General features: G+C 38.5%; 5 protein-coding genes across 10 annotated transcripts in view; 4 read left to right on the top strand and 1 right to left on the bottom strand.

Annotated features, from left to right (window-relative positions):
• The window catches only part of LOC132129186 (laminin subunit beta-1-like), a 59,836-nt gene extending 14,512 nt beyond the window's left edge, over positions 1-45,324 (top strand). Inside the window, exons 1-35 of one of the 2 annotated variants that reach the window (XM_059540682.1) lie at positions 7,360-7,559; positions 8,591-8,666; positions 18,980-19,149; positions 21,229-21,364; positions 22,518-22,591; positions 22,684-22,872; positions 22,980-23,043; positions 23,949-24,151; positions 24,262-24,382; positions 24,478-24,666; positions 24,752-24,931; positions 25,163-25,275; positions 25,374-25,453; positions 25,952-26,108; positions 27,676-27,816; positions 27,909-28,070; positions 29,925-30,046; positions 34,208-34,328; positions 35,005-35,197; positions 35,334-35,477; positions 35,662-35,893; positions 37,079-37,242; positions 37,314-37,538; positions 38,574-38,788; positions 39,686-39,782; positions 39,866-40,238; positions 40,504-40,688; positions 41,382-41,629; positions 41,738-41,953; positions 42,024-42,168; positions 42,720-42,927; positions 43,018-43,159; positions 43,691-43,867; positions 43,953-44,112; positions 44,298-45,324. In XM_059540682.1, the coding sequence (XP_059396665.1) occupies positions 8,636-8,666; positions 18,980-19,149; positions 21,229-21,364; positions 22,518-22,591; positions 22,684-22,872; positions 22,980-23,043; positions 23,949-24,151; positions 24,262-24,382; positions 24,478-24,666; positions 24,752-24,931; positions 25,163-25,275; positions 25,374-25,453; positions 25,952-26,108; positions 27,676-27,816; positions 27,909-28,070; positions 29,925-30,046; positions 34,208-34,328; positions 35,005-35,197; positions 35,334-35,477; positions 35,662-35,893; positions 37,079-37,242; positions 37,314-37,538; positions 38,574-38,788; positions 39,686-39,782; positions 39,866-40,238; positions 40,504-40,688; positions 41,382-41,629; positions 41,738-41,953; positions 42,024-42,168; positions 42,720-42,927; positions 43,018-43,159; positions 43,691-43,867; positions 43,953-44,112; positions 44,298-44,434 (5,514 nt within the window). In that variant the 5' untranslated portion in view covers positions 7,360-7,559; positions 8,591-8,635 and the 3' untranslated portion in view covers positions 44,435-45,324. Of the gene's footprint in view, positions 1-7,359; positions 7,560-8,590; positions 8,667-18,979; positions 19,150-21,228; positions 21,365-22,517; positions 22,592-22,683; positions 22,873-22,979; positions 23,044-23,948; positions 24,152-24,261; positions 24,383-24,477; positions 24,667-24,751; positions 24,932-25,162; positions 25,276-25,373; positions 25,454-25,951; positions 26,109-27,675; positions 27,817-27,908; positions 28,071-29,924; positions 30,047-34,207; positions 34,329-35,004; positions 35,198-35,333; positions 35,478-35,661; positions 35,894-37,078; positions 37,243-37,313; positions 37,539-38,573; positions 38,789-39,685; positions 39,783-39,865; positions 40,239-40,503; positions 40,689-41,381; positions 41,630-41,737; positions 41,954-42,023; positions 42,169-42,719; positions 42,928-43,017; positions 43,160-43,690; positions 43,868-43,952; positions 44,113-44,297 lie in introns of those variants that run through there. The other variant, XM_059540683.1, reaches the window with a different exon arrangement.
• A 5,763-nt stretch (positions 45,325-51,087) lies between these two features.
• On the top strand, positions 51,088-81,197 carry LOC132129646 (ubiquitin carboxyl-terminal hydrolase 19-like). Of its 5 annotated transcripts, none has more exons than XM_059541288.1 (27): positions 51,088-51,470; positions 53,998-54,321; positions 58,371-58,502; positions 58,877-59,013; positions 59,520-60,023; positions 60,126-60,438; positions 62,765-62,921; positions 63,003-63,074; positions 63,173-63,288; positions 65,556-65,588; positions 67,526-67,743; positions 67,839-68,031; positions 68,124-68,257; positions 68,371-68,529; positions 68,884-68,994; positions 69,136-69,246; positions 69,373-69,474; positions 69,661-69,801; positions 69,898-70,016; positions 70,133-70,276; positions 71,916-72,253; positions 72,332-72,445; positions 72,530-72,746; positions 72,836-72,988; positions 74,800-74,966; positions 75,049-75,224; positions 80,100-81,197. In XM_059541288.1, exons 2-27 carry the CDS (start codon positions 54,156-54,158, stop codon positions 80,238-80,240), a joined length of 4,368 nt encoding a protein of 1,455 aa, XP_059397271.1. In that variant the 5' UTR covers positions 51,088-51,470; positions 53,998-54,155; the 3' UTR covers positions 80,241-81,197. The 5 variants fall into 5 exon arrangements, with proteins under 5 accessions (XP_059397271.1, XP_059397269.1, XP_059397273.1 ...); XM_059541286.1 differs by having other exon boundaries at positions 67,520-67,743; XM_059541287.1 differs by lacking the exon at positions 51,088-51,470 and adding an exon at positions 51,523-51,939 and having other exon boundaries at positions 67,520-67,743.
• A 14,344-nt stretch (positions 81,198-95,541) lies between these two features.
• On the top strand, positions 95,542-106,192 carry LOC132128848 (transketolase-like). Its single transcript, XM_059540213.1, has 14 exons — positions 95,542-95,792; positions 98,602-98,719; positions 98,848-98,961; positions 99,491-99,588; positions 99,846-100,037; positions 100,335-100,462; positions 102,029-102,225; positions 102,327-102,491; positions 103,032-103,188; positions 103,319-103,449; positions 103,554-103,637; positions 103,858-103,954; positions 105,532-105,651; positions 105,801-106,192. Exons 1-14 carry the CDS (start codon positions 95,689-95,691, stop codon positions 105,971-105,973), a joined length of 1,878 nt encoding a protein of 625 aa, XP_059396196.1. The 5' UTR covers positions 95,542-95,688; the 3' UTR covers positions 105,974-106,192.
• Positions 106,193-107,061: 869 nt separating this feature from the next.
• On the bottom strand, positions 107,062-108,887 carry LOC132129782 (troponin C, slow skeletal and cardiac muscles-like). The gene is made up of 6 exons (XM_059541538.1): positions 108,707-108,887; positions 108,090-108,120; positions 107,808-107,954; positions 107,609-107,723; positions 107,384-107,520; positions 107,062-107,288 (listed from the first exon to the last, which is right to left on the bottom strand). The coding sequence occupies exons 1-6, from the start codon at positions 108,728-108,730 to the stop codon at positions 107,257-107,259; spliced, it is 486 nt and encodes a 161-aa protein (XP_059397521.1). The 5' UTR covers positions 108,731-108,887; the 3' UTR covers positions 107,062-107,256.
• A 5,278-nt stretch (positions 108,888-114,165) lies between these two features.
• LOC132129780 (extracellular matrix protein 2-like) lies at positions 114,166-143,276 on the top strand. Its single transcript, XM_059541536.1, has 9 exons — positions 114,166-114,365; positions 115,371-115,435; positions 115,812-116,250; positions 116,364-116,479; positions 117,069-117,201; positions 118,954-119,111; positions 119,206-119,345; positions 141,319-141,645; positions 142,770-143,276. Exons 1-9 carry the CDS (start codon positions 114,215-114,217, stop codon positions 142,945-142,947), a joined length of 1,707 nt encoding a protein of 568 aa, XP_059397519.1. The 5' UTR covers positions 114,166-114,214; the 3' UTR covers positions 142,948-143,276.
• The last annotated feature ends 903 nt before the right edge of the window (positions 143,277-144,179 follow it).

Raw genomic sequence — 144,179 nt, 5'->3', positions numbered from 1 at the left:
GCCCATAGGACCCGTCACTTATCTTCTTCGTGAAGCTTGCGTCCGAAGCATGGCAGGGAGCTAGAGGACGAAGTCTCTCATTCCCTCTCAGGGAACCATGGTTACATTCGTAACCTGAGACATTCCCTGTCAAGGGAACTTCGAACTGCGTCCTCTAGGGGTCGCTTTAGGGAACAGTATACCCACGCCGCCATGCTGAGGGCAGTGCAGGCCAGAATCATGGCAAAGACTAAGTACCAACTCTACCATTTCACTGCGAGTCGCCCCTGGGACGGTTAGACGGCTGTCCATGACATTATCCCTTATGGCCAAAGGCCTAAGCTACATACCCAACTTAACTGTAGGGCCTCGGCCCGGGGTAGAGCTGAAGGCTTGGAATCATGAAAGATTCCTTTAAAGGGATACGACTAAGAACCTAGCATGTTCTTTACCAAGTCTTGCCTGTCACACAGGGGCTACCGCTAGCTTTCGCAAAAACTTGCCGAAAGAGCTGTCTTAACAGTTCTCTAGTAGCAACGCCCTGTTCTAGATAGGTATCAGAGGATACCTGGGTGGAGTGGCACCCAAGATGAATGGGGCTTTAACCGACTCAAGAAAGGGCACGAAGCAACCGCGCAAAGCCCTCACCATATAGGATTTTAGAAAGAACGCAGAGTACTAGCGTGCGAACTTACCACAGTGTGGATTTCAGAAAGTGTGCAAAGACTTCACGTGCACACTTACCATAGCATGGATTTACAAATACTGTTCTAAGAAGGGGCTCTCGTGGCACTCTGATAGAGCAGCTCATAGATTGAATGGCCCAGGAGCAGAGCAATTGGAGGAAGAAATGTACAGATGAAGCCTCGGCCACACCTGTACCATGGCGTCAAGTCCCAGTGGAGCTGGATGAGTCAGAGGAAGCCAGAGAGGATAGTGCGATGCTCTCTCGAGTCGCAAACCAATCCACCCAAGTCTGGTCAACCTCTCCAACTCTGCTTCATCACCTTGGTGTGAAGGCGCCATTCCCCGAGCCTCAGCCCCTGCCTCAACAGGATGTCTGCTCCCACAGTGCATCTCAAAAACAGTATGTAGTACTGGAGCGCTCTGGTGAAAAAAACGAGAATTCAGTCTCATATGAGAGGAGGACTCCGAGCTCAGAGTAGAACGCTCATAGACGTCCCTTTTTCTTTTGGAAAAGGGGAGCGCTGCTAAACTACCACGAGAATTACCCAAACAGCCCCTCATGTTGAGGGAAGCGTTGCTTGAGGTGTATAACAAATACACACTGGCTGAATGAAGCCAAGGGAACCCAGGGCTAGTCATCTTAAGAAAGGAACGAAGCGGAGCGCATAACCCCTACCGTACAGGATTTCAGTGCGCAGAGTCTTGTGTGCACACTTACCACTTACATGGATTTCAGAAAGTGCGCAGAGTCTTGCGTGCACACTTACCACTTACGTGGATTTCAGACAGTGCGCAAAGTGTTCAGTGCACACTGACCACCATGTGATTTTGAGAAAGTACACTGGCTTAGCGTGTGTACTGAAAGGTTCCTAAGCATCGCAGAGGCGCTGGATCGCACGGGAGAGGCCAGCTCCAATTTTCCAAACCTCAAGCAAGGGGATCATCACCTGAGGCAGTACATACAGAAAGACTTCCGTAACTACCACCTCCACCTTCCCATTGGACGTCGCTAAGCGGCCAGGAGGCACCTCAGGGTGACCTGGCCAGACATCCTGCCGGATGCGCCAAGTGGCCAGGCAGCCCCTCAGGGTGACCTGGCCGGACATCCATGAAATTCCCTGCAGTGCTGCAAGGAAACTCACAGAGTTTGTTAGTAGACATATAACCACCAGCAATATAACACCCATAAGCAGATAAAGAAAGGGTTACATACTCACCAACCCTCCTGTACCGGAGTCTCGCTTACGGGGCGCCCCCTTTTGGTCCGGACCATCAGTAAGGTGGTTACTTTGAATATAGGACCAACCAAAAACATCATAGGTCCAGCATAGGAGACTGTTATGTGAGAAATTTTCCAACTAACCTCGATCAGGTGGAGAGCTGGTGGTTACAGGGGAATTAGGCAGGAGAGGATAAAAGCAGAAGTTAAAAACATCCAAAGGAAGTGAGTAACTACTTAGGTATTGCTTAAAGCTGAGCTGAGCGCGCCCTTGACTCCCTGAACCTTTCGACCACCATCTTGACGGAGGTACCGAAAAGCTCAGAAGGCGAGACCGGAGCATCGAGAAGAAACCCCCTTTCTTCCCCCCCGATGTCTGCCAGGTTCACCCACAGATGTCTCTCCGTTACCACCATGGCCGCCATTGACCTACCCATGGCGGAGACGGCCTGCTTGGTAGCACGGAGAGAGAGGTCTGTGGTGCGGCGCAGCTCGGCTACCTGGTCAACTGAAAGGCCCTCGCCTGTATCCAGGTCCTTCAGCAGGTCAGCCTGGTAAGCCTGAAGCACTGCCATCGTGTGCAACGAAGCCACAGCCTGACCTGCTGCTGCGTATGCTTTACCATTTAAGCGGGATGTATCCTGGAGGGGCTTAGATGGCAAAGAGGGAGATTTAAGAGAGGATGTTTCCCCCACAGAGAGATAGCTAGCCAGCGTCTTTTCTACAGGGGGCATCCTCTCATAGCGGTTTTCGTGTATCCCCTCGATATTAGCATAACTCGTATGCTGAAACCGATGGATGTGAGAAGTAAACGGCCTCTTCCATTCCTTTTCATCTTCTGCATGTAAGTCAGGCAAGAATGGAAGGCTCACCTGGGCTGGAGGGCTATGGTCAGACAAATAACGCTCATCGAGGCGACCTCGCGGCGTCACTTTTCTGGCACGCTTCCATGGCAAGTCTAATTTTGCCGTGGCGCGATCCACAACCTCTAACAGCTCCCCATACACAGGGCAAGAGGATTGAGAAGGCTCAGCCTCAGCTTCTTCGCCACTCTCAGATATCTCCTGCTCTTTCTGGGTAGATCCCAGCAGAGCACTAACTTCAGTATCAGAATGGGTTAATGACAACGCATCTTCCTCCTGAAGTTCACTCTCGTCTGCCGCCGAAGAGTGTGAAAGGAAAAGTCCCCCTCTACACTCCTCAGCGAGATCCACTTGTGATCCCCACGAGCTCATTCTCCTCCATGCCTCGGCAACGGCGGGTCCTGAGCCGCGGGAACCAGAGAGTGGAGCTTTTTCACAGAAAAACGCTCGCAGTGCACGCAGATTGCCCCCTCAAGGACATCGCGCGCGTGCTCTTCGCCCAAACAAGAGATGCAAAGACTGTGTGTGTCATCAGGTGTCAAGTAACGCTGACATGGATGCACACACTGTTTAAACGCCTTGCTAGTGGATGCCATGATAACAATGATAGATCGCTCTTACCGTTTTGGTCGTTTATCAGATGCACGCTTCAAACAAAACAGTCAATGAAGACGAAGAAGATAAGTGACGGGTCCTATGGGCGCTTATTTATAGTCGCGCTGGTAGTGACGTCAGAGGCTGTCGCCGGCCAACACGTTGGCGTTTTTCAAAGTATGCTTCAGACACGGGTCACGACGAGGTGTTCCCCAAAGCGACCCCTAGAGGACGCAGTTCGAAGTTCCCTTGACAGGGAATGAGGCTGCAAGACTAGAGGAGCACATGGTCAACACAAAGAAAGCCATGTGCTCAGTCACAAAATAAACAGACACACTAAACAAAGAGAAGACTGTCAGGGCAGGATCCTGACAACTTAACCTTACATTCTGTTTTATATTAATTTGATTGGGCTTATTTTGTGCTAAGCCTATATTATTATATAATGCAATTATATTTATCCATTAGAAGAAGTATATATATATGGTTACATTTAAAGGATTTGTTGTAAAGTGAGGGGAACTAAAATATCCTATAGTGTTTATAATGTTGGTACATTATAACATTATTAGGCCTGTATTTATTGTTTCTGAAAAAAAAAAACATGCAGCAAATGCAACCCTCTACACACACCTTGGCAATATAATCACCATTGGCTAGTATATTTTTCAGTTTACTCGCCAGACTGATATACTATTTTACACACACACACACACACACACACACACACACACACACACACACACACACACACACATATATATATGATTCCAATCCGCTGATCTTTGTAAAATGCAAAAAGCCCACAGTGTCCAGAACTAGCAATCAAACCTTCTTACCATTATCTCCAGGAAAAGATTTCAAAGCTTACCCATCACTAGACAAGTTTGCAGGATAAAAGATCATAGCAGAAACTCAAGTGTCCAGTTAATATGTTCAATTTATATAGCGCCTTTCCCGAGCTCAAGGACGCTGAACATTGTACACCAAAGCAACAAAAGCAACAAGGAACAATATCATTAGACATTTGCAAATAATGCAAATAATGCAGTTGCCTATAAAAAAGATTATGTAGTGAAGACATAAAAATGGAAAACAAAACGGACAAATACACATTTAAATTAGTGATAGTGTTGATTAAACAAATACGTTTTATGTTTTGACTTGAATTCACTAAAAGAGGTGACTGTTCTGTGTGCCAGGGGAAGTGAATTCCAAATTTTGGGTGCAATAACAGAAATGGACCTGCCGCCCATTGAAGATAGGCGGAACCTAGGTACAGAAAAACGGAGTGTGCGAGAAGGTAAATAAGAAGATAGTAGGTTGGAAAGATAGGAGGGAGCAAGAACTTTAAGTGCCTTAAAGGTGAGCAGAAGAATTTGGTATTGCACACGAATAGATACAGGCAACTAGTGAAGATTAAATAAAATAGGATTGATGTGAGCAGATTTTTTGTGGAAGTTAATAATCTGGCAGCAGAATTTTGAATGTACTGCAGATGAACGATGGAGTGAGCTGGTAAGCCAGAGAAAAGAGCGTTACAATAGTCTAGGTGAGTGGTAATAAATGCATGCACTAATGATTCCGCATCTTTTCTACTCAGAAAAGGACGAAGTTGTGCAATTTGACGTAGTTGAAAAAAAGCAGCTTTGGAGAGTTTGCTAATGTGGTCACCCAAGGTTAGTGATGGGTCTAGAGTGACACCTAAATTTCTAACAATAGCCGATGGAAAAATAGAAATAGCATCAAGGCCAATGCTAGAAACATAAATGTTATTTTTTATTAGAGATGGGCGACCAATTATTAAAATTTCTGTTTTATTCAAGTTCAGAATGTAGAATGAGAAAATTAGAATGTAGCCAATATTTAAACTCACTGACACATGAAGATAAGGATGTCATCGATTGGGTAGAATCTGGTTGACAAGCAGTATATATCTGGATGTCATCAGCATAACAGTGGTAGTTAAAACCATGATGACAAATTATTTGGCCAAGAGGCTGAATATAAAGTATGAATAATAATGGTCAGAGAACTGAGCCCTGGAAAACTCCTTGTTTGAGCAAGACAGTAGGAGATTTGGAATTGTGCAGTGAGATGAAGTATTGCCTATCTGTGAGATGTGAGGAGAACCAGGATAATGCAGAACCTGCGATGCCAACTTCTGCAAAGCGAGAGAGTAATATCTTATGACAAATAGTATCAAAAGCTGAGCTAAGGTCAAGTAATAAAATAATTGATGAACTGAATCACCAGAAAGTAAAAGATCATTGACAACCTTTACTAGTGCAGTTTCCGTACTGTGCCATGTGTGAAAACCAGACTGAAAAATATCAAATAGATTGTTGCGAGCTAGTAATGACTGCAGCTGAGCAGTTAAGATGCCTTCTTCTGTGGCAGTGAGCTAATAAAATCCTCTGCTTTCTGAGACTGGGTTGAGGTTCCTTCTCCTGGCAGACGTGACTAAACTGAAGTCAGGAAAAAACAGCAGCGTGACATTATCCTGCGTATATATTTCACCAGGTATGCCTGTCATGCACCCTTCAGGATTGCAGTTCTGTCTTGCCATCTCAGCACACAAAAGATAGGAGTACTCGCTCTGAGTTACTTTTTCTTCCATCATAGACATGATGTGCCCTTTTCAGAGCAGGAATCCACTTGGAAAGATTCACTCTGCTTTCTCAGGTTCGTGACTGTCCTCCATATCCTCACATGTAGCTGCTTGAACAGAATCGACCCGGTCACGTGTCTGTTTCTCCTTGATGGCTAGTTTTTCAACTTCTGCTTTTTGCTCTTTTACGGAGTTGTTGGTTGCTTGTATGTCCATATATAGGTCAGGCAATACTGGGGTCAGTACGAGTCTATCGCATCTCTTACTGTCGAGGCCACAACCGAGTCCAAAGTACTTTGCTACTCTTTAAGTGCTAGCTGGATACCATTAGCAATGGCGCCGTCGAGTTCCTCTTTGGTGATGGCGGAATCTTTGAATTTTTTCTTTATTGGCGATTGCTCAATCACTCTTTTCTGATTGTCCTTGACCGTTGAAGTACTCATGATGGAATAGATAGAGAGTGGTTCGAAATTCACTATCAGGATTGTAGAATATTTGACAGAGTGAGCAGAGCGAAAGACTGTGTATGCAGTGCCGTCGAAGGGTCACATGATCTCCCATATAAATGGCTTTCTTAACAGCTGTGTGTGCTGTACATAAGTTGCTATCTCAGACATCCTGGCAGCCTATTGAACACTGAAGACCAGTGTCAGTTTAATATCTTTATTTAATGTGTAATATTGATCTCTGTAATATTTCATCTATGTTTGTTCTAACGTAAACATATTGAAGACTGTTTAAACTCTCATTTAAATGTTAACAAGATAACACTATCCAGCTTTCTGGCAGGTAACGTTTTAAGGTTTATATTAAATAAATAAAGGTTTATTGATTGATTGATTAATTTTTTTAAGTTGTTTTAATATATTTTTTGGTCCAGGTGGGCTAACAGAACAAATATTTGTTGCTGAGTCCTGAATGTGCACTTTCAACAAATAACTATGCTATCAATGATAATAAAAAATGCTTGTGGTGTTCAGGAATGTTCATCATGGTGGGTAATGACTTCATCAAAATATGAACGTAATTTTAATAAATACGTAACTCCTCCAGGGAAGTATGTTTCCTTTCACCAAAGTCTTCAGTTCACCCCAGCATGTCTTTCAAGTTTTCCCTTCTGTCCAGATTGTGAATTGTATTGGAAGGGAGGAGGGTGTGTGTGGTCAGAGAAAGCCAAAGCATCACTGCCCTCCCCTCTGTACCCCTTAACCAGCTCAATGCCCTCTTAAAGAATGGTTCAGTGCATTCCGTCAGCCTGGAGACCGGCTCCCCCTTTCACACAGTGGCTTTTAGAGTGACAGCTGCATTTGAATAAGAATCGCTCTCCATTCACCACATTGCTGCGCTGAAGATGGGGGAACCATTTTCCGTCCACTCTGATTGGCTTAAGCAGGTCCTTCTGTTTTTGTCCGGAAAGGCCAGTTGTGCCTTTAAAGTTTTTATTTTTTCATGCTTAACTTTACACAATCACACTTTTTTACACACCAGAATCTCTCTCTCTCACACACACATACACACACACAATCAGGCTCTCTCTTTTTGTCCCTCCAAGGGAGCTTTCAGAGAAATCCCTTTCCAGAGGATAAATATCAGCCTATGAGTTTCCGTGAGTACTGTATGTTTCTTGTATTTTACATATAAGGATTTAGATAAAGAATCTGTGAATCTGTAAAGACTGTGCTTTGGTATGTCTGTACAGATGAAGGTGATTTGCAGGTCATGCTGGCTTTATCTGTTGCCTTACCAGCCGGTTTAGGGGGCTGTAAATACTGATTTAACCCTGTTATTCACTTTATATGTGTCTTTTGTCCTTCCTCTTTGATTTGATAGTGTCATGTTGTTCTCTTTATCTCAGAGGCATCATTCCTTAGTGTGTTATGATGGTCTAGATTTTATTTTAGGGACTGATTTTTCATTTAATGTCCCATGTGATAATAAATTATTTTATTTAAGAATTTTTAAGTTTAAATGTTTTCACATTATTTCATATTCACAAATATGTACATAGTTTTTTTTTTACCAAAACAAAATGGTAAATTACTTGTGTGGTTATAGTATATCAGTTAGTATTAATTTTTATTTATTTTTGGCTCTGTGGTTTGAATGTATTTGCTGATATACTGTAGTATCCGTGAATCATTTTTATAGTAGTTGACGATTTTGTGGTAGTGAAATAGTGTGGGAAATGGAGACTGTTGTATTGTGTGGTGGAGCTGACCTGTCACTCCTCTCACCCGCACACTGAAGAGCCTGCAGCCAGGGGCCCGGTGCTCCACTCTTCAGATCACACTCATGGTCCCACCAGACAAATGCTAGCTTCATCATCTACCACAATATGGAACCATTAAAGAACACAATTGTTTTTGTCCACCGAACAATTCAATGTGAAAATGAGAACCTTTAAATTTCAGAAGCTTTGCAAGGGGGATCCTCTACGATAAATGCACCATATTGCTATATTTTAATTCTAAGAATGCACTTTTCACAGTCAGATACTGATGATTAGATCATCTAAAATCCATTTTAAAGAGATTTGAAATGAACAAAAAAATCTGCATGAATAGCTTTACCTTATACTACATTTTGGTAGTCAGCTCTGCCAATTTTATATCTTTACCTTTTCTTATTTACTTTCAGGCTCCTGGAAATCTGCTGCCCATGATTGTTTGATAGCCCAAGGTGATGGCCAGATATTTCAGTGTTCTTCTTCTGGGTAAGTCAGATTTCAGATTTCTGCATATACTAGAGTATGGTGGTCATGTCTTTACCTTGCAGATGTCAGATAAAAAGCTTAAGGTGGAATGACTAAAATGACTGATGACAACACAGACAATCCTATGTGATTATCAAAGTCTGACTTTCCAGTGAGGTGAGCGGGGATAAGCTTCTTAAACAAAGTGAAGTTCAAAAGCATGGTCCCCCACCTGACCCCCACCCGGGAGGTCTTTCACAGTAACTCCCATGAGAGCCCTTTTCAACATAAAACAATCTAGACTTAAGCAAACATGACATGACCATCCTGTTACCCCAACTCTCTTCTTTAGCATCAGTGCCTGCCCTTTCTCTCTGAAGAGAAGTAATCAAGGGCATCGTGTTTGCTTGTCCTTGTGTCCTTTGTGTTTTATAATGAAAGGTATATGCATTATGGAGAGGAAGCCATACACCTGTGGCAAACTCTGCTAAACATGGCAAGGAAAAGTTCTGTCTATGTTTGCACAACACGTGCTAGTCTCTGGAGCGTCCATCCTAAACATGCACTGCTTTTCCATTTTTTAAATGTAAGAATGCGCTAGGCAGTCTTGCATGACTTGCTGCTCTAAAAATGTGCCGCTCAAGTTTAAAGATGTTCAACCTTTAAATAAGATTGTCTCTAGGCTTTTGCGTTTTTTTTAAAAATTGCATTGCACTACTACATGCTAGGGAGTTGTGTTTGAAATTTTGTACTTGCGATTTTTGCAGCATCTTGTGCATTACACACCATTTTTCTGCTCAAGTTTAAAGAAGTTCAACTTTTAAAAAACTTGTCTCTAGACCTTGTGTCTCGCATCTTTTGCAATGCCTCAAATGACACAATGTTTAAAAACACACAATGCAAAGTTTTAAAAAGCTGCGTAAGTTAATAATTTAATTTCTCTCTAGATAATAATTTTTTCATTGCACTCCCCTGCGTCTCTTTTTAAATTGCTTTTTTATGTAAACACCTGCTAGGTGGACGTTTTTGCCTGTGCTTGCATCTTTTGCAGAGTTTTGCGTGGCACATTCTCAAAATATATTTGGTTTATTTCACTGCCCTGCTTACCATTTTAAAGACAAAAACACATTCTGTATTGTTTTTCTATGTAAATATGCACTAGACAGACATGTTTGACTATTGTGCTTGCATCTTGCATCTTTTGCAGTTGCTCATGAATGGCACAGTGTTCTAAAAATTTGACCCGCAAGTAGTTCAACTTTTAAATGCTTCTCTATACCTTGGGTTTTATTTCCACTGTCCTTCTTCTCACATTTTCTTCTTCTTCTTTCTTCTTCTCACAAAAAACTTTTGTGTAAAAATGCTGAAAAAGCATTTATAATGCTTCTGCTATTCTGTGCTACATGTACTGAAATAATTCTGTGCTATTATTAACTACGTATGAGCTATAATTAATAATTAGTTTTTGGCATGAATTTAGTGTAAACACATTTACTTTTAGGTTAATAAGAATCATATATAATTAGACTCATGTAGTTAGACTGATTATACATTCAGTGCTGTTTGCCTGCCGCACATTGATTGCACCGGTGGAAACCAGGTAATAAATGTTTTATTAGATAAGTGAGGTGTTTTGAATGCTTTTTCTTAATCATGATGGTTCTAATTTGATGGGCTAACAGTTTTAAAACATGCTTCTGACATGTAAACTGGTGCTTCTGCAGAGGATGCACATTTAAAATCCAGTCAATTTCACTCTGTGCTGTATGTACTGAATCAAATGAAAGAGCGAAAACTGAACAAGAGGTAGAGAAGTGGAGAGTGGAGAGCAGGATTTCATTAGTGGGGTGCTTGACTGAGAATGAAATGAGTGCAGTGCTGAGGATGGGCATTAGTTTTGACATGTGATTGAGAGGGGGATCAACACGCTCAGTTTGGCCCATTATTCTCATTGTAGCACAGCGCAATTATCACTGCATTTATTATTTTATTAGGATCCTTATATGCTCAGTCATTTAGCTAGATAACTAAATGTGTATTCCCTGTTGAAAGTACTTCACTTAAATGATTAAATGAATTGCATGTGTGGCCAAATGTTTCTGCATATTGGAGGTAGTTCCCCCCTTTGACAAAATGGAACTTTTACAACTGTTACAAGTGACCGTATTGTCGTCTTTTTGCGTGAAATATATCGAAACTTTAGAGCGCTTCTGCCTCGATGCCATGTTTGCTGCATTTTTAACCAAAACAATACAGCGCGTGTGTGATGTCACGACACATTTGCAATGAGCGGAACCGATAAGCGGAATTGTTAAGCAGGCAAGCAAACGGTTCCAAGGAATTGATTCACTGTTAGTTCTCTGTGTTGGTTCTGAAGAAGAAATGGAAGAGTCAGTGCAAGTTCTACTAGGAGACTTAATGCCACGTCACATATTATGGTTAGATCGGCACTCAACATGAGGTATATAAAAGCCCTCTACTCACCCTTAATTGTGTTTGCAGATACTGCTGCTATCGTTTCTTACGAGTGTCCTGTTCAAACTAAAATGTCACAGCAACCTCTCACTCCGACTCAAATGATGAGAGATGACTTGATCTTTGAGAATCAAGGCACCTAACCAGTCGGCTAACACTTCAAGTCAAGATGTTAACACCCTACCATCGACATTGCATTTCAATCTATCCACCGCAGTTCCAGCACAAGCTTTTGGTAGGCATTTGTCTCACCTGCTGCTGTAACAGTGTCACCCCAAATAAGACAAAATATTATCCAAGGTAAGGACATTAACCTAACTAACATTAATTAACTGCTGTATCCTTCACCTGCAGTCGATCGACAAATGGCAGACCATTTCCCAGACTGCAACTCAATCTTTCATTCTGTGAATTTGTAGTTGCTTTCAGTATTAACAGGGATATTTTATGTTTTATATTAAAAATTTTTCCTAATCTTAGGGAGGAATTAGACATTTACTTGACTCTTGACTTGGCAGATTTCACTCAACAATATGGGGATACACTATCTTATGATTCTCATAAATCCCTCTCCTCAAAGTCTGCATCTTTCTTTACCGTATACAACTCAAGGATTGACTGGTCAATCACGGACACCGAACTCCTAGTTTGGAGGGCAGAAAATTCTGGCTTGTCCTATCTGCAGCTTACACGGTCACTTGGCACCTAAAACATACAATAGCCGAGCTACAGACACTGTCCATGGTGCTGCAAATCTTCTGCAAGGACCCACACCCGAAATCTGTATGCTAATGGTGGTTCAAGCCTCTTCCCAGAGTGAAGATGCCTACTATGAAAAAATTCTTAGTGGTCACCCATTTACTCCCATTAATCTCTCAGTACTTTCTTCCTGTCTCTCTTCTTATCCCGAGCCGCTTTTCGTTGATTTCTTAATTGCTGGTCTTACCCAAGTGTTTCGGGTAGGAGTTCTTTCCCATTTCTCTACTACTTATGTGGCAAAAAAAAGTCACCACCCGCAAATATTTGTGGAAAAAGCAGTTAATATTTAACATGTCTTCTCCCCTTTCCAAATTCACAGCAAGTATTAATGTATGTATCCCCTAAGAACCTGCATTACATTTCAGTTGATAATGCTATCAAGTTAATTAAGTTTGCTAGCCAAGGTTCTTCGGTTATGGATATGGTTTTATCTCTACGCACTGTATCAAAATGTGACATGCTTTCTCTGCTTGGTCATCTAAACTAACACCATGATTATAGTTCCCCAAGGCAGATCTTTTATCTCTCATCTGTTAACCTAAGCTCATTCCGTACCAAATCTATATGATTTGATCCATTTACCAAAACGAAGGGTGTTTGTCCAATCTCAATTAGACAATTCACAATTTGATCTTTAAAGGTATTCATATTCCTGGTTACTGTAATATAATACCTGATGCGCTTTTTCGTTTTTGTTTTCAGGCTTTCAGACGTCTATACCCATCAGCAGCCAACTCCCTGCCCAAACCTTTAAGAAACCCTGCTAAATTAGATGTTTCCTTTAATGATCTTCTAAATTCGGCCAGACATTATATTGCTAAAGGTGTTGCTTCTTCTACTCTCAAAGCTTATACATCTGCTTGGTCTTTGTTTTTGAAATTTTGTCTCTCGATTCAGAAACACATTTTCCCTATTCTAATTACAACTGTCTGTTTGTTTCTAGTTTACAACTATGAAACTTGAATTATAAACATAACACTTTTGTTTTTGCCCCCATTTTTTTTGAGTTGAACGCAAAGATCTAAGACCTTTTTTATGTACACAAAAGGCCTATTTCTCAAATATTGTTCACAAATCTGTCTAAATCTTTGTTAGTGAGAAATTCTCCTTTGCCGAGCTAATCCATCCACCTCACAGATTCAAGCTACGGATGGGGACTAAGCCAAATATTTCTGTTCTTTGTCTCGGTTTTGTAAATAAATATTTTTGAGTTTTATCTGGTAGAATGTCATTTTATTTTTTAACTGTTCACTGGTTCAACTGTTAAAATAAATAGTACATTCATTGTTACATCTTAATTTTTCCCAGTTTCTATGTGTGTACTGCCCTACAAAGGTAAAAGACCTCGCTAGAGTGTGAAACTGAGAAAAACTACTTTAAAGTTTTTTACTTGTCCAGCCAAATTAATTATAGGTAGGACACTGGTTTAACAGTTAGATGTTTTAGTAATTAAAATTATCTACATAAAAAAATTGTGAGCTCAAACTTGATTTTTACCCCTATTTTGAAGTTAATGTACTGTGTCTTTGCATTGTCTGCAAAACGTGAGAAGTCACACCAAGGCAAAAAGCAGTAATTTCCACATTATCAATATTTGGTTGATGATCACCATTTACAAAATCATTATAATAACAACTGTATAAAATCTAGTGGATCATGGGCGGTCTCATATAGGCTATTGCATATAGTAATGTGACTGTATTAAGTTTTTTTGATCGTAACAAGCAGACTTAAAGTGAATCATTAGTGGATACCGTGGATACCAATTTATTTGCTATGCTCAGTAACGTAAAAGAATACTTGACATAGCATAATTGCTTTTATAATGGTTTGTATGAAATAGCCTAACCTAATTGAACGACTTGTGGATTTATGTGAACACCAGCAAATGGCAATAATGCTCAAAATGGTTGTGGATTAAACATCTCAGATCAGTCCGATGACGTCGCCATGGATTGATTTTATCAGGTTACAAGAAAAGGTAGGATATAGATTTAATTGCAAACTGTTAGTAGGCTACTAATTGTATGATTGATCATGCTAGCAATGGCATTCGAGTCCACATGCTTCCAACTAGAAGTGATAGCCTGATGAATAATCTCCATTACAAAAAACAAAAAACCTTTAAAGGCTATTCAAGATTACGTATTGCTGCCAAGGCATCTGGTCTTTACAGTGCTTTGTTATATGGAGCTGTTTGGTAGATTGCAATCTAATTTGTTTGTCAGCAGACTTTAATGGACAGTAAAAGGCAGAACACCGTATAACTCCAAAGCGGCACCGTAACTTCATATTGACTCGCACCTACACAAAGTCAGAATGAGCATAAAAAAAACAATTTGAGCATTCCAAACAAAGTGAAAGAGCGGTAAGGATGTCTTGAATGTTCCAAAAATATAAAAAACTCATTTTCGACAAAAAACTAAGTTATGGTCTTTTGTCTTTGCACGGCAGTGTAGATTTGGAACATCAGTGTTTTGTGACTCTTGGTAAGTATTTCATTTCTGTTAGTTGTCTTTTTTTTAAGTGCAGTACTTAAATTCAATTTGACCAATTAGAGCCAAGCTTTTCAAATCGGCTTTGCAGGTAATGTTTTTAGCAGAAATCATCCCAGTTTCGCTTCAATTATCCTGACAAGAAAACCAGGTCAGCTCATTTATAGCAGGGATGCCAAAACTGGAGGGCTGGTATCCTGCAGAGTTTAGCTTCAACTTTCCTCAACACACCTGCCTGGAATATTCTAGTATGACTAGTAAGAGCTTGATTAGCTGGTTCAGGTGTGTCTAACTAAGGGTTGGAGCTAAACTCTTCAGGACACCAGTCCTCCAGGACCAAGTTTGGTCACCCCTGATTTATAGCATGGTAAAATAAACATGAAAGCATGACTTCATTCAAAAACTGGAAAAAAGTGGATGGCATGTCGCAGGTCAATAGAAAAATCTGAATGAGAGGAAGTTTGTTTGTTTATTTGCTTCCTTCATTCCATTCATGCCCAAGGTACACTAGAACTTTATAATGGAAGATGGACACCTGAATAAGTTTGTCCAAGGCTTCTCAGGAATTCAAGTGCTAATAATCAGAAACAACATGGACTTGTGGTTTACAGAATTTTTCTGGCAAAATAACAAGTCCATTATCTGTTGCTGTGGGCTCTGTGCCCATTAATATTGATATAGAGGAGGTGTGATCTGCCAGGTATTCAATTGTGATTGTTTGACTTTATAGCTGCACAGGTTCACTATATATATATATATATATATATATACAGTATATAAAATATATTTCTTTCACATTCCAGTTCTGGGTTTGACAGTGCATTGTCTATGGTAGCCCACCTTTTTTTCCCCTGAATTACAATGCATAAGTCCACTTATTAACTGAGGGATCATAACATTATAATATACAATATGAAAACTTTATATTCATATTGAGCACATATTAATATCCAATAAGGACCATTAACTGCAAGATAACCCACATGGAAAGAATATGATAATATATATGCTGCATATATGCGTATATATGTCACATATAGGCAAAATTGAGGAGCATATATGTTCATATACAGAAAATGTAGGTCCCCTGTATTGCTTCTTCATATCCACATATAAGCCCTATACATACAAGATATGTCTTATATATAGCTAATGGCAGGATCTGGTTATTTTGTAGCTCATATCTAATTTTTGACTGTCATACATGATGCCTAGCTCATATTTTCTATTATCAAGGCAAAAACTAAGAATTAACAAAAAAAATTATGCAAGAACTTATGTATGCACATAAATTGGTATCACATGTAATTGTCATGTTATGGAATTTAACTATGCCAATATATTAACATGATATATTAACTATGATATCTACACATTTTCCAGAAACATTTACAAGGTCAATTCTTTCTTGTATGAAGATAGTGGAAAAGAAGGAAATGTATAACAAAATGGTTTTTAATTTTACTATTATAGGTGAACATATAGGTGCATATATACGTGCATATATGTACCTATATAGGTATATGTATGCACATATATATCTGTACATATATGTACACGTGTAAATATATTTGTGCATATATGTACATATATGTGTACATATATATGTGTGCATATATGTACATATATGTGTACTGTACATACATATATATATATATATATATATATATGTGTGTGTGTGTGTACATATATGTGTGTGCATATATGTACATATATGTACATATAATATAGGAAACGGCCAATTTTATATATGTCACATATATTAAAAACCTATATCAAAACCTATATTGAAACATATATGTTTATATAGGTTTTTTCAATGTGGGAAGAAATCACTAATTTGGTCAGAAAAATAAAATGGCACTAAAATGTCATGCATCCCTAGTTATCATAATCATATTGTTTGGGGACACATAGATCTCTTCTGCTGTTGTCTCAACTTCCGTGTTACATGCAGTGCAACACATGTGGTGGCTTGTCGTCAAATGTTTGTGGAATGCCATTCCTTAGTTACAGATGAGAATTTTTTAAGACCTGGAATTTTTCTCTTAATGAATGACATTTTCCTGGCTTGGCATTCCTGTATTGTTGTAACTTTGCAGATGCTCATCTGCCTCTGTAACCGGAGATGTTGTTGTGTCTTCAGCCAGATGTTTGTCTTGTATCTGTGTGTGTTGTAAAGTAAGAGAGTTGAGGTAGTTTATGGGAGTTGGGGGGGGGCGGGCAGCCATGTGCCTACCTCGACATAAAAGACCTTTGTTTGTGATCTTGTTTTTGTGATCTTGTGTTGAGAATACTTTTTGTGTGCAAAGAAAAAATTTCATCTCTTCTGTGTCATTTGACACATGTTTATGATAGTACCACGATGCATGTGTGTATTGCTGCTGACGCAGGAGCTAGGGCTCTGATGTAGAACATGCCTGTGCTGTGCCTTGTTTGCAAGCAGAAGAAGTTATTTTTGATTTCTTTGTGCACAGAAACTTTTCTCGTAGCTTCATAACATTAAGGTTGAACCACAAATGTCACATGGACTATTTTAACAATGTCCTTAAACTTTTCTGGGCCTTGAAGGTTTCAGTTGTGTTACTGGCATGGTCTGAAAGCTCTCGTATTTCCTCAAAAATATCTTAATTTGTGTTCCGAAGATGAACGAATTTCATACGTGTTTGGAACGACATGAGGGTAAGTAATTAATGACCAATTTTGGTGTGAATTAACCCTTTAAGAGGGAATAATCCACTTCTTACTGATGTTCATCCATTTTTCTATAGGTGTTGCCTTTTTATCTCTCTTTCCCTCTATCAGTCTTATCCACGTTTGTTTTGACTCTTTGAAGGAGAAAAAGAATGTGTGGAGGCTCAATGACAGACTATGGCAAAACAGTCAAAACCTATTCTTGCCTACAACTTAAACCCCAAACACACACACTTATGGTCATGTTTTCACACTTGCTAGTCAGAACATGAGAAGTCATGGAGAAAAAGTGTTAAATGCATCCTTTGCCTCAGGGAATCTGTGATGATGGATGCATCAGTGTAAGGTCTCATAAGGCAGAAAACTCTTTGTGGAGAAATGGTGTTTTCTGGTGTGTGTGGCCTGTAAAGAATAATCACACTCTGTGCTTATGAAAGTTCCTCAGACGCCCGTCCTATAATTAGATTGCCTTTGAAATACTATCTACTTAGAAAACTAGCAAGATTGTGTAGGACAGGTGTTTGAAATGTTCTTTTTTTTATGGGAATCCCTGGATCTCAGTCTCACAAATATAATAAACCATACACAAACACACACATAGAGGTCAACGTTCCCTTGAGAGATGTAATTGTAAACTCCACTGGATATGCTATCAGATGTTATGCTAGACCTGTAGAGAATTTTTTTTTTTTTATTATTATTAGTTTATATATTTATTGTGTTCGTACTATGTGTTTTGTTATTTATTTTAATAGTTTATATAACTTATATATTATTACAATTATATAAGCCTATAAGCACTGACTGAGTCCTGGTTTTAGATGTTTAGCTTAAAACTATAACTACCTATAGCATGACTGTTTACCCAGGGAGAGTCGGATGTGTGCGGACACACATTTCAAAGATCAAGACCTTTATTCATTCATTATGTGGAAATTTACAGTACGTGTGTTAAGAAGAAAGCCTTTCAATGAAGGAACACTGTTTAGCACCTTGACACAATCAGATGGAATTTACGGTGCTTGTTTTGGCTTTTTTTTTTTTTCTTTTTTTTTTTTTTTACTGAGAAGGTGCCAGGTTTCCATATTGTTATGAACTTTGTAGACTTATCTGCACTCTTGTGTAAAGAATAGTGGCTAATTGAATGATTTACTGAATACATGCTTAGTGAAATATTAAAGTATCATCCATCAATAAATTAATGGTTGGATAAAGAGAAATAAACAATAAAACTGATAACCCTATGATGAAGTGTGAATTTTGAAAGGCAAACAAAGTGCATTTTGAGCACTCCTTATGCAGAAGTAACCATGTGGAACAAAGTCAGTTATTTTCCTGACTCAATGAGAAACTAAACCCTCAGACTTTGATTCTGCCGCCTGGATGGGAACTTGAGCTGCATGAAGTCATCAATCAGAAGCAATGCCATCCAGTCATTGGCTGTCATGTGGTGTTCTTAAAGGGAAAGTGTGGTATGGGTCAGGAAGAACTGCTGCTTGACTCTTTACTTTATCTTGCTGTGGACTAATTCCATTGACCACTCCCTTAGAAACAGGTACATTCCAGTCACAACACTGTTGACTTTGTAGAATACTTGGCCGTCTTAAGTGAAATTTGCATTTATGGTGAATGTAAATGGAAGTATGTCCAAAAGGCACTGCAAAAAGCCTAGGGTACATGTATATCAGAAGTCACTTTGCAACAAGTAGAAAGGGACATTTATCCACAAGTCATTGTGCACCACCTTCAGTTTGAATATAATAAACATACATACCATGAGATACAGCCCTTAATATATTTTCATATTATACATAATAGCAAATATGTAATACATTATTTATGTATTTAAAAATTATCCAAACAAATTATAATTAGCTAATGGCCTCCACTTCCTGTCTGTGTCCTCTCAAGTTCTTTCAGTTGTGGCTCAGGAGCTGCCCTCCACTCCACACGGCTGCATGGAAGGCAGCTGTTACCCGGCTACTGGAAACCTTCTGATTGGCCGAGCTATTAACCTGACCGCCACCTCTACCTGTGGCCTGGATGGGCCTGAGCAGTACTGCATTGTCAGTCATTTGCAGGTAAACCCAATAGTATTCCTGAAATGTTGTTTCTCTTTCATATAGACACAGAAATATGATCTCATGCTGTGTAAACCATGCTCTCTGCTCGTGCATGTATGGCCTTGCCCTGTGCTCATGCAAAATATTTGTCATATGGAGATAGATGTGCTCATGCACACAGCCCCTTTAGATAAAAAAATAAATAAAATTAAATGTGAGGTAAATTTGCATATAAGAAAATGTAACCATTCATCAAAATATCACTGTTGTTGATTTTAATTAAACATCGTTTTTCTGTCATGGCAGGGATTTTCCATTGACTTTTATTGTGTGGGAATTTTTGGACTTAAATTAAAAAGATTGTTCACCCAAAAATCTAGTTTCAACTAGTTCATCTAACTGTTCCTTCACAACTATAAAACATTAAAACTGTTTGTTTGGATGCCACAATATATGTGATTTAATTTACACACACACACACACAGTATAGGCTATACACTTGTACACTTGTTCTCTCTCTTGCACGTGTGTCGCTCAGTACGCCACACCTCTTTCACTGAAGTAAAAATCTGTGTCCTTAGGCTTTTCTGTGCGATGCATGTGTGATTTAAAAGATCTTGTATTCATCTCTTAAATCTACCACTGTTTGCTTTTCCTCTTTTATCCTGAATCACTACTCCTCCCTTTTCCTCCAGATGTCTATAAAGCACTCTTTTCTGCCCTCATAAAATGTATTTTCATTGGCTGTTTAATGTTCTATGAATGTCTTCTTAAAATGTTTGGTGTTCTTTTAGGTTCTGTGTATGTTCCTCTCATTAAAGTGTTTTGGGTGCATGAAAATGATAAACTGTTCAACTGCCTGGAGGCACCATACATCCTAGACAGGGAGAGTTAACACCCTTTTTGTCCTCAGTGCAGGAGTTACCTGTCAGCGGTCTGACAATGTGTTTGTCAGTAGGGTGTCTGCAGAGTTCTCCATATTTCTGTGATGTGATGTATCTGTCAAGAGTGTCAAATGGAAATGCTATTTTTAATTCACTGTGCTGTTATTTATTATTAATATCGAAAAGCACATATGAATGAATCAGGATGGATGAATGAATAAGAATGGATGGATGGTTAAATATAAATTAAATATCTTAACCCTAAAAAATTGATTTTCTTAATTTTATTGAAACTAATGTGTAAATTAATTGTGGTGTCTTTTCAGTGTAAAAATGACTGTTTAGACATATCCAGGTCATTATTTTTATAAATATAAGTTTATCCATATTTACCATTCTTATCATTATGTGTATATTCTTGCATCAAAAAATGTATCCTCAACTAGAGTGGGTTGCCACAAATATTAGAAAGTGTCTTTCTTTATCTCTATTATCCCTTATTTCAGTCCACACACTTAAATTGTGTGAATCCACAGAGCTGTTAAGTCGCGCTAGCTAGAGTAATGAGAAATGTGGTTTTTGCAGGGCCCCAGCACAGCATTCCTGTAGTTGATAATCCAGTTGATCACTCTAATCCTATTGTTGGCAGCTCACACTCAAAACTAGCCAAGTAAGCATGTGTCTAGTGTGTGGTAAGAACAATATTGTACAGTGCTGATATCAATGTCCTGTAGAGCTTGTGAAGATGTGAAATAGATACTGAGTGTCTCCTGGTTGTTGCTGTGACCTTTTCAAGGGTGTTGAAGAAATACACGTGTCTCTGTCGGTTCAGCCAGGCCACTGCTGGAGGTTTTGTTGCTCATGACAACAACTCGGCTTAGACAAAGTGCTCTGGCATTCGTCCACGATAACGCTCATGTTCTGACCTGAATCCAGATGGCCTATTCTCCTCTCCTCCTCTACTTCCAGGTTGGCATGGAATGTGCCCCCCATTCTGAGCGATTATTTTGTTCAGAATATTAAAAATTTCATTTTTTTTTTTTTGTATGTCTGGACAGCTACCTGAGCCACGAGCCATGCTGGTTTAAGTTGTTATAAATCAAACTGTACCTGAAAAAGGTGTTGAGAGGCTGCACAGACTGCACAGCCATTGCTAAGTGCTTTTTCAGTATGAACATTTATTTCACTCTTTCTTTCTTGTGTCTTTGTGCAGGATTTAAATAAGTGCTTTAAGTGTGACTCTCAGAAGCCGTACGATGCCTATCATCACAGCAAGAGCCACAGGGTGGAGAATGTCATCTACCAGAGAGACAGCAGAGGAGAACTCACCTGGTGGCAGTCTGTAAACGGTGTGTGAGGGCCCAAAAGCCTGGGACCACTTTGAAAGTTTTTATTTTAAACTTAAGTTTTAGGATTTAGGGGGAAATAAAAACATGAGAAAAACCGTCATGTTCATTTTTCAAATAGGTTTTTCACTAATGAAAAATTTAGCATTGATTAATGTATTATTAAATGTATTTATTTATTTATTTATTGTGTTGTTTTTATTTAATACATAAGTGTAGTTAAATTAATGATTATTAAAGTAAATTATTATTAGTATACGTTAATGTTAATGTATACTATGGAAACCTGTTTCCGTCACTGAATAGAAAATTAAAAATGTAAGTGTTCCTGTAGCATAAGTGGTAGAGCATGGCGTTAACAAGTGCAAGGTTGGGGGTTCGAATCCCGGGGAACACATGATGGGAGAAAATTGTTAGCCTGAATGCAATGTAAGTTGCATTGGATAAAAGCGTCTGCTAAATGCATACAATTTTTTTTTTTTTTTAAATTTAATTGTGACATTTTATCTCACAATTCTGACTTTTTTTCTCAGAAAATCACGCAATTGCGAGTTATAAAGTCAAGATTGTGAGTAATTAAGTCAGAATTGCGAGATATAAATTCACAATTCTGAGAAAAGAAGTCTGAATTGCAAGTTTATATTATGAAATTCTGAGATAAAAAGTCACAATTTCCTTGTTTTGTTTTATATTTAGTGGTGTATACAGGCTTCCATATTGTACTGTACATTCAAATAAAAAAAATAAAAAATCTAAAACATAGAATGCAAACATTTTCAAAACTATTTAAATATTTTTTAAACTACCTGAAATATATGAAATCTATGTTTTTTTGTTTTGTTTTTCTTTTTCTTAGTTTTTTTAGTTTTCACACAATAATTTGTAATGATTTGTATATTAATAAATTAATTAATTTAGTTTCTGTTGTTCCTATTTTTCTTTTCTTTTTTATTCCAATAATACATGATGATAATACGTGTTGTTCTTTAATAATGATTCAAATCATTGTTATATACAGTTAATCAGTGTATACTGTATATTAAAATAATATACTTGACTGACTACTCAATCATCTGTAATGAAAAAATAGACTGTATTAGTTCCACTGAATACTAGATAATTGACTTTCAGTTTTCTTTCATCTGTTTGTGTGCAGGAGAGGAAAATGTCAGTATTAGACTGAATCTTGAGGCCGAGTTCCATTTTACTCATCTCATCATGAAGTTTAAAGTATGTATACATTTAAATTGATACACATCAGTAAAAAGTGAAACAACTTCTTCACTGCTAAAGAGTTTAACCTTCCGTTTGCATCTTCATAGACGTTTAGGCCTGCTGCTATGAAAATTGAGCGTTCTTCTGATTTTGGCCGTACATGGAGGCCATATCGCTACTACGCCTACAACTGCACCAAGACTTTCCCCCAGGTTCCTGCCCACTCGCTGCGGTTTACTGATGAGGTCATCTGTGAGGAGCGCTACTCTGACATTGAGCCGTCCACTGAAGGAGAGGTGAGTGTGTGCTGAGGATATTTTAATAAGGATATGTTTCAATCTGTGTTTTATTGTTACTTTTAAATTCAGTCCTGCTATTTGATTGTATTAATATAATTTTTTAGGTCATCTACAAAGTGCTTGATCCTGCTATCCATGTCAAAGACCCATACAGTCTTGACATTCAGGGTTAGTGAACTAAAACAAATCTTTTACCATGTAACTGTTGTGCATTATTTTTTTTTATTAAAATGTATTTAGTCCTTATGTCCATAGGATTATTAAAGAAATAGTTCACCCAAAAATGAAAATTATCTTAAAATGTACTCACCCTCGGGCCATCCAAGATGTCAATGAGTTTGTTTCTTCATTGGAACAAATACTGAGAAATGTATCATTACATCACATGCTCACCAATGGATCCACTGCAGTAAATGGGTGCCGTCAGAATGAGAGTGATTACAAACATCACAATACTCCACAAGTAATCCACATGACTCCAGTCCATCAATTAAGATCTTGTGAAGCTGCATGTGTGTGAGAAACTAATCTATCATTAAAGTGTTTCAACTTTAAACCTTCACTTCGTAACACAATATGATTATATAATCCATAATAATGCTTCAAGCTGTGAAGAAGTCACTCACATCACAATTTACCAACATATCTGTTTAAACAGTTTTGGGCTGTTTTCATGTAAGCAACAATATCATGGATAGAAGACTTGTTTGACGTTGACAAAATCTTAATAATGAAATTGTTTCATACAAACACACAGCTAATCGCAAGATATAAATTGATGGACTGAAGTTGTGTGGATTAGTTGTGGATTATTGTAATGTGTAAATCATCTTTTTGCACTCTCATTCTGACGGCACCCATTCACTCTAGAAGATCTATTGGTGAGCAAGTTTTTCCAAATCTGTTCCAATGAAAAATACAAACTTATATTGAATAGACTGAGGGTAAATTAACATTTTTGGATGAACTATGGCCAATTTATTAGTTTACTATAACAAGTGTACATTTTGTGTATTCTGCACTGCATATAATGCAGCTGCCAATCACACAGTGCTTTAACAATCTTCCCTCAGATTTGTTGCGGATCACTAACCTACGGATAAACTTCACTAAACTGCACACTCTGGGTGATAACCTGCTTGACCGGCGTCCGGAGGTGCTACAGAAATATTACTATGCTCTGTATGAGCTGGTTGTGCGTGGGAGCTGCTTCTGCTACGGTCACGCTTCAGAGTGTGCACCAGTACAAGGAGTGACCACCAGGGATTCAGGCATGGTGGGTATCGGTCAAAATGATTTGTAGTTTTGATTTCAAAACGGCATGATTATTGTTAGATTGTGAATGAAGCACACTATTTAATAAATCCCATCCTTTTCATTTGAAAGATTCATGGACATTGTGTGTGTAAGCACAACACTGTGGGATTAAACTGTGAGCGCTGTAGAGATTTCTACCATGATGCTCCCTGGAGGCCCGCCGAGACTGATAATACACACAGATGCAGGGGTAAGATCCTGTACACGTGCATGTAGAAGTTCAAGAAAATGTACTTATTCTAATACAAATGGCAAATAATTCTTAATTTATGTCTTTTTTCCCAGAATGCAACTGTAACGGTCACTCCAACCAGTGTCACTTTGACATGGCGGTGTATCTGGCTACGGGAAATGTTAGTGGAGGTGTGTGTGACAACTGTCTCCACAACACCATGGGCCGCAACTGTGAGACCTGTAAACCTTTTTACTATCAGGATCCAACTCGAGACATCAGAGACCCGGTAGCATGTATCCGTAAGTTGTTCATTTAAATGAATTTTTTTTTTTGCATGTTTTTTTCCTGCCTGTTGTTCATGTTGTTTCCTATGTATGTGTTCAGCCTGTGACTGTGACCCGGTGGGATCTGTAGAGGGTGGAGTTTGTGACAGTCATACTGATCTGGATCTGGGTATGATTGGTGGTCAGTGTCGCTGTAAGCAGAACGTCAGGGGTCAGCGCTGTGACTATTGCAAAGAGAGACACTATGGACTCAGTCTTGACAACCCACTGGGATGCCAGCGTAAGTGACTGTGTGTGTGTAGTGCATGTGAAGTCATTTCTTCTCAAGTTAATCACACTCACTATGAACGTGTTCCAGTAACAGTTGACCACTAGAAACTGTTTACATTTTGAAAAATACAAAAGGTTGGGCTCTATAAATTTTATTCATGTTTTTGAAAGAAGTCACTTATGCTCACCAAGGGGCCTCTGTATATGACATTTATTGTGTTTATGTGTATGTCGTTGGCAGCATGTAACTGTGACCCCCGTGGCATCACTATGCTGGGGGTGCCGTGTGATCAGATCAGTGGTGACTGCTCCTGTAAAAGATACGTAACCGGCCGCTATTGCAACCAATGTCTGGTACGGCTTCACTGTCTCTTTAAACAATAACCAAAAATGTTTTGCAGATTTAATTGTGAAAATCCAGAATATGCATGTATGTATTTGTTTGTGTACAGCCTGAATACTGGGGACTCAGTAATGATCTGGCTGGCTGCAGACCCTGCAACTGTGACTTTGGTGGAGCAACCAGCAGCAGGTGATTCACTGATGTCAGTTATTGCATTTAAATGTGATTACCCATGATTAGAAATAAGGAAGTGTCTGGTATCTGGGTGTAGCCTTGATATGCCAAGATTAAAATCCTGCATTCTTTTGGGATTTGATTGGGATGGGTACCGAAGTCAAGAAATCTTTCATTTGTTTAGAGAACTGAACTGAATGGAAGTGCCGAAGTAGTGAAAACAATGAACGTTTTGAATCTGTTTCCCAGATGTTTTTTCCCCCCGTTTCATTTTAAGACAAATTTAAAACACTTTAAAATAATGTCTGTTAAATACAATTTTAACAACAACATCAACACACAAAAAAAGTTATGGAAAAAGTTATGGAAAAAAAAATATTTACTCACAGTTCAGGGCTTCCACAGAATATTAACTGATTTCATTATGAAAATAAATCATTAAAACCTTGATCTGAATCGTTTTGAAGATATCCATGACAGTTTTCTCTAAACTCTGTTCTCTTTCACCTTCAGATGCAGGATGGACAACGGTCAGTGTGAGTGTCGGCCTCATCTGATTGGTCGGCAGTGTTCTGAAGTGCAGCCTGCATTTTTCTGTGCTTCTCTGGATAATAACAAGTATGAAGCAGAGGAAGCTTTGGGTCACTCCCCTGATGATCCTGCTCTTCCAGTGAGTAAGAATGCTCAGCTGCACAGAGATCACATTTCTGAAGTCCACCTAATACTGCCATTTTAACTGTGCATTATTTTTCCTTTTGGCAGACTAAACTGCAGAGTTCATGTCATATTATCAGGGTACTACTATAAATCTTCCTGTTGTTATGAATAGGTGTCTGTTATGTTCTTGGGGGTGATGCTGGTATCATGGGTCATGGAAACAGGATCAAGCACATAGATCGAGTAATATGTCTGTGAAAAAAATCTTTCAGTCCATAAATGTTGATGTAATGTGTAAAACCGCCTTCTTTGTCAGTTTGTATTGATGTGAGTGTTACCCTCAGGTAACTTGACTTCCACTTTTCTGTGAGACAAAACAATCAGAGCAGCATGTCTATCTGATATCCTTGTAACACTTGGTTTTGGTGATAGCTTTGGTTAAAAATTCAGTGCAAAAACAACTTTATTCCCCTAAATCAATATTTTTAATTTAGGGGAATAAAGTGTTTAATAAAGTGTTTAAGTGTTGAATTTAAGTGTTTAAAAGTGATTTTGTGATTCATCATAATTCAGTAGGTTTTCCCAGGATGGTTCACTGTACCCCACTCAGGTTGTGCAGACTGTGGCATGCACAAAAAAACATGCAGACGAACTGCAGAATGCTCCAAAGTCTGAAGTGACCCAGAATAAGATCAGAGAGCAGAAGAGGTGCCAGCCTGTCAGAGAGCATTATTAATGCACACCACACATATAAACACACACCAGCACTGTCTGGTTCACACTGTCTCTCACAGTCTCTCGGTCCCTTCAACATCATCACTCCAGTTCACACTTTCAACTCCTGCCACCTCACTAACCTTTCTCTAGAAAGGGTGTCATGTTATGTTCAAACGTTTGGGGTTGTTAAGAATGTTCTTAATGCTCAACAAGGCTGTATTATATAATCATTTGAAAAAACAAAAAAACAGTAATCTGAAATATTATTGACATTTCTGTTTTAATATATATATATATATATATATATATATATATATATATATATATATATATATATATAGAGAGAGAGAGAGAGAGAGAGAGAGAGAGAGAGAGATAATTATTAGAAAAAAATATTATAAATAATAAAAAAACACTTGTGCTGAATAATATAATTGTGGAAATTGTGATACTTTTTTTCAGAAATTTTGGATGAATAAAAAGTTCAAATAGCATATTTGAACCATTAATCTGTAACATTATACATGTCTTTTCTGCATCCTCCCTGAATAAAATCTTACTGATCCTCATTGTACTGTATACCAGTAGCATCTTTTATTGTCATTGCCTACTGCATGTTTCTTCAGGTATCACATTTTTTTAAATCCAATTTTGTATAAAAATGTCTTAATTTTAGGCCATCCGGTCAGGTAATGAGTCACAAAAGACATTACAAGTCACATTTGGTAAAATTTCTGGAACAGTGATAACTTTTGAAAGGTCTGAAGTTGGAAGTTGAGCACATTGCAATGTGGGATGCAATATCTAATTAAACATATTCTGGTTATATACTGCATATTTAAGTTTGTGTGCTTGTTTTTTAGGGCAACCCAAGGCCTCAGGCTGAGACTGACTGTGTGCAGCATCTCAATAATCAACTGAGAAGAAACCGTCGTCATCCTCACCGACACATTGCCCAGCAGCAGAGGGCAGCACTGAGACGCATCCGACAGCTACAGCAAACTGTAAGTTTCCCTTCAGATAACTCCACCTCCTCCTTCATCAGCCAATCCACACCTTGCACTACACTGTGAATTTAATGTGAATCTGTTTTCAGCCCAGCATAAGCACAGTGCATAGAGAGAGACAACCAGGTCAGATGGTCACATGGACGGGTCCGGGCTTCGCTCGGGTTAAAGATGGCGCTGGCCTCAAGTTCAACATCAGCAATATCCGTTACGCTATGGAATATGAGATTATAATCAGATATGAGCCAGAGGTGGGTGGTCTGAAACACTTGAGAGGTTGTTTCGAAACATAGTAGCTGATGACTAGCTGGTAGATTATCTTAGTCCAAGTTACAAACAGCAACCAGCTAGTCATACCAACTACAAGTAATCACCATCTGGGACCAGCTTAGACCTGAAACCAGCTACCATGTTTCAAAAAAACAAATACCAGTTTAAACTGGTTTAAAGGTCCTTAAACACTGCATAAAATGTTTTCTTCCTTAGTATTTTGTCTAATTTTCCAGTTTAAACATCTACAAAGCCGATTCCAAAAAAGTTGTGAATAAAAACAGAATGCAATGATGTGGAAGCTTCAAATTTCAATATTCTATTCAGAATACAACACAGATGACATATCAAATGTTTAAACTGAGTTGATTTTAAATTTCATGGCATCAACTCATCTCAAAAAAGTTGGGACAAGGCCAGGTTTACCACTGTGTAGCATCCCCTCTTCTTTTTATAACAGTCTGCAAACGTCTGGGGTCTCAAGTTTAGGAATAGGAATGTTGTCCCATTCTTGTCTAATACATGCTTCTAGTTGCTCAACTGTCTTAGGTCTTCTTTGTCGCATCTTCTTCATTATGATCTGCCAAATGTTTTCTATGGGTGAAAGATCTGGACTGCAGGCTGGCCATTTCAGTACCCGGATCCTTCTTCTAAGCAGCCATGATCGTCTGACCACAGAACAGTTTTCCACTTTGCCACAGTCCAATTTAAATGAGGCTTGGCCCAGAGAAAACGCCTGCGCTTCTGGATCATGTTTAGATATGGCTTCTTTTTTGACCTATAGAGTTTAAGCCGGCAACGGCGAATGGCACGGTGGATTGTGTGCACCGACAATGTTTTCTGGAAGTATTCCTGAGCCCATGTTGTGATTTCCATTACAGTAGCATTCCTGTATGTGATGCAGTGCCGTCTAAGGGCCGAAGATCACTGGCATCCAGTATGGTTTTCCAGCCTTGACCCTTACACACAGAGATTGTTCAGATTCTCTGAATCTTTGGATGATTTTATGCACTGTAGATGATGAAAACTTCAAACTTTTTGCAATTTTTCTCTGAGAAACTTCTTTCTGATTTTGCTCCAATATTTTTTGCTGCAGCACTGGGGGAATTGGTGATCCTCTGCCCATCTTGACTTCTGAGAGACACTGCCACTCTGAGAGGCTCTTTTTTTACCCAATCATGTTGCCAATTTACCTGATAAGTTGCAAATTGGTCCTCCAGCTGTTTCTTATATGCTCATTTAACTTTTCAGGCCTCTTATTGCTACCTGCCCCAACTTTTTGGAATGTGTAGCTCTCATGAAATCCAAAATGAGCCAATATTTGGCATGACATTTCAAAATGTCTCCCTTTCAACATTTGATATGTTATCTATATTCTATTGTGAATAAAATATAAGTTTATGAGATTTGTAAATTATTCCATTCCTTTTTTACTCACAATTTGTACAGTGTCCCAACTTTTTTGGAATACATATTTATTTAAGAAGAAAAATTGCGTGATGTAAAGTTTAGTTTTTTCTGATAAATGCATAAAAATGTTAATCTTTAAAAATAAAGAAAACAAATTCCAGTGAGGTTACCTCATTTTAGTTTTAAGCATAAACTTTATCATAAAATTTAATTTTGATACTTTTTCCAGAATGTTTTCATTTTGGTTCTCTAGATAATGTCTTGATTAAAGAACACTGAGATAGTTTTACTGGAAAACAAGACAAACAAGTTTTTTTTATTTATTTTATTTATTTTTACTTTATCAAATATCCATAAATATCAACCTTTTTTTAAAATGTATGTTATTATTAATCATCTTGTCTATACTTTTTGATTGTATGCAGTCCACAGAGGACTGGGAGGCTCTAGTGAGCGTCAAATCCCTGGATTTACCCACAAGTCTCCGCTGTGGAAACATGCTGCCCACAGAGCAGATGTACACAGTCACAATGCCCCACCACAGGAGGTAATATCATTGTGTTTATGTCTATGTGTGTCCGTGTTTACCTGACACATCATGAATGCTTTGTTCTTGGATGAAAGTATGCATTCATATTTCTTTGTAAGCACCATTTATATTTAGTGTCAAGTAGACTTTTGTACTGTTGCATATTATGTTCAAAGTACTATTTTAAAGCTTCCTTTAAAGAGTTCCACAGCAGTTGTTTTGATCTTTTTCCTGCAAGGGTGAGTTTCTGGGTTCCATTGTAATCTGAATCTAATCTGATTTCTTGCTTTATCCCAAGGCTCAGGGAATGCAGGAGTAAATTAGACTCTGTCAAAAGCTGCATATCCTTTTGAGCAAACACTGAGAGAATAAAAAAATAAGATTCTTGCTGAGTGAGAAAGTGGGAGAAATAAGAGAAAATGATAAGAGGAAAGGGAGTCAGGCGAGTTCAGGAAGTTAAGGCTGGATATATTACTGGTCTTTCGATGGGGAAATGAAACCCAGACAGGAGATGAGACTTCACAGAAATTATCAGGCTGGTGGAGCTGCTGTCTAACTGAAGGTAACTAAATAAGGGTGGCTGTCTGGTGCTGGAAAGGGATTTGAGTCAATGAATGCTTTAACATAGGGTAAGGAAGCAGCTGTATGTGCTTCTCCTGATTAAAGATGATGAAATGTACTGGTAGTTTGTGAATAAAAATAGTATATCTAAAATAACACTTGCATATTTCTATGATATACTAAAAAAAAAAGATTAAATTGAAAAGTGACAGTAAAAGACATAATTCTGTGAGATATTTTGATTTAAAAAAAATTTAAGGAATAAATAACATTTTACTACATATAAAAATAGAAAACTAAATTTTAAAATTTGTATATCATTTCATAATATTACTATTTTTTAATATTTTTGATCAAATAAATGCATTCTTGGACTAAATATTTTTTAAAAACTTTGAATGTTAGTGTATAAATAGGAAAACTATTATTAAATTTAAAAAATTAAATTTATGCATTGATAGCGCAATCCTATACAAATTGAGCTGGAATGCTAATATCATAATAATAATGCTATGATTATTGTCACGGCTTACGCTGCTGGAAGGAACACGAAGCCGAGGGATAAACGAAACAAGGATTTATTAAATCATACACAGGCAAGGTAAGTAGTAAATAACAGGTGGCAAGTGGCAAGTAACAGGTAACAAGTGGACAAGTAGACAAGTAACAAGTAACAAGTGGACAAGTAACTAGTAGACCAGACAAAACAGAACTGAAAGGACAAGGCTTTTATACAAACGATAATTGGGAAAACACAGGTGGATGGCATGACTAAATTAACCGGGACATGGAACACATGGGGAAATAGAATAGACACACCTGGGAACTAATCAAAACCGAACACGGAAGACAGAAACTGGGTCACAGGGGCAAAAAACACACAAAATGAGTCCAGGTGTGTGACAGTACTCCCCCCTCCCGGTAGGTGCGTCCTCGCACCGTAGAAACAACAAAGGGAGCCGTGGGTGGGAACTTGGGAGGAGGTTCCGGTGGAGGACAGCCTCCCAGGAGGGGGCCAACAGACAGGGACTACAGAGGAAGGAGCCAGGGAGGAGATGACGGAGGGAGGAGACAGGAAGGATCTGAAGCAGGAGGTACCCAGCAGGACCCAGGCCACAGCCATAACGGCCCAAGGTGGGGCCGACGATGGAAGGAGCCATGGAGGAGGAATGGTCACCGACTCCAGGGACTCGACCCACGGCAACGGAGCAAGTGGAGGAGGAGCCCGAGGCGGAGAGCCGAAGAGCCAGGGTGACGGGGAGGAGCCGGAGGTCCTAGGCGGAACTGATGGCTCTGGTGACTGACGCGGCGATGTGGATCCGGAAGGCCGCGGTGAGGCCAGAGTAACCGAGGACTGAGGTGTAGCCGAGGGGATGAAGGAGCCTGACGGAGCCGGAGGGACGGAGGGATGAGGCGAAGCCGGAGGAGTGGAGTCCCGAAGCATAGGATGGACGACGCCAGACCAAGGCGGAGCCGGAGGGACGAGGGAGCCAGGCAGAGCCTGCGGACTGCCGGGCCACGGCGGAGAGGAAGGAGCTAGGAGCTATGGTGCAGCCGACGGGTCAACGGGCCGAGGCGGAGTCCAGGCCTCAGAGGCTGGAGGCGGAGGTGAGGGAGACGCCGACCAAGGCGTCGCTGGAGGATGGCGGTCCCGCTGAGCTCGCACCACAATGATGGTAGGCTGAGGGCGAGCAGAGGGGCAGCCAGACGACAGCGGAGGAGGAGGCAGGAGTGGGTGGGAGGCTGGGAATTTTGGAGGAGCAGGCATTGGAGTAAGCTCTGGGGCTGGAGCCCTTCCTGGGCTTAACGGAGGATCAGGAGCCCATCCTGGGCTTAACGGAGGATCAGGAGCCCTTCCTGGGCTTAACGGAGGATCAGGAGCCCGTCCTGGGCTTAACGGGGGTTCCGGAGCCCGTCCTCGGCTTAACGGGGGATCAGGAGCCCGTCCTGGGCTTAACGGAGGATCAGGAACCCGTCCTGGGCTTAACGGAGGATCAGGAGCCCTTCCTGGGCTTAACGGAGGATCAGGAGCCCGTCCTGGGCTTAACGGGGGAACAGGAGCCCGTCCTGGGCTTAACGGGGGAACAGGAGCCCGTCCTGGGCTTAACTGGGGAACAGGAGCCCGTCCTGGGCTTAACGGGGGAACAGGAGCCCGTCCTGGGCTTACAGGAGGATCAGGAGCCCGTCCTGGGCTTACAGGAGGATCAGGAGCCCGTCCTGGGCTTACAGGAGGATCAGGAGCCCGTCCTGGGCTTACAGGAGGATCAGGAGCCCGTCCTGGGCTTAACGGAAGATCAGGAGCCCTTCCTGGGCTTAACGGGGGAACAGGAACCCGTCCTGGGCTTAACGGGGAATCAGGAGCCCTTCCTGGGCTTAACATAGGATCTGGCATAGGTGAATTGGAAACCCCCTCATTTTGACCCATTTGGCGCTCCACATTTTGCTCCCTCGTGGTGGGCAGTGTCGCCGGCTCTCGCACCTGGTCTGACGGGTTGCTCTCTGGCTCTCCGTCATCGGTGGGCTCGGGCTTATGCCTCGTACCGTGGGGAGATGGTAGGCTGGGCTCTGGGTCCAGAGTGGACCTGGCGAGATCCTCTATTGGGCCGACCGTGAGAGGTGACCCATTTCTCACCAGATTCCACTCTATGAATGCGGCGAAATCCTCCCGAGGACCATCTTCGGGCGACAACGCTCTGCACCTGGAGTTCAGGCTGGCGTGATAAAAGGTGCAGAGCGCGTGGTCCGGGTAGCTGGTGGCATTAGCTAGGAAGAGAAACCGTCTGGTATGGTCCTCGAGAGACAGTCCCTCCTGCTCCAGCAGGAGGAGGAGGTATTCGGGGCGATAGAGGGGATCCATGACACACTACGGAAAGAAAAAGACTGTGAAAAAACGGAAAACAAAACGGAGGGAAAACACGCAGTTTTTTTTATATTTTTTAGTGTCGGGTCTTCTGTCACGGCTTACGCTGCTGGAAGGAACACGAAGCCGAGGGATAAACGAAACAAGGATTTATTAAATCATACATAGGCAAGGTAAGTAGTAAATAACAGGTGGCAAGTGGCAAGTGGCAAGTGGCAAGTAACAGGTAACAAGTGGACAAGTGGACAAGTGGACAAGTAACTAGTAACGAGTAGACCCGACAAAACAGAACTGAAAGGACAAGGCTTTTATACAAACGATAATTGGGAAAACACAGGTGGATGGCATGACTAAATTAACCGGGACATGGAACACATGGGGAAATAGAATAGACACACCTGGGAACTAATCAAAACCGAACACGGAAGACAGAAACTGGGTAACAGGGGCAAAAAACACACAAAATGAGTCCAGGTGTGTGACAATTATGGTCTAATGATATAAGTCACATTGTTATTTTATGTCATAACATTTCTTTATTTTTCACTTTTATTTAAAAAAAAAAACTCAAACTTTCTTTACAAATTTAAATTAGAAATTAAATTTAAAATTTTCATTGGACCCCATTCAGATTTTTTGGACCTCATTGCATATGTTTAAAAAATACTTTTTAAATTATTTGTAGAGTAAAAGGAAAGAAATATGGATTACTGTACTGTACATGAATATTTTTAGTAATGGTTTGCAACTCTTGACAGGTATGTTGACATGCCAAGGCCTTTTTGCTTTGAGCCTAACAACCAGTATGTGGTTTCCATCCGTTTCCAGCGTCATGCCGTGTCTCACCGGCATCTCACCGCCTTCACCCTGATAGACTCAGTAAGGAGTGGTTAAATGCTTGAAATAAGGAACGCATGTGGTTCAATTTTCTAACCATGGTTACTGTAATACAAGCAGTATGGAAGCATATGGGTAGCAATATTCAATTTGGAATGTGATATGTAAAATTACAATGCAATATGTAAAATGGCAATGCATTTCTGTATTTACATTTACATTTTCCAATACATTTGTCCAACGTTTGGTGCAAAATGAAAATGAAAATGAAAATTAAATTACATAATTTTCATTTGCCATTTCATATACTAGTTTTAATTTGTAAAATGAATACTAATTTCAACGCTTTATAAGTTTATAAATATTTAATCATTTCTGTAATACATTTTCATTTTAATTTTGCAACTTATAAAGCATTAAAATTTGTATCCATTTTACAAATTAAAACTAGTGTATGAAATGGCAAATGAAAATTATCTAATTACATTTTCATTTTGTACCAAACGTTACACAAATGTATTGGAAAATGTAAATGTAAATACAGAAATGCATTGCCATTTTACATATTGCATTGTCATTTTGCATATTACATCCCAAATTGAATATTGCTACCCATATGCTTCCATAAAGCAGTGCCCCCTGCTGGTGTAATTATATTAAAGTATAGAGACTGCTGTTGATCTAATGACAAAAGCTTAATCTTTCTCTCTCCCCACAGCTTGTACTGATGCCCAAGTATGAAGAGCTTCCAGGTTTCCTGGGTGACAATGCCCCAGATGAACGTAGACGTCAGGAGATGGAGTTGTACATGTGTTTGGATTCCTTCATGACTGTGCCGATGCCTGCGCTGGCTGAGCTGTGCACTACACTCATCTGCAGCATCTCCTCGATCATGTATAACGGTGCCCTGGGTGAGAGTTTTAAAGATCCCTCCTCAATGTCCAGTCAAAACAACTTTTTCATTCAGAAAATTCTCCTGCTGTTGTTTAGAGTCTTACGAATGGCTTCCTGAAAAGTGGTAATAGTTTGAACTTTTTGTTTCTACAGCATGTGAGTGTGACCCTCAGGGTTCACTGAGTGCAGAGTGTGACAAAGTCGGAGGTCAGTGTCACTGTAAACCCAATGTTATTGGCCGCAAATGTGATCAGTGCACACCAGGAACGTTCAGATTTGGGCCATATGGCTGCACTGGTGAGACACTTTTTATTGTCAGAGGAGAATAAGCATTTTAATTGCTATTTAAATGAAAATACATTGATCATGTAAAAAAAAAATATTTGATAGACACCTTTGATAGGGCCATCAATGTTATTTTTATATTGTAACTGTTGTAATTTCGCATTGTCCCTCACTCTCTTTTCTCTGTCTCCAACAGTATGTGACTGCCACTCTCAGGGCTCTGTAGGGCATCAGTGTGACCCTGTGACAGGCCAGTGCCCGTGCCAGCATGGGGCGACTGGCCGCCAGTGCTCTGAATGCCAGCCGGGTCAGTGGGGATTTCCAAACTGTAGACAGTGCAAGTGTAATGGCCATGCAGAGATCTGTGACCCTGAAACAGGTGCCTGCTATGAGTGCAGGGACTACACAGCTGGACAGTTGTGTGAGAGGTGAGAGACTGCTTAATGTGGCCAATGCACTGACTACATCAGTGAGACTAAATCAGTGACAAATTACATTTGGTTCACTAATTGAAGTCACAATGTAATGCATGCTTTGCAAAGGAGGTTGAGACAGCAGCAATCTATACAGTAGGTCAAATATGACCGCAAATAAGTTATTTAATTAAGTTAATTAATTAGTTAATAAATATATATATTTCTATATTAGATGCTGACTCCAAATGTTTGAATGGTAGTGTAAGAGATGGTGATTTTATTCTGCAAGGATGCAATAACTTGATCAAAAATGAAAGAATTTGAGATTTTTACAGTTTCTATTTCAAATAAACAATGTTCTTTTGAACTTTGTATTTGTCAGAGAATCCTATAGTAATGGATGCAGAAAATTCAGTTTTGCCATCACAGGAATACATTATATTTTAAAACATTCAAAAAGAAAATAGTTTTTTTAAATCACAATAATATTTCACAAATTGCTGTTTTTACTGTACCGTATTTTTCGGACTATAAGTCGCACCTAAGTATAAGTTGCATCAGTCCAAAAATAGTCATGAAGAGGAAAAAACATATATAAGTCACACTGGACTGTAAGTCGCATTTATTCAGAACCAAGAACCAAGAGAAAACATTACCGTCTACAGCAGCGAAAGGGCGCTCCCTGCTGCTCAGTGTAGGATACAGGAGCACTTTGGAGCAACATAGAGCGCCCTCTCGCGGCTGTAGACGGTAATGTTTTCTCTTGGTTCATTTCTCTCGGTTCATGTCAAATTAATTTTGATAAATAAGTCGTACCTGACTATAAGTCGCAGGACCAGCCAAACTATGTAAAAAAGTGCGACTTATAGTCCGGAAAATATGGTATTTTTCTTATTAAATAATTGAAGCCTTAGTGAGCAAATGTAAGAGACTTTCTAACAAAAATAAATACATTAAACACAAAAATATTTGTATAATTTTTGTTTAACATAATGCTCCATGAAATATTATGTTTATTATAATAATAAATGTATGGTATGATACTAATAATATGCACATATCCATAGGTTACCTGTAATAAATGTACAGTAGTGAGAGAAAAAAAGTAGTCTTAATGTAATTAGAGATTATTTAGAAAAAATTAATAAGATATTTTTCTTCTAAAAAAGTGCATACATTTTTCTTCCCTTTCTCAAGGTGTGTAAACGGTTTCTATGGTAACCCAATATTGGGTTCTGGCGAGCACTGTCGCCCCTGTCCATGTCCAGGACACCCTGATGGCGGACACTCCAATGGAGCTTCCTGTCTCACTGATTATGCCTCCAATCAGATCCTGTGCCAGTGTGGTGAAGGATATGCAGGTAAAATAGTGTCACTAATAAATAGCTTTTAATTCTCATTAAGTAGTTTTACTAACAGTGTCCTCTCTAAGGTCCTCGCTGTGATCTCTGTGCCCCCGGTTATTATCGTGATCCTGAGCAGCCTGGTAGGACATGCCGGCCATGCCAGTGCAACGGGAACATTGACCCCCAAGACCCAGAGTCATGTGACCCACAAACTGGCCAATGCCTCAAGTGCCTGTATAACACAGACGGCCACTCTTGCTCTGAGTGTAAACCAGGTTACTATGGAAATGCACTCGCTCAGGACTGTAGGCGTAAGTACAGTCACTCTTGAAAAGCTTCAAAGCATTTTTTTTAAAGACGTTGCTAAAAAATAAAAATGTTTTGTGTATTTGGTATAAAAACACATTATACACATCAAAAAACACATTATTTTGCCACATACTGTACATTGTTGTTTTCTCCTCTATGCCCCGCCTTTCTGAAACACGTAGATTTTTACACAGCTCATCGCTCTGATTGGCCAGTTATCCAGTGCATTGTGATTGACTGAATGCCTCAAGCGTGTGACAGAAATGTTTCATGTCCCCTTAACATACTGTGATGCCGTGTCCCGGTGCGACGAGACAAAACCAATAAAACCCATTACAATTTTTTTGCATCCAGTGGGGACATAATTACGGATTATAATGACTTTTACTGTCTTTTTACACATTGTGTTGCATCGCGCCGCATAAAAATAAAACCATGTCTGCATTTGTGATTGGAGAAACGTTGTCAACAAGCACTACTCTAAGCTTCTCAAAACTCGTGTTTGAATAGTCAGTGGCAAATCCTTTAAATATGAAAACTTTAAATATGAAAACAGGCTGTGAGTCAGCATTATTTGTCAGAACACTAGCATTGTAGGCTACTCTCACAGGAAACAGTCCTGGTCCTCTATAAAATGCGCTGCACACATCTGAATGTTTACCACTGATTTCTAGTTGTGTCTTCTTTTGGAAGGCCAAAAAAAGTAGTTTCGCTTTCACAACGAAACACAACTCAAAGTTACACCTTCTTTCTTTGCATGAACATTTGTGCAGTGTTATGCAAATCTTCCCACACAGTGCGGTAAACATGTGGGGGCGTGTTTAAATTAGGTATTTTTGGAGAATGTGGACAAGTCTTAACTTTTATAAAGAATATCTCTTTGGGTTTGAAAATTTTGTCTTTGCAACTTTAGGGATCTTATCTATTCACGAACGGCTTGTAACACTCCAAAGAACTTGGAATTGCATCACGTAACCCCTTTAAATGAATGAATTCATGCATTTATATCTAATTCTGCACTCTGTCTCGTCCTGCAGGCTGTACTTGTGTAACTGCAGGCACTTTAGAGAACTACTGTACTGATGGAGTGTGTCACTGTGATAAACAGACCGGTCAATGCCCCTGCAAGCCAAACATTATCGGTCACAACTGTGACCAATGCACCCCCAACCACTGGAAATTTGGTTCGGACTGTGGATGTGAGCCCTGTGAATGTGTCCAACCAAATGCCCTCAGTACCCACTGCAACATGGTATGTTCTGTGACATACAGTATCTTTATTTTTAACTTTAAAAATAAATGATAACTTTATTTATCATTAAATCTTTATTTCAAAATTGGAACCTCAACATAAAGCAATAAATGACAATAAACAGATGAAGGTCAAGATATAATGTGACATGAACAAATGTTACTATACATTACAGGGGTTTTCAAACTCCCAAATGTGGTGAAATATACATGGCAACTGTCTTTTGTAATGCATAAACATCCAAAAACATATAGTGCTACTAAACTTGAAATTATGTAAACGATATGTTGTTTAGAAAATTCATTTATTAAATGTATTAAATTCATTAAAGATAATAATAAGAAATGTTTCTTGAGCACCAAATCAGCATATTATAATGATTTCTGAAGGATCATGTCACAATAAAAACTATATTAATAGATGCAGAAAATCCAGGTTTGCCATCACAGGAATTAAAAAGAAAATTGTTATTTTAAATTGTAATAATATATCACGATATTATTGTTTTTATTATTATTTTTTTTTTATCACATAAATTCATCCTTTGTTAGCATAAGAGACTTCTTTCAAAATATTATGCCACCAAACATTTCAATGGTAGTGTTTCTTGCAAAAAAAATTAAGACATTTAAATATAAAACTTTAAATTAAATGTAAAATTACAAATACAAATTATACTCTTTAGATAACTAAATATTTACTACCTTAAACAGTAGTATCAGACATTTTGGGCTTACATTACGTTCAAAGATGCTTTATTTTTTATGTATAATTAATTTCATCTCATTTTGAATTATTATTTTTATTTTATTTTTGTTTTTGTCTGAAGAGGGTCTTGGAATTCAGTGTTTTCATGGCTTAATGATTTTCTTCTTCTGCCTCTCTATGTGCTTGTAGTTCAGTGGTCAGTGTCATTGTCAGACAGGGTTTGGAGGGCGACAGTGCAGTGAATGTGAGGCGTTTCACTGGGGTGATCCCAGAGTGCAGTGTGAAGGTGAGTAGTGCACACACACACACTTCTTACTTCTGTTTCTTCTCTGTGTATATATCATTATTCCTTTATCTCCCTCTGGTCAGAGTGTAAATGCCACCCTCTGGGGTCCGATGTGGCTCAGTGTGACCGCATAACAGGTGCATGTGTTTGTAAGAAGGAGGCTTCAGGACGACGCTGTGATGAGTGCGCCCGTGGCTTTACTGGAAACTTCCCCAAGTGCATTCCCTGCCATCCCTGCTTCCAGCTATGGGATGATGCCTTATGCCAGATCATCCGGGATCTGACCCACATCAAGGATGTCATTGCCATGATTCTGGAAAAGGGTGAGGTGCCCGGACTCAGCGATGTGCGCATACGTGAACTAGAGAAGAAGCTGGCACAGGTTCAAAACCTGATTCGAGATGGAGACCGAGAGGGAACCTATAACTTAATAACCCAGGCTATTGATGACTTAAGGTAAAGCCTGAACACGGTGGGCGGCACTGTAAATGTCATTTCACTTTAGTAAGGCTAGCAGAGAGGGTCTAAAAATCATTTCACTTGCATTAAAAAGGGTTATATTTTCAATCTTTATTGATGAGCATTATTTTGCAAAAGCTGTTTTATTATGTACCTAACATACATTGTTAGTGGCATTTGGCACTTTGCGAGTATAATTTTAAGTTGCACGTTACGTGAGTATAATTTTAATTGTTCTCCATTTAAATGCACCTATTTTCAGAGCGGAGATCGCTTTGACTGATGGGCGTCTGATGAGCATGGGTCGGGAGCTGAATGTTACTGCAGACCTTGACAATACTCTGAAACGAAACCTAACTGCAATGGAGAAAGAACTGAAAGACTTGAACAATACACTTCACCGACTGCATATAGACCTAGAGAACTATCTCACTGTTGGATTCGCAGGTAAAGTATTATTTCTTAAATTTTGTTTGTGTTGGTTGAAAAAAAAAAAAATTACATCCAATCAAAATTAACCAAAGAAAACAATTACTCAATAAGTTGATTACTTTGTCATTTTTCATCAAAATTCCTCATCTGAAATGACTTTCCTTTAAGGTTTCCAGTTCACACCAAGAAGGAACGATAACTATATTGAAAGCATCAACAGATGATAACATTCTGTTTATTAAAACTCTCGCTGCCGTTTGGTTGTCTGCCACTTTAAATGCTTGACATCTTTGAAGTCAATTAATATGTAAATGATTATATAAATTCTCAACATAAAAAAACCTTACTAAAAGTTATTCTATTTAGATTGTTCCTCTGTGTCATTATTTTTATAGCCATTATTTCCCTATTGAAAAATATTAACTAATAGCCAAATAACTAATTGGGTATTATTTAACAGACTTCAGTTCCACTGTAAAATTTTCACCATCCAATCAATAAGAAAGTAAAGCCTTACATTTTTTTTATTAAACGTCCTGTTTCCCCATGCCACACACATTATGGAAGTGACACTAAAAAAATTCAAACCCATCCCATAGCCTTTTCCAAGAAAATGGGTAGGAAACCCACCTTTTCATTCATATTCACAACAGTTTTGTTGAAAACATTGAACCCATGTTAATGTCTTTTGTCATTTTTATTTTACAGAGCAATTTGGAAACATCCGCAAGTACTACCAGAGTTCACTGAATTCAGAGAAGCGCTGTAATGCCTCTGTATACGGACCCCAGAGTCCTGTGGAACAGTCCGAGGACACACGTAACCGTACAGAAGCCCTGCTGAAAGAGAGAAAGGACCTCTTCCTCCGTACAGCCGCTGCCAATAACAAGTCTTTGTCTGAACTGGAGGAAAAAGCTCATGAGATAGACCAAAAGCTTCAGCACCTCAGCAACATGGTAGAGACTTTGAGCAAAACTTTGGCTTGAGACCTGGAAGAGAGCCTAAGAAAAACGTTAACTTTATCAGTGACACATTCTTGATTCTTGTTTTTCTTATGCTTTAAGGTATGTGGTGGCCATGATAACACCAGTGCAAATAGTAGCTGTCCAAATAGCCCATGTGGAGGAGCTGGCTGCCGTGACAGTGACGGTGCCCTGAAGTGTGGAGGGAAAGGATGTAAAGGAACTGTAGGTGCCTCAGTGACGGCCCTGGACAGTGCTGATGATGTTCATAAGAACCTGACTGCTACCAGCAAGGAGCTACAAACCATTGCTAAAAAGGTAAACATTGTCTGTTTGTGCTAGTGCAGTGTGTGTGTATGCTTGTTAATAATCTCTACTTACCTCTCAGCTCAGAGACATCGCTACACTCACACAGACTGTGAAGACTCAAGCAAAGGACACACTTGATAAAGCCCAGAGCAAGAAAGAACTCTTTGAGAACTCCAACAAAATATTAAGAGACTTCATTAAGGAGATTAAAGACTTTTTGAATGGTCAGTGATTGTCTTTTCAGTATTATTTTTGTGTTGTGTGAAAAGTGAGGACGTTAAGGGATAGTTCAGTGCAAAATAAAAATGTTCTCACCCTTGTGTTGTTCGAAATTCCATACAATACAATAAATGTATACTACCTTTCAAAACTTTGGAAAATATTAAAAAACAAACAAAAAACACCCTCTTACTGAGAGTATAACAGTAGGGCAATAGTGATATGTATCCAACAGACAAAAATTTTAGTTACTTAAATCTTCCCCTGCAAAGCTCTACAATTTTATTTCTACCTGCACACATTCAAACCTGGTGCATCATGATTGGTAACAAGATGCACTAGAATATTTGTTAAAACGTGCAACTTTTATGTTCCACCATGTATATAAAAAAAAATAATAATTTGAATTTTAATGTTAACATATGAGTACATGATAGATTTTAATTTTTGCACGAACTGTCATTCTAAAATGTTTAATTATCATAAATGCCTAACTATCACTTATATGAAAACCTTAAAAAGCTTTTTTTAATACTAAAACTCTTGATATATTCAGAGGAGGGAGCAGATCCAGAAAGCATTGAAAAAGTGGCCCAGCAGGTTTTGGCGATCTCCTTACCATTCAACAGGACCGTAATAGACAACATCATCGAGCAGATCAAAGCCAACATCGCCAACCTCACCAATGTGGAGGGAGTGTTCAACCACACCACAGAGCAACTGGCCAAAGTCAGGGATCTGCTTAAGAGAGCTCAAGATGCAAAGTAAGCAAGAGAGAACATTGTTTACTTTGGTACACAGAAATCCACATATAGTAAATGACATTTTGTGTGTGTGATTTTGTGTTTGTGCAGGGCAAAAGCTGAAGAGGTGAGCGATAACATCAATAAAACTAAAGAAGCTCTTGAAACCTCTCAGAGTGCCATAAAAACGGCTGAGAGGGAAATGAGCACAGCCCTGGAAAACCTCAAGAATGCCCAAAACATCACTACTTTGGTAAAACTAATATATGTTGCTACATTGTTTCATGTTTCTCTTGCTCTCTCTTTTTTTTGACTAACATTTTTTTCTTACTTACACTAGCATTTTTTTCATGTTTTTAAAGTCTTTTATGCTCACCAAAACAGCATTTATTAAAACATTTAAAAACAGTATAATGTTGTTACGATTTAAAGTTTTCTATTTTTATACATAATCCTTCAGAAATCATTCTAATACGCTAATTTACTGCTCAAGAAAAATGTATTGTTACTATCAATGTTAAAAACAGTTGTGCTGCTTAATATTTATTGTGGAAAATCTTTTTTCCAGAATTCCTTGATGTTCAAAAGAACAGCATTTATTGGAAATATAAATATTTTGTATCATTATAAATGTCCTTACTGTCACTTTTGATTAGTTTAATTTGTCCATGCAGGAAAAAAAAGCATTTCTCTAAAAGAAATAATAATTTTTAAAAAATACCAAAACTATTGACTCGTAGTTTATGATTTGATCTAATCTCCTGTCTATCTCTTCTCTGAACAGGTGGACAACAAACTCTTAAATTTAGACAAGAACCTCATGGATGTGATGATGCGATTGGCCAATTTGTCAAATGGAGTAGATTTATTGAAAAATAAAACGGAGCAAAACAGGGAGATGGCAAAAGATGCCAAAGCTCACTCTGACAATGCAACTCAAGAGTCTGCTGGACTTCAAGAGGTGTGTGTATGTCTAGCTATATTTATTTAGAGCTTCTGAAATGAATATGTAATGTTATTTGTGTATGCATGTTTGTGTTTAAAAGGAATTGGCAAATGCTGAGAATCTGTATAAAGAGCTGAAAGAGAAGGTGGACTCTGTGGGAGGCATAGGAGAAGGTAACATCAACCAGAGAGTCATGGAGATGAAGAAAGAAGCAGAGGAGCTGCTGAAGAAGGCCACCATGGACATGGAAACCCTCAGAAGTATGTGTCTAAATGCACTGATCATTTACTGAAGCTATAACCCAAGTGTTATGCTGAGTGTTTTTTATGCTGTCATTTTGTTTTAAACTCAATGACAAATTTGAATTTTTTTTTTATTCAACAGTTATTTGACTTTGTTTGGCTCTTTTCCCATCGTCTTGTTTTTCTGTGTCCTTTCTTTGAAGAGCTGGAGAGAAAGTTTAACAAGAACGAGCAGAAGATGCAGCAGCAGCGGGATGAACTGGCAGATCTGGAGAAAAACGTTACAGAAGTCAAAGAATATATCCGATTTAAAGTCATGGGCTACAACAACTGTCAGTAGGAACTGTAAATAAATGACAAAAGCCTGAAATCAGATCTCAACTTCTCTTCTCAATCACCCTGTGTGATATATATTCTTTCATTACAGCCCAAATTGCTATTTCATTCCGAATTAACAGCTTTGCTACTTAATTCTTGTGAAGTTAATGACAATTTTCAGAATGAAGCACTAGGTCTCATTGTCATCATACTAAATCAGTGGTTCTCAAACTTTTTCAGGTGTCGGAGGGCTGTAAAACCATCGAATACACCAAGTCTCATTTCATGTCCTTTTCACTGCTCATATATTTTCCTAAACTGCTGTTTCGTTCTTATTTTATCAAAACTAGCAAACTCTTTGCTAGCTAAGAAAATGAAACAAATGCTTACATCCGTTGACAGAGCCATCAGTTATGTTACTTATTTAATGTTAACAGTGTATTCATTTGTATGCATTGATTCTTTTTGATTAAATTTTATGCTATATATTTTTATACTTTTTTTTTGTACAAAACAGACCACAGTTTGAGAACCACTGTACTAAATAAGCTGCAGACCGACTGTTGTGTAGCCTATGGCCAAAAACATGCACTACTCTTCAAATGTTTGGGGTCAGTAAGTTTTTTTGTAAAGAAATTAACACTTTTATTCAGCAAGGATGTGTTCATTTGACAAAAGTGAAATTAAAGGCATTTAGAATGTTACAAAAGATAACTAGGATGAGAACTATTCATCAAAGAATCCTGAAAGGCTGCTGAAAATTCATCTTTGCCATCACAGGAATATAATACATAATTTAAAACATATGAAAAAAGAAAATAGTTATTTTAAATTGTAATATTATTTCATAATATTACTGATTTATAGATTTTTGCAGCCTTGGTGAGCATAAGAGGCCTCATTGAAATACTTTTTTTTTTTTTTTTTTAAATCTTACTGACCATGACTTTTGAACTGTAGTTGCATTTACACATTGAAGTGCTTAACACCATAATTTTTATGCTGCATAAAAGACATATATGAACACATTAAACCTTTGGTATGGAATCCAAAAGGTACTGTTTTGTTTTATTTATATGCAGACACAGACTCAGTTATTTTGTGTATTACATATTTATTACAGAAGGGGGCGATAGAGAATGTAGAAAAAGTGCAACAGTGGCACATATAACCAGTCCTCATGATTCTAATGCATATTTCTAAATTTCAGGATTTTTCTTCATTATATATCACACCTTTAAAGTTGAGCCCATTGGCTTTTCTGTCTCTGAATGGCCCTTCCTGTGTCTGTTAATGTCAGGCAGGACATGTTCATTTCTCTAGTCTAGAGTAATCATGTCTGTTTGGATCAGTGGCTTTAGCTGACCCTGAGCTTTGATTCATATCATACCACTGAACTGCATATTAGTTTCACGTCATATGTTTGACTGGACATGATTTTTATTGACAGAATTTCTAGGCGCAGCCAGGGGCCGGAGGGGGTCAGGTTTGGTGACAACACGATTTCGTCTCTGCTCTTTGCGGATGATGTTGTCGTGTTGGCCTCATCAAGCCGGGACCTTCAGCATGCACTGGGACGGTTTGCAGCCGAGTGTGAAGCAGCTGGGATGAGAATCAGCACCTCCAAATCCGAGGCCATGGTCCTCAGTCGGAAAAGGGTGGCTTGCCCTCTTCAGGTTGGTGGAGAGTTCCTGCCTCAAGTGGAGGAGTTTAAGTATCTTGGGGTCTTGTTCACAAGTGAGGGAAGGATGGAACGGGAGATTGACAGACGGATCGGTGCAGCTTCTGCAGTAATGCGGTCGATGTACCGGTCTGTCGTGGTGAAGAAAGAGCTGAGCCGCAAGGCGAAGCTCTCGATTTACCGGTCAATCTACGTTCCTACTCTCACCTATGGTCATGAGCTTTGGGTCATGACCGAAAGGACAAGATCCCGGATACAGGCGGCCGAAATTAGCTTTCTCCGCAGGGTGGCTGGGCGATCCCTTAGAGATAGGGTGAGAAGCTCAGTCACCCGGGAGGAGCTCAGAGTAGAGCCGCTGCTCCTCCACATCGAGAGGGGTCAGCTGAGGTGGCTCGGGCATCTGTTTCGGATGCCTCCTGGACGCCTTCCCGGGAAGGTGTTCCGGGCGCGTCCCACTGGGAAGAGACCACAGGGAAGACCTAGGACACGCTGGAGAGACTATGTCTCCCGGCTGGCCTGGGAACGCCTCGGTGTCCCCCCAGAAGAGCTGGAGGAAGTGTCTAGGGAGAGGGAAGTCTGGGTTTCTCTGCTTAGACTGCTGCCCCCGCGACCCGGCCCCGGATAAGCGGAAGAAGATGGATGGATGGATGGATGGATGTTTGACTGCTCTTCTCCTGATAGTCCTGTAGTGTACATTACATTAGAAAAATGTTCGATAGATCACCTGAGTAAAATGAAGCTATATCCTGTTTTGAGTATAGACACATACAGTAAATACATATTTAGTGGAGGATATGTGTCTTGTCAGCATGCTCTCTGGTGTTTGGCTTAGAGACAGGGTTTTAAACCAAGGGTTTGTGTACACTTGAATGAACATTAACAAATGATCTTAAAAGCATTATTTAGTGGATTAATATTCAATAGTTTAAATAAAGTGATTATAAAGTGTTGCTGACAAAATCTAGCTTTTATTATTATTATTATTATGGGGCTCTCTAAGTCTGACTTGTAAAACCCTGGTTGAGATAAGTTACCAATAAAATCAGCTCTATTCTGTGAGCTTTATTCACATAACCAGACGATGTTTAACATGATGTCTTTAATTAGTTGTTTGCATAAACTATATAAACGTTTGCTTAATCGATCATGCATCTTTTCTTAACCTAAATTGTGTCAAATTTAATCGTATATTGGTATACTTCTTACAGTGAGAGTTCTTTTAAAATCAGTTTTCCAGAAGAGCGCGCATTCTTGTTGGACTACGCGCGTTCATGTGGGCGATCCGGAAAATGAGAAGTGTATTATTTTTCCGAAATGAGTCGGTGACATTGCCCGAGGACTGTGTCGGTTTACTTGTAGCGGGCATCTCTTGAATCCAGTGCGTGATTTTTATCGGTCATTTCCGCGGCTGTAACAGGATTTCAGAAAGTCCGTCTGGCTCTGATAGCGCTCAAAGTCTCGATGGCTAAAAGAACAGATGGCTAAAAGAACAGCCTGAGCATCGACAACATCACAGTAAACGTGAGTACATTAGTAACTGCGTACGCATGCTTGTGTTTTTTTACTATGGAGCCAAAAGAGTCTCAATTAAGATAAATGCACACACTACATTCACATATGCACACACAGGATTCATACATGCACACACATGATTCATAAATACAAACACAGGATACACAAATGCGCACAAATTTTACAAATGCACACACAAGATTTTAAAAAGCACAGAAGATTCACAAATGCATACAAAATTCAGAAATGCACAAAAAATCCAGAAATACACACACAATTCAGAAATGCAAACAACATTTACAAATGCACTCAAGATTCACAAATGTACAGGACAAGATTCAGAAATGTATTTCTGATGCACACACACATATATCTTGATTTACAAACTGCTTGCGGTCTGTGAACTTCACTGCATTTGTGTGTGAATTTTGAGACTCCCCTGACTTGGCTCCAGACACAAATGCCTTTTTTTAAACAGGGAATGATCTGCAACCAATCAGATATCTCCCTTCTTTTAGCCAATCACAAGAACGAACTCCACGTGGGGGATTGTTTACTTATAAGCCACTCACATGAACGCGTTCACACAGCGCCATATGCCTGTGGTGCGACATATTATAGCCTACTTATTTATGAAATTGTATGAAAATACAGATGTTTAGATTACAATTCAGGTTTATTTTTTATTATTTTTTACAAAATATAAATGTAAAAATGTCTCAATACATATAGCCCAGTGACTGCAGAAAAAAAGTTTCATAAATTTGCAATAGGCAATTATTTCATTTTATTGAAATATTTTAATGAAAGTAAAAAAAAAATTACACCTTTTTGAATATTTAACTATATCTAAATATTCTTTTGGATGCAATATAGAAGTCACTTTAATTATAATATTCGGTCCCTACATGAAGAGAGAGTCAGTGGTCCGCTGCGAGAGGAAAGTGACACTCCGACTGCGAAAAGTGGGTCGCCGGCTGCGTGAGGTAAGTGAGTCGTTCGGTGAGGAAAGTGAGTCGTTCGCTGCGTGAGTAAAGTGAATCGTTCGCTGAGGAAAGTGAGTCGTTCGCTGATTGGCTTATAAATAAGCAATTCCCCACGTGGGCTGCATTCTTGTGATTGGCTAAAAGAAGGGAGATATCTGATTGGTTGCAGATCATTCCCTGTTTAAAAAAAGGCATTTGTGTGTCGAGCCAAGTCAGGGGAATCTCAAAATTCACACACAAATGCAGTGAAGTTCACAGACCGCAAGCAGTTTGTAAATCAAGATATATGTGTGTGTGCATCAGAAATACATTTCTGAATCTTGTCCTGTGCATTTGTGAATCTTGAGTGCATTTGTAAATGTTGTTTGCATTTCTGAATTGTGTGTGTATTTCTGAATTTTGTGTGCATTTCTGAATTTTGTATGCATTTGTGAATCTTCTCTGCTTTTTAAATTTTGTGTGTGCATTTGTAAATTTTGTGCGCATTTGTGTATCCTGTGTTTGTATTTATGAATCATGTGTGTGCATGTATGAATCCTGTGTGTGCATATGTGAATGTAGTGTGTGCATTTATCTTTATTGAGACTCTTTTGGCTCCATAGGGTCATTGTTTATTGCCTTGTAATTCTGACCTGGTTTTGTTGTTGTTTTGCAACCATAGAGCTAGAAAAGGACTATGAGGAAAACCAGAAGGTATTGGAAGGAAAAGCCAGGCAGCTGGATGGCCTGGAAGATAAAATGAAGGCAATCCTGAATGCCATCAATAAACAGATTCAGATCTACAACACCTGTCAATAATCGGTCACAGGAAGGAAAGCCCAACAGCTGGACTGCTGCTGTCTGTGAAAGTTCACTACTGTCTGAAAGGATCTGTCATTTGACTTTTCCCAGGCTGCTACAGTTTTTTGCCAACAAATCTACAAGACGATGCTAAAAATGCTACTAGACGCAATGTCTGGAACAAATGTTTTGATGAAGGGCTCCTGTTATAACGAAACTAACATATTTTCATTCCGGAATTGAAGTGTGTTGTAACTAAAGCAGAGCAGTATTCTACTTTCTTGTTATTAGAAATTTGGTTGTAAAATTCTGAATACAGTATGAGGAAAGTACTGAGTTTGCTTGAATGTAAAAGACAATGAATCGTGGCACAGAAGTTTTATTTTATTTTATTTTTCTTTTAAAATGGGTATAGCTTGGTACTTTAACACTCTTTTTTTATGAGAAACACACATTTGTTGTCTTTTGAGAAATTAGTTTATACATTCGGTTGAATGTTTCAGAGAAACTACTGAGAATAATTTTACAAAGACATTATTAAATGAAGTAAAATGAGTTGTCCGTATAAAGTCATTTGTTTTGTATCACATACATTGATGTACATTGTGTTTCTTACGATTAAAAATAGCAACAATACCTAATAAAAATAAATAACATCCCTGTAATATCCAATAAAGGTATTAAGTTTCATTTATCTCTTCAGCACATTTAATGTATCATAAGTATCTTTTTCCAATTGCTTTTCTTCCAAATCACCTCGCATTGTGTGTGAATTGCGAGATTTATTATTATTTTTTGACAGATATTGCGATTGCGATTTGATTTGCGATTTCAAATTTGCAAAGTCAAGCTTCAGCTCAATATTGTCAATATGCACAGTATGAGTATCTTAACCCTTAAATTCTTACAGTTTCCATTAAACCATTACAAAATTCCTTTTTGCTTTTGGCATTATTCCAATAGGAATTACTGTTGTTCTATCCAATACAATTCCCATTATAACCCTGAATTCCTTTCAATTTTCAATTGTGTTTTGGGAGGGTTCTATATATATTTATATATATAGAATATAAGAGAGGAGCGAGTATGAGAAGAGACATAGGCTGTGTGTGCGGTCTTCTGAATAAGAGATGCTCTTGATATACATTGTGACGCAGCTCTTGTAAATTATCTTTTTCGTTCATTGTCTGTCTTTTCAAAGCTTAAGTTACATAACGGTTATATTTAGTTTTAATTTACCTAACTATTGACCTGACCCTGTAGACAGGGCATCATTATCATATAATTTCTGCCTCTCATTATTTATATACTCTATATAAACTATATATAAACAGGCAGTGATGTAGAAGAAGGCGTTGATCTTCCTCTGCGGAGGCGGGGTTTAGCCACACTATTATGTCATAAAGTGGCGCATTTCACAACCTGTTGTTTTGACAGATTGGCTTCAATGTAAGATGTTTTAGACTAAAGAGAAAGTTTTGAGTTCTGAATCTTACACGATGTTTTTTATAGTACAGTGACCTATTAAATGCCAAAAGAGACAAAAGAATTTTGATTTCTCAGTTCATGGCCCTTTTAACGAATAACACCCAACAGTAGTTATATTTCAAATGTATACCCTAAGATATTTACATAAGAAACGCATGATGAAATGTCACATAAAAAAAGTTATCATATGCGCATGGTTGCAAACGCATAGGGACTGGATGTCCGGAAGTAGACCGCGTGTGTGGAGCAGGTTGGCGTGATCGCAGTCTGTGCCCGGTTTGTTTTTGTTCTCGAACAAAGTGAGAGTCACGGAGCAGCGGTCGGCTCTGCGAGTGGAGGACGGACACTGTCGTAGCGTTTTTGTTTGTGTTTACAGTTGTTCAGTAGAATATTTGTTTTAACACCACAAAATGGGTCCTGGTTAAGGATTATTTGGGAAATAAAGAAGAATTCAGTTTTGAAGAGGCGAGCTGATGCGGCTCAGGGGCGATCGGCGGCCCGCTGCCGTGTGTGAAGCCTCGGGCTGAATTAGCTGCAGTCGCTGCGGCTCCGCTAACGGAGGAAAGGACACGCCGTTGCGACTCCGTATTACAGAAAACCAACGAAACAAAGTAAGATTTTATTTAAACAACTGTTGTCATATCCAAGTATCGTAATAAGCCTTCACTTGTCCTGTAGGTATGCATACGTTTGTCTGTACTGCTCCACCCGACCTTGCGGTAAAGTGTTTTTCTGCTCGTTAGCTCGTGGTTAGCTGCGCAGCGCTTCTGTTCCCTTTAACGGGTAGCTAGCTCGTTCCTCACTCAACACAGCTAACAGGCGTCTCTTACAACCAGAGAACAGAGTTAAGATATGTCACACTTCGTACGAATGATATTTAGCAGTATTAGACCAAAATTAACGTTAATGTACAGTTTGTTAGTGACATGTTTGCATTTAAACAGAACTTGAGTGTGGAATCGCTACGTTAGCCGGGTTAGCAGCTGCGTTGTTACCAGGCATTACAGGTTTATAAGCTGTTTGAGTTCCCTTGGATACAGTTTACTCGTATGACAGCTGAAAAGGAGAACAAAAGGAAAGGTGGGAATGATTAAAGTCATAATATTTTCTCTTCATATTCGTTTAGGATTATGACAGCGAAGTGTCTTGACATTGACAGTAACCGGCATCGGTGGCTAGAATAAACAACCAGTAAGTAACGTTAATGAAATCAGAAGGTTTGTTTGGACATTTGATTCTCCGAACACTAGATTATTAAATATTTTAGCATTTTATATATATGTATATAATGGCAATTAAATTAACACCAATAAACATGATAACAACCACTTGTAAGTCGAAATACAGACCTAGATTTTTACTTTATTATTATTATTAACGTTATTATTATTTTTTCTTCAAATCCTACACCCTACACACCGTTTTTGTTTGTGTATGGTATATTACCATAATTGGACCGAGATTGATAATAAAGGCCACATTTGGCTGTAATCTTTGTCTAGCAGAAAATTAATCGTTAAAAAGAAAACCAGAAAGATGAATTTTAATAACTCAAGAATGCCTTCGAAGTCAATACAAAACGTCATAAATGTGAGGTCCTTGAATTTCAGAACATGTCTGTTGTTCAGTGTGTGATGTAGGCACTCTTTTATATTCGATTACATAAAGAAGGATCCGAAAGTCTGAGACCTCAATGAAAAGTAGATTTTTCTTCAGATTTACCCAGAAGTATACAGTTTTTCAAAACAAAGAAATTAAATAAAAGCAGATGTATTTATTTCATATTTTACTCTGATGTTTAAAAGTGCTAATGTCAGCATGCAATCAAAATATATTTGATAAATGTATTGTTCATCCATGTGTATGTCGCTTTTGTAAATAAAAATACAAATTTACCTCATATTGTAATCAAAGTGTCATAACTGGATCATCTCTCTGGTCACGTATGCCAGACTTCTCAAATCATTTAATTCACTTAAACCCTGCCCCTCTACAATTTACTTATATCTTGTATTAATTTTTGAGTGCAGCGCCACATATCTCAAAATCCAACTAACAACAAATTGTCACGCTGTCTGGTCTCTGGTTCCCTGGGTGTCCACTAGTGGTCTCACTTCCCCGTAGGCACCTCACCGTAGGCACTACAATTCCCACTAGCCTTGTCCCTTCATCACATTAATTGCACTCCTGTTAATTGCACTCAGGTGTCTTCACTTGTTAGTCATTATCCTCCCTATATTAACCAGTCTTTTTCGGTTTGTCTGCATGGAGTCCTTACTTTCCGTCACCTAGTGTCCTCGCGTTCCTAGTCTTCGAGTTCCTGTTCCTGTTCTTGTTTGTTTGTTTGTTTCTGTTTTGGACTGATGTTTGATTATGACCCCGGCTTAAAGGGAAGTCGTGGCCTAATGGTTAGATAGTCGGACTTGCAATCGAAAGGTTGTGAGTTCGAATCTCGGGCCGGCAGGAATTGTAGGTGGGGGGAGTGCATGTACAGTTCTATCTCCACCTTCAATACCACGACTTAGGTGCCCTTGAGCAAGGCACTGAACCCCCAACTGCTCCCTGGGCGCCGCAGCATAAATGGCTGCCCACTGCTCCAGGTGTGTGTTCACAATGTGTGTGTGTGTGTTCACTGCTCTGTATGTGTGCACTTCGGATGGGTTAAATGCAGAGCACAAATTCTGAGTATGGGTCACCATACTTGGCTGTATGTCACGTCACTTCCTTGTTTTGACTCTGATTTTGGATAACCCTATCCAAAACCTAAACCTACACTGCACTTGGATCTTCCGTCTCCTGTGTTCCCGTACGTGACACATATGGTTAGAACATAGTTCAGCCCTTTTTTTACAAATATCTGTTCCTTTTCCCGGTGTTTCTAAAATATCTTACATCTTATGCTTGCGCACACACTGCAGTAAAATCGGCTCAAATTATGAAACTTGTTTGAAGCCAAAAGAGTCTGTTTACATCATACACTACATTGTTTTTTTTTCTGTGTAATCTCTCAGCTCCAACTGCAGACTGACTTTCATCTAGCGTAGACACCTCCAGACTCAAAATAGGGGGGAAAATCTGTGCAAAAGTTGTGTTGTTTACTCTAGTAATATGTACATTGTTGTTGTTTTTTGTTTACAGTCTCCCTCTGATTCTCTTCTGGGAGTGCTCTCACTTGAAACACCGCCAAGATAGCTGGACCGGGCAGGAAACGGCACAGCTCAGATCCAGACCCCTGTGGAAGCAGCTCCGGGAGCAAGGTAGGAGACGGCCGACCCATTAGCGGCAAGTGGCTGAAGATGGCCAGCAGCAGTACAGGCCCCAGCGAATCGGGCCGGAGGCGAGGTCAGAGAGGACCTGATGATGTGGTCAGCACCAGTAAGAAGAAGCAGAAGGACAGAGCCAACCAGGAGAGCAAGGAGGCCAAGCGAGCCGCCTCAGCCACCGGCTCAGAGACTAGAAAAGGTAAGGAGGGGTCAAGGTTTTAAACGCTCATGAAGTAGGTCTGAATTGCTTTTTCTCACTCTGGTCCTTTACCCCAATTAATCTTATCTTTTTGATTATCATTTCACTTTGTCTCCCGCCAGGTGTTACTTTTGGAAATCATCTGTTGAGACCTAGACAGATATTTGATTCATATGCTTGGGTCAAAAGTATAGTGTTGGATAAAACATTTTCTGCAGTGATATCTAATGTAATATGAACTGATAGGAAGCGTCTGTGGTGCAGTGTCCTTTTGACCGTTATAAAATGCAGTCTGGCCCATAACTGGAGGTTAAAGTCATTAAAGGTATGGTATAGTCCTTGTCCTATTTTCATGTGCAGAGCTGGGCTGGTTTCCAATCTGTTACGTTGTGTGGTAAACAGGGAACTGGAAAGTTAACAGACATTAACTATGTGAAACAAACTGAACGTGTGTAGTTGTTGTGCTATGCTAGTCAGTATTGATTTAGCTATGGCATTGCACTGCGTCCTTAGCTTGTGCAATGAAATGATTGTTGTGTGGCATTAGAAGCTGGTTTTGGTGGGTATGTGGTGAATCCAGTCTCATTTAGGCTGACATTTCTGACAATCATCATTTGGTAATTATCTTTGAACAAAACAAAAAGGTATTGAAAGTAAAACTACAACAGTAAGTGGATTTTGAATTATTATTATTATTATTATTATAATAGTTTTTTTTTTACTGTCAGTTGTGTTAAAGGGATAGTACAGTTGAGGCCAAAAGTTTTGAGAATTACATAAATATTGGAAATTGGAAAAGTTGCTGACGATCCTGGCGCTTGCTGGACTTTCTTGGACGCCCTGAAGCCTTCTTTTCAAGAATTGAACAGTTGCTGCTTAAGTTTTTATAATAACAATTTGCATATACTCCAGAATGTTATGAAGAGTGATCAGATGAATTGCATAGTCCTTCTTTGCCATGAAAATTAACTTAATCCCAAAAAAACCTTTCCACTGTATTTCATTGCTGTCATTAAAGGACCTGCTGAGATCATTTCAGTAATCGTCTTGTTAACTCAGGTGAGAATGTTGACGAGCACAAGGCTGGAGATCATTATGTCAGACTGATTGGGTTAGAATGGCAGACTTGACATGTTACAAGGAGGGTGATGCTTGAAATCATTGTTCTTCCATTGTTAACCATGGTGACCTGCAAAGAAACGCGTGCAGCCATCATTGCGTTGCAAAAAAATGGCTTCACAGGCAAGGATATTGTGGCTACTAAGATTGCACCTAAATCAACAATTTATAGAATCAAGAACTTCAAGGAAAGAGGTTCAATTCTTGTAAAGAAGGCTTCAGGGCGTCCAAGAAAGTCCAGCAAGCGCCAGGATCGTCTCCTAAAGAGGATTCAGCTGCGGGATCGGAGTGCCACCAGTGCAGAGCTTGCTCAGGAATGGCAGCAGGCAGGTGTGAGCGCATCTGTACGCACAGTGAGGCCAAGACTTTTGGAAGATGGCCTGATCTTCTGCAGAAATTATAGTGAATGGACTGCTGAGGACTGGGTCAAAGTCATATTCTCTGATGAAGCCCCTTTCCGATTGTTTGGGGCATCTGGAAAAAGGCTTGTCCGGAGAAGAAAAGGTGAGCGCTACCATCAGTCCTGTGTCATGCCATCAGTAAGGCATTCTGACACCATTCATGTGTGGGGTTGCTTCTCATCCAAGGGAGTGGGCTCACTCACAATTCTGCCCAAAAACACAGCCGTGAATAAAGAATGGTACCAAAACACCCTCCAACAGCAACTTCTTCCAACAATCCAACAACAGTTTGGTGAAGAACAATGCATTTTCCAGCACGATGGAGCACCGTGCCATAAGGCAAAAGTGATAACTAAGTGGCTCGGGGACCAGAATGTTGAAATTTTGGGTCCATGGCCTGGAAACTCCCCAGATCTTAATCCCATTGAGAACCCACTAATTCTGATAAACTCCAAGAAGTGATTATGAAAGAATGGGTTGCTATCAGTCAGGATTTGAACCACGACACTGAAAGGATATGCAAGGATGCAGAAATAACGTAATGACGTATGACGCACGGAACGAGTGGCTCTTCCTTTTGAATAAAGTGTTGTATAAATCCGTGTCCTGTCATTATAAAACTCTCCTTTCACTCAGCAACTGTGAAGTGGAGCAGGACAACATTGTTTTGGATACTCATTCACAGGCAACCAGGTTTGGGAACGGGGAGAGTTTTATTTATTTTTTTGATAAATGAGCAGCAAAGCACAGCGGTTTATATGTATATTTATCCATAAACGGGTAAATATTGATTCTGCTGTTAAAAACAAATAAAGAAACCGTGTAGGAGAGTGGTCATTGTGTGCAAACAGTGTGAAACTCAATATTATCTATAGGTCACTTTCGCTATTTGAGGAGTGTGCGCATGCCAAAAATTGTTTTATTCAGATTTGAAGCTTGTGACATATAAACGCTCACAGCAAAACAATCACTTTATTTAGTGTTCATGTAAACACTACAATCAGATTCATCAGTCGGCATGACTTCAGTCCAATTGAACCAAAAATTGTGCATATAAACATAGCCATTGAGAACAGAAAGAATATTTAAATAAGACTAAGGAAAAAATTAATCAATTGCTGCTTACTTTGCGCCTTCTGCTACACCTACATTATACGCTCGAACACCTTGTCATGAAAGTGCCTGCTTGAGCGACCGGAAGCTGGAGATTACAGTTTATACTTTTTTTTTTTTTTTTATCTATATTTTTCCTCACACTAAAGCATCATTTCACTTCATATGGCCTTTATTTACAGCCCGGAGCCATGTGGAGTAGTTTTATGATGGATGGATGCAGTTCTAAAACAGGGGCACTATTCACTTCCACTATACAGCTTGGAAGAGCCAGGACAATTTTAAATATAACTGTGATTGTATTTGTCTGAAAGAGGAATGTCAGATATCAGATAATGCCAGAGAGTGAGTAAATCATGGGCTAATTTTCATTTTTGGACAAACTATCCCTTTAACGTCACAGAACCAAAAGAAGGCTAATTCTAAACACTGACATTTGTCTGGCAGTGTTTTCAGTTTACAATTACGGATGATGTTTGAGACACGTTACTACTGACTGTTGGCAAGCGTACATGAGCGTTTTGTTTGTTTAGTCCCCCTGTGCCAGCCTGTGTCTAGGGCTGTGCCCTTTCTGCTGAGTGTGTTTTGCCTCTACAGTGCTGTGCTGAGGGCTCAAGTGTTGTAATCTAAGCCTGTGAGTCTCTGCTTCAGTGAAGAAGGGCTTTGTCAAGGTCAGTGGAGTGGCTCTGCCCAGCACATGCCTGATAAGACTTTCCTTAGAGTATTCCTCACACTTCTTTCATTTACTCGCTGCCCTTATTGCACTCTCTACATGCATTTGATATAGGTGTGCCATTGTCTCCCTCTTGTTGAGGTGTCGCGTTTCGTCTCGGCAAGACGGGAAGACAGAGCACCATCCCTAAATTAACAGTGGGAGAAGCCTGTCTCTGTAGTGCTGAATCCCGTCATGTAAGGGGGCCTCATGGGATACTTGCAGATGACATCACGTGGAATAGAAGCCCAGCTGTGGGGCGTGGTGGCTTTCTGATGACCTTTTAGATCTGTGTGTCTCAGCAAGAGAGAGAGAGAGAGAGAGAGTAACGGGACTGGGCTAGCTGTCACTTGACCCTGAAGCCTGATCCTTAGATATAAACACGCTCTCTTTCTCGCTCTTTCCTGCTCACTCTGGCCTGTTCGCTAGCATGCACCAAAGTTAAACTCCGTAACAGGACAGTTTGAAATCAAAGGGAGTCTGGCTTTCTGCTACGACTGGCTATCAGACTGTGTAGCATTATCATGAAATCAGGTTTGATTTTGCTTTATTGGTTTGTAGTAATCCTTTGTGTATTATCTGTACATAAATGTTCTTTTGTTTTCTCTCTGCTCATGGAATAATACATTTAATTACAGTCAGTGTTATTAGGTCATTTGTTTCTGACTGATCCAGCCTACATAAATGTTCTTTTGTCTGTGTAGATTTGTTTGTGGACTGGAAGCAGAATGCTCACGAGGTGATAGTGAGGCTGAACTGTGAAGATGCTGGGGTGCTGAAAGTGGAAGATATCGATTATGCCTTTTCCGATTCTGCCTGCCACATCCGCCTGCCGGGTAAGGACATTATGTGTGCTTGTGTCTGATTTGGTCCATGGTGGTCTTTTTTGTCAGTGTTGATTGAACGTACACTATTGTTCAAATTATTTCTGATGGATCATTTGTTACTGAAGACTGGAATAATGGCAGCTAATTACAGCTTTGCCTCACAGGAATAAATTACAATTTAAAATATAATTAATTAGTATCAAATTGCAATATAATGAAATATAATCAAATTTTAATGCTATTTGACAATATTACTGTGTTTTGATCAAATACATAGAGACTTGGTGAGCAAAGGAGTCATCTTTCAAAGATATAAAAAAAATCTTAATGATACCAAACGTTTTAAAAAGTAGTTTTTATTCTGTGATTTGTTTTTTCCTCAGATGGCCGTGAATGGAGCTGCAATCTCCATGAAGAGATTGAAGCCTCCTGCAGTAAACTGCTTTATAAGGAGAAAATAAATGTTCTGCAGATTGTCATGCACAAGAAGATCCCCCTCAACACATGGCCCACCTTTGCTGTAAGAACACTGACGTGCGCTTTGCAGGTTTATTTTGTGCAACAACTGAAAATGTAATTACTAAAAAGACATGGTTTATGTAGAGATTTTAGCAATTTTAGCAAAAAAGATATATATTATATATTGAATGTTTACTTCAAGTTTACTTCCTTTTTAATTATATTTTTATTAAATATTTATTTATTTGATACATAAATATTTAATAAAAATACTTTATCATCTTAAGTATGTTTATTTTTGATCCATTGTCAAATTATTTCACATTGCTTAAATATTAATAAAAAAACAATAATTATTATATCGGCTTCATATCGGCTATCAGCCCCGTGATTTCCAAGAAATCGGCATCGACTGTCAAAAAACAAATATCGGTCGACTACTACAATTATTTTTTTGTCTGTGTAAAAAGAATATCAGATATGTATGGCCATGCACATATGCAGCTTGTTTTCCTGGTCAGAGATCCCTCAACCAAGCTTTATTTATTCATGTTCCCCATTAAACAGAACAAGAAAAAGACAGAAATGGTAAACATCCTTCGAGAGAATGGCAGCAACCACCACCAGTCAATCACAGGGCAGTCTGAAAAATCTGGTGAAATCATTGAGAAAATGCCCACAGGGACCTCTGCTGAGCAGAAACGAGGTAAACCTGACCGAGGGATGAAACGAGGGATGAAAGGCAAACAGGTGGAGCTCATTGAGAGCACAGTTGTGAAGGTAGCTGAGATTAAATCAAGTGCTAAAGCAGACCCGATCAATGATCCCAGTGCAAAGCGCACCACACAAGCCTCCAGAAACACAATGGAGCCCCAACTAGGTCCCTGCTCGACAAAGGAGACTCAATCCAAATCAGCAGTTAATGGAAAAACACATTCATTAGCTGTGAGCAGTGGTGACTCAGCTAGTAATGCAAAAGACAACAGGGTTCAGATGCAGGTCAAAAGTCAAGGATGCCAGGCATCACCAAAAGAAAAAGAGGTGGACAGGAGGCCAAAAATCAATGTCCAGGTGAGACTGATCATTCACTTGAAAGTCAAACAATCAGCAGGAAATAGAATGGTGGAAAAGAGTCTCTCACATCCTGTTGTCCATCCTCTGTGTTGTTTACAGGTTGAGGAAAATGAAAGTAAGACTGTTTCTTCAGTGTGTGAGCTGAAGGTGGCACAACAGGAGAGTTCTACTCCATTGAAAATGCACACTGGGAAAATAGTAACTGATGAGAGAGAAAACCGAAAAGATGAAAAGAAGCCACAGGTTGACGCCCAGATCCCTAAAATGCTTCCATCTCATGATTTGGTATCTGGAGCGCCTGTTTCATCAGCCTCTAAGAAAGAGGAGTCTCCTCAAAAGTGCTGCACAGAGGAGAAGAGAGACAAGTCCAAGGAGGATCCACATGGAGGGAGCCAGGAAGAGGATACAGAAGGTCAGTTAACCCTCTGGAGTCGATTAACGCGTATACGCATTATGAGTCATTTTCTCCTGATAACCCCGAAAAGAACTTAAATTACACTTTCAGTTTTAATCATACAGATAAGAGCAATACATCAATCGAATCTGTAAACTGTCTACTTTGTTTTGGTTACAGACATAATAACAACAAAACTTTGTGAACTTATAAAATAAAGATAACAAACAATGTGTGCTGTCTGCAGCCTTTGTCTGCGCTGATCTTCATGTACAAACACGTCATTAAAATGAACTGTAACTCAGCGAATACTCAACGAAGAGACATGAGAGAGATATCTATAGAAAGCTTGACATGTCTACTTTTACACTAAACAAGTGCTGCCGCAAAAAACAGATATTCTGTGATAAAGTAATCCATATGAAAACAACGCAATGTCCGTTTTTCACATCTCCCTTCTTTATATCTAATGTGACCACGCCCCCGCGCTGAACGCGCTATTCAGATTCAAACTGAAGCGCGCAGCTTGAATACGCCCACACAGAAGAAAAAGCAGCGAGACTGTTCAAGTTTTTATTTTACGGTTTGCTTCGCGATGAGAGGAAGACATAATTCTCCCCAAAAAGATGTGATGTGGTTGAGGATATGAGAAATGGATTTCCTCAGAAAAAAAGATAGAAGCACTTTATTTAGCAGAGATCATAAACATAAGTCCCTTTTTATTTATTTATATACTTGTTCTAGTTTTCACATAACGTGTAAACATTTTACTAGTTAGACTTTTTCCAAAGACTTTTTCCAAACTATAATTCTTGACTAAATATATAATCAAGTGAAACATTATGAAGTTTCAATAACAATATACAATACTATACCATTCAAAAGCTTGATGTAAATAAATGTAACAAATGTAAAAACAATGCTGTTCTTTCAATTTATTCCCCCTAAAAAAACCTGAAAAATATTCTCAGCTCTTTTCAACATTAATAATAATAATAATGATAATAATAATAATAACAATAATGTTTTTTTTTTGTAGAAAAAAGTTAAAAGGATTTCTGAAGGATTGTGTGACTGGAGTAATGATGCAAAAAAAATTTGTATGAAAGTCACATTTGATTGTTCCTAATAAACTGTTTAACTGCTCCCCCAAGTGGATATTAAATTATATTGTGGGATAATTAAATATTCTAAATAAACTACAAACATAAAATTATATAGATTTATTTTGTCCTCACATTCTTTCTTGTAACTCCTCCCTCTTAGTCACACAGCTGACTGAAAGGCTCATTATGCAGCTCATTATGCAGGCTTTTGTCTTCTCAGGTGTAAGTCACAATGATATTCATGATAGTTGACGCCTACTCGCATATAACTTTTACCAACAAAAAGTGTCTTTAGAAAATTTTAATCAATATATTGTTTTCTGTAAGTGAGTAAACAAGATGATTTTCACATAATTTAGAAAGAAAAATTCTAGGCTACAAGCTCCAGTTCTCAAATATCCCGGGAACTATTGTTCTTTATGTGTTTTTTTTTGCCTTATTCAAGTGATTTAACATTTTTAGTTTTTCACTAACCACGCATAACATTTTTTTTCTCAAAAATACAATCATGTACATACATGCATTTCACATATAATTATTATAGCCCAGTTTGTGCTGATTACAGTGAGATTAGACTTTACCCATTTAGATATTTATAAGAAGCTGAAAAAGCACAAATGTCAGGGCATGACAAAACTTCTCCAGGCCCCAAAAATACCCTTAGACTCCAGAGGGTTAAGAACAATTGTTGCATCATTTGTTCTTCCATCAGAGCACAACATCAGATTATACAGTACAGTTCAAAAGTTTGGGGTTGGCAAGGTTCACTCTCTGGCAAGAGATCTGTGCTATTTCTTACATTCCACAAACTCTAGTGTGATATTCAGTAGTGTGAAGGCGCAGGACTCGCTGTTGCTTTGCTGAGAGCACTGTTTTTCACACACATGCAAAGAAAGAGATAGAGCAAGCGAGAGTCTTACATACCATGCAGAATTGACACGCTACATGAAAACGTAGCTTTGTTGTATTTTCCTATCAAAATAAGTTAATTTGGAATTCTTCAGCTTTTAAGGACAACCATAAGATACAGGCTTTTTCTCCAGTAGTGAGTGGAACTCATGCAAAGTCATGCTGCACTCAGACTTGCACTTTGGGTGATCAATCGGTGACTGAAGGTGATATTGATCACCCACAGGGTTTGGAGTGGATGTGGGGGAAAGTTCATTCTGGATCTCCTATACTTGATCTACTCTACTGGATCTACTATACTTTATTTCTCATGATTGATTTGTGTTAAGGTCCGGAGCCAATGGTGAGCTTGAAGTTTGTCAAGAATGACTCTTATGAGAAAGGGACAGACCTGATGGTTGTTAATGTCTACATGAAAGAAATTTGCCGGCAGACGTCCAGGGTGCTGTTTAGGGAACAAGACTTCACTCTTGTCTTCCAGACCAGGTGAGGGAGCCATCCACACACAGTGTCCAGAATAAAAATTCCAATTCTTACAATTACACTAATTATTGAAACTGTTCACAGTGATCCTAATTTTTTGCGCCTTCATCCGGATTGTGGACCAAACACTGTCTTTAAATGGCAGGTTAAACTCAGGTAAGATTTTCTGATGGGCATCCTAATCTCCATTGATCCACTGGTCAAGTGTATGTTTCTGAGGGTTTGTTCAATGGTCCCATCTTCTGATGTTTCAGGAATCTTATTCAGCCAGATCAGTCCAGCTATGCCTTCACTCCGTCCCGTATCGACATCACCCTGAAGAAAAGACACAGTCAGCGCTGGGGAGGTCTGGAGGCACCTGCCACACAAGGTCTGCTGCCTGGATTCTGTTTGCTTTTGAGCAAACTTTTACAAGCAACCACACATTATTTTGTCTACATTTATGATACTATATAGCATTAGCTGCATGAGTAGTGTGTCCATGACTAAGGTTTGGCTGAATAAGAACAGCTTGTCCCTTGATCTTTTCAGAGAGCTCTGATGTGAGATAGGAAGCATACATGAGATGATTACTGTGGAAAAAGCAGGACTGTTTTTGTTTACATGTTGAAATGAGGGCATGGTCAAGAAAAGGAATGTGACTACAGGGAGTGATCCAGTAACTCAATACGAGTGTGAGACAGGGTCAAGCCAAATGTGCCAGTGTGTTCTTGTTAGGGATGCTCATATTGACCGCTTAACCGTTAACCGAAAGTAAGAATTTTGTCCGAATAATTCTATCAGTTAAACATTTGTAAACTATTTTTTTCAAGTATTTTGCTGCATTATTAAAGTAAAATATTCTGTAGATATTTAACTCGATACCACATGTGCCTACTGCCTACATATTTTGCTGCAAGCACCTACACTTTCACTTAACTGAAGTAGTAAAGTCAACACAATGGAAAAAGGCAATATTAGATAAATCAGAGAGTGAATCCGTGGGTGAATGTATTCAAATTCTGAATGGGTTATATCCTAAAAAGCGTGCAAAAGGGTGTTCCCCCTTATTATCATTTAAAAAGCTGTCACTCGTCTCTTCGTTCTTCACAATCTTACCGTTCCGTTATACTCAAGACAAGTCACCCTTGTTTGTATATCGCTTTATACAATTTATACTGGTTGTGTTAAAGCAGCTTTACAGTGTTAAACAGGAAAATAGTCAGAAACACTGAACAAAACTCCTGATATGTAAGTGATGAATGGAGTCGAACTTAAACACCTCTGATTGGCCATTGTGTTCATGAAAGCAACAGATATGTCTGTGATTGACTACAATGCTCAGCGCTGCAGAAGCCTGTGTTTTCTGCCACGAAACAGGCTGCACCCCAGACTAGGGATGCACAATATTATTGGAGCGTTATTAAAATCGACCGATAATGGCTTAAAATATAAATATCTGCATCAGACTGATATGAAAGATTATGCTGATATGCCTTGCCGAAGAATAACTTGCATATGCTCAGGGTGTGCTAGCACTATAAGATCACATCGGCAGAATCACTGTTTTGGATTGCCACATTTAATCAGAGAATGCAGCTAAAGAAAGCCATGTTTGGTGTGTGATAGTCAACACTTACTAGTACGTGCAGTCCCCCCGGGTCCTAATGCTCATCCTGTAAGGCTTTTTATTTACAAAAATATGATTTCTACATGAATCCTGCATGTTCTGTGTGTCTCTGTATGAATGAATGGCGCAGAGGCGAAGTTTAATTTACTACACATATACTAAAGCACAGCATCATGTCATATACAAATAGAAACTTAAAGGTCTTCACAGCAACCCATCAAAATAAAAGGTTGTTTTAACCTGAAGAAACTATGTTTTGATTTAAAGGTCAGAAGTTATAGCTTACATGAATAAAAATCACAAACATGATGCTTATAAATTAAATAATTTTGTATATACAGTTTTATTAAATTATTTTGTGTAATGGTTTTTCCCCAGCAGGTTATGAAAAATATTTTTCAGATTTTTTTTTTTTTTTTTTTTACAGCTCCTTTGCTTTAGACCATCTACAAATCTTAAAACATCTACAAATGTTACCACTGCATCTGTTTGGGGGAAAAAAGTGATTTGATTTATAGTTATTTTCAAAGCTTTCAATGTACTCTCAGCATTAAAGAACTTAATTATTGTTTATTTAATTCTAATAAGTAAGTTTTTGTTAGAAACTAACCAGAATTTAAAAAAATAATTTGTTTCAATTCTCTGTACCGGAGAGAGTTGGTGTTGTTTCCAAACAAGAGTAAATATATCGGTATCGGCATCGATTATCGGCCAAAATGAGCTGAAAAATAATTGCATATCAGATAACAAACAAAAATCCAATATCGTGCATCTCTACTCCAGACTATGCCCCACAGCACGTTGACATGTTAATTTATTTCAAATAAAAGCTACACAAGTTGTAATCTGAGGTAGACCTGCTATTTATTTTTATCCCTGACGAAAAACATTCAAATAGCATCTAAGGATTCAGAGTGTTTCCGTTTTGTCATCTTAATTTGTTATTTAAGTGAAAAATATGTAGTGTAGGCCTGTTTATTTTATTCTTTTTATTTATATTATTTTATTCTGTTTTTCTTTGTTCTCAGAAGTGCTGCAGGTGTGTGATAATTCAGATGCAGGTGCGTGATAATTCAGATATGTGTGAATTCAGGTTCTGTTGTTGCTGTTTTGTTCTGTATCCTGCTGTTTGCACATGTTAAAATAACCCAGTAAAAAAAAAAAAAAAAAAAATATATACATACATACACACACACACATATATACATTTTTTATTATTATTGTTTAAGTGAGTTACAGACACTCGTCCATTCGATTATTTATTTAATACAAATTTAATGTTCTAGTCTGATCAGTTAAAGGTTAATATTTGGATAACGAACGGTGGTTGTCGGTCGGAAAAATGAACTGAAATGAGCATCCCTAGTTTTTTTTGTTGGTGCCAGGCTCCTGACCCACACTGCTCTACACAGCCTTCTCTCAAATATAGCTGCCATTCTGACATTGCATTTTACTAGAGCTGTGACGATCTGTTTATATACTGATATTGATTTATCACTTTAGATGTTTAGTTTAAAATATATTTGTTTGTATTGATGAATCCATATGAGAGAGAATGGCATCATCCCACAAATTGATTCCACACATTTGGTTCAGATTCAGATCGGATAAATTCAGAAAGAATTCCAGTATAGTGATGTGTCCCAAATGAATTGTATCATGATTGTTCAGTTGTGGTTATGTTAATTCACATCATATACACTTATACTACTGCTTAAAAGTTCACACGCATGTTTGTTGATCTCTACAACACAATGGCCAATCAGAAGTGTTTAAGTTAGGTCACTGTTCAAAACCCTGGAGTTTTTGTTCAGAATGCTGCCTGCTCATGCTAATCCTTTCTCATTAACAGCGACACAACATAAGAGATTCATCATGCAGTGTAGACAACTTTATTGATTTTAACGGAATGTTGTTTGATCGCGAACTGAGATGAGTGACCGCTTTTTTAGATATTGTAAAGTGAGTGGATAAAAGTATAAAGGAATTGAATAAAAGTATTGTTTTTTTGTTGTCAAGAGGACAGATGGTCGGTTACATGCAGCAAAGTTTTGGAAATCACATCTACATATAATTGCGTGATTCCCTCCTGAAAATGCAATCACCAGTGATACTAGCACGGAACAAGAATATGGCTTGTCAAAATTGATGCCAACAATGTAAACGCAGACTAATAGATCACCAAAAATCTTTTAGCAATATATTTTTAGAAAATTCCATTCCAGGTATATCTAATTGTAATTACTTGTAAATAATCTTAAATGTCTAATTGTACATTGCTGTTTTTGTTATGGTGAAGCCATTGCTTATATATTACATCTGCACTTTACTAGAGTAAAGTCCATCTGATTAGTGAAATTAAAATGTATGACCCCGCAAATCCATTAATTACAACAACTGCAAACAACAAATGAATTGTGATATTTATCGTATCATTTTGTTTGATGCATAAAAGTACGTTTTAACATTGAAAAGGAATATACAGACAGTGATGCATGTGCAACGTGCATAGTTCTGCTCTAACCAATATAACATCTTAATCATAATATGGTTAGTTTCTATCAATATTGAAAAACATTAAATAGGTCTAAAGTGATTGTGAATACATTAATAATGGTGTTAAAAGATTTCTGTTTCTAACAAAAAAATAATAATTTCTATTTGTTAAGAAATAAGAAAATAAATATCAGTTTTCACAAAAATATTCGTATTAGTCAACATATTAGACTGAATTCTGAAAGTGACACTGAAGACTGGAGTAATAGCTACTTAAAATTCAGCTTTGGATCACAGAATAAATTACATTTTAAAATGCATTAAAATGAAAATCAGATATTAAAATTTTTTTATATTTCACTATTACTTTTTTTACAGCATTTTTTGAACAAATTAATGCAAGCTTGATGAGCATAATAGTTGTAAATAGTGAGCATAATATTACAAGCCATGATATTTAGCTGCTAACCACAAGCTCTGTTGTCATCTGTTTAAGGTGCAGTGGGGGGCGCCAAGGTTGTTGTGCCCTCCAGCCCTTCCACACTTGAAAAGAGCCAGCCAGGAAGCAGCCAGCATGCACTTCCTGCTAAAGAAGAACCACGAGTGGGAGAGGAGAAAGCCAAACCCCCTCGAACCCCAGAGGACTCAGGTCTGGATGCCGTGACCCCACGCTCAGTCTCCGAACACATGTCCCTCAAACAGGAACCAACTGTTGTTGCGGTGAGTGCATTGTCTGTTTGTCACATATGATGATCTAGTGTGCTATAACTGGTCTCAGGACTGTTAGTTATGACTTGCCCTTTCTTTGTCCACAGCCCAAGCCCACCTGCATGGTGCAGCCCATGACTCACACTCCTCCTGCAGGCAGTGAGAGAGCTGAAGAAGTGGAGGAAAAGAAAGTGTGTCTCCCCGGCTTCACTGGACTGGTCAATCTGGGAAACACTTGCTTTATGAACAGTGTGATCCAGTCTCTTTCCAACACACGGGAGCTCAGGGATTATTTCCATGGTCAGTGGTAATTTGATTGATGAGAATTGCTTATTTGTTGTATGTTTGTGTGTTCTACCCAGGTGTGTGGTTTTGTGGTGTGTTATTTCCAGACCGGGGGTTTGAGTCCGAGATTAACTGTAGTAATCCATTGGGCACGGGTGGACGGCTGGCCATTAGCTTTGCTGTTCTGCTTCGAGCGCTGTGGAAGGGCACTCACCATGCATTTCAACCCTCCAAATTAAAGGTATCCATGCAGCAGCAAATCTCTCCTCTTATACGATATCTTTCAGTTTCCAATATGTTATTATGTAAGTAACATAATAACAGGGTGTTGTTTTTTTCCATTTCTCTTCATAGGCTATAGTTGCCAGTAAGGCCAGTCAGTTTACAGGCTACGCACAGCATGATGCTCAGGAGTTCATGGCTTTCTTACTGGATGGGCTGCATGAGGACCTGAACCGCATCCAAAACAAACCATATACAGAGACCGTTGATTCAGATGGCTGTCAGGATGATGTGAGCTCTTGTTTTTGTCTCAAAACAGTCTGCATATACTGCATCCTTGGATATGTAGAAGAGTGTGTTGCTAAATAAGCATGTCCAATAGAGTCCAAAAGTCTGAGACTACACTGGCAAACAGAGATTCAGAATTCATATCTGACAGTTGACAAAGCATTATGATGTAAAATTAATAGGAAAGATTCTGTACTGTCATTAATCAAATAATTGAATATGTGACATTTGAGCATATGAATTCAAATACAGAGACAATATGTTAATATGTATGTTTCATGTGAAGTGATAAGTTGCCACAGGAGGCTTTTCCATGATAATAATTCTTTGAAAATTGTTTTTATTTATGATTGGCAGGTTGTTGCAGATGAGGCATGGCAGAGGCATAAAATGAGGAATGATTCCTTCATTGTTGACCTCTTTCAGGGCCAGTACAAGTCAAAGCTGGTGTGTCCTGTGTGTTCGAAGGTAATACATCAAGAGCTATGATTCAAATTCATAAAGTCAGTAAAAACCATCAAATTCTGAAATTTATCATTTTCAGTATCTCTTAGCAATATGGTTGTTGGGAGTTTTCTCATCAGTGTTTTTTTTTATTTTTTTATTAAGGTTTCCATAACCTTTGACCCCTTCCTGTACTTGCCTGTCCCCCTACCTCAAAAGCAGAAGGTGTTGACTGTGTTTTATTTCGCTAAAGAGCCTCACAAGAAACCAGTCAAGGTACACAAAACAACTCTCTGAAGTTCTTGAGTAAGCCTGTGCACAAAAGGCTCAGATTGTTCAACCTTATTTAGATTGATATTCTTTTTTTTATAAATATTTGACCTAAACATTTTGTTTGTGTAGTTTTTGGTCAGTGTGAGTAAAGAGAACTCGAGCACAGCTGAAGTCCTGGAGTCAATATCTCGCAGTGTGAGGATCAAACCAGAGAACCTGCGGCTGGCAGAGGTATGATGATTCTGTTCTGAATATTAGTTTTATCTTGATTATCTAGTTATAATTGTTGGAAGCCTCTCACACAATTGAAAATAACATTTGGTAAAAAAAATCAACCAGATCTACTGATGCGTGCCTTGTGACGTTCATAAATGTTATTCTTCATTAAGATAGTGTTCCCTCAATATTTTCTTCCAGGTGGTGAAGAACAGGTTCAACAGAATCTTCTCACCGCCTCAATCTTTAGACACAGTCTCGTCCAGTGACCTGCTTTTCTGCTTTGAGGTGTTGTCTAAAGATCTTGCCAAAGAGAGAGTGGTGCTGCTGAAGGTCCAACAGGTACACCATTTTTGTCACTCTTCTTATTTTCCTAGGTTTTGTTGATGTTCTTGCTATGATATAATGTATTCATTGTGTCTTTGTATTGATCTTCAGAGACCTCTGGTTCCAAGCATCCCAATCACAAAGTGTGCTGGCTGCATGAAGCCTCCTGCTTCTGATGACGAGAAGCTCAAGCGCTGCACTCGCTGTTACCGCGTCGGCTACTGTAATCAGTGAGTTTACATCTATTCATTAGAATAGATGTGTTGTGCTGGCTATGAGATCATGCTTGGGATTTAGAGACTTTGCCTTGGCTAGTTGGTGTTAAGTTTATTTCCTCTGATTATAGGGCCTGCCAGAAGAACCACTGGCCTAATCACAAGACCACATGCCGGCCCAATGTGGACAATATTGGACTGCCGTTTTTAATTAGTGTGCCTGAGTCTAGGCTGACTTGCTCCCGCTTGACACAGCTTCTGGAAGGCTATTCTAGGTATTATTATCTTTTCGCCATGCATGTGATTCGTGAATAAATTGCAATATTTAACCATCATAAAGTAAAAGCTTATCATTTGTACTTGTACACGTTCAAGTGATTTTAAATCATTCTAGCACAAGTAGAGGCAAAAGACAGCTCAACTCTGTTTGGATGTGTATTAATTGAAAGAAAACAACTGAGAAACTGAAATGTGTATAATAGTGTTGTCAAAAGACCCGGTACTTCGGTACCAAGTCGGTACTAAAAAAATTTAAATGTGACGGTACTAGGTTTCTTTAAGTACCGGTAGTACCGAGGTCCCGTTCAAACCCGGTTCAGCGCTATGATTTCCGCGAAGCAGAAAATGAGGATGGAATCTCAAAATCCAGTCATGAAAATGAAACTTACATTTTAATATGGACAGTCGTGGAATTTGCCAAAGTTAGCATAAATTAATCAAATCAAATCTCCATATGGCAGTATCTGTAAATGTTAAGCAGCAAAAGTTGTTTGAAATATGAATCCGTGTTCTGCGCGTCTCTGTGTGAATTAATGAATGGCAGAGACGTGCGGGTTTGTTTACTACATAGACTGAAGCGCATGACGCTTGCATTAATTTCAGCATCTGAGCTTCAGAGTTCTCTCTCCATCAAGCGATCTGAACTTTTCAGTTCATCTCAATGGACGCACAGCACACCTGTATTTGATGCTCTGTTAACTCTTTGTGAAGGCGCACGACTCACCGTTGGAAACTACCGCTGTTTCTCACACATGCAAAGAGAGAGAGAGCGAGAGTCTTACCACGCTGAATCGACACGCTATATGTAAACTATTCTTTGTTGTCTTCTCCTGTCAAAATAATGGAGTTCATTTAGAATTATTCATATTTATTTTCAAACAAGCAGAAGACATACCGGTTTCTCCGGTAGTGGGCGGAGCTAATGCGCAAATGGCAATTTCATTGGCTGGCGCTGATCTAGTCCCGTCCCTGTTTTGATTTCAGCAAATCAGTTTGACCAAACGCAGACAGCGTGATTAATATTCATGAACCCAGCAGCTCATCAATTCATAGTGCATTGTATATACATTTTATGATAGTAGAATTAGTAGTTGTATTATCTTTTAATAATAATTAATATGATCTATTACTATTTTTTTTACAGAAACCCTCAATTACCAAAAATATCTTAAGCATCACCACCAGTCTTAAGTTCAGTTAAAATGACAAATATGCATTCATTAGGCCTAAAAGTTAATTTTTACATAAAGGCATTGTGCTAGAAATATTACTATTATTTAGTAATATGTATGTGATACTGCTACTACCGTTGAAAAAAATTTATAAAACTTTATTTTTTAAAGAAATAAATCACAATATTTCTACCGGTTCTTGACTCAAGAACGAGAAACGCTCCGGCAGTGGGCGTGTACGTTCGTTATCTGGCTCTGCTGCACAAATTTTCCCCCGGCCTTTATTTAAGACCGGCCTTTATTTGTCCGTGTTGACCACGCCTTAATTTTTTGTCTGTGTAGTTATTACAGCATTTATTTATAGACTATTTATTTGTTTTAATTGGGATGTTCTGGTATAAAAAGTCAAATCTTTTAACTAGGAACCAGCAGCGCTGTGTTAACCCTTCATTTCTGTGTGCAGGTATTCTGTCAATGTGTTCCAGCCACCTTTCCAGTCTGGTCGGACGTCTCCAGAGGCCAGTCTGTCCCATGTTGACCTGGACTCCATGGCGAGCAACGTTTCAGAATGTCAGGAGCAGGAGGAGGAACCGTCATCTGCAGGCGAAGTGGAAAGCCAAGCAGAGCATGGTGACTCTGGCACAGCCCCACAAACTGAGACCGCGTCTGTGATCTCCACAGCAGGTGGGGACACTCTCTCCACACACACCAGTGACTCGGGGTGCTGTGAGCTCGCCACCAGCTCCCAAGATTCTTTGGTGGAGAAAGAAACCTCATGTGAAAAGACTTTAAAACCCGAAGGTAAGTTGGTGTAAAAATCTTTGCCAAAATCTTTGTTTGTTGTGGAGTAATAGTTAATTGCTATTTGTTCATTGGTAGCTGTAGTGACCGGGTATCAGCAGCCTTCGGAGTCCGCCACTGGAAGTGCGTCTCAATTCTACATCGCAGTTCTGGACTCAAGCCAAAAGGAGGACAGAAAACTTGAGGACAAAGGTCAGTCAGAGGTTTTTGAATGGATTTGTTTTATAAAATGCTTGTTGGAGCTGTGTATCTTTATCATCCTGGTGCCAACTACAGGTGATGCGATACTGGAGCTGCCTGATGACTGCACGCTGGAGTTGGTGTGGAAGAACAACGAGCGGCAGAAGGAATATGTGCTGGTCCGCTCTAAAGAGCTGGAGTTTGATGAAGACCCTGGCTCTGCTACAGAGACATCCAGGGCAGGACACTTCACCTTAGAGCAGTGCCTGAACCTCTTTACCAAACCTGAGGTGCTGGCCCCTGAAGAGGCATGGTACGGACAGACGTGTCAGTTTCAAAGTGTGTTTAATTGAGATCATAAATGTGACTGGCCCACATGTATCTTCTCTTGTTGTGGTTCAGGTATTGTCCTAAGTGTCAGCAACACAGGGAGGCCTCTAAACAGCTGCTGCTTTGGCGTCTTCCCAACGTGCTTATCATCCAGCTCAAGCGCTTCTCGTTTAGGAGCTTCATATGGAGGGACAAGATTAATGATATGGTTGATTTCCCAGTCAGGTACACTGAACTATACTCTTGTCTCACTGGCGGTCACTAGCAAAGGCCTTCAGAAGTTTGGCATCTGCCAGATTTATTTTCATGTTTTTGAAAGAAGCATTTTATGCTCACCAAAGATGCATTTATTTGATCAAAAATACAGTAAAAACAGTAATGTTGTGAAATATTATTACAATTTAAAATGACTGTTTTCTATTTTAATATATGCAAATATATCACTCCAGTCTTCAGTGTCACATGACTCTTCAGAAATCATTCTAATATGCTGATTTTGGAGTGTGAAAAGCAATATTTTTCTGAAAACCATGACAGAAACGTTTGTAAGATTCTTTGATGACTGGAAAGTTTAATATAACAGCATTTAATTGAAATATAAATCTTCTATTACAAATATCTTAAGACCCAAGTATACTTGATTTTATTTCTTTATATTTTTTTTTTTTACAAGTACGCTATCGTATGCGCACAGTCGAGTGTGTAGCCTTCCAAGTATAGTCCATTTGAAGTGTCGGCACCGAGCGCCAACCTCCCGCTCTCTCTCGTGAGGCCAATAAGGAAGTGACTAAAACTGTAATTCATCGACTGGCCGCTTGAGGCTAGCTGCAAAAGAGTCAGTCCCATAGACTCCCCATGTTAAAATGCCCAACTTTACAGCAGGAAAAAACATGTTTACAGTCTGGTTCAAAAAATGATTTTGGTCTAAATAGCTAATTTTGCCCTCCATGACAACTGTGAGGGGGGTGAATTTTTTTATAACTCATCCGTTTAAATTATTTTACTTACTTAAAGTTCTGCATAATTAAGGGCGTAGCCACTTGAGTGACAGGTGGATTGCCGCTGCTGACACTGCCATCGTGCTAGGTGGGTGTGGCTACAGCAACTAGCTCCCGCCTTTTTGCCCATTTTTGATTGTCCGGGAGAGTCGCGCGGTGACGCGTTGCCAAGATGGCGACGGCCCGCTCTACACACTTTAGGCTTCAAAAACTCTCTTCAGGAGTCTACGGGTGACGTCACGGACACTACGTCCATGTTTTTATACAGTCTATGGTCGGCACATGAACTCTATAGAGACTCATCTTTGTCCAGCATCTGCTCTATTTTTTCAAAAATTTCTGACTGATTAAAAATGTCTTTGTACTCTCTTAACTTAAAGTTTCTGCTATCTCATCACCCTTTCACACAATCGCTTATCAAAGCGGTTGTCTGTTGTTGCAGTATCTTTTATTTTGATGTTGTTCAGTCTCTTTAGTTTTGTTTTCTACTGTGAAACAACAGCCCGGGCTAGTGTCGCCACCTTGTGGAACAACTGAGTAGTGCTAAACCAAGTCCATAACCCGCATTTGTTCATGCAAAGTATGCACGGTAACAAAAGTGGTGTAGTGCACGTAATATTCTGTTGACAAAATTTGTGTGACATGCACTGTACTTGGACCCTCGTTTATGTGAAAAAACCAAAGTATACTTTGGCCTTAAATGGTCACTTTTGATCAATTTAATGTGTTCTTTCTGAACAAAAGTATTCCTATGATTTCAGCTCACTAGTTGCTTGGCACTATTTCTTTGCAAAGCTGCTCTAAGAGTGGTTTGAAAAAAGTTACAACATTAATTAGATACTAAGTAAACATTTGAAAATGACATTAATACGTTCTCAGTTGTTCGTGACACTGCAAAAATAATCCTGATAGTTCAGGTGGAGTTTAACAGCAGTATGAACTGCGAACATGTCATTTGGCTAAATAGTTTTGTTTATTACCATGTTTTAGATTGGCCATATAATGGATGTTTTACCTAGATTTTTCTGTCTTCATCAGAAACCTGGACCTGAGTAAGTTTTGTATTGGTCATAAGGGTGACATCCAGCAGCCCCCCATCTATGATCTCTATGCTGTGATAAACCATTATGGCGGCATGATCGGAGGACATTACACGGCCTACGCTCGTCTTCCCAGCGACAAGAACAGCCAGCGCAGCGACGTTGGTATGAGTGAGCTCTTCTAGATCAGTAACATCTCACCGGCTATGATGTGAAACATCTCACTGTCTGTCGTTTACTATTTCAGGCTGGCGTTTGTTTGATGACAGCACAGTGACAACGGTGGAAGAGAGTCAGGTTGTTACACGTTACGCCTATGTGCTGTTCTACCGCCGCAGGAACTCTCCGGTAGAGAGGCCGTCTCACTTACTGGGGCCCCTTGGAGCCGAATCCTCGGCTGCAACCGGCGGTGCTGCCAGTCAGGTGAGCTCAGCTCCTTCTCATGCAGCCCAATGGAAAAACAGTTTAATCTTAGTGGAGCAGCTATATACTTGTTCATTAAAGTTGCAAGGAGTTGGGTAACATTCCTGGTAGATTCTCAAAATGGAAAAAAAAGCTGTTTCTCCATCGTTCATTTTTTAATGAGCCGTCTCTCAGAATTACTCAGACAACATCAGCTGATTATAATTTAATTAGGCGTTTCATGAGTGGTTATGTTCTCTTGGATGTTCTGGAGTATTATCACCTTGTGAAATCTATCAGTCATGACTAATAGATGAATCGCAATGAATATTGAGTTGATTTGATGAGTTGTGTTATGATCTCCTGACGCTTTCCTGATTATTGCTCTTTGTTCATGACTTTTGTTCTTTGCATTTTTAACTAGGGCTGGGTATCGTTCAATAATTTTCAAAATCGATACTGATACCTTGACTTCCATTCTGGTTCCTGAACGATACTTTTTTCAATACCAATTTGATGAAATCCGTTTTAACAAGATTGCATTACACATTACCTAACAAAAACTTTGGTTTTCTTTTTTCAGCTTGAGGTTTTTACAGACTCAAAGACTCATCTTCTGAGCCACTGCACAAAGGAACAAAATGTAACCAAGAAAATAAATCAGTGCTAATAGTTTTAATAAAGTGGAAATAGTTTTCATTTTCCACATCTTTTAGGCTACATTTACACTTGCGTTTTCATTTCAAAGTGCATAGCTTAGACAGAATCCTCATTTCTTCCAGCGCTGTCTGCCTGTGTTTTCTCTACCGCGATCGCTGTTTTGCCTCATTATCTGCTCACATGTCAATCATATTATGTGTTCATAACAAGCCTTTTTACTGATGACGTGTCACAGGTGTCTTTACAGAAGAGGGTCGCTGGCAGTGTGAATGGGGCTTTACATCAATGGGGGTCAGACGCTTACATACTACAGTCTCACGTGTGAGCCACGTCTCTGAATGTAATCGACATAAACTAGTGTTTTTCCTTGATGCCTCACTAGAGCCAATCACCAGCACTTGATTTAGGCACATCAAGTTTGCTTGCATGCTTATTGGTTCACTGAAGTTAATGAGATTTAACCCTTTAGGTATTGAATTTTGTACCAAACGGCGACATTTTTCGATACTCAGTATAGAGGCAGTTCAAGGTCGGTGTCTAAAAAGTATTAAACTTGATACCCAGCCCTATTTCTAACCAGAAGTTTCTTCACATCTTGTTCTGAGCTCTGTTGAACTTAATCATCATAAAACTTTGAAAGTGATTCAGGAACATCAGCATCTTTAAAAAGAATAGATTATGAAGCACATGAAACAAGTTAAACATTTGGGGGAATATTTTGCATCAGTGGTCCATCCTTAAAGTTCAAGCTGGTGATTTATGGGTCCAAGGAAACAATTTCTTTAATTTAGTAGATGCATCAATCACAGGCTGTGTACATTGATTCACAAAGCTATGATTTGAAAATGGAATGCTACTCTTGGACACAAAGAGGCTTCTTGGGGTCCCTTTGCATGCTATATTGCTTACCCATCCACCTGAGTGTGTGAAACTGGAGCAGTGAGCTCTCTGATACACAGTGTAATTGGTGTTCTACGGTGGAATGATGAGGCAAGGCCCTTTCCCAGAAGCTGACACAGGTTTCCGCCAATCGCAGGCGTCTCTGATATGGCAGGAACTGGAGGAGGATGAGGAGGGGCATCGAGAGGCCTCTTTTCGGAGCCTGTTCTGCCCCGGTCTGCGTGGAAGAAGAGCCAGGATGAGGTCAGCGGAAGAAGAGGAGGGCAGGGCAGGGCAGGGCATTCTAACCGCAGAGGAAACCTTATCTCAGATTACTCTGATGGCAAGCGTCTGAGATATTTCATCATGGGAACTGTGGCAGCAGTTCTAGCCTTGCTGTTCAACCTCATCTATCCTTTGTTGTACTGGTCCAACTGAGCTTAATTTACTGGTCACTGCAGCCGCAGACCCTCAACAGAAACTAAAGATTTGCTCTTTGCATTTTACTTTGCATTTTTCTGTTAATCATCACTCTTCTCTTAGCTTCTTAAATGTCTTTTAGCTTGTGAGTCACACAGCCTGATAAATATACATGCTGTTCAGGGTTTGTTTTTAATTTTTAATTTAACAATGATGTCCAGAATGTTTCATAAATACTCAGGAAAAATGTACTTCGTATATGCATTTAAGGTTGACACATCCTCAGAGCAGTTAGAAGGACACTACCTTTTTAGCCAGACTTATTTTATTTTCGCTCTATGAACAATCAATAAATCAAAACTTTGATTAAAAATATTTAAGGGATCTAAAAAAAAAGATTTACTCGGTCATGTTGTTCCAATCCTGTATGACTTTATTTTTCAGAACATAAAAGATGATATTTTAAAGAATGTTGGTAACAAAGCAGTTTCCGTTTCCATTGGATGTTTTGCTCCATACAATGGAAGTCAACAGGAACTAAAGCTGTTTGGTCCCCGGTGTTGTTCAAAATAACAAGTTTTATGTTCATACAGGTTTAGAAGGACATGAGGGTTAGTAAATGGTGGTGGAATGTACTTTTTTCTTTTAGTGGACAGTCTCTTTAATATCTGCTAGTCAGCATTGTGTATCAGATGTATGTATGAATACAGAAAAATCGGTGAATAAATAACAAAGAACTGAACAGATGGGTTACCAGAGACATCACACACAGTTCTTACATCCTCCTTATACAGTTATATATTTTCATGATAAGGGTTACTCTCCCAATAGCCCCACATACACACACAAAAGAAAAGAGGTACACTAAAAATAACAAGCACACACAAATATGCCAATATGTGATGACTCTTTATATCTGTAGTTGTATTATGTCAGATTTAAAGTCAATATTAATTAAAAATTTACTCTAGTTAATATGTTAGTGTTGATTTCTGGACTTATAATGCATCATTCATCAGTGCATGCTGTTCCCCAAGATTTGTTTTTCTTTTCTCAATGTGTTTTTATTTCAGCTGATAATGTTAACCAATGGGTAGATAGTGATTTTCTGTTGTTTTAGCAAAATCCTTCGTTCTGACCCCATTCTGTAACACCCACTGAATGCAATTGATGAAATCAGGTTCTGTCTCGAAATGTCCTTTTCTTTTTCTTGTTTATTGTCATATTATAGAAGTAATATCATCTGTCTGTTCTATTTCATGTTGACTTTAAATATAGACTGGTAGAGTCATAGTCTTTATATTTTGGGGATTTTTTTTTCCTTGTTCTTATTTCCAATTGTTTCAATATTTCAGGGTAAAATAGAGACAAGAGCTTTAATTTTAGTGGATGAATTACTGATTTTATTTCACACATTGGCAAAAATTTGCTGTTTTATTCATTTGTGTGTGTGTGAGTGGGTGTGTTTTGCACTTGTGATATTTTAATAGTTTAACCCTTTCATTGCTGTGTCCTTTTTCCTGCATTGTGGCTAAACTGTTGATTTTGATTTTACACTTTTGCAGAAACATTTGTCACTCTTGATGTTTCAGAGTGTCACCCCTTCATTGATATGTACCATATTTTCCGCACTATAAGGCGCACCTTCAATGAATGGCCTATTTTAGAACTGTTTTCATATATAGGGCGCACCGGATTATAAGGCGCATAGAATAGAAGATACTGCAGTCAAACGTTTGACTGGGTTTGCATTATGCATCCACTAGATGGAGCTGTGCCAAAGGGAATGTCAACATTTTGACAGAGCGCCTTGATCCATATTCAAGGCTTTATAAGGCGCACTTGTTTTTTGAGAAAATTAAAGGCTTTTAAGTGTGCCTTATAGTGCGGAAAATATGGTACTTTTTTATGCATCAAGGCTGTTTTGTAGAATCTACATGCAAAAACGTATGTATTTTTCTGATTTTTTCCTATTTATTGTTCATTTCCTATGGCAACCCTTTTTGACCACGAAGGCCACAAGTGTGACCCCTTTTTTTTTAATGACCACTTAGCCTTTTTGAATCATTCCCTCAATTGTATTTTTTGTTTACATAGCAAGTGCCATAAAAGTCACATTTCAAGTTTCATACCTTTCAGATGAAGTTACAATTTTTAATTCAAGATCGTTAGGTCCGTAGCGACCAAAAACCACCAGAGGGTTAAAAATAGATTAACTGATTACCATTTTGTGAGTCAGCGAGGCAGTTTTTCTCCCCTCTACCTGGCATCATTGATTCAAAGTCTAGTTGCGCGTGTTGTAAATTGAGATGAGATCCACATATTGTAAAATAAATGGTACGAGGGTTTTTGGATATGTTGCTGTTACAAAAGTCTCAGGGATGCTGGTGCTCTATAATGATTGATTATAAATGTCACTATAAAGCCTGACATTTGGCTTCTGTGAATGCCTCAGATCTGGACACAATGACCAAAACAGACCCATCAGATTGTTCTTATACTTCACTAAGGTCATAGGTCAAGATTATGTCATGATGGGTGTTCCTGTTTGAAATGTTACTGGTTCTAATTAAAAGGTAAATCTTTGGGCAAAGGACTGCTTTGTGCATGTATGTTATCATTTAAGCAGTAATTGAATATATTTGCTATGTAAGTGCTTTTTATTTAAATATTATCTTAAAATGACAATATGTTCATGTTATTTATGACGCTGCACAAAATGTCCCAGCAATAATTGAGACCACTTTAAATGCTGCTCAATTGTAATAATGCCTGTATCACGCTCTAGATAAACAATAAATAATTCAAGAGGACCCGAATCACTCATTTGAAATAGTTGAATACTTCAACTTTCTTTGTGTGTGTGTGTTGGCATCCAAGTCTCCACTTGAAAGATGCATAAAGTTTCTCCCTTTATAATGGTGGTTTATTTTACAGGCTTCTAGCCAGAACCTGTTTGGGACAGACCTGGACCCAGACGGACCGCCTCGGTTGAGCACAGAAGTGACCTCTGACATGTTTGCACACTCTGGAGAATGTGCCGCCCCGTCCTACAGCAGCATGGAGGAGGTGGATTGAAACTTCACCCAGTCAGGGAGACTTGCTATTTCAAAAAAGAGAAAAATAGACATTAGTACTCGCAAGTGAATCTAGCATGGCAAAGGTGCTCAAATTTGTTTTTGTTCTTTACATTTGCAGTGTGGATATAAAGGCCACATTGCATTTCCAATGCAAAGACTGTTGGGAGACGGCTGATTAAAGATGACATGCAGTGTTGATGCTTACAGTAAAGACTAATCCTCCAACACATTCACAAATAATTCTGTAATTCTGGAAGGTGCACACATTGAAATACACTGTCATAAGAAGAAGCGCACACGTCTCTAAGTTTTTTTTTTATGTATATATGTAATCATTTTAACAGAAATTATGCCATTCACAATTTCACATGGTAGGTTTCTAATACAATGTTTATCTTGCTTGAATTTACACGAGGTGTTACTTTGGTAAAAAACGATCGGCGAGTGTTAACAGCATGGTTGGTTTGGATACACAGAAGAGTTTGGTGTTTGTTCTCACTGAAATGTCTCCTGGCCTGATGTGTTTCTCTGTAAAGAGTCTGGAGGTGTTGTGTAAAAGTTTTTGCAGGTGTTGTAGGTGAGGTTTTAAGTGTGAACAAGGCAGATTGCTTGAGTTTTTTCCCCCCTTTCATACTCAGGCCATTTCTCAACTTGATGTACTGTTCTTTCTTTCTCAGACAATCTAGTGATTGCAATTCTTTTGTTTTACTCCATGTCAGATCCTGTGGAAATACAAAAAGCTTGATCGATTGAGATGCATGTTGACCTACAATAGCCCTAAGTACTGTGTATCATATATCATCTCTTTTGTTTTTCTAAATTGTGAGTAGATTGCTGTTTTCGTGTTGGACTGCATAGCAAGCAGGAACTGGGGGATTTGATCGTAAGAATGCTGCTGTGAATAAAACAAATGGTTAATATAAATAAAGGCCTTTTTTTGTGTAACAACTTTAAATGTTACAGTTGTTATGTGCATGTTTATTTGTCAAGTTTCACAGCAGTGAAATGATCAATTTCTCTGGTGAAGAAATAAACTCCTAGATCTTAGATGGCCTAAAAGTGAGTACATTTTCATTTTCAGATGATATATGACGTTCATATACTCAAAGACTGTTAGGCTCAACAACAACAACAAAAAACTATCTTGCTCAGCATCATGAAATCACATGGTTCTAACTGTTTTCAGGTAAATTGGAGCTGTTGTCAAAAACAAACTCTTCCTCCAGCCTTGAGAGGGTGCCATCACATACTGCTAGACTAGTTAGACTTTATTGACGGACCACTTTCAACTCCCGAGAACAATGCGTTTATTGCGTGATTTCAATCAAAATAAATATAATACAGGCCCTTCATTTCACCATATTTAGTGGATTAATATATTTTTTCATAGTCCGGCAGGAGAAGGAAGGCAGCAGTAGGTGGCGCGCTCACTACGTTCACCCGTGAAGCGCGGCAGCCTCAGTCTTTCTCGCGGGATTTGACACTGACAAGGAAGTGATGCTGTCATCGATTCCAATTCCTGGTCCTGGAATCACTGTTGTTTTCGATTCTTTTTTTTTTTTTTTTTTTTTTTAGATTAAAAGGAACCTAATCTCACCATGATGAATGCAGGATAGGTTGTATAATGTATCCTTCCTATAATATGAAGCTAAAAAAAATAAAATAAATTGACGATACGAAATTTTTTGTTTTTTCAGCTTTGCCCGTGAAATTAGTCATAGCCCAGCTCAGCAGGGACATGCTTTAAAAATTAAATAAGACATGAAGTGTCTAAAATAAATGTGCACAGTTCAGCTTAATGGTGAAGTTTACTTTGTATACTTTGCAAAATATTAACAAACCATACACTGAAACAAAATAACCAGAACATTAATTACTGATAGAGCTCTGTCAATCAGGTGCGCTCTCGTCCACTGATCTATGCTCGTGACGTATTATTTATAATTATCATTGGCTGATAGAAATGCTTAAAAAATATATATATTTTAGATGGTAATAAGATCAAGACCCTCAGTGACGTCATGATCTATTCGTTCATGCAGCGCTCAAAATTGTGGACAAGCCAGTTCCACCGTAAAATAACCTCTGAATCGTTTATATATATATATATATATATATATATATATATATATATATATATATATATATATGTATATATATATATATATATATATATGTATGTATGTATATATATATATATATATATATATGTATGTATGTATATATATATATATATATATATATGTATGTATGTATAGAAAATTGAAAATAATCTTTTATCTCACAACTGTTCTAATTATGGCTTAGGTGAATTGTGGTTCTGAAACGGAAGAGTAGGCTACATCCTAAAATTCAAATGATTTTGAGTGCCGGCTCGTTTTCTTTCTGTTTATTTTCGTGAATTTAAATGTGTGCAGCCTTTGTCGGATGTAGCCTTCCGTTAGAGAGACTCCCATAGTTAAGCTTTGTTTTTTTTGTTTTTTTGTTTTTTTTTTGTTTTTAAACCAATGCAATCTTTATTAAATCTTTACGATACAAACAATAAGAACACACAAATAGAGTCATTAATACAGAAACCAAAAAAATATATAAAAGAACAGAGCCAGGGGAGTTTCAAATAAATACATTAAAGATAGAGCATAATTGAATGGTTTTAGCAGCCTTCTTATTTTTTGAATCATGGATGGAATTGATGTACTGTTCCGTCTCCTTACCAAAAGCAATAAAAGAAGGTTTAGAATTACTAAATTTCGCTTTGTGAATATGATATTTCCCTAAAATGATCAATAGATTAACTAGGTATATTTCTTTCTGTTTTTTACTCTTGTTATCATGGAAGCCAAACAGTACATTTTTCCAAAACAAAAAAAAATCAGCAATAAGATTAACAGTAATGTATCGGGACAGATCTTTCCAGAATGTGATGGCATAGGGACATTGCCAGAACAGATGTACCATTGTTTCTGGACATATTCCACAAAAAGAACAGTTAACACATATGTCAAGCTTAAACCTAAGGAGATAATGCTTAGCAGGATAATACCTATGTATGATTTTGAAAGAGACTTCTCTTACTTTATTCATAAGGAGATATTTGTAAGGAAGGTTCCATATATTCCCGCAATTCAGGTTGTTAACAAAGTTAGACCAATAAGGAACAACATTAGGTATGCTGGTAACATCTTTCTGGAATAAAGAGCGAATATTACGATTATTATTCCTCATTGTGGTTGCGAAACATATTTTACCAACTGAGGTCAACTTAGGGTCCAAATCTGGTAGGCAATCTGGTTTTCCAGCCCCTTTTAAGAGAATTAAAATACCAGATGGGATGGCATCCATAACAATTGCAAACTCTCTTGGGGTAACTGGAATGCCAAAAGTGTTAAGGAATTCAGAATAATTCATCAATGATCCACTATCATTTATTAGTTGGGAAACTAGAATAATGTTATTATTGAACCATGTCTTAAAAAATAAGGATTTATTCTTGAATTTAATAAGCCGATTATTCCAGATGAAGCACCTATGTGGGGAGAAATTATGTTTGTAAATTAATGACCATGCTAAGAACATTTGTTTATGGAATTTAGATAAAATTAAGGGAATTTTTTCTATTTTATAATCACATAAAAGTAAGAATTCTAGACCACCAACCTTAGAGAAGATATAGTTAGGTATAAAATTCCATGTAGATGTGGGATTTTTTAGAAAATGCTGTATCCAATTAATTTTAAAAGTATTATTAAGGGTTGTAAAATCAAGAAAGTTAAGACCACCACGTTCAAAGGTGTTCATGATAACAGATTTTTTCACATAATGAGTCTTGTTTTTCCAAATAAAATTGAAAAGTGACTTGTCAATAGAATTAGAGAGATTTTTGTTGACAAACAAGGGGATAGCTGCATATGTAAGACGGGATAAACCTTCTGCTTTTGTCAACAATACTCGTCCTTTCAAGGATAAATCCCTCTGCAGCCACTGATTTAGCTTTTTCTTTGTCTTATCACTAATCAAATTAAAGTTTACAGAGCATCTCTCCTCCTCATTTTTCATTATAGTAATCCCATAAGTAATCTTATCTTTGATTGGGATGCCATAGATCTGGGAGGTGTCGCTTTCTTTAAGGGAAAAAAGTTCACACTTCTTCAGATTTAAGCAGAGTACAGAAGCTGCCGAAAATAATTCTATTGTTTTGATAGCGATTGGCACTTGGCTGGCATCTTTTAAAAATAGTGTAGTATCATCTGCTAGCTGGGTGAGGATAACTTCTCTTTCTGCAATTGAAATTCCTTTTAAAGTACTATTTTTAATATGGGTGGAAAGAAGTTGAGAACATAAAATGAATAGATAGGGGGAGGCAGGGCAGCCCTGTCGGATGCCTCTTTGCAGCTCAAATCTAGGTGATGTCCCATTTTTAAGTCTGATAGAGCTATTGCCTTTGCAATACATTGTTCTAACAGCTTTACAGAAAAAATCACCAAAACCAAATTTCTCAATAGTTTGAAATATAAAGTTATGTTCTACTGTGTCAAAGGCTTTATAGAAGTCCAAGAAAAATATATAACTATCATCAGGGCATAAAAATGAATAATCAATTATATCTAAGACAAGCCGAATATTGTTTGAGATGTGTCTTTTTCTCATGAATCCTGATTGGACTTCATCAATAATAGGGTCTAAAACATTTTTTAATCGTTTTGCAATAATTGAGGCAAAAATTTTGTAGTCGGTGTTCAGTAATGAAATAGGTCGCCAATTATCTATAAACAGTGGATCTTTATTGGGTTTGGGGATTAACGTAATTAAACCTTGGGTCAGCGAAGGGGGTAAAGAACCCTTTTCAACACTTTCTAATATTACTTCAAGTAGAAAGGGAGCTAATTCTTGTGTAAAAGCCTGATAAAACTCTGCAGAGAGGCCATCAACACCAGGAGATTTGTTAGTTTTACAATGTTCAATTGCAAATGTAATTTCCTGCAAGTTAATAGGGTCATCGCAGAGTTTCCTATCATCTTGAGAGATTGGAGTGATGATGAGAGAGTTCAAGAATGTAGTGGATGATTGATGGCAATATTGAGATTTGTATAAATTACTATAGAAGTCCGCACAGAAAACAGCTATGCTCTTCGGATTATCAGTTACAGTATTGTTAATATTAAGTTGCTGGATTAAATTACATTTCCCATGATATCTTTCTAAGCCAAAAAAATAGGCAAAGTTCTGCTCCCCTTTTTCAATCCACCTTTTCCTTGACCTTATTAAGGCACCTTTTGCTTTGTTAGAGAAGATCTCATTTAGTTTAAGTTGTTCTGAAATTAAAGATAGTCGTTCCTCTTCTGATATATCAGCAGGGTCCTTTTGGTACAAGGAAATTATTTTAGAGACCACTCTTTCTTCCTCCAGTTTACGTTTTTTTGATAAGATACTACCATAATTCCTCAAATATTGGCCAGTTTTAAATTTTAAAAGTTCCCAATTGCTACCAAAAGCATTCTCGGACTTTGCTTTATTCCAGAATTTCACTATTAGATTCTTTATATCTGATTTTACTACATCGTGTTGCAGGAGTGAACTGTTTAGTTTCCAGTAAGCATTCCTACATCTTGTGGAGGGGGCAGAGTACAAAGGAATAAAAATGGAGACCGCATTATGATCGGTTAATGGGGTTGTGATGATATTAACTGATATTTTATCAATATTCAAATTATCGGAAACTAACCAATAGTCCAATCGTGAACGTCTGGTGGCACTTCTATTACTCCAAGTTAAAGCATTTATGTTAGGGTTGTTAAATCTCCATACATCAATCAAGTTAAATTTTTCCATAAATAATGTTAAGTTATCATTTACTGCAGTGGAAACACGTGGAGGCCAACAGTCAATATTGTGATCCAGAATCATGTTAAAATCCCCACCTATTACAATACCTGAATTTGGAAAGTTATTAAGTGTATTTTGTATATGCTTCTCTAAGGTTTCAAGTAATATGTCGTTCTCATGGTTAGAATTATATCCATATATATTAATAACTATCAAAGTAAAATTTTCAATGGTTAATACTTGAAAAATAAAACTACCTGATGTATCACTGACAGATAAAAGAACAGTCCCTGAAAAATTATATTTTAGAGTCGCAACACCAGAAGAATGTTCAGACCTGTGAGCCTGCCACAGATCATTCCCCCATTGGGATCTCCAAAATCTACCATCGTCCGGAACGGAGTGTGACTCTTGAATAAAACAGAAATCAGATTTGTGCTGCTTGACAAACAAAAATAACGCCTTGCGTTTAACAATATTCCTTATCCCCCTGGCATTGAGAGTAATGATAGATAAAGACGTATTAACAAAAACTGATAGAACAATATGAGGTAAAGTTCGAGAGAGAAAAAATAAAATAAAATAGACTTTAACCTTACTGTAAGGAGCTGCACCAATAAACTTGAAGGTACATAGCAAAACTTAGTGAAACACTGAAAACTAATGAGATACCTAGGTTCTCAGTCGACAACTTAATAAATACCATATATTAGCAACTAATAGACATAAAATGCTATATAGAGCACTGCAAATAATTGAACAGGATGTAATAGACGTTGTCTTATAAACATAATCAGTTGAGTGTCATTAAAGAGCTCAACAACCTTTATAAAAACTGTTATAAAAATAAAGTGTATCTCAGAACAGAAAAATATACACCCATTGAATAATGAGCATTTAGGATATTATAGCTTAACTCAACTTAAGGCACATATTGACAGGTGTGACGTTTACCACAGTCAGGTCTCTGGAAACAGTTCAGCCCCGTTAGCAAAGGCTCGACCTCCAATGAAGTAAGCAGCTTTCCCTTGTTCTCGTGCTTTAGCCACCAGTGGCCACAGCTGCATCCTTCGCTCTCTGACTGCTGGGGACAAATCTTCGGCAAAACGTAGCTTGTTGCTTTGCAGGAAAGTAGACTTCTTTGCGGCCTTCCAAACAGCGTCGCGGTAAATACGAGCACTAAACTGCATAATTATCCCTCGAGGCTTGGTGGCACCTTTCTTTAATCGGCCAAGACGATGCACTGAGTCAATAACATCAGGGAGTTTGTCCTTGTGTTCAGGCAGGATGGACTGACAGATGTGTATAACCTCTTGGCGGACGTTCTGGTCTTTGTTTTCAGCCACACCGAAGAGTCGCAGGTTCCACCGTTGCGAATAGTTTTCCAGCTCAGTAATTCGTTGTTCCAGTAGGCTCGTCTTTTTCTCTGCCACGCTGACACGGTTATCAATGTGTGTCACTTTACCTTTCACTTCACTGATCTCAGCGCAGGCAAAATCAACAGTCTTCTTTAGCCCCTCAATCTTCAGTGTATTGTTGGAAATCATTTTCTCCACACTTTTTTCCAGGGAGTCAATTCTCGTGTTGAAGATGACTGAGATTCTCTGCACAATACCTTCACTGTCTATATCTATGGAGCGTTGCAGCTTCATTTTTTTGGTGCAGGAGGTTTGGAGGGAGTTGTGGAAGGAGTTATGGGGAGAGGGGGGAAATCAGAGTCCCCGAGGGAGATCACAGGAACATCTGCCATACAGTAGTCGTGTAGGTTGTTCACAAGCGGATTGTCCGTCGATACCTGCATGCTGCCGTAGTTGGGGAAGTTGTGGCCTAATGGTTAGAGAGTCGGACTCCCAATCGAAGGGTTGTGAAGGAATTGTGGGTGGGGGGAGTGCATGTACAGTTCTCTCTTCACCTTCAATACCATCACTTAGGTGCCCTTGAGCAAGGCACTGAACCCCCAACTGCTCCCTGGGCGCCGCAGCATAAATGGCTGCCCACTGCTCTGGGTGTGTGTTCACAGTGTGTGTGTGTGTTCACTGCTCTGTGTGTGTGCACTTTGGATGGGTTAAATGCAGAGCACGAATTCTGAGTAGGCTATGGGTCACCATACTTGGCTGATTGTCACGTCACTTTCACTTTCATAGTTGTGAGATGCTAGCTAGTGATGCTGTTAGCCGAGGTAGTTCCCCAAGTGCGTCATTAAAAAGTGAAAATTCTATACAATACAAGCTTACCAATAAAATGACACGGTGCACCTAACTCTGCATTAAGGCATCTCCAAAAAATATACTTTACTTAACTATGAATCACTAGTATGCAAGTCTGAAGGTGAACAGCTCAGAAACGTACACACGCTTACTCCGCCATCTTGTGCGAAAAGCCTAGTTAAGCTTTGTTGAACTGAAAAATACTCTGAATGATGAGTCGATTCCCAACGCCTCGGAATCGAGGAATCGATTCTTTTTGGAATCGATTCCCAGCCCTATATATGTCTATGCTTTACACTGTCTTTATGTTTTCACCGCCGGTTTCAGAGTTCAGCGGTCATCGCACAGTTACTGCTTTAGTGTGTTTTGCTACTTAATGCATTATTTATGATTATCTTTTTTTTTTTTTATGATTTGTCATGGTAGAATTTTCATTTGAAGAGAGTTGCAAAATTTATTAGCTATTGGCCCATGTGTTAGGGATAGAATACAGCCATCTGCAGGTTAGAGGAAAAACTTACAGTAAAAGAAAGAAAGTGCAATGACCACCTATATCCAGCAGAGGTCCATAGGGACACATTCATTTTCAGATAGGTTCAAGTCAATTTCTCTTCATGTTTCAACCTCTCGCAACTTTATGAAATATATTTTGTGAATATATATTTAAACATTCTAAAATATATGTAAAAAATATATATTTTGCAGAAATATCTGTGTGTTTGTGTGTGTGTGTGTGTGTGTGTGTGTGGTGTTTGTGCTCTTGTTTTTGTGACATATCAGGACTCAAATTTGTATAATGACATGGGTATGACACAGGTGTTACAAGGAGAGGATGACTTATGAGGACATAAACGATGCCCCCATTTTTCAAAACGCTTATAAACCATACAGAATGAGTTTTTTGAGAAAGTAAAAATGCACAAAGTTTCCTGTGAGGGTTAGGTTTAGGGCTAGGGTTGATGAAGGGCGATAGAATATACAGTTTGTACAGTATAAAAACCATTACGCCTATGGGATGTCCCCCCTTTTCACAAAAACAAACAATTGTGTGTTTGTGTGTGTGTTATGTCTACCCCTTCACATTGTTATGCATTTATGTTCTGTGCATTTTATTTGCCAAAATAAAAAAAAATGGCCTGGACACCTATGTCACACCTGTTTCATGTTGCATTTGTGCTTTAGTACCAGTCCTTCATGTCTGAGTGGAAATTTTCAGATTTATGCCAAAAAAATTTATTTTATATGCCAATTTCTATAATGCACTCTATTTCAGCACTCGTGTGTGTGTGTGTGTGTGTGTGTGTGTGTGTGTGTGTGTGTGTGTGTCGGGGCAGAGCTGACTGCTACCAACCACGTCCATCGGTGGCGGATAATGGACATTCCTTCAGATATGAAGGTAAGCTACGAAATAAGCTGGGGGCTCCGTGCAGTGGTCCCCAGACGAATAAGTAGTCGTGGACCAACAGAGGAGGTCTATCAGGTATGGAGGGACTAGTTGAGTGGCATCACTAGATCCGTTGCAAAAACTCCATTTATGCCAATGATACTCCTCGACATGGCGAGTACAGTCCGCCATCAACTAAGACTGCTGCCTCCACTGCTCCGTGGGTAGTCTTCCGTGAGCATTTCGTCTCCTCAAGACAAGTCGCGTTGTTTACACGCGAGAGACCGGCACAACAGACAGAGACATGGCAGCCCCCTGCAACTCCACCGTCCATCTGGTTGTCTAGAGTTCATCTCCTGCCACTGGATATTGGATTCTGGAGTGAAGCTGTGGAGATAGGGTTTGCGCACCTCTCTCTTCACATTAATCCACTCTCTGTGTATGCTATCACTTCACCGTACAAGTCCTTCGGCGATAGGGTATATGTGACGGAGGCAGGTCTTGGATCAGACTGGCAGCCTTTAGCATGAGCCCTGCACGGAGGCGGCACAAGCGTGATGGTCGTTGTGTGGATGGGTTGGAACAGTGTCCACCTTCGGTAGCTTCTTGTGTGACTGAGCAGCCCTCTTCAGGGTCCGCACTGCTCACCCCCAATCGGGGGGAGGGTCTAGAAAAGGTGACCCAAACATTGCCTGTTCCCTACACTCCTGGGCGGCCCACCGCTGTCGTCAAGGCATCCCATTACGCGGTCGAAAATATAAATCGAAACTATTAATTTTGGCTACATGGAACGTACGCACACTTCTTGATGTGCAGATTGGAACTGACCGACCCCGAAGGCGCACTGCCCTGGTTGCGAGCTTAACAAATACAACATCGACATTGCAGCTTTGAGTGAGACCCGACTCTCAGGAGAGGACTCGCTAATAGAAGTCAGGCAAGGATACACCTTCTTTTGGAAGGGCCTTCCAGAAGATACCCGCCGTCTATATGGAGTAGGTTTTGCCATTAAAAGCAGACTGCTACAGAACATCCCAGAGTCTCCTGTGGGAATCAGTGAGCGGCTGATGACTTGGCGCATTCCCCTTGCGAAGGGTCGCTATGCAACCTTGATAAGCACTTATGCACCAACTCTGGATGCTGAAGAAAGCATCAAAGACGGCTTTTACGAGTCTCTTGACAGAGTTCTTCACAAAGTTCCTCACACTGATAAACTTATGCTTTTGGGAGACTTCAATGCCAGAGTAGGCACCAGCAACATGCTTTGGCCTGGGGTAATCGGGAAACATGGTTTAGGCAACACATGAACAGGAGTGGCCTGCAACTCCTCTCCCTCTGCTCTGAGCATAAACTGGTCATAACCAACACAACTTTCCAAATGAAAAATAAATACAAAGCATCATGGATGCACCCCAGATCAAAACACTGGCACCTACTGGACTACATTATAACCCGGCAACAAGATCTACATGAAATCTCCATCACCCGAGCAATGCGTGGGGCAGAGTGCTGGACAGACCATCGGCTGATTAGATCCAAGATACACCTAAAGGTCAAACCTCAACACGACAGGCAACAACCCTCAAGACGGCTCAACGCTCGAGCTTTAAAGTCTCCTGACATCACTGCATCGTACCGTCGCTGCTTGGCTAATAACCTTTCCTCCACTATCACTCATCCCCTACGCAATACAGCTGAAAGCGCATGGGCTAACCTTAGCTCAGCTATACAACAAGCCGCTTCCGATACAATTGGTTTCACTAAACGTCACCAGGACTGGTTTGATGACAGCTCCCTTGAAATACTCAACCTTCTGGAGGAGAAGCGTGAAGCCCTCTCTGCCCACCTCTCCAATCCACAATCTCCCTCTCTACGCTCACACTGGAGTAAGATCCGTGCTGAGGTGCAATGACGGCTTCACATAATGGAGAATGACTGGTGGCTTAGGAAAGCCCATGAAATTCAAGGTTATGCAGACACCAACAACTCTCAAGCTTTTTACGATGCAATAAAATCACTATATGGACCCCAAAAATGCAGAATCACCCCTATCAGATCTGCAGACGGCACAATTCTGCACAAGGACAAACAAGAAATTCTTGAGCGTTCGGCTGAACATTTTAACACCCTCCTTAACCAATACAATCCGACTGACCCCACTGTCCTGCAGCGCCTTCCATAGCTCCCACCTATGCATGAGCTAGATGACCCTCCCAGATTCTCAGAAGTCCTGGCAGCAGTACGAAGTCTCAAGGACAATAAGTCTGCTGGTCCTGATGGAATCCCTGCAGAGGCTCTAAAGAAAGGTGGGTATCTGCTTACCAAAAATCTTCACCAACTTATCCAGATAATATGGGCACAAAAAGCTGTTCCACAAGGCTGGAAAGACTCTCACATTGTTACTATCCACAAGAAAAAGGGCGACAAGTCCATCTGTGGAAACAGTCGTGGGATATCCCTGCTCTCTGTGGCAGGGAAAGTATTAACAAAGGTCATGCTGTTTCGTCTTACTAAGCACATCACAGAGAGAATCCTTCCTGAGTCACAGTGCGGCTTCAGAAAGGATCGGTCCACCTCCGACCTGATCTTTGCTCTACGCCAATTGCAGGAGAAGGCTAGAGAAGTTTGGAGTGCAGGAGAAGTTTGGAATGCCTCCAAGGTTTCTGGAAATCCTACAACAGTTTCATGATGGCATGCAGGCTCGTGTGATTGTGGGTACATCTCAATCCCCCTCCTTTCCTGTGCAGGTAGGAGTGATACAGGGGTGTGTACTGGCTCCAGTGATCTTCAATCTCTTCCTGGCAGCAGTCACCCTCCTCTCCTGCAATTCCCTCAGCCCCGACGATGGTGTTTGCCTACAGTTTCGTCTGGACGGGAACCTCTTTAACCTTCGCCGTCTACAAGCCATCACCAAGACCACCACCACCACAATTCATGAACTGCAATACGCTAATGACTGTGCCCTCCTAGCCCATAGCCCTACTGCACTGCAGCACACACTGGATGTTGTAAGCGCAGTCTACCAAGCTTGTGGCCTACGAGTCAACATCAAAAAGACTGAGATCATTGCACAGACCAAGGCCCCCATCCTTACACCTCCTGAATTCTACATCCATGGCACACCAGTAAAGGTTGTTCAGCACTTCTGTTACCTCGGAAGTATCCTAACACCAACCTGTCTCAAAGACAACGAGATCCAGGCATGCATAAACCTCACCTCCTCTGCCTTTGGTAGACTTCAATCTCGAGTCTTTGCTAATAAAGATCTCCGTACCTTCACCAAAGTGGCCGTCTACCAGGCAGTCTGTGTTTCCACCCTGCTGTTCAGTGCGGAAGCCTTGAGGGCTTTCACATCAGATGCCGCCAGCTCATACTAGGTGTCACATGGAAAGACAAAATCACCCATGCGGACATCCTACAGTGCACTAACTCCAGCAGCATGGAGGCAACCATTGCTAGGCGGCAACTGCAATGGGTTGGACACGTTATCCGCATGCCCTCCCACCGCCTACCCCGGCAGGTCCTCTATGGGCAGATATACACAGCCTACAGGAGACCTGGGGGTCAGAAGCGTCGCTACAAGGACCATCTCAAGTCGACCCTGAAAAACTGCACTCACATGCCCCGACTGCGGCAAGACATGTGGCTCTCGGATTGGGCTTTATAGCCACCTTCAATGGCACCGCCGACAGCAGCGGCTGCCTCAACACTCCAACAACGCATCCTAGAAGTGACGTCATCTTCGAAATCAATGGACTGCATAAGAAGAAGAAGTGTGTGTGCGCGCATGAGATAGAATGTTCATCACAATTTGCATTTGTGCTCTAGATCCAGGTCTTTATAAAAATGTAAAACATTTCAAATTTATACTGGGTTTACTCCTTTTTTTTTTTGGACAATTCTCCCATTCATTTTCAGAGATAACCAGTTAGAAACATTGAATGGACTCAGTCCCGAAATGAAATGTCTCCAGTATCTTAATGCCAGGTAACAGAAAAACATTAGCACCAGGTTTGGCATTTTCCCAGTCTCTCTGAAATTGAGGAAGCAAATGTGTCTCACATAGTGTTATATTTCCACTGTCTGAGAACCCTCCTTTTCTTACCTTTAGGGGGAACTTTATTTATTTATCTTCTGTGAGGGTTTTGTGAACTTTAGTGAGTGTGGGCCAAACACTGAAGGTCCTTGTGCTCTTGGACAACCCTTTAGCAAATACTGACATATACAGGCTGTATGTGATCTCACATCTTTCTCAGCTGGAGCGACTGGACAAGGATCCCATCACGGCTGAAGAGAAGTCTGAGGCCCAGGAAGAGGTGCGGAACCATATTCTGTGGTTACCTCAGTGTTTTCATTTAGATGTGTCAATAAGGGTCTACCAGACAGTATTTTAACTGTAATATCTTTTTTTTTTTGTTGAAGATTGATATGCTGAAGATCAAGAGGATAACTGAATAGGCTGTGCTACATTGAATATACTTATTAATTTTGTACTCAGTAAAATATATTATCACAAAAGGTTCTGGTTTCATTTCATGTAATATAGTTACTGATGTGATCTTTATTGTTGTAGCCGTTGGTAAAATGATACTGTCTAGCATTTATCACTAGATATGATTACAAGGTACATATCACTGTAACTGGTACATATCCTACTATGAAGAAACCGAGGGAATACATTTTATTGCGACCTAATTTACAACATTAAATCCATGTGTTAAAAGCAAACAAGGAAGAATTTCAATGGAAATTGGAGCTTAAATAGCCTATGTTTGTATGTGTCTTATTTTTCTGCAATGTCACACACATGTTGATGTTCTACCAAGAGAGAATAAGAAATGTCACTTCCTGGTTTGTTCATACCATCCATATTAAAGGGGCAGAACCTTTTTATTTTGTAAACTGTAAGCCTGACATAGAAAATAATAGTCAGATTTTTTTTTTTTAATGGAACCACTTATTAAACCTTTAGACAAAAAATAAAATAAAAGAGGATTCTAAAAATGTTTGCATATGTTTTATGTTTTGTATTATTTTTGAGATATTAGGCTTTTATCGCCCATATAGTATGAATGGCTAATGAGAATATGGAGCTCACCTTTAAGGAGGAAAAACACAACCATTTTATTCAAAAACATGCAGTTTTGTGCAGAGTTATATGGCCATAAAGATGATATTCTGATTGCGTATAATAATGTAAATCAATTATATCTATATAACAGTATAGCAAAACTATAGATCTCTCCAATAATATGTCTTAGTAAGCTTACTTATCATAAAAGCTTTGTAGTTTTAATTGTGTTGGGAACATGTAATGCCATACAATGATGATTGGGATGTAAAAATGTATCTGTGTACATGGTTCTAAAAAGAAATAAATACATAAATAAAATACGTATAAATAATCAAGTGAACCTAAGTTGCTTAGTTTAGTTAAATTATTAGTGAGAAAACGTTCGGACTATCACTCAGAAAGCAGGATCCATGAAGAATATTATGTTTTTCAGTTTTGCTGAGGATTTAAGGATCCTAGACATTAGTGTATCAAATACAATACAATGGGCTTTAACGGGTTAAATAGATTCCGCACGCCTTTCCTCAAGACGGTCACCGTGACTCGACGAATCTGTGATTCAATCAGCTCCTTCAGTGATTTTATAACAGTCGCAAACATTTAATCATTCAAGATTTTACTTAAGTGTAAAAAACCCGAACCCACTTCTGCCCGACCCTAATCTTATTTATGCGAGGTTAAATTTGTCTGTGATTTCTTGCATGATCTGGCAACCTGTCCTCTGCTGTCCTGTTGCGAACAGCGTTTCGTCCAATGGTTCGCTGTATCGGATGATTTGACAGCTGACGTCACGCCTCGCTTTAAAAGCTACAACGCAGCACGTTCCCGGCGTCCCACACCGTGCTCGGCTCTGGTGCTTACTGCGACTGTTTCAGCAAAATTAATTCTTCTTAATTTAGAAGAGTTCATTTTTCTGAGTTATAGCACTCGCGTTCATTTCATCGCACAACGTTCAAACATGAGCTATCACAAACCCGACGAGAAAACTCTGCAGGCCCTGAAAGACATCGCCAACAAGCTCAGGATTCACTCCATCAAGGAAACATGCGCCTCAAACTCCGGGTAAAATCTTTTGCACTTATTGAAATTCATGCGTAACGTCTTTATTTGATGGCGAACGACATATCTGCAACTACGTTTATATAATGTGTCGTGCAAATGTTCACTTGTTCCTGCAGAGCACGTGAACTTGGCGAGGGGGCCGGGCACATTGATGTTAACGTTACTTAAAAGTTTCGAATCATTCGACCTTTTCAGCTATTATAAGGGAGTCAGTAGCTTTGTACTAACATTATATGCGCGACATATTTGAGCGTTTTTAGCCCATCGTGTCCTCCAAGCGATGACCAGTGAAAACTGGCTCAGCCTCTCATCGCCCCTGCACAGGTAACGTTATGTGGGATTATAAATTGTCAATGTAATGCATTAAATTCTACTCGCTGAGCTGCAGTTCAATTGATTGTGGCGATTCGTAAATGAGTTGTTCATTTGAGTCGGATCTCTTCAGAGTTGTTGAACCTTTACTGTTTACGTGTTGAACCTGTTCACAGACTCGATTCAGAAGCTCACTGAACCGATTTAGCTGACAGAATATAATGTTACAAATATAACGTTCTGGAAATGTGTTTGGCTGCTTGACTTCACTGTAATAACAGTGAGTTGCGTTTATAAAAACTCGAGATGTAAATTAGCCATTTATAATGCCAGTTATATTTAGATAGGCGACTGTTTAAACCGTTGAATCATGGACAATCACCCATTTATACGTACTGAACGATATACAAATTTATACATAATAAACGGCAATATATATTCACATAATGACTTCGTAAATCGAGCACGTTGTACCACACCGGGTCAAGGCGACGTGATGACGCAAATACGCCGTGCCTCAAATGAATCTTTTTTTGTTTGTTTGTTTTTTGAGCCGGTTCTTTGAAACAAACTGTTCGAAAGAACCGTTAGGTGGAAAAGATTCGGATTTCCCCTCACTAATTAATTTATCCTTCGAGCTCGCGGCCGCACGCTTCACCTACAAGTTGTCACGTGGAGGCGTGTAGGTCTCGTGGTTACCGTTGAGCTGTGGGTTAAAGTGCTGTAGGCTCCATGAACTTATGGTCTGATGGAAATCAAATCAAAGAAGCATTTTGCGATAAGCAGAGTTCAGATGAAGCTTCTGTGAAAGGAAAGCTTTGTTTCGGCATTGCTCAATCTCTGCACCGCTGTTCTCTTTTGTAAGGCTAACTGAGATCTCAGCTTGGAGTAAAAATCGAAGAGGGGCGTTTCTAAACTTTAAGAGGATTGAAAGGCTGTTAATTAGATGCCTTCATTATTTTTTTGTAGCAGACACCTTATATGAGAGGGTTAATTATTTACAATACTCGATACAATTTACAATACTCAGCGCTCACAGCCTTGCTGGCATGCAACAATCTTTCAAATATGAAAATATTGTAAAGGAATTTCCCTGAGTGTTAAAACTTTTACCTGATACTGTTTTACGGTTATGACACTTTCTCTTTATTCGTACCTTCTCATTTCTGTCTCAAGTCTTTTTTTCCCTCCTCTCAAGGATGATCACTTGTATACATGTGGAAGTTTAAACAAGGCAACAAGGAAGTATTGATCATGATTCAGACTTTTGTCTGTACCTTTTACAATCTAATCTTTCATTCATAAACTGATCAGTAGAGATTTAACACCTTTTCCCATTTTCTTTATTTCAGCCTAAATGTATCCCTGTATAGGACACAGATGGTAATTCAGCAATGGTTTTTTGTTTGGTGAATAGTTAGGAATGTATTGAACAATAACATAAGACTGCATGTATTTTTTCTCAATATAAAATTATAATGTTGTTTTTTCAGACAGTTTTGTGACTACTGAATTGCATGAGTGATTTACAGACTCTGATTTTAAGGTCATGTTGCTTTTAAACCACTTTGGGAACAAACAAACTAACAGTTGTACTGCACCCTCAGTCCAAGTTCAAGCTCAGTCATTTGAATGTTTTTAACGTGTGTTTCAGCTTAATGTTTTGAGTAACCTTTTTTTTTTTATTAGTTTGTCTCTCTTATATGGAAGCCCATTTTCACAAAAATATATTTGTGACCATCTCACAATTGAGTTTGTCTGTCAATTGAGTTTTTTTCTTTCTTAGAATTGCAGCAAGAAAATTCTGAATGTAGTTTTTAAATGAAATTGCCAGGCAAGAAAGAATTGATTTAAAAAAAAAATGAAAAAAATTCCATGGTAATTACTGGCTTCCAAATTTCCGTGAATCAAGCGTTCATCAAAATAATACAATTTCAGTCCTCTTACTTTCCCTCATTTCGTTTCAAATTTGTATGACTTGTATTGTATGACAAAAGGAGAAATTCTGAATAATGTACAGTTCACTCTTTTCCATGTGATTTACAATGAATGATGTTTTCAAGCTTAGAAATAAACCAGTTTGGAGTGACGAGCGTAAGTAAATGAGTATGTTGATGTTCTGTTACGTTAGCTTTGTACCTAAAAAAAAAAAAAAAAGATACGCGTCATGGTTTGAGTCCTTAATCTATTGCATTGTCTCTATATTAGAATATTAGAGGCTACAGCCCTTCGATCATTAAATGGCGAATATATGATGTGCCTAGTTTGGCAGTAGCTGAAGTCATTGATTCTGATAAGGTCTATTGCTACACCTCAAACCCCAATGATGACCGAAGCAACTTTTGCCCTCAAGTACCATTTGCAATCGTGTTCTAGGTTTGAATTGAAAGATAACCTGCATGTCTGATTGGTCTTTAACATCCAGCATGTTTGAGCTGATAGTTAATGGTTGATGGCTGGATTGATGATACTGATGTTTTTTCTTCCCCACTCACAGACATCCCACCTCATGCTGCAGCGCTGCTGACCTCATGTCAGTGTTATTCTTCCACACCATGCGCTACAAAGCAGATGATCCTCGCAACCCCTGCAATGATCGCTTCATCTTGTCAAAGGTGAGCTTTCAGTCCGTGTTGAGCTTCCCTGCGAATTTTTTTTTTTTTTTTTTTTTTTTTTTTTTTTTTTTTCCTCTCAGAGTGCTTGGAGATGAAATGTGTTCCACCCCTCATGTTACTGCTTTCAGGGCCATGCTGCTCCCATTCTGTACGCTGCCTGGGCAGAGGCTGGATACATCAAAGAGTCTGAGCTGCTAAACCTTCGCAAGATCGACTCTGACCTGGAGGGTCACCCCACCCCTGTGAGTAAGACCACTCCTATCACCGAATATACACTAGCTTTCAAACATCTGGGGTCGGTAAGATTGTTTTAATATGTTTGGAAGCAATCTCATATTCTAACTTGGAGTGCATTTATTTAATTAAAAATGATACATTTTAAAATAAAAGCTGTCTAATTTAATGTATTTCAAAATGTAATTTATAACTGAGTTACCAGCTATTCCTCCAGTCTTCAGAGTCACATGTTCCTTCAGAAATCCTTCTGATATGCTGATTTAATGCTTAAGAAAGATTAAGTATTATCAATGTGGAAAACAGTTGTGGTGCTTAATATTTTTGTGGGAACAGTGAATTTGTTTTCAGGATTCTGTGATAATAGAAAGTTCGACGGAACAGCATTTATTTGAAAAGGAATCCTTTAGTAATGTTAGTTATTTTGATTTAAATGTATGCATCATTGCTGTAAAGTATTAATCTTGCTGACTTGGTGTATAAATTTTCACATAACCATTCATCGTGCAGTTAACCTCTCTTCTCTGTTTATTTCAGAAACTAGCGTTTGTGGATGTGGCGACAGGTTCTCTTGGCCAGGGTTTGGGTGCTGCGTGCGGTATGGCGTACACTGGAAAATACTTTGATAAAGCTAGGTAACGCGTTCTCCACATTATTTGATTCCCTCTTTAAATGATTACTTCAGTCTTTTTTTTTCATACTATGATCCTGTGTACTACATTTCTTGTGTACACCAAATGAAACGTCTCATGCTAGAATGGCTAAAACAACAACAAAGGTTTTGCTTTCGGACCATAGTAATAATTATAAAAGAGTGCAGTATGGGAAATTTCCCACTTCTGCTGATCATTTGATGCTGTTGTAACTGGACGAGTCTGTCTTGTCTCCTTAGCTACCGTGTGTACTGCATGCTGGGAGATGGTGAGTGTTCAGAAGGGTCGGTGTGGGAAGCCATGGCATTTGCCTCCACTTACAAGCTTGACAATCTGGTGGCTATCCTTGATGTGAACCGCCTGGGTCAGAGTGAGGCAGCACCACTGCAGCACAACATGAACACCTACAAGGACCGCTGCGAGGCCTTTGGGTAGGTCTTACGACTACAGCGAGTTTTTATCTCTTGCATGGTAGTATACTACTTGTACACAGTTCATATACTCCAGAAAGCACTGAGCTGTGCTGCACAGCAAACTAGAGTCACAGTTTTTATCAGGTATGTTGCCTTTTTTTGTTAGTTTTTTCCTAAATCTTTCAGGCCAGTCATTGCATAGTATGCAGTATAGAGTGTATACTAAGCAGTGTGCTAGCATTCTATTGAGAACCCAGCCACTCCCTTTGTATTTCACATTTTATTTACTGGCACATAACAAATTTGTTTCTTCAGCTTCAACACTTATGTGGTGGACGGCCATGATGTGGAGGAGCTGTGCAAGGCTTTCTGGCATGCTGAACAAACGAAAGGGAAGCCCACTGCCATCGTAGCCAAAACATTTAAAGGCAAAGGACTCAAAGGTAACTAACTATATTCAATACTGCGAGACCAGGATTAGATTAATGTAGAGCTGCATCAACTAATAGAAAAAAAATTGATTATCGATTAGTCGGGTCTGCCCACAGTGCACGTACAACTGCAGCCAGTTGCATCAAATTACAGCACTGATTAACGCATTTCTATGGACAAAATGCATCTACAAATATTGGAGGAAACAAAATGAGCTCCTGCAGGAAAAGTATGTGATCCAAGCTGGCCAAAACATGAGAAAACTATATTTTAAGCTTCAAGATGATACATTAACGTAATGGCTTGCCTGTCAGGTTATTTTACAGATACATGTGTGGGTCCTTGGTGCAAAGAACTTCTGACTAAAGGTCATATCCTTATCTGTAAATGTCACAAATCTCTATAAAAGTCTTTCCATTTTTGCATAAAGGCCCACCCTGACAGTCTGCGTTGTTGAAATCTTACTGAAAGAGCACCGACGCGGCACGCACAATAAACATAAGGAACACAGAGAGACAATATTCAGCACAAAAAATTATTGTGCTGAAATATCTGTTGTTTAACATTTATATTTAGGTTTAAAAGTCAACATGCAGTGCGAGCAATTTATGAGAGTAGGAACTGTCAACAGACAGCAGCGTTTGGATCCAATTGCAGTATATTTATTGGAGAATGGTCAGACAGGCAGTAATCGGATAACAGCATCAAGAATATCAAAGGATATCCAGAAACGGAAACAATAACAGGCAGAGGTCGGGGCAGGCAGCAGAGAATCACCGGCGGTATAAACAATCCAAAATCAGAAGAAACAAACACAAGGATATGTCAGACTGGGCTAAACAAGACTTTGCCATAACTGAGTCCAAACACTGTATATATAGAGGAGTGGTAAAAGGGAACACATGGAGGTGATTAGCCCTAGGCACGGTATTCTGGGAAATGGAGTTCAAACCCCAAATGCAATAGTCCTGAGTGGAGTGCCCCCTACCGGAGTTCATGGGCATTCCAGCTGACAATTGTGACCGTAAGCTTTTTAGTAACAGTAGTAAGCTATTTAAATGCTATAATTATATTATATAATCTGTGAAAGGCAGAAAAAAATTGTCAAGTGCTTTATAGTTTTTTTTTTTAATTATTATTCAGATATCAAATTAGTCAAAAAGCACCTAAACAGTACCAGCAAGAATGTGAGCTGTTATCAAAGGCAAAGGAGGCCATTTTTGTTATGTGAATAAATACCATTTAGTTATTCAGTTTATTTGTCCACATTTATTTTTTATTTTATTTTTTTGACAATGCCCAAAATATTTTTTTTTATGACCGGTGGTCCAATAAATTAAGCACTTTGTTTTCATAGCATTCAGTCGGCACATTTGTTTTAAGGACATTGGGCAGAATGTGAAATAGTGTGTTTTTGTCAGTAAAATTAAAATAAAGAAAATGGTTTTATTCCGATTAATCAAAAATCGGCGAACTAATTGATTATCAAAATACTCGTTAGTTGCAGCTCTACATTAATGATATCTGTAATTATGATAGTCCTCATTCTCATGGTCTGATCTGTGATCTTTGTTCAGGCATTGAGGATCAGGTTAACTGGCATGGGAAGCCTATGGCTAAAGACCATGCAGAAGAGCTGATTAATGACCTCCTGAGCCAGATTCAGTCTCCCAATAAGTCCCTCCACCCTCAGCTGCCTAAAGAGGATGCTGCTCCAGCTGACCTCACCCCCATCCACCTGCTCACAGCTCCAGAATACAAGATCGGAGATAAGGTGGAGTTTAAGTGGTTCTTTTCTTTGAGCAGATGCTTCCTGTCTTCAAATGTTCCTCAAAAGAAGGATCTATAAAGCTTCTGCTTTGTTTGCCCACTCAGATTTCCACCAGGAAGGCTTATGGTGTAGCCCTGAAGAAGATGGGGGATGCCAGCCCTCGTGTGGTGGCCATGGATGGTGACACCAAGAACTCAACCTTCTCTGAGATCTTCAAGAAGGCCCATCCTGATCGCTTCATTGAATGCTTCATTGCAGAGCAGAACATGGTGTGTAAATGGATGGGATTTTCTCCCCTTTACAAACAATCAACAAGTCACGACTGCAAAGCAAATGTTTATTGGCTGACAGTGTGTGTCGTATGACAAAGATGAATGGGTCTGAAAACTGTAGAGCACTTTGTGATAAGTTGAAGGTGTGGTGCACTATTCATACTATTCATACCCCGTTAAAATGTTATGTTACTATTCACTTTGACTAATATTTTTCACTACCTTAAGTTCTTACTCAATAGGACATGAATTCCCACATTGAGAAAGAATTCCTTTCTACATAAATGTGTTTTTTCAGAGGTCAATATAATCTAAAAATTGTGTATAAAATATTTTTATTAAAATATAACTTTCAGCAGTAAGTCGCCACCTTGTTGTATTTGGCTGCATATTAAATATTTTATTGTTACTATATGTTTACATATTACAAATTTATATAAATTACACACTGCTGTTCAAATGTTTATGGGGTAATTTTTTATTTGGATGTTATAATTTATCTAATAACATGAAGTATTTAATTCTCTTGTTATCCAGGTGAGTGTGGCCATTGGTTGTGCTACTCGTGATCGCACGGTTTCATTTGCCAGCACTTTTGCTGCCTTCCTTGCTCGTGCCTATGACCACATCCGTATGGCAGCGATCTCCCAGTCTAATGTCAACCTGGTTGGCTCACACTGTGGTGTTTCCATTGGTAAGGCTCTGTGCTTTGAAAATCATGGATTCTTTCCAATTTATCTGATCTTAAGTTATAGTCAAGTCTCTTCTGAATCTGACATATTCAATCTATATTGAAATATTTCTTAACTTCTAATTTTGTCCAGGTGAGGATGGCCCCTCGCAGATGGCACTGGAGGATCTCGCAATGTTCCGCGCTATCCCAACATGCACAGTGTTTTACCCTAGTGATGGAGTATCTACTGAGAGAGCCGTGGAACTTGCAGCCAATACAAAAGTGTGGTTTATGGTTTCCACCTGATGGTCTTTTATAGATAATGTTGTGAGAAAGTTAATCTGTTATGATTATGGCTCGGTGTTCATACCATTTCCTGTTTTCAGGGTATCTGTTTCATCCGTACCAGCCGACCTGACACTGCAGTCATCTATGATGCTGGAGAGAAATTTGAAGTTGGCAAAGCTAAGGTGAGGAGAATAATAATAAAAGACCAGTACAAACTTTTAATGAAATGATCTATAGTTTCTGTATTTAGTTTCAAACTACAGCCAAGAAGGCTAAATTTAACAGCCATGCTGAACCTTGTCAATTTGGTGTGATAATATGTTTAGTAATGCAGTGAACCTCCTGTTGGATGGCTGTAAAATGTCCAAGGGTTGTTCTAAAAGTTCTGTTTCTATCCTGTAGGTGGTGCGGCAGTCTGACAAAGATCAGGTGACTGTCATTGGAGCCGGAGTAACACTGCATGAGGCACTGGCAGCACATGACCAACTGGCCAAAGAAGGTTTGTTCAGCACCTACATTAGACATTACATTACTGTCATTAAAAGTACCTCAGTTACACTATAGAGAATTAAACTAACTTGTGATTGCAAGTATAATAAATGTATAATTGATAATAAAAACGTGTGTGTGTATGTGTATATATACGCAAAAATCACAGTTCGGTACGTACCTCGGTTTTAAAGTCTCGGTTCATTTTCGGTACAGTAAGGGAAAGAAAAGCAAACATTAAACTGCAGGTTGTTTATTAACTTTTTTTTTTTTTTTTTTTTTTAACAATTTGTTTACTTTTTTTTTTTTTTTAAATACTTTTTAATAAAATATATAAAATAAAAAAAGAATAAGAAATAAAATACTGCTGCAAAGTTCTCCACTAAATAAAATACTGTCTCAAACCAATATCATATAATAAAATATAATGAAAAATATAAATGAATAACTATGATTACAGTGCAGCATTACCAATTCCAGCTTGTAGGCCTGCTCAGATTTAAAAAAATATATATAGCTTTTCCAAAGTGTAAAGTGCAGCATCAACCGTTTCAGTTTTTAGACCTGCTCAGATTTCGTTATTGCGTTGGACCGATCGGAATTATGAGTAAAGGTCTGTTTAAATGCTGACGGGAGCTGCGTTTGAATTACAATCGTTTTTTTCCTAGTTGTAGTGATTCGATTTATAACATTTATAAAAAAAAAAAAAAACTGCAAGATACTGCATGTGTCTTCACATAAACCTATTACAATGTCATATTTAGCTACCTGTGCCCTTCAGCAAGTAGGAAATGAAACCGAAATTGAATAGTCGTCAATCACTAAATTAAATAGAAGTCCTTAAAGCTACAAAAGTTGTTGATTTCCTTTTTATTTTTTTTATTAACTGACATCACAGTAGCTGGGTTAAGGTTATTTTATTTGCTTTAAGGGCTGCCACTGCTGAATATGACACGGATCTGCCACAAATCTGATTTACTCACAGCTCTTTTTCTGACCCTTCAGCTCTTAAAGCCTCTACTAATGAGCTGATGAGTTGAATCAGATGTGTAAGATGAGGGAGATGGTGCTGGGTTTCTAGGACCATTTTGAAAACCACTGCATTTCAGAGAAGTGTTCTTTAATGTGACTCATAATAAATAATTGTGTGCATACACCGTTTTAAGGCATCGCCTTTTTGGTAACTTCATCACTTAGGCTAACTGATGATATATGCCTGTAGTTACTTTTGTGCATAAATATGAAATGATATACATTGTGCTGCCGCATTTGTGCGTGCAATTGAAGAGCACGTGCTATGAGCACAGTAATTATTGGCTGACAGGACATGAAAACTTGTTTTTACTGAGTTATGACCTGACAACTTCTCATCTGACCACAGTTCACTATTGTTCTACCAAAACTCCCTCATCACCTGTACCTTTTCTGCGCTTGTTTGACTAACACCTATGACTGGGGCGTGTGTGTGTATATATAATATAAAATGAAAAATGTTTGTATAAATATTAAAGCATTGTGTGTCAAAGGACGACTCTGCTGAAAAATCTTTTGAATTGATTTTTAATAAGTTTTTTTCTGTTTTCACAGGTGTGAACATTCGAATTATCGACCCATTCACCATTAAGCCCCTGGATGCCTCCACTATTGTGGCAAGTGCTCGTGCCACAGGAGGGAGGGTGATCACTGTAGAGGACCACTACAAAGAGGGTGTGCTGCTTTTATTCAGTGAAATACCATCAATATTAAAGAGGAAGACTAGCATTTTTCCCCTTCCTGTTACTTTGTTCCTTTTAGTTTTTTTTTTTCTTCTGTGCTGTGAGAGGTCTTTTATGTTGGTTCCTCTGCTCTCATTGTAGGTGGTCTGGGTGAGGCTGTCCTCTCTGCAGTGGGTGAAGAGCCTGGCATTGTGGTGCACCGGCTGGCCGTGAGCCATGTTCCTCGTAGCGGCAAACCGCAGGAGCTTCTGGACATGTTTGGCATCAGTGCCAAATCTATTGTTGCTGCCGTCAAGCATACTTTTGCCAACTGAAACGTTTTGAACCACCCTGAAAGACAACCTTCCTCTTTCTCCACTTCTAACCCGGACCCTAAAGACTAGCTCACCACATCTTTATGTTGAGGATACACCTAACTTAAGAGCGTGAAAATACTCTTAATTTGTGCACATACAGTGTCGCCCTTAGCTCAGAATTGTTCACTTTGCATCATCAGTTTTGACTTCTTGAAAGCTTTAAATACTGTATTAATAATGGTTTTTAAAGGCTTGGAAATGTGGATTATATCAGAGTGCTTTGCAGTTGCATTTTTCTGAATATCATTAAAACAATGACAATTTCACAAAGAAACTTCATCCTTTCCCTAGCTCAGTGTGTGTGCTTCCTGGAACTATTACAAGCCAGTATCATGAAAAATACACTTGACACTAGCTGTAATGGTGCTTTTGGGGAGTAACAAAGTGTATATCTGTTGTTTTTGTTTTTTACTGCTGTTGCATAAGCTACTGGACGGCCCAGTTTTGGAAAGTCAGTACATCAATGGTTTGGTTTTGGTGACTTGAAGTGCATCTCATGTTACTGAAACCCTCACTGTCATGGCTTGTGTAAACCTATAGATTTCACTCAATTTGATGTAATGTGTTAATAAATTTAACTGCCCATCCAATATGCCTAATTTATTTTTGGTATAGCTGTATTATGTATGAAAGTGTTAGCAGGTTCGTTTATCTTGCAAGAGAGCATTTGTTTGGACAAAAATCTGCATAGCACAGGATGAGTCATGGTTTTTTTTTTTTTTTTAAACCTTTATGAGACAAACACTGATCTATAATAGGGACAGGTTTTCATTGGTTTGGAAGGTAGAAAATGTTCATGATTTCTGGGCTGTCAACAAAGTCTTACACTTACAAATGTTTCTTCTTGACCGGCGAGTATGTTATTCAGATGGGGGCGTGTCTAATTCGACACGTGTGTGGGCTATGGCTAGTATCAATTACAAAGCTTTATATGTCACTGTATATTTTTCTCAAAATTTAAAGACACAATTCTAATAAATGTTTTCATTAGGGTGTTAAACGATATATATAAAAAAAAAGATATGTGCTAGGGAAAGAAAACAAAGTTGTAAATGTACACAAAATGTTTTTACTTGAACACAAATAACATTACTGTTTTGGGCAGCAGTATATGATACCATTTATTTCTCTAAGCAAATTACAGAAATGTATGAAATACAGATGAGTGTCCATGTGGTGCGGTCAGAGAGACAGATTGGGTCAGGGAATGAAACCAGGTCTAGATCCGTCAGGCGCCATTTTTACTCGACACCCTTCATGAACTCCAAGAACTCTGTTAAAAGTAATGCATATTTTAATTGTAGAAATGGGTTTGCCGTTTTGCTTAAAAATTCATACATGTCCCATGTTTTGAGTGTGAATTAATACCGTCGTAATCGATCTTGCCGTCGTTGTTCTTGTCTCCGTCCTTCATGAGTTCCTCGATGTCGTCCTCAGTGATGGCCTCACCTGTCGACTCCAGCATGTTCTTCAGCTCGTCTAAATCAATGTAACCATCTCCATTCCTTAAAGAGACAACGATAAAACATATCTAGTATAAGGGGTAATGTGAAATACACTACCATATGCTTTAAAAAGAAATCCAGTTCATACTTATCAAACATGCGGAAGACTTCAGCCAGCTCCTCTTCTGATTTTCCTTTGCTCTCCTCTTTCATGCAGCGCACCATCATCACCAAGAACTCATCAAAGTCCACAGTCCCACTTCCTACAACCCACAGTCCAATCACCAATGAAATCCCAATTCCTGCCATAAACTACACATGAATGATATAACTAAAACCCAACATACCATCCTCATCTACTTCATCTACCATTTCCTGCAGCTCTTCTTGAGTGGGGTTCTGGCCCAGCATCCTCATCACTTTACCCAACTCCTTAGTGCTGATACAGCCATCCTCAGCGTCCTGCACGAAGATGTCAAACGCAGCACGGAACTCTGCCAGGCACAGTCAGATAACAGCGCAAATGTATCACGTCAGTAACAGTTTACAACTAAGAGAGCTGACATTGTGGTACAGCAGAATACATACAGCTTTATATTCAAACTGACAGATTAAAAAAAGAAACTCACCATTTTTTTGTTCTTCTGTCAAGTTTTCTACCTGTTAGGCAGAAAAGAGAGCTCAAAGCTTTTCTCAAGTTGACTTTGAGCTAAAAATACAATATGTTGTTAGACTGTACAGCATGTCATTCGATAGAGACTGACCGAGGTCTTTTCTTTACAGGAATGACAGCTGTCACTCGTGTAATGTTCTTTGGACACCAGACACCCTCTGCCCCATTGTGAAATGCTCTAGCCTCACTGTCAGTGACCCTTCTATATTTCACCACCTATTACGGAATATGCTAAATCTAAACCTTACACTGGTTTTATTGCTAATTTTTTGACCTAATCCATTTTGATTGTGTGCCATGTGCCCTTAAAGGGCCGCAAACTTCTGCTGTCCTATATCCCATTTATTGATTTAACCTTGAGAGCTAACTTCCCCGACGGATTGATTTGTGAATGCTGAAATCTGTCATTTACAGAGGAAGGAAATGGTCAAGGACCAGTTAACATTTATTTATTTATCATTTAGCTGACACGTCAATACGATAGAACTTATGGGACTCTTATTACAGGGTCACTCTCCATTCAGGCAGCCTGAGTGGAATGAAATGCTTATAATTAGTGCATTAATAACTTACCGCTGCTTTATATACATCATCCATGGCTGTTCTGGGTTTGAGGTTTCCTTTTAGAAATTGTCTGTAGGCTCCTCACAGGTAATCCAGCACTGAAGTCCTGTTACCCAGCACTCCTCTCTTCACGGCAGACACAGGACGAAGAGTCTCAGGGCCACCTGCCTTGGCCTTTATGGCTGGAATGGATCGCCCCAGAAAAGACAGAGCCTTTTGTCACTCCCCTTTCCTATCTAAGAGAGCGAGGGATGGGTGAAAGAGGAAAGGGAGCAGAACAGAAAGGGGTCAGAGATGGTATGGGATATAAATAGAGGAGGAATGTCAGAGACAACAGGCAGGAGAACTGGAGTTATGACAATAAGTCCTTGGCACTGGTCTCTCTGGCAGCCTGAGCAACAACCCCATATCAAGTTCTAAACTTATCCACTGGTCACCTGCATTTGCCAGTCATTGTTGAGCAGCATCACAACTGCATTATTGTGGCAGGCACTGGTCCTGTGTGTGAAGGAAATTACTATAATCAAAGAGGCCAATAGCACCAAAATAACACCAAAAATCTTAACCGATGTTTGGGGTTGCTGAAGGTGTGGGAATGTGGGACCCAAAACATTAATAATTCCCTTCAAAGTCACAAAAGCACAGTGAAAATGTGGGACTGGATGACCGAATTTAAAAAGAACCACATTAGAAAAGTGGTTCTTTTTAAATTTAGTTGGAGAAAATATTTGAACAAAAAATGTTTTGATGTAAAAATAATAAGAAATATACTGTATTTCTTCATTCAAAGAGTTTTCTTTATTTTCTATGACTATGAAAATTGTAGAGTCACACTGAAGGCATCAAGGGCTATTTGACCAAGAAGGAGAGTGATGGGGTGCTGCGCCAGATGACCTGGCCTCCACAGTCACCGGACCTGAACCCAATCGAGATGGTTTAGGGGTGAGCTGGACCGCAGACAGAAGGCAAAAGGGCCAACAAGTGCTAAGCATCTCTCTGGGAACTCCTTCAAGACTGTTGGAAGACCATTTCAGGTGACTACCTCTTGAAGCTCATCAAGAGAATGCCAAGAGTGTGCAAAGCAGTAATCAAAGCAAAAGGTGGCTACTTTGAAGAACCTACAGTCGTGGCCAAAAGTTTTGAGAATTACATAAATATTAGTTTTCAAAAAGTTTGCCGCTAAACTGCTTTTAGATATTTGTTTCAGTTGTTTCTGTGATGTACTGAAATATAATTACAAGCACTTCATACGTTTCAAAGGCTTTTATCGACAATTACATGACATTTATGCAAAGAGTCAGTATTTGCAGTGTTGGCCCTTCTTTTTCAGGACCTCTGCAATTCGACTGGGCATGCTCTCAATCAACTTCTGGGCCAAATCCTGACTGATAGCAACCCATTCTTTCATAATCACTTCTTGGAGTTTGTCAGAATTTGTGGGTTTTTGTTTATCCACCCGCCTCTTGAGGATTGACCACTAGTTCTCAATGGGATTAAGATCTGGGGAGTTTCCAGGCCATGGACCCAAAATTTCAACATTCTGATCCCCGAGCCACTTAGTTATCACTTTTGCCTTATGGCACGGTGCTCCATCGTGCTGGAAAATGCATTGTTCTTCACCAAACTGTTGTTGGATTGTTGGAAGAAGTTGCTGTTGGAGGGTGTTTTGGTACCATTCTTTATTCATGGCTGTGTTTTTGGGCAGAATTGTGAGTGAGCCCACTCCCTTGGATGAGAAGCAACCCCACACATGAATGGTGTCAGGGTGCTTTACTGTTGGCATGACACAGGACTGATGGTAACGCTCACCTTTTCTTCTCCGGACAAGCCTTTTTCCAGATGCCCCAAACAATCGGAAAGGAGCTTCATCGGAGAATATGACTTTGCCCCAGTCCTCAGAAGTCTATTCACTATACTTTCTGCAGAAGATCAATCTGTCCTTGAGGTTTTTTTGGAGAGAAGAGGCTTCTTTGCTGCCCTTTTTGACACCAGGCCATCTTCTAAAAGTCTTCGCCTCACTGTGCTTGCAGATGCGCTCACACCTGCCTGCTGCCATTCCTGAGCAAGCTCTGCACTGGTGGCACTCCGATCCCGCAGCTGATTCCTCTTTAGGAGACGATCCTGGCGCTTGCTGGACTTTCTTGGATGCCCTAAAGCCTTCTTTACAAGAATTGAACCTCTTTCCTTGAAGTTCTTGATGATCCTATAAATTGTTGATTTAGGTGCAATCTTAGTAGCCACAATATCCTTGCCTGTGAAGCCATTTTTTTGCAACGCAATGATGGCTGCACACGTTTCTTTGCAGGTCACCATGGTTAACAATGGAAGAACAATGATTTCAAGCATCACCCTCCTTTTAACATGTCAAGTCTGCCATTCTAACCCAATCAGCCTGACATAATGATCTCCAGCCTTGTGCTCGTCAACATTCTCACCTGAGTTAACAAGACGATTACTGAAATGATCTCAGCAGGTCCTTTAATGACAGCAATGAAATGCAGTGGAAAGGTTTTTTTGGAATTAAGTTAATTTTCATGGCAGAGAAGGACTATGCAATTCATCTGATCACTCTTCATAACATTCTGGAGTATATGCAAATTGCTATTATAAAAACTTAAGCAGCAACTTTTCCAATTTCCAATATTTATGTAATTCTCAAAACTTTTGGCCACGACTGTACAATATGACATATTTGAAGTGAAGTGAAGTGACATTCAGCCAAGTATGGTGACCCATACTCAGAATTTGTGCTCTGCATTTAACCCATACGAAATGCACACACACAGAGCAGTGAACACACACACACACACTGTGAGCACACACCCAGAGCAGTGGGCAGCCATTTATGCTGCGGCACCCGGGGAGCAGTTGGGGGTTCGATGCCTTGCTCAAGGGCACCTAAGTCGTGGTATTGAAGGTGGAGAGAGAACTGTGCATGCACTCCCCCCACCCACAATTCCTGCCAGCCCGGGACTCGAACTCACAACCTTTCGATTGGGAGTCCGACTCTCTAACCATTAGGCCACGACTTCCCCCATTTTCAGTCGTTTCACACTTTTTTGTTATGTATATAAATCCATATATAATACCACATGTGTTAATTCATAGTTTTGATGCCTTCAGTGTGAATCGACATTTTTCATAGTCATGAAAATAAAGAAAACTCTTTGAATGAGAAGGTGTGTCCAAACTTTTGGTCTGTACTGTATGTATATATATCTATAAATGTTTCTAGAGCATTGAAGCTTAAGATGGTCTTTGGGTTATATCGTTTTAAACTAACTCTGATTTTTGATTCTAAAATTTAATTTGCAATGTTAATCATTGTTTTAAACTGAAAAAATGAACTAGAGTTTCACTAGAGTTCTCAGATGTTTTGATGATATTTATATCCATAACCTTTTTCATGTCCATCATAGATAATGTTTTAGATGCAATTCTGAATGAAAGATCAGGGGAAACATCTAATTATTCCAGATCTAAGACCAGTAATATATAAACAGCTGCTTCACTGTGGCACCTCCGCACCACAATTCCACCTTTATTCTATAATTAAGTCCAGCATAGCAATAGCATTCGAGTCACATCTTTTGCTTGAGCTGTTTGAAAACGTATTTTGTGAATTATTAGTCAGTCAGTCTGCATCAGTCCTGACTGCAAGCGATAAGTCAGATTCTGATTATTTGATGTTGGGGTTTTCCCCCCTCGTCATCTTTCTACAAATCAATCAGTATTTTGTCAAAATCAGACTGCATCAGTATCAAGGTTGCTGCCACAAGCAGCATGAAAGCTTCAAGCATAGACTAATGCCTCTGGTTCTGACATTATAATGATACACTATGCTATTTTTGATCCCTCTGGGCTAAATTAAGAACCACCTACTAGCCATGAACCTTCCCTTAAAAGACTATTAAACTAAGAGATTACAGAGCATACACACATACAATTCATAGACAAATAGTGGTTTAATTTCATAATAAGCATGAAAGCATAATGATTGGGGTTTATTTTGCCATTACAGTTTACAAACTTTTGCTGTGTTAGAGGAAGCTCCTTCCCTTGCTTTTACTCATTAATCTAGCTGACGGTCAAATGTATTTTTCTCTGCCCATGTTCTCAGCAGCTCTCTCCATGACCAGCAATGACGCAAGCACCTCATCTTGAGAACATGTAACAGCTGAAACACTGAGGTTCAGAGAGTGTGTGTGGGAAATATCTATGAGGCCAGAGTGGGGTTGGACACCGGACAGGTCAGCAGATCAGACTCACGCCAGTAACTCACTACAGACAGACATTTGTACAAGGAGCAGCAGTCTGGCAAAGTGGTTTTACCAGATAGCATAAAATTACAGATACTGTCTAACTCTTACCCACAGTTTGTTTGGACAGAAATACCGGGTCATCCATTTAAAAAGGATCTTGGTTGACAAGGGAGAATATTATATGATATCTGAAATATAATGCAATTGCACATCAGATTAAAACTTTTAAGAAACCTGAAAAAGAGATATAATGGTGTGCACATAAAAATATGCTTCCTATGTCAGCGTACACAGTTGTTGCCCATTTTGTATCCCATGTTGTCTAAGCAAATTTAAACAGAGTGGCAAGGCAATATCTCACTGTGCAGTGATACTTTATGGTGTAAATGTAATTGAAAACAATCTCTCCCTATACAAAGTGACCCTGAGAGCTTGTCTGTGAGACCCTCACTCAAGCGAAACTCTGGCCTCCCCCACAGATTTATCAAATCTCTGATTTCACACTAATGAGTGAAACTGAAAAGATAGTGTTTGCGGAACTTTTACACAAAAAGTATTTGGACACTGGTGCCAAACTTAAAATGTATGAATGTCATTGGTCTAGAAAACAATAATATCAAACCTAGTGGAATTTATTAAGGTTATCACAAGCATTGCAATCTAATTATCGAATGCAATGACATTCAGACATTTTAAATGTGACACTATATATAAATCATTCTATAATCTCCATAAACGAGAGGAGTGTAACTGTATGCTTTGAAAACACATAGCATTTGTCTGTATGCCTGTCTGCCTCCATCTGTTTGTTTTATGAGTTAGAGAACCATGTCTTTCTCTTTTGGCAAGATCTTTTTCTTTTTCTTACATACGTGCTAATAGCAGCATGTCAGGCAGGAACTTGTTGAGGACGAGGTATCAGACTGCTCGCTCACTGGCCTCTTGTTTGGATAACTCTCTCATTTGTCCATCTCAAGTGCTACAAGGTGTGAACATTGTCATTGTGGCATGACGTGACTGACACTGACCATCATTCCTCTGCCTCTCTCTCTTTCTGTCCCGAACTCTAGTGTTTGTTGGCACAAGCGTTGACTTTATAAGCAATGAAGGTCCTTGTACATGTCTAACTATCTCCTCCCTGTTTTCTCCACCCCCTCCCTGTTTTCTAACCGCTGACTATGAGGGAATTTAAGAGGGCAGCTTGAGGTGAGCCTGCAGGTACACGGGGAGCGTCCGAACAGATCAGATCACAATCATGCAGGCTCTTTTTGTGTTTTGCATGTTCTTTGGAGCTTTATCTGTGGAAGGAGAAGTCCTGAATGAACTGAGTTCACTCATCACACTTTCATCTGAGACAGATGTTTCATCATCACAGCATCAACCGGTGGATTCTTCATCCGCATCAAGTGAGTAGATCAGCAATTAAAGTAATGATAATTTTAGGAGCAGTGACAGAGGATGCAGTCCCAGAAATGGTCAGACAAGACCACTGTGAATAGTTCATGGTGTCTTTTATACTTTGTTCACGTTTATTGAAGCGTTTATTGAACTAGGATAAAGTACTTAATAAAGTTACAGAGCATCAAAGAATATTTTGTTAGAAATAAAGAGAGGTAAATTCAACTTCCTTGGTATTTTTTTTTTTTTGATAGTGTATCTACCACAAAATAGTTTAAATTGTTTAAAAGTTCTTTAAATATTTGGACATGTGTATGTCTCTGCATATTGCATTAGATAACAAAATATGAAAGCGGATGGTATTGGCAAACAAATGATGGCTTTTCTCTAACTTCTTCTTTTTTTATATATATATAACTTGGACTTAGAGGTCATTTTTAAAGTTACTGTAGTTCACCTCAAGTTGCACAATACAATACATTACTGTTTAAAAGTTTGGGGTCAGTAAAAATATTTTTGAAAATCATTTTGCTTAAAAATACAGCACTATTGTGAAATACTGTTACAACGTTCTATAACTGTTTTCTATTTGAATATATTTCATAATGTAATTTATTTCTGTGTTGGCAAAGCTGAATGTTTAGCAATCATTACACCAGTATTCAGAATATGCCGATTTGTTGCACAATAAACATTACTTATTATTATCAGTGTTGAAAACAGTTGTGCTGCTTAATTTTTTTTTTTGCAGAAACAGCTTTTTTATTTTTTTTTTATTTTTTTTTTTTAAACGTATTTTTTGTAACTTTGTAAAAGTCTTTACTGTCATTTTGATTCATTTTATACATTTTGCTGGATAAAAATAGTCATTTATTTAAGAAAAACGTACCCCAAACTTCTGATTGGTAGTGTATGTGTAGCTCCTTCTGTCAACAGCGCAGCTTTTGGTTCACACATGGTTCTGAATTCACTGATTTTGTTATTATTGTGTTGAATCTTGGCTGCATTGGCAGATGAGAAGAGAACCAGCGAAGCACAAAGAACAAGGCAAGTAAGCGACACTGCCACAGGTACACAGGTGAGTTTGTATTTCTGGAGTAAAACCAATCAGGATTCTTACATCAAACAGTTTGGTGAAATATATAGAAAACAGTAAAAATTGAATTCCTGACCATACTTGTGTACTATAGTAATGCCTGTTTGCTGCACAGGCTGTTACTGTTGTTACAGTGAAACAAGTATGTGTATTCTGGCAGTCCAAGATACAAAACCATACCATAAATGCTAATTATAAGTCTATTTTTGCTTCCTGTCTTAATGCTCAGCCTCTCATTTTCCACCTTCTTTATTCCTGCCTTTGCTATTTGTCCACTATATTTAGTTTGATTAGTTTGTCCAGCGTGTTTCTGGTCATTCCTGTGTCACTAATGTGTGCCTTCTGTGTGCCCCATCAGTCAGTTATGGGGCGAACCGAGGCTGTGTGGGTGGAGCTCAATGCTGTGTTGGAGAGATGGGGCGGAGCCACAGGGAAACTCAATGCAATCTTGAGGCAACTCAAAGAGGAGAAAAAACACCTCTTGGACCAAGGGAAAGAACAGAAAGCAAAGAGAAAAGAAGCGGATGAGGATGATGAAGAAGAAGATGATGATGATGATGAGGAGGAGGAGGAAGAAGATGATGATGATGAGGAAGTGAAAAAAGAGAAGGAGGAGGAGGGGGGAAAGGAAGAAGAGGCAGCCGAAGAGGAGAATGATGCATCTAACAGCACTTCGAGCCAAGAGTCGTTACCAGAAGGCTGCAAACTGGCAGGAAGTCGAATATCTTGCAAGCAGATTGGCTTGTCCCACCTGCCGGTCATCACAAACCAGGAAGTCACCATCCTTGAACTGCCTGGTAAGGTCTGGAACAAAAGTATATGAGTCACTGAGATGCTCTATAAATCAAGTTGGTTGTGTCTTGTTATAAGTACAGCCATTAAACATTTTAACCAATGTGCTCTCTTACAGGAAATAACTTAACAAGAATTACTCCCAGTGGTTTTTCTGAACTGCCAAAACTTGAAGAGCTTGACCTAAGTTTGAACAAGCTGGATGACTCCTCTTTCGGCCAAAGACTTTTCATGGTACTGGCATTTTTTCTCCCTTCAATTACACCATCTCTATTCTCCTGTAATCTTTAAAGTTAATATACTGTATATGTCTACATCAAATTGAAAAATAATTCCATCCTAGTCAGGATTTTCAAGAACATACAAATTAAAAGTTTCAAATTATAACAGCTAATTACAAGTTCAGCCAAGATACTTCCAGATTTCACAGCAGGAGACTTTTAGAAGAGAGCAAACACACCACTTCCAAAGTAAACTCAGCAGCATGAAAACAGGAACCGCGACTAGAAGAAAATGCCACTGTCTTCTTTGGACATCTATGAAATGTCGGTGAAATTAGCATAAGAGTAAATGCTTTTTATTAAGGGAAATGAGTGCACAATTTGTCAGGCAGCTCCGATAGTCCAGGGCAGCAGGGTTTGAAATATATGTCTTAACATTAAAATAACAAAACAAACAGTACAAACGTGCTTTTCATTTGGTGATTGGCACAGTGGAAACATTGCTGTGTTAAAATTCAGTCTCATAATTCACTAGGCCCAAAACAGACAGGATGTAACCACAAAGTACCCAGTAGACAAGCATTTTTCTGCTCTTTTAACAGAATGTGACAAAGCTGAAGAGTCTGAAACTTGACGGCAATGAACTTACAGCAATTCCACGCTTGCCATCTTCTTTGGAGGATCTAAAGATAAACAACAATAAAATAAACCAACTGGCTTTACACAGCTTCAAAGGTTTGTGCTGTTTTTGAGTTAATTCAGTTCAGTTGCTTATTAATTTAAAAAAGGTTTACAGATAAAGAATGGAGTAGTACTTTTGAAAACGATATTTTAAATAATTTACACTCAAAGGAGATATAATCTAGTATCATATCAGTAGCTGAATTAAAGCTCTTTTATTACGAGTCGCCTCGTGGGGGTCGACATGTTGAGATCACATGACCAGCCGAATATTACTTCCTTTATCTTAATAACATCCCTGCTGCTGGATTCTTTTGTTCATAAGATACAGTACATCTAAAGGCTGGAATACACTGCAGATTTTTGCCCTGACTTACAGTCTGGAAAAGTTGACGCTATAGATGTCAGATTTAAGATGACAGATTTCACAGAAAATCATGTAGTAATAGATGAGCAGACTCCATTTTTTTTTTTTATCTTCAGACTATGATTCCATACAGTCAGAGGAAATCAAACATGTTTTATATTTTGAGCCTATATAGTGACATGTAATATTTTCATTTGTCACTTGTCTTTCAAAGCAAACTTGAAACACTTGTAGGTGTTTAGTGTATTAAGAACAGTTTCTTATCTGTAACTATTTACAAAGTTGGTATACCATATAATGCCTATTGTTTTAAAATCTGTTAGTCATTTAGTGTATTCCAGCCTTAAATAAATCATTTGAACAATAATTATAATAATTATAACAATTCATTATAATAATAAACTTTTTTTCTCTGTTGAAAAAAAAAAAACTGCATATGCTGGTTAGGTATGTTTTGAAGCTGGGGTGCTGGTTTGAGCTGGTCCTTTGCTGGTTTAAGCTGGTCCTTTGCTGGTTTAAGCTGGTCCTTTGCTGGTTTAAGATGGTCCTTTGCTGTTTTAAGCTGGTCCTTGGCTGGTTTAAGATGGTCCTTTGCTGGTTTGAGCTGGTCCTTTGCTGGTTTGAGTTTGTCCTTTGCTGGTTTAAGCTGGTCCTTTGCTTGTTTGAGTTTGTCCTTTGCTGGTTTGAGCTGGTCCTTTGCTGGTTTAAGCTGGTCCTTTGCTGGTTTGAGCTGGTCCTTTGCTGGTTTGAGCTGGTCCTTTGCTGGTTTGAGCTGGTCCTTTGCTGGTTTAAGCTGGTCCTTTGCTGGTTTGAGCTGGTCCTTTGCTGGTTTGAGCTGGTCCTTTGCTGGTTTAAGCTGGTCCTTTGCTGGTTTGAGCTGGTCCTTTGCTGGTTTGAGCTGGTCCTTTGCTGGTTTAAGCTTGTCCTTTGCTTGTTTGAGTTGGTCCTTTGCTGGTTTAAGCTGGTCCTTTGCTGGTTTGAGCTGGTCCTTTGCTGGTTTAAGATGGTCATTTGCTGGTTTGAGCTGGTCCTTTGCTGATTTAAGATGGTCATTTGCTGGTTTGAGCTGGTCCTTTGCTGGTTTAAGCTCGTCCTTTGCTGGTTTGAGCTGGTCCTTTGCTGGTTTAAAATGGTCCTTTGCTGGTTTAAGCTGGTCCTTTGCTGGTTTAAGATGGTCGGACCACTTTAGGACCAGCACATTACCAGCTAAGGACCAGCATAAACCAACAAAGGACCAGCCTAAACAAGCTCAAACCAGCATCCCAGCCTCATAACATACCTATCCAGCATATGCTGTTTTTTTTTCAACAGGGTGGGTTTGTTTGTTTTGTTACATCCACACCACTAGGTGTCAGAATAAGTCTAGGATATATCAAAATAAAAAGAAATTACTGATACACCTTTAACTTAAATAACTAATAGAATTTTGTTTTCTGCAGGCCTGTCTAACTTAAAAGTCTTAGAACTGGCTGGAAACATTCTCTATAGGGGCAGCATTGAACCCTTTGCTTTCAAACCTCTGAAGGCACTCAAGTTTTTACGACTGGATAAAAACAGATTCAGTGCTATCCCAGCAGACTTGCCCCCATCTATAGAGGTCAGTTCTGCAACCTAGCCAATGTTTCAGTCACTTGCTTCTCTTTATAGCTTTTTATGGTTTCTACATTTTAATCATCTTGGTGTATTTGCAGGTCCTGAGGTTGCAGGACAATCAAATAGTGGAAGTGCAGGACAGGCTTTTGGATAAGTGTGTCCACCTGAAGGTGTTAGATCTCAGTCACAACCTCCTAAAAGAGAACAGCTTCTACCCTGAGGCCTGGATCAACCTGCCGTGAGTCTCACATGCTCTTCTTTGGCATTATTAATGCACTTTTTTAGATATGTTTATTGCTTCTGGATTGATAATCTGCTTCAACAGTTTTTATTTTGTTATAATTTGTACAAAATATATATTTATAAGACAATATTTTATATTTAATATAGATTATCAAATTAAACAAATCATTATTTTTTATATAAAAACACATTTCTATATATACCGTAGGGTCCAAAAATATTTAGTGCATGTTTTGTCATAAATAGTAAAAAACAAAAAAACAAAACAAAACAAAAAAATCTATATATTCATATTTCTATATGAAATACTTCTTACAATATATTGTAATATATTTTTACATTAGTATGAATATGTAAGTTATAGATTTATGTACTGTACACACAAGTGCCTTTGTACATTTACCTAATTAGCCACTAGATGGTGCACAAAAGACATGATGAGAACAGTCTCTATTGCTAAATGTGTTGAACACTGTTCTATAAACCTGTGTGTTCCTCATCATCAGAATCAGTTGAAACTTATAATAAAAAAAAAATAGAATAAGAAGAATAAGTTACCAATCATGAAATCAGTATTAACTGATCAGTATTATTCAAAAATTCATGTTGAGATTGTTTAAAATATACAATTTTGAATATGGAAATATTAAATGATTTGAATAACTAAAATTAATCTTTAAAAAAATAAAAAATAAAACTGTCAGTAAGTGGTGGCAAGTCGGACAGAAAGCACATCGTGTTGAGTTTTGTAAGGTTTTCGTGTTATTTAGGGTGTTTTACGATCCAAACTGACGGAGCTGAAGCTCTTTCCCCTGTTTTCGGGATAGAAGGTGTGGATCGGGATCCGCCGATCAGAGAAGTGCAGCAGACTACACTACAAGATAAAGCTTCAGTTGCTGTTGTTTGTAATAGCAAATGAAAACATAGGCTACTTGTGAGGTTTTTCTTAAATAGTTATAGAATAAAATTAGTAGGCTAAAAATCCGCATATTTCATATCATTGTAGATCATATAGGCCTACAGTAAAATTCAAATGTCATTGAATAAATTAATTTCTGTTTGGTCAATAAAAAATTATATATATATATATATATATATATATAAAGCTTGCAAGCATAATCTCATTTTTTACCCACAAACAAAAATACGAAAAATGCAGCTAAATTTTCGTTTTCCGTTTCTTAAACAAAACGAAAAAACGAAAATCAAACCGTTTCTCATTTATCTTTATTTATTTTTAAATAGAAAATCAAATGACCAAAATATACACGGACCGACCGATTTTCGTTTTTTCGTTTTGTTTAAGAAACGGAAAACGAAAATTTAGCTGCATTTTTCGTATTTTTGTTTGTGGGTAAAAAATGAGATTATGCTTTAATATTTGTTTTCACCAAGAGAGAAGCGGCAGACAGCAGAGCATATTAATCCCGCGGATTCTACACTAGTGGTGCTTGCAAGCTTTATATATATATAGGCTATATATATATATATATATATAAAAAATTTTTGACCAAACAGAAATTAATTTATTCAATGACATTTGAATTTTACTGTAGGCCTATATGATCTACAATGACATGAAATATGCGGATTTTTAGCCTACTAATTTTATTCTATACCTATTTAAGAAAAACCTCACAAGTAGCCTATGTTTTCATTTGCTATTACAAACAACAGCAACTGAAGCTTTATCTTGTAGTATAGTCTGCTGCACTTCTCTGATCGGCGGATCCTGATCCACACCTTCCATCCCGAAAACAGGGGAAAGAGCTTCAGCTCCGTCAGTTTGGATCGTAAAACACCCTAAATAACACGAAAACCTTACAAAACTCAACACGATGTGCTTTCTGCCATCTCGGTCTACATTAACTTCTTTCTGAAACGTCAGAAATGAACCAGGCTCATGCATCAGACGAACCATGTCTAGCTGGACATGTCTACTTTTTAAAATAATCCATTTAAATAGAAAAATAATAATAATAATTTTATATTTAGGCCTATGTAATTCAAATGAAACCAAGGAGAGGTGCAGTGTTTCCCGTCTGAACTCATTATCTGTAATGATGTCACACCATCACTATATTCATACTGTCATCTACAGAATTCGTGAATTCAGTTCATAATTCTAAGTAGCCTATAGCCTATAATTAAAACATTTAAAGTAGACTAATTATGGGGAAAACTTATTTTAATATAAATTTTATTATAAATGTGGGGTTGGGTTTTTCCTATTTTATTTTTTTTATGAATGGCCTAGAATAAAATAAATAAAAATTAAAATAATTAAAATAATAAAGTTGTCAAGTCTGCTTTGTCAATAACATGCAGCAGCTGGAAAATTATAATATTATTTTTTATTTTATTATTAATTTAATTAATTAATTAATTATTATTATTATTATTATTATTTTATCTTGCAAGCACCACTAGCAAAGAATCTTTGATGTTCCGTGTATCTTTTGGTCAATTGATTTTCTATTTAAAAATAAATAAAGATAAATGAGAAACGGTTTGATTTTCGTTTTTTCGTTTTGTTTAAGAAACGCAAAACGAAAATGTAGCTGGATTTTTCGTATTTTTGTTTGCGGGTAAAAAATGAGATTATGCTTTAATATTTGTTTGAATGTGTGGGCGGCGCTGAAACGCCCCTTTCATCCCTTCTGTACTGCACCGACAAGCGGCAACCGCAAGCTCAGGGGTGCGTTCTCCGATAACGTTGTCTCTTAGCGCGCTACGAATACTCAAAAGGTACACCTTAACTACAGGTATACCTTTGCTACGTGTGATCTCCGAACTATACCTTAGGATGTAGCTTAAGGTAAACCTTCTTAAGTTCGACCTTAGCAGTTGCTGTCCATGGTGGAGGCGCTGAATAAGTTGATATCGACGCCTCGATGATCGATTGTGCGCTCTTTCCTTCACAGCGGTATAGGTAAAGTATTGAGAAAACAATGTTCTTTATAAAGAAGCGTTTTAGAAATAGTACAAACTGCATTTATCGGGGCTTATTGAAATACGTACATGCAGAAATAAATATGAGTATGTGTTTATAATTTAGCAAGTGTACAATCCCAAACCCTCACGGCCATAAGTGTGTTAATGTTCTCCACAACGTATGCTGATTATCCACCAGCCGTATCACATTATTGGCGTAAATCGCTCATTTGTGTAATTGGATGATTTCCTCAATAAAAGCGCAAACATGAGAGACATACCGACATTCACTATGTCGGGGAAAAAAGTCCGCAAAAAGAGATCGCCCAGCCACACTGAGGTCTTACTCAGCCCATATCCATCCCCAACAACCTCCAGAAAACTCCCCACAGCATAAAAACGAAGAGCCGCCAGCAGCTGAATTTCGGGGCTGAGGGGGTAGCTCCGTCGAGTTTGTCTTGACAAATCTGGGCCAACAAGATGCAAGAGCTGCAGAATTTGCTCCCGTGGCAGGCAAATTTTTTTTACAATGGTCTCTTCTGACATGGTAGTCAGTGGACTAAAATGTTCTCTTATAAAGTAGTTGACATACACTAACTGGCTCCGCGGACGCCGCCGTCTTTGATTTAAAACAAGTACTCGCTGTCTCGCTGCCATAGCTATAAAGTTTGTGTAAACTCATCTTTCTTTATATAGACTCCTAAGCCTTTTCTGTCAAATGGTTCGCCAGCTGATGTGCCTTAGGATAGTAATTAAAAAAGCTAACAACCATTAGTGTATGGAAACTTTATTAATGAAAACACTTCCATACACTGGGTGTAGGCTATAACAACTTAAGTATTTTATGTGTATAATTTTAAAGTAAAGTAAAAATGTAATTTTAATTCTAAATCAGATTTTATATTAAAAGTTCATATAAAATTTTCTATGTGTAATTAAACTGCGATGTAAAAAATCTTTTTGCGTAGTGCTGGCCACTAGCGGTATGAACCGTAAGCAGCGATAAGGTATAGCTAAGAGCGCTCCAGACCAACCTTACGAACGCATGACTTACAGAAGGTATACTTAACTAAGAAGGTTTCGGAAACCACGTATTAACGATAAGGTACTTCTTAAGGTACAACTTAAGAACGACGTAGCGTTAAGGTAGTTTCGGAGAACGCACCCCAGTTCATTTTCACCAGGAGAGAAGCGGCAGACAGCAGAGCATATTAATCCCGCGGATTCTTTGCTAGTGGTGCTTGCAAGATAAAATAATAATAATAATAATAATAATTAATTAATTAATTAAATTAATAATAAAATAAAAAATAATATTATAATTTTCCAGCTGCTGCATGTTATTGACAAAGCAGACTTGACAACTTTATTATTTTAATTATTTTAATTTTTATTTATTTTATTCTAGGCCATTCATAAAAAAAATAAAATGGGAAAAACCCAACCCCACATTTATAATAAAATTTATATTAAAATAAGTTAAGTTTTCCCCATAATTAGTCTACTTTAAATGTTTTAATTATAGGCTATAGGCTGTATACTTAGAATTATGAACTGAATTCACGAATTCTGTAGATGACAGTAGGCCTATGAATATAGTGATGGTGTGACATCATTACAGATAATGAGTTCAGACGGGAAACACTGCACCTCTCCTTGGTTTCATTTGAATTACATAGGCCTAAATATAAAATTATTATTATTATTTTTCTATTTAAATGGATTAATTTAAAACTAGACATGTCCAGCTAGACATGGTTCGTCTGATGCATGAGCCTGGTTCATTTCTGACGTTTCAGAAAGAAGTTAATGTAGACCGAGATGGCAGAAAGCACATCGTGTTGAGTTTTGTAAGTTTTTCGTGTTATTTAGGGTGTTTTACGATCCAAACTGACGGAGCTGAAGCTCTTTCCCCTGTTTTCGGGATGGAAGGTGTCGATCGGGATCCGCCGATCAGAGAAGTGCAGCAGACTACACTACAAGATAAAGCTTCAGTTGCTGTTGTTTGTAATAGCAAATGAAAACATAGGCTACTTGTGAGGTTTTTCTTAAATAGGTATAGAATAAAATTAGTAGGCTAAAAATCCGCATATTTCATGTCATTGCAGATCATATAGGCCTACAGTAAAATTCAAATGTCATTGAATAAATTAATTTCAGTTTGGTCAAAAAAAAATTATATATATATATATATATATATATATATATATATATATATATATATATATATATATATATATATATATATATATATATAAAGCTTGCAAGCACCACTAGTATAGAATCCGCGGGATTAATATGCTCTGCTGTCATTTGATTTTCTATTTAAAAATAAATAAAGATAAATGAGAAAAGGTTTGATTTTCGTTTTTTCGTTTTGTTTATTATTGTTTATTTATTATTAATTTAATTAATTAATTAATTAATTAATTAATTATTATTATTATTTTATCTTGCAAGCACCACTAGCAAAGAATCCGCGGGATTAATATTTCTCATTTTGTCGTTTGGGGTTTAAAAAACGGTTTATGGCTTCAATATTTCATTCGCACTTGTGGGCGGCGCTGAAACGCTCCTTTCATCTGATTGGTCGAATCGCTCCGCCCTCAACTCGGTCTTTCATTCTTTCAGAATAAGAGTCTTATAAGAGTAATGTCTGAAATCACCGCTCACGGTTAATTAACATAATATTTGAACCAGATGTTGCTGCGCACATTATTCGTGCTGCTGTGACTTGCAAGTCACCCCTTTAAATTATTTGTAGTTTATAGTATTGTATGAATATTCTCCCACTGTAAATACAGTGCAAATAATTCTGTCTCCTTGGATAAAAGTGAAGTGGAAATAAAAATCAATAATAGACTGAACAGTTCCATGATAATATGTCCGTAACATTTACCACTCTCTCTATCTTTTAAGTCAAAAGGCACTAGGTAGGTGTGTGTGACATTAATAATTAATTGGGAATATTAATATAGTTAAATTTATTAAATTTAGTAATATTAGTTTTATTACATACTAAATTGAATGATGTTTTTTTTTCAGTCTGCTTTGTTGGCCTTGAGAAAGCCAACATATATTTGAACATTATTATAATTTATTATGAGAGTAATTGACACCGACTAAAATTTGAATGTTTCACCAAATTCAGCTCAGATCTTCAGACTCGTTGCTGTAGCTGGTCAGACTTTTTCCTTCTCAAGAAATCCTAGTGACTTTCATTATCTGAGCAATGAAGGTCTTACACTTAATGTCCACTAGAGGGGGAAACAGGATTTCTATTTATGGAAGTTTAAATGACAGATAAATACATTAATTTCATGTGTACTACCATGAATATGCCATATCTGTGTACAAGAATAAACTTCAGACTTCAAGCTGTACTTAAAACTTCCCATTCTGGCTTTTCAACCTACCTCCAAATTTATTTTAAGATTTATTTTTTATTCACACTGGTTTATGCATTTAATGTTTGTCCATCTGGAACTTTTATTTTTCATGAGCTGTACATTTTAAGATGTACTCGGTGTTGATAAATCACGTGCACTGAATGTAAAGTGCTAATGTCACGACTCTCAGTCCTGCTCCTGGATAGCCAGTGTCCTGCAAAGTTTAGCTACCCCAAATAAACACACCTAAACTAAGCAAGGTCTTCAGGATCAGTAGTGTAGAAATTTAGGCTGATTTGGCTGTTGCTACTGGAATGGTGGGTCCATAAAAACTCATTCAGTCATCAAGTACTTTTCTCAGTTTATTTGTGGTGACATACAGGAGTAGACATTTCACAGAGGGCAGTGATGGTAATTGTTGGTTTCTAAAACCCATAAACAAAACCATTAATAAATACAAACACAATAGCAAACCTTAAATCATACATCTGAAATCAGCTTTAACAATCAAATGAATATAACATTAAAGAGCTACTAAACATAACTAGAATTCAATATCTCATATCAAACACAATCATTTAAACTAGAACAAATCAAGAAGGAAACTTATACATAGTCAACACCGCAACAATTCCACACAAGCCATGTCTGAACAACAGCTTTTGGTTCAAACAAAAGGAGACTGAAACATAATTAGTAAGGGGCCACAGGTGCTCTTTATCAAGACTCAGTCAGCCAATCGGATCACAGCAGGATTTTCTACAAGTAGCAATGTCCAAGCAAGTGTGTTGAAACTGAACTCTGCAGAAGATGGTTCTCCAGGTTCAGGACTGGGTTTTAAATCTATAAATGAATTTGTACAGTTGGGTGTCTGCATGCAGAGGTGTACTTCAGTAAGTACAATGTAAACTGTAATCTATAAAGACAAAATCTTCAGATCAGCATTTAGGCCACTGCCTTGAGGTCTCCATCCATTGGTCAAAACAGACCTCGCACCCCACCACACTCCTGCTAACTGTCAACATTAACTGGGGCTGGTGCCAAATAAAAATTATTATGTATTCCTTGTGCATTGTTCTTGTGCAGCAGGTGCATAAACACACTTCTTTTTTTATTGTTTACTCCATGTAGTTCTTCATGAGATGAATATTTGGATTTTTTCAGATACATCAAGGTAAGTGCACAAAGGTCTCTCTCACACTCTTTCTCTCTCTCTCTGTCTCTCTCTCTCACACACACACACACACACACACACACACACACACACACACACACACTCTCACACTCTCACACTTGCTGTTAAACTCCATATAACTCCATATACAAGCTAAAAACTAAGCCTTTTTTGCACAGGCCTATCTAAAGGGTTAATGGTCCCACCTTGTGATCAACTTTAAAACATAACAAATGTTACCTCTTCCCAACCGGGAAAACCACCAACAATCAAGAGTGCATGATTTTATGGTGTCATGGCTTTGCAATCAAATCATGTCGTTATAATGGAAATCAATGGGGCAAAAACAGCCACCAACAATAAATGAGGGAGAAAAAATTAAAATCTAATGCTGCACAAAAACTAACAATACATCAAAGCCAATCTTGTTACTAATCTTTGACATGCCCAAAACTGTCATAAAAGGTAAAAAAATATCCAGTCCACAATCACTTTTTATATTGAAAAATATGTAATTTTGTATGTTTTTTCTTCCCAAATCAGTGACATCATTTATGACCTTGGTAATTAAAACATTAAAATCTTGGATTTGTTTTTAAACATTTGGTAGTTTTGATCAGGACTGAGGTTGATTAATAGATTTATGCAAAAAAAAAAAATCATTATCTGATACATTTTTACAGCAGTTTAATTTAGTGGGTGTTTTCATCCCGAACATAACGAAAGGGTAGTGAATTTGCCCACAGTGTACTGTTGAGTTTTTGAAAAATTTCAAGCATTTTCCCAAAATATGTGTCAAAATAAGATTTGTCACCAAAAATCATTCCATTAGCTGAAACACAGAGAAAGTTGTGGCCAAAATAAGACTCAACTTTACCCCCTAGTGGACGAAAACCACCCCAACAACGCATAAGGGGTATTATGTAACAGCAGGTCATTTGTGCAAGTACATTTGACTTGCAGTCTTCCAAAACGTAATCATTTTTATTTGGCACCAGCTGCAGTAGTTAATGTTGTTTTATATTATACAGCTATCATTTCGCTAAGGTATACCCCCCTCCCCATCTATCCTTGAATAGCCTGTGTTACACAGATATGGCATATTCATGGTAGTACACATGAAATTAATGTATTTATCTGTCATTTAAACTTACATAAATAGAAATCCTGTCTCCCCCTCTAGTGGACATTAAGTGTAAGACCTTCATTGCTCAGATAATGAAAGTCACTAGGATTTTTTGAGAAGGAAAAAGTCTGACCAGTTACAGCAACGAGTCAGACGAGTCTGAAGATCTGAGCTGAATTTGGTGAAACATTCAAATTTTAGTCGGTGTCAATTACTCTCATAATAAATCATAATAATGTTCAAATATATGTTGGCTTTCTCAAGGCAAACAAAGAAGACTAAGAGAAAAACGTCATAAAATCTTTGTAAATGTTACAGACATATTATCATGGAACTGTTCAGTCTATTATTGATTTTTATTTCCACTTCACTTTTATCCAAGGAGACAGAACTATTTGCACTGTATTTATCAGTGTGACAAAATTCATACAATACTATAACCTACAAATAATTTAAAGGGGTGACTTGCAAGTCACAGCAGCACGAATTATGTGCGCAGCAACATCTGATTCAAATATTATGTTAATTAACAATGAGCGGTGGTTTCAGACATTACTCTTATAAGACTCTTATTCTGAAAGAATGAAAGACCGAGTTAAGGGCGGAGCGATTCGACCAATCAGATGAAAGGAGCGTTTCAGCGCCGCCCACAAGTGCGAATGAAATATTGAAGCCATAAACCATTTTTTAAACCCCAAACGACAAAATGAGAAATCGAGCCAAAGACTCGTTTTCCGTTTGTTAAACTTAATGGAATAACGAATAAACGAGCCATTTTTCAATTTCTCGTTATTGAATTCATGTTCTCTCACTTGAATCCTCTTGAGTCTTTTCGTTTTCTGTTTTTTAATTGAAAACGGATTTAGAATGGACGGAAGATACCCTGATTGGCTCAGCTGTGACTTTGTTTGAAACTATTTTCATTGATGAAATAGAGCAAAATCAGGTGATAGTGTTATAGTCAGAGAATAATAATAATAATCATTAAAAGCAGGCACTTACCTCAGTCCATCGCGATCTCACAAAGTTCCATTATAATCAACGAAGCTCCCTACACTGAACAATAAATCTCTTGTTTAGACCGTCTATACTTTGTTAAAATGAGAGGATTTGTGAACTTGCAGAACTCACCACTGAACAAAATGCCAGTGTTTTGAGCAGTGAGTGAATTCTGATTAACATTGAGTTCAATGAATCAACAGAAATTGCATAAACACCTAAGTAGAAACCTTTGACACCCCCTGAGCACATAAAAAAATACAATCGCACTGGTGCTCCTAAATATTTTTTCATTGTCGCAAGAGCCCTGATACCATTCCCAGCTGTTTGGAAATCCAAGCTTAATTTCATGAGTATTAAAGACTTCGTCTAGGGTCATATATGGAGGATTTTGGGGACTATTTTGTAATTAGTTCACTCATGGATAAGAGTTTGCACTTGTATTGCGGTGAATGCAGATGTTTGGCTGATCATCCAAATGGAGCGCACTGGTTATTGTTTGGCTGTGTGATGGTGAATGTGTGGGGTATGAATCATACAGGAGTGGTCGTGGTGCTCAAGCATTCCTACAGAGAGACATTTGTGGATTTAATTTTTAGAGTTGCCAAACTGCAGATATGTGGTTAACACATAAAACATCCATACTTCAACTAAAAGCTAAAAAAAAAAAAAAAAAAAAAAAACAGATGCAGTAATCAGAAAACAACAGTAATCAGTACTTTATACCTAAAAGAGTCACCTAAAGTTTATCCAAAAATGAACATCCAGTCATTTACTCACACTCCTGTTGTTTCAAACCTTTTTAAATAAGATATTTTAAATCGCTGGCAGTGATTCACCATGCAATTACAATGAATGTGAAATGGAGCTTTCAAGTTTCTAAAAGGACAAAAGCACCGCAACATTAACATAAAAGTAGCCTACATGATTTTTATTTAAGTCTTCTGATGTTATACAAAAGTTTTATGTGAGAAACAGACCAAAGTAAATTAAAATGAGACCTTCCATTACAACTTTCTCTGCTCCATAAGCTTTTAGTCTTTTCCACCCTCTCTCACACTGACTCTCATACCGTCAGCAAATCAGACTAATACATTATTAATCTCTAAAATCTTTTACTCATTTTCTTTTCTTGCAAGTTGCAAATCTTTTTGAAACAGTACCATTCAAAGCGGTTTGAAGGAACTCCCAATTCTCTCTCTTTCTATTCACTCTCTTCAACATTTGCATTACCAGGAAAGTGGACATTATCACTGGAACTGCTTCCATGGCTGTTGCACTGTTTACTTTCCAGCTGCCTTTTTAAGGTAACCTGTAATTAGCTGCAATGAGCACAAGTGAGCTTTGATCAACAATCAGCTTAACTTTAGAGGCTCTTTATTTTAAAAATAGTGTCACTTTGTCACCAAATTGCTACTGTTAATTGTTACTGTAGATGTATGTGTGTGTGCATGCATTCATGTGTGTGATCCTGTGATTTACCCAAACACTGCAGCACCATGCTATTATCTTGGCACAAATCTCTGAACCTCCCTGAGTTAAGACAAGACATTTACTGTCGGCTTTAATTTCTTCAGCCTTTATGAGTGCCTGTCAGCCCAAATAATGTCCTGGTGTAAGTCTAAATCACTGCTCCATCAACACCTCAACACTCCATTTTTCAAAGCAGCCCAGCCGCATATTCTACATACATACATAAAGATGTAGCAATGGCAATATTTTCTTGAATCTTGTTTGTGATCAGTCACATTACATTTCCAGCTGAGACGATTGGCTCAAAAAAAAAAAACATCTGTGGCCCAAAGATGGCAATGCCTCTGGGGGGTCTTGTGCCAGAACTGCTATTAAATGATTGGAAATACTAACGGCTAACTATTACAGATCCTCAGCATAACAAAGGCACCTCGTATTAACTTTTTTCCTTTTCTCTATATTTGTTTCTGCATTTAAACTTACTCTAGCATTCTTTTGATGCCTTTATGACCTTTTTGCACCTTGAAAGTTTAACTTGCATGGACTTTCAATGGAGTGACAGAAATCTTTCAGGTTTAACAAGAAATATCTTGTTTCCTCTTAGAGGAAAAGCTCTAGTAGAACTGCTAATAAGATTCTTCAAAAGTTTCTTTAAAAGTGACTCATCTCTGACCAGTGACGTCACGTCTGCAATACGCAGTCAAATGTCATGGGAAACTGTGCAACTTGGGGTTGAAGGAACGCGGTGCTCTCTGTGTTCATATGCCTGTGTGTTTATTTAGGTGCACAATTTTTTGTGTGTGTGCATTGACACGACAGGTCCCCTGTCATCTGGAGGGTTGTTTTGGTTCTCGGGGTGAAGAACAGGGTGTGCTAGGAAAGGGCTCCACTGCAGGCCGATGACCCTAGACTGAGGATTTGGATGGATTAGGACAGTGTTGATGCGCTGGCTGGACTGAGCTTACAGGAATGAGGCAGGGGGGGTGAAACAAAGGACATGCACGGCTTGTTTTCTCACACAAGCAGACAAAAATGCAAGTTAGTGAAGTTTCACCAAGAAGTTCACATTCTCATTTCATAATGAGTTATATAAAGTGTCTCTGTCTTAGGATATAACCAAGAGCCAGCGGTTGTTCAGATATGAAGAGACACACATGCATACACGTAAATGCCGTTCACTCTTTTAAAGTGTAAAAAATAAAACCCTGTTCTGTGAATAATGTCAGGAAAAGAGCACGAATTACAGAGCCACAGCTGGAGATGGTTATGCCATTGCTAGCTCTTGCTAGTTCAAATCATAGTGCTCTAAATGATGGGGAGTTTAGCTGTGCCTGGGTCTCCCGCATGCATGGTATAACATGAGATCCAACGAAATGTGCTTTGTCGTGACAGTGGTCTTCCTGTCCTGTGAGCCAGATTACGTAAGGGTGGTTGTGCAACGCTGGCATTGGTGTGCCTGTGGACATGAGGTGGCAGCCGTGCTCTCTGATTCTCAATATGGGAGTGCTACCTAAAAATGCCCACCGTTATTGGCTTATCGGTGGGGGGAGTCTGTGTGGGAACAATGTCAGTATATAAATCTGACTCAGACATCAGAAGCCAATAACCCTGAAACTGCTTTATTGTGTTTGGAATTAAACGTTTTATTTTTTTATTTATTTATTAGAAAACTGTATTTATTTTTTATTTATTTTTATTTTATTTTTTTTTTTTTGGGTTTTTCAAAATAAACAACAAGCATAGATCATTAACATTAGCCAGTTTCAAAAGAAAAAAAAAAAAAAAAAAAAAACCAACAGCAGCGTGGACAAAAAATAGATTTGCAATATCCTCATATGAGCATTTAAGGATACATGATAGATTTATATTCAATGCCAAGACAGTTCAAATGAATTTTCCATAACTTCTGAAATGATTTAGATTTACCTTTTAACATACATCCAATCTTTTCCACCAGTATAGTTTCTTTAATCAGGATTATCCAGTCCTTAATGAGGGGTGGGTCAGATCCAACCCATTTATTCATAATTGTTTTCCGCCCCAACATCAATAAAGTTCTAAAGACATCCGAATGTTCCAGAAGGGAGGGGGGCAATACACCCAGCAAGCACATGAGTGGGGAGGCTGTAACCTTCTTTTTACATATTATAGATAGTTTATCACAAATACCATTCCAAAAATTAACAGCCAATGGACATTCCCAAAGACAATGAAAGAATGTTCCAATATTGTTGTTGCACTTTGGACATTGGGGGGATACAGTTTTCTTTATTTTGCTATATTTATTTTGAGATATATAAGCTCTATGTACTATATTAAATTGCATCTCTTTAAATCTGTTGCAGACAGAGACATTCAATGGTAGTTTGACAATATCTTCCCAGACATTTCCATCAATGTCAAATTTCAGGTTGTTACTCCACGCCCTCTGCAACAAAATCAGGTTGTCTGCTTTGTGATGGCTTATCATAGAGTAAAATTTGGATATGAAGTGTTTAATTTCAGTTTCCTTAAGAAAAAATCGATCTAAAAAGAAATCAGAGCTATTCAGGGTAAGACTAGTATGCCTGGTCCGGACAAAATGTCTTATCTGCAAGTATTTAAAGAAGTCCTTTTTGGGGATATTATGCTTTAAATGTAACTCATCAAATGACATAAAAACACCCTTATGGAATAGATCATATATTCTGTATATTCCCAAATGAATCCAGTTACCAAATTGAGAGCCCATATCAGTATAGTGAAAATTTGTGTTACCAGTCAGTGTGGAAAGGATAGGCAAGCTCTGATTATACTTAAGAGACTTTCTGATCTGTGACCATGTTTTGACAACTCTGATAATGAAAGGGTTTTCTTTTACCGTGTCAGGAATTTGGGTTTTCTGGTCTAATAAATTAATCAGAGAGACTGGATTACAAAACTGTTGTTCTGCATCTACCCACAGAGCATCTTCAGGTTTGTGTATCCAATCTAGGAGAATTCTAGCCTGTATTGCCCATCCATAATATTTAAAATTTGGAAGTGACCATCCACCTCTGTCAGTGGGTAGTTGTAACATTTGTAGTTTAACTCTAGATCGCTTACCGGCCCATATAAATTTAGACATGGCTTTGTTAATATCTTTTATATCAACATTAGTCAAATTTAGAAAAGTCATGGATAACGGGTATAGGATCTTTGGAAAGATTACCATTTTTATAAGGTTTATCCTTCCTGAGAAGGAGACTGGTAGTTTTGACCATCTTGCGAAGTCTTCCTTAATACGGAGTATTGATGTTTTTATATTAGCGTCATACAGTTGTGAAAGTTTATGTGTAATACGGATACCTAAGTATGTAATACCTTTGGGAGACCATTTAAATGGCTTGACAAAATTGGGCTCAGATATATTTTGTGGTCCTAATGGCATAATCTCTGATTTGTGAAAATTAACTTTATATCCAGAAATGACTCCAAATTGCTTAATACAGTCAGTTAACTCAGGTAATGATGTTTGGGGGTTGGTTATAGTTAACAAAATATCATCTGCATAGAGCAGTATCTTTTGTTTTCTTTTACCAATACTAACACCGTGAATGTTTTGATTATTTCTAATATAAATTGCCAAGGGTTCTATCGCCATGGCAAATAACAGAGGGGACAAGGGACAACCCTGACGTGTTCCCCTATGAAGTACGAATGAGTCAGAGAGGATGCCATTAGTTAATACGCCAGCTTTTGGTGACGTATAAAGTAATCTGACCCATTTTATAAAGTTTTCACCAATTCCAAATCTGGCCATAACATCGAACATATACCTCCACTCCACCCTATCGAATGCCTTTTCGGCGTCCATCGCTAATAAGATTCCAGGTATGGAGTTTTGGTCAAGGTGGCACATTATATTAAACAATCTTCTAGTGTTACAATAGGAGTGGCGGCCTTTCATAAACCCTGTTTGGTCTGGGTCTATAATGTCCAGAACTACATGCTCAAGACGTTTAGCCAAGATTTTAGCCAGAACTTTTAAATCTACATTTAACAAACTTATTGGCCTGTAAGAGCTGCATTCCTCTGGATCCTTTCCCTTTTTGTGTATTACAGTAATATTAGCTACATTCATATAATTAGGAAGTTTAGATGCATGAAACGAGGTATTGATAGCCTTCAGGAGATAGGGACTTAATTTATCATTCATAACCTTAAAAAATTCCACTGGGTACCCATCAGGTCCTGGAGATTTCCCAGACTGTAAAGAGTTTATTGCACTTTTAATTTCTAAAAGGGAAATGGGGGCTTCTAAGAGTTCTTGTTGTTTATTGTTTATTTTAGGAATGCAAAGATCTTTGAAAAAAGTATTTTCCGATGCAGTTTGTGTATCTATATCTGAACTATATAGTTTTTAGTAATAGTGTCTAAACATCCCATTTATTTTTTTGTTTTCTGTTATTCTACATCCCGAGGGATCTTTAATCGCTGGGATATATCCTTTTATGGACATCTTTTTAACTATCCTAGCGAGTAGGCGGTTAGGTTTATTGCCCATTTCAAAAAATCTTTGTCTCGCAAATAGTATATCCCTTTCTGCCTTCCTAGTGAGCAGCTGGCTTAGTTGAGCTCTCAGAGATTTAAGTTCAACAAGAAGTTGCGCTGATCTAGAGGAGTGAAACTGTTTTTCTATTGTGATAATTCTCTTTTCCAGTTTCATTTGTTCAGATAATGCGTCCCTTTTCTTTCTACTGGTGTAGGCAATTATCATTCCTCTAAGAAAAGCCTTATAAGCTTCCCATATTGTTCTAGGATCCGCTCCATCTGTATCATTACATTGAAAATATACCTCTGTCTGTTCTTTTAAATAATCAACTAACTTCTCATCAAGGAGATGGAAGGGATTGAGTTTCCATAGCCAGGATTGATAATTGGGTCGAGGTGGCAACATAGTTACGGTTACAGGTGCATGGTCTGATATAGTCATCGGGCCGATGTCTGATTTCTCAGCCAGTCTTATAATCTGATTTGAAAAGAAAATGTAATCGATGCGTGAAGCAGTTTTATGTGGGTAGGAATAAAATGTATAAGCCTTAACAGTAGGGTTTAAAAATCTCCATATATCAATCAGTCCAAGCTCCTGACATGAGGTTTTAACAATATTAGCGATTTTAGGGGCTGTGTCAACTGCTGGCGATTTATCCATATCTGGGTTAAGATAACAATTAAAATCACCCCCAAGGATTACATTGTTACAGTCTAGATTAGCTATTTTATTATAAACCTGAGCAAAGTACTCTTCATCATGTATATTTGGGGCATATATATTTACTATCACAACCTCCTCTCCATACAATAGGCCCTTTATTATGACCATTCTACCTTCTTTATCAGAATAACTTGTTTGTAGTTGAAATGGTAAATTTTTGTGAATCAGTATTATTACACCACGTTTTTTGGAGGAGAAAGATGAATAATAAAGTTGTCCAACCCAGTCTCTGCCAAATTTTTGATGTTCTAGATCATTTAAATGAGTTTCTTGTAGTAGAGCAATATTGATTTTGTCTCTTTTCAAAATATTTAGTATCTTTTTCCGTTTGACAACATTATTGACACCCTTTACATTCCAAGTACGTATCCTTATGCCTGAATTATAAGTACTACTCATTTACACTGCCAAGAGGAAATAAAAAGCATAGCAATGATTGAGTAAGAGGGTAAACCACAGCTGCTTGGAACATGAAACATGAAAAAAAAAAAAAAAAAAAAAAAAACACTCCTGCATTAAAACAGAATTGTGCAGGTGTTCAGTGTGTTTTAGTCCCAAACTCGAACGGGGGACGTAACACTGTGAGAAAACAAAAAATATAGCATTTTGGAACCTCTCATATTCGTTGGCTGATCCTGTTAAGGGTAACGTTAGCCAGGAAAACACAAGGCAGAGAGGTAACAGCGTGGGAGTCTTAATATTTTGTGACACTAAGATGTTTTCTCTGCGTATCATAGGTTAAAGTTATTCGTGTCAACTTTGCTCCAAACCAAACAAGCTAATGTTTATCACGGTCGTCCTATGCAGATAAAATGGAATGTACTTTTCACGTTTTGTACGTCATGTACCTGAGGTGGATATTATATTTGCGGAGTCGACTCCAAGAAGGTGTTCACCTCCGCGGTCGTAGAAAGGTATGTGTCTTTACCAGCTGCGTTGAACAATCTTATAGTGGCAGGGTAGATGAAGGCATATTTGAATCCTGCTTCCCGCAGTCGCCTCCGAGCCTCTGCCGTCTCCGCTCTCTTCTTCTGCACACCCGCCGAGAAATCTTGAAAAAACGACACTTTCTTCCCCTCAATATTTAGGTCGCCCAAACGTCTCGCTGCTTCTAGAATCATTCTTTTGTCTTTGTAATTGTGTAGTCGCACGATCACAGGTCTCGCTTTCGGATGTTCGTCCTCGTTTCTCAATGGTCCGGTGCGATGCGCTCTTTCCAATTTGATCCGTCCATCTTTGGCACTCATTTTTAGTGTAGTCGGGATCCATGATTCAAAGAAAGCTATCGGATCTCTCCCCTCAGTGCCTTCCTTGAGACCAACAATTCTAATATTCTGCCGCCGGCTTCTGTTTTCAAGGTCCTCTACACGTTCGAGTGTTTTTTGCAGGGATGACTCCATAGATGCAAAGCGCGTTGAGCTATTAGCTTGGTAATCCTCGAGGTCGGAAATTCTCTGCTCGGCCTCCACGACTCTCTTGATCATGTTGTCCAATTTGCCCGATATTTCAGAGATTGGATCACGTATCGCCTGCAGCTTGTTTTCAAGAACCATCGACACTTTTTCGACAATACAGTTCACTGCATCTCCCGATATCGTGGTCTCACTAGAGGCAACTTGAACTGGGCCTGAGTTTTTTTGGGACGACTATTTAAAACAAAAATTCAGCTACACGGCGAGGAGCTCGGTCGAACACGTCTTGCCGCTCTCAAAGCATCACGTGACCCCAGAAAACTGTATTTTATGGCTGTTTTGTCACACAGATGGTATCTTTTATTGCGCGTTTAAAAGTTTTTTTACAATGGTATTTGCTTTTAGATATAGCTCAGGCAGTGAAATACTTTTTTTTCTACTGGTCAGCTTAATTGTGGATTTTCACAGACTGCTAATATAATATAAATAAAAATGAGTTTACAATATATAAAATCTTAATATAAAATAAATATATAATAAAAATAATAGTAAATATAAAAATACTTGAAAATAATAAAGTATACATATACACTTACCTAAAGGATTATTAGAAACACCTGTTCAATTTCTCATTAATGCAATGATCTAATCAACCAATCACATGGCAGTTGCTTCAATGCATTTAGGGGTGTGGTCCTGGTCAAGACAATCTCCTGAACTCCAAACTGAATGTCAGAATGGGAAAGAAAGGTGATTTAAGCAATTTTAAGCGTGGCATTAATTTAAGCGTGGTTGTTGAGGCCAGACGGGCCGGTCTGAGTATTTCACAATCTGCTCAGTTACTGGGATTTTCACGCACAACCATTTCTAGGGTTAACAAAGAATGGTGTGAAAAGGGAAAACATCCAGTATGCTTTCCTGTGGGCAAAAATGCCTTGTTAATGCTAGAGGTCAGAGGAGAATGGGCCGACTGATTCAAGCTGATAGAAGAGCAACTTTGACTGAAATAACCACTTGTTACAACCGAGGTATGCAGCAAAGCATTTGTGAAGCCACAACACACACAACCTTGAGGCGGATGGGCTACAACAGCAGAAGACCCCACCGGGTAGTCAGAATTTGGCATAAATAGAATGAGAACATGGATCCATCATGCTTTGTTACCACTGTGCAGGCTGGTGGTGGTGGTGTAATGGTGTGGGGGATGTTTTCTTGGCACACTTTAGGCCCCTTAGTGCCAATTGGGCATCGTTTAAATGCCACGGCCTACCTGAGCATTGTTTCTGACCATGACCATCCCTTTATGACCACCATGTACCCATCCTCTGATGGCTACTTCCAGCAGGATAATGCACAATGTCACAAAGCTAGAATCATTTCAAATTGGTTTCTTGAACATTACAATGAGTTCACTGTACTAAAATGGCCCCCAAAGTCACCAGATCTCAACCCAATAGAGCATCTTTGGGATGTGGTGGAACGGGAGCTTCGTGCCCTGGATGTGCATCCCACAAATCTCCATCAACTGCAAGATGCTATCATATCAAAATGGGCCAACATTTCTAAAGAATGCTTTCAGCACCTTGTTGAATCAATGCCACGTAGAATTAAGGCAGTTCTGAAGGCGAAAGGGGGTCAAACACAGTATAAGTATGGTGTTCCTAATAATCCTTTTGGTGAGTGTATATTGTGTATATAAGAGTATGTTGGATATGGATATATATGTGTGTGTGTGTGTGTGTGTCTGTCTGTGTGTGTGTGTGTGTGTGTGTGTGTCTTTTTGGCTGTTAATTAATGTGTTGGCTCTATTGTGGCAGTGGTCCATTGCGCACATGCATAATAAAACATTCATGGATTTATTTAACAACCCTATTGTTAATGAAAATCTCCTAAAGAGGGGGAAAAATTCCCCTATTTCCATTAACACTTATTTCCAAAGAGCAGAAACGTCATGCACTTACATTATTTGTTTTTCAAGGGTCACCAGTGGCAGTCTTGACCCTCTTTGTGCCCTAAAGCAAGACTTTCCAAATGTCTGACACAGTGTTTTAGACAAACACAAAAATGCTTTATAAATCTAAAATAAATCTGTCAAATTGCTTTATTTTACTCAAAACTAGAACTAAACATAATAGCTCAGGGCTTCTCTCTGTAACTCTGTCAGCTACATTCACTACCAGATATTCTGATTGACATTCAGTCTGCAACATCTAACATCTCATCTCAAGGTCAGTACCAGAGCTTGTTGGGTGAATGAAATCCACATGGAGGTCACTGTAGCTGCCTCCTCCAGAACCCTCTCAGAAAACACAAAAGCCTCTCTTACACTACCATGTATTTTAGGGTATTCCCTCACTCTCTTGAAATCGTCCACCCCCAAACCCCCCTTGTGCTTTCACAAAGTTCACACACACAAATACACTTAACTGAAGCCGACACACAGGCTGTTTTGGCTCTAGCTGTCTTTTGCTGGTTTAATGACCTGCCATGGGGCCCGTTCTCCATGCAAACACTGCAAAAAACTTCACAAGCTCCCCCAGCACTTGAGAGAGTCCCACTACATATGATGCAACCGATGTACACTTACCATCAAAAAGTACTCTAACATTGTTTACACATATACAAGTTGTATTGTACAGACATGCTTAGACGAGCATGAATTCCATTGGTCCATTCTGGCATAGAATGGTTAGAACACTTGTATTATAGAACAGTGGTTCTTAATTCCAGTCCTCACGACCCCCTCCCCCCCCCTGCATATTTAGCATGTCACTATTATTTAACAAACCTGATTCAAATAACAAGCTCGTTAGAAAATAGCTCCATGCATGAACTGTGTTCCGATTGACAGTGTCCCTATAGAGTGTTCATCGCTCCCTACTCCCTGAGCACAGGAAATCCATTGAAGTTTACTTCAACATTCATTCATGGATTTGCACTATGCCATTGTCTGCAGCGTCTTATCACATTGATGAAACTTACTATAGAAGTGTGACTTGTGACATAATATAATTTTGTATAAATGTATGAAGATTTATGTGTTTGTGTTTTGTAAAAAAAAAAAAAAAAAAAAAAAAACTAATGTATTAAGAGTTTGAAAGAGGGGTGGGAATTAACAAGTGTTAAACTTCAGCCCACTCCTTTTTCAAGCAGCGGTGAATTTTATTTGTTGGATCATCAGTGTTTTTTCAATTATTGTTTTATGTTGTACATACTGTACACTTTTTCACTGTATGCTTGAAAAAAAAAAAAAAAAAAAAATAAATAAATAAATAAATAAATACACCTCTTTACATAAATACAATTTAAATTCACGTCTCGCACACTTCGGTGCCCTTTGAATGGAACATATACGTTTGCTTCAAACTGGAATCATGGTGGAATATCCTGTGTCCACTTCACAGGGAACTTACGAATAGAACAAATGTCTCAAGTGATAAGAGATGCATACAAAATCTGAAGTGGGGGGGGGAGGGGGTTGCAAAGACTGGAATTAAGAACCACTGTTTTAGAAGACATAGTCTTTCTGATGAAGCTGCTTGACCCAAGTAAGCCTATAACATTCATGCTACTTACTAGGGGTGAGGATTCATCCCAAAGTCTTGACTTTTTAAAAATCCATTCAGCAAAAAGATTTGTTCAGATTTGTCCACTGAAATTATCAATAATTAGTTCAGTGACCATGTCTTCAGATTACATGTTTACAGCAGTAGGTGGCAAAAATATGTAAAGTTAGCATCATTTATGTGTTATGAGTGAGCCCTTGAATCATTGAATGATTTGTTGAAAAGCACATTTATTGACAACTAGACAACTAAAAATAAAGCTCACTGACTTCAGTTAATGAGAAATATTAGTGTATCGAAGTGAATGAGAATAATTCCTTCACTTAAAGATTTGTTCAAAACACGAATTTATTTACAACCTAAATGCCGCTAGTGTTGCTAAACAGCATTCTGAATTGTAAAGTTGTTTAAAGTGCATTAATTCGCAAAATACTTTTTAGTTTTAGTTTTTGCTTTTGTATCAAAAATGGTATCAAGAATTGTGAAATTTCACAGAACATTTTGGTATTCATATCTCCAGCAAAAATAGTTACGTTGTAGTATATACTGTTATCGTTAAAATAAAATTACTATATTGTGATATAAGACTTTGGTTATGTCGGCCACCGCTAATACACTCCATGATGTAACACCAAACTTCTGTCTGTCTGTTTTCTCAGGAAGCTGGAAACTCTTGACCTGTCCCATAACCAGATGGCAGTGGTACCCTCAGATCTGCCCAGAGCCTTGCGCAAACTCTCCCTACAGCACAATCACATTCACTACATTCCTCCATACTCATTGAGTCACCTCCGCCCAGGCTTACAGTCCCTACGCCTTTCCCACAACCTGTTAGAAGAGCACGGTGTGCTGGGGAAGTCATTTCGGGGTGTTTATCAAACTTTGGTGGAGTTACACTTGGACAACAACAGACTTGAGAGGGTGCCACACAATATGTGCCATTTCAAGAACCTCAAGCTACTGCATCTAGACCATAACCGTATAAGGTATGTATGCTAAAGATCTGTTCCTTAACGCAGTGGTCAGATATCAAAGCTGGAGTCTTAAACCTATCAAATGATACACAGTTTGTCCAAATCAAGTAAGAGTGTGATGGTTTAACATGCTGTGAATGTTGTACAACATTAATCTGGGGTTGCCTGTGATCTTTGCTTCTTAAGGGGTTAAAGCCTCATTGCCTATGCCCTACAGACTGCTACCTTCTAAGGCACCATCTAAACTGCCATAGAATCTCTACTGATCTCAAGAAAGTGTATACTTTTCAATACTGAATAACAATGTTGTTATAAGTACATTTTTACTGTGCTCATTGCAGTGCATACTGGAATCCCTAATTCTTTCAAAAAACTTACAATGAACTTGAATTTGAGAAGGCAGCATAATGTTTTTAATAATACCGTATTTGCATATTGAGCACAGTTTGAATGCCTTAAAATGCAGTCTAGTACGTCACTAGGTTTTGGAACAGAACCATAGTGTTAAGCTTCTGCATGCCCAAATGATGCAACCTCCATTTGTGAAAACCCCTCAAACTTATGCCAGCAATCACATCTCAACTCCTACTCTGTCATGTTATTTCTTGAAATCCTCATTCTCTTTTGATTTTTTTTCTTCTCCTGCTCAGACTCAGCTCTGCAATTTTTTCTTTGATCTTCTTTTAAAAATTCTCTCTCGTTTATTGCTCACCAAGTTCACTCTTTCTTTTGTATTAGTTTGCATTTCAAAGGCTATAGTGCAACCAGTATCACAGCTGATGTAGTGTGAGAACCAATGTGCAAGACTGAACTACATTAATTGCACTAATTAAAATATTTGTGTGCTTGCTTGGTCTGCCAGTAATTACAGGGATGCATATCTCTGCTCTCTAAACAGCTCTTGAATTAGTAAGGTCTAGAAACACAATTTTGGAAAATAGATGTATGTTCAAAGACATGTACCCAAATGGCATATTTTAATTTATTGCACACATTTGCTTTAGATTTTTCCAAGTTTAAAATGATGTTTAAGTATTTTAATGGAAAACATTACAAAATGAATTATTATGGAAATATGTACATCCCTACAATGAAAAGTGTTATAGTAAATAATACCTATGGCTTCGTGTTTTCAGCTCTGTCCCGGTCAAATCAATCTGTAAGTTTAAGGGGACTGAGGAATCTCCCCTGTCAACTGTCCATTTAGAGTACAACTACATCAATGTGAAGAAAATCCCTCGTGCTGCTTTCTCCTGCATTCAGGATTCCAGCGGGATCATACTGGAGCCCCAGAGACAAACACAGGGCTACTAAACTGCTACAGAATCATCACCCTGTCACTTCACTGCTTCTCCTGGCAGTCAATCTCAGATTGAATAGTAAACACCATGTCCATTAGATCTATTAACAGTGTGCATGCCTTCTGTTGAAAAAATCATGTTCAGCAACTAGCATAAAATAAATTATTTAGATTTTTCTTGTAAGCTAATTAACCCACATAAAAAAAAAAAATCCCTTTTACAGTATTCATTTAAACTGGTGCATCTGTAATGATTTTATTATTTTATAATTTTATATGTATAATTGTATTATTTTAAATCTTCATATTCTAATGTCACATTCAAATGGAGTCATGTCTAATACTTTAATTTGAGTTTATTTATTTCGAGATTTGATTCAAATGCAAGACAGCGAGTAAATGTTTTAGTAAATGTAAACAATTACCAGTCTGTCAGACATATTGTATGATGGAACCAAAGCTCAAAGCCCAGGTGCACCTAAAAAAAAGCGTCTGATCAGGGATGTTGTTTTGAATGGCAAGGTAATGAGATAGATCTTATGAGCTGTGATGTCTGATGGGTTCAGGTGTGAATGACGCCCACAGCTTTGAACCGGGCTCCTCTGTACTCTTCAGCAGCACCGCATGTGATGTACTTACAGTAAGTATCTCAGACTCAAGATGAGTTTCTTTAAGCATCTATGTCGAGCTTGTATTTTTAAATATTACCATCAAGCTATGGATTCCCCCAAGGACCTTGATTGAGCATTCAAAGGCAATATAGTGGCATGACACATTTAGTTTGAATTGCATTACACTGAAAGCATTTGGCCTCATTTAAAGTCCTTTAAAACATTCAACTCACTGGCAATCTTAATAATGTCTTTGGGCAGCTATTACAAATCATGAAATCGCTGCTGTAATCTACTTGAAAGGGAGAAGTCCTAAGACTCTTAAATGGTTTGCCAAGCCTGTATTTCATTAGTGTGTAAGTTCCCCAATAATATCGGACAAAAATGCTGGATTTTGCATCATATACAAGTTCATAGACTAGCTCCAAAGCACATTCATTGATATCCTATTATTAGAGTATACTGTATATAATACTGTATATTGATGCTTTTCAATAAGTTGGTTAAGCATACTGACAAAAAAGACAGTTGTGATAAACAAAGATGATGTGCTCACATCACGTGAACAGTGGCCCCATTGAGATCAGAAGAGCAGCTGGACACTTCAAATTGGGCAAGCAGGGAAAAAAAGAAAC

The sequence above is a fragment of the Carassius carassius genome, chromosome 46 (genome assembly GCF_963082965.1).
Source record: "Carassius carassius chromosome 46, fCarCar2.1, whole genome shotgun sequence".
Classification (NCBI taxonomy): Eukaryota; Metazoa; Chordata; class Actinopteri; order Cypriniformes; family Cyprinidae; genus Carassius; species Carassius carassius.
The sequence above is the reverse complement of the archived record's forward strand: the minus strand, read 5'-3'. Positions and strand labels throughout refer to the sequence as shown.

What these genes read in the sequence shown, in the direction of transcription:
- LOC132129646 (XM_059541286.1), top strand. Translation starts at nt 54,156, where the DNA reads ATGGCCAGCAGCAGTACAGGCCCCAGCGAATCGGGCCGGAGGCGAGGT. An exon ending in GCTCAGGGATTATTTCCATG is followed by an intron (nt 68,032 to 68,123) that starts GTCAGTGGTAAT and finishes TGTTATTTCCAG; the next exon opens with ACCGGGGGTTTGAGTCCGAG. An exon ending in CTTCTGGAAGGCTATTCTAG is followed by an intron (nt 70,277 to 71,915) that starts GTATTATTATCT and finishes TTCTGTGTGCAG; the next exon opens with GTATTCTGTCAATGTGTTCC.
- LOC132128848 (XM_059540213.1), top strand. Translation starts at nt 95,689, where the DNA reads ATGAGCTATCACAAACCCGACGAGAAAACTCTGCAGGCCCTGAAAGAC. An exon ending in ACATGCGCCTCAAACTCCGG is followed by an intron (nt 95,793 to 98,601) that starts GTAAAATCTTTT and finishes CCCCACTCACAG; the next exon opens with ACATCCCACCTCATGCTGCA. An exon ending in TCATTGCAGAGCAGAACATG is followed by an intron (nt 102,492 to 103,031) that starts GTGTGTAAATGG and finishes CTTGTTATCCAG; the next exon opens with GTGAGTGTGGCCATTGGTTG.
- LOC132129782 (XM_059541538.1), bottom strand. Translation starts at nt 108,730, where the DNA reads ATGGATGATGTATATAAAGCAGCG. An exon ending in ATGATGTATATAAAGCAGCG is followed by an intron (nt 108,121 to 108,706) that starts GTAAGTTATTAA and finishes TCTGCCTAACAG; the next exon opens with GTAGAAAACTTGACAGAAGA. An exon ending in GACAGAAGAACAAAAAAATG is followed by an intron (nt 107,955 to 108,089) that starts GTGAGTTTCTTT and finishes TGTGCCTGGCAG; the next exon opens with AGTTCCGTGCTGCGTTTGAC.
- LOC132129780 (XM_059541536.1), top strand. Translation starts at nt 114,215, where the DNA reads ATGCAGGCTCTTTTTGTGTTTTGCATGTTCTTTGGAGCTTTATCTGTG. An exon ending in ACACTGCCACAGGTACACAG is followed by an intron (nt 115,436 to 115,811) that starts GTGAGTTTGTAT and finishes GTGCCCCATCAG; the next exon opens with TCAGTTATGGGGCGAACCGA. An exon ending in ACTTGCCCCCATCTATAGAG is followed by an intron (nt 119,112 to 119,205) that starts GTCAGTTCTGCA and finishes GTGTATTTGCAG; the next exon opens with GTCCTGAGGTTGCAGGACAA.